Below are 142,315 nucleotides of genomic sequence, written 5' to 3' on the forward strand. Positions count from 1 at the left end.
AACTGAAAAGAGAGGCTCATACTGCCCTATATGGTAAAAGTGCAGCTCACATTCAGTGGGAAAATGTGGATTTTATTTTCTTCAGTTACAGTGGTTAATCCTGTCAGCTCATTTTAATAATGCTTTTTATAAACCCACTCTGATCCAGATGTGGTATGTTATTGTGTTCTTTTCGGGGATGCTGGGCATTTAGTCCGCATTTACAATACATTAATGATGCTCACATAAAAAGAAGGGATCCAAAAGCTATGGTCCAATAATTATTTCTAGCATTTTCCAGCATCTTTTTCAAAATGCCTAAATTTGCTTTATCTCTACAGGATAAGGCTCGTCTGCATACCAGGTTTGAAAAAAGATAAAAGATTCTGGCTTGACCTGAGGTTGACCTTTCTGTACACAAGCTCTGCTATTGTAGAGGAACCGAAAGCAGCAGTGCTTAGCAAAACCAAACCAAACAAGCCCCGAGAAGCAGGCAGGGGGCCTGGAGCAGTCGCCCTGCAGAGAGGTGCAGCGCAGACCACCAGCTCCTGCCTCTGTGCAGCGCCCATGCCTGGGTGCCTGAGAGCCAAATCTCAGCGCAGACCTCGGAGAGCATTTGTCAGCAGTGAACCCCAACGGGCCACGTTCCTCCCTGACTTTGGAAAGCCTTGTGTCTAATAGCAGATCCAAACAACTGTGGTGTTTGCTCACATCTACTGTTCTGAAGAAAAGTACTTTTTTTTTTTTTTAGAGTCAAATTTGCTGTAACCCTCCTTGGTTTCATCATCCTAAGCAAGGCATGTTCAAAGCAGGCTGCAACTGCTCGGAGATTGCTGAGGAATTTGGACTTGCAGTTACTTGCAGGAATTTGGATTATTACTCATCCTTTAAATCTGAGACATTTTATACCCATGCAACTCCTAATTACAGAAGCCGCATCAAATTTGTGATTCCCTGTAGATGGTTTTTAATGGGTCCTGTTATGTGATCTGAGGATTTTTCACACAGGCATGGGAATATACTTTTGGTTTCCTGGCCTAGTTCCCACATTTGAACTATTCATGCTTTGACTTCGCCGCAGGAAGCTGCTGACCATGCTCCTGCTCTGCAGATCTCTGCTGCGCTCTGCACATCTCTGCTGCTTAGCAGAACAAATTGGGAAGTGGTATTTCCCTTAAGAGAAGATTTCCTCCAACTGAAAAACAAACCACTTTTTAAAGAACTGCTTTGTCAAAAATTTGGCAGGTTTTTGCTGGAAAAATCTGAAAAGCAAGTCTCTGAGTAAAAGCTTAGAGATGATGGAGTCACAGCTTAGGTGGATATTCTGCAGTAAGGGCAGCTTCAGAACTGACTTTGAAATGAGATTCATCTCCCTTCTTCAGTGCTGTGAGCCTGCTGGTAAGGCTGGATGATGCCCTCTAGGGCACGTGCGTTGGGCAGTGGTTTGCAGTCCCCCCAAGCCACCAGCCCACAGGACCGGTTTGCCCAGAGGGGCTGAGACAGCCCCTGCACCACAGCAAGAAGACCAAGAGTACATCTTGCTCTGGGGCACCGTGGGGCCACCCTTTCCCAGGGCTGTGCAAGTAGCTGGACAGTCTCACTGACTTTAATGCAATTGCTCACGAGTGACATGATCAGTATCAGGCCAGGTAAGACCCATTCCTACTTCTGGCTCTGTAAAGATCCCTGTGTCCAAACCAGTTTTCCTTAAAATATTCAGTCGTTCCTTCCCCAGTGCTGGCCAGTGCCCGGCCTCCCAAGGTACCTACAGATTACAGATGAACCCGACCCTCTCAGGGCTCACAAGAGCTGCAGCTCAGCTTGTGCTCCAGGGGAAAGGGGTGGTCTTACTGTATCAGAAATAGTGCAGCTGCCCAAGCCACTGAAATATTAACATGCTGCATCAATTTATGTGCTTCCTGAATGAACTATATTTTACTTTTATCAGCCATCTGTTTTTCAGACTTGACATTGGCGGTTTCAGTTCTGCTGCTAAAATGCACCTTGCGCTCAAGAAAATATTTCCTGTTCTGGTTCCTTTCCTGGTGGCTTACAGAAACTGCGAGAGATCAGACAGCAATGCAAACTGTGACCACGTCCTCCTGCAGCTGCTCAGCAACAGGAAAAGAGATGCAGCTGGCTGCTGTTGCTGAGAGGAGGCACAGACAGTGAAACCACCGCCTGCCCGGTCCCTCTGCTGAAAGGGAGCCCGTATGAGAGCCTGACCTACATGGAGAAGGGGGTGAGACCTGTCTCTGTGAGACTTTGATAAAACCATCTACCTCACCCTTGGGGCTGCTCCCCTGCACCCTCTCTCCAAGCAGATCCACCCTCCCGCATCCAGCAGCAGGGCCGGCGGGAGTGTGTCTGCCAGGACATGTGTGCCCAGGCATGGCTGGACATGGGATGTCCTCTGGCGCCTTGGCCCCGGCATGTGCCCTCGCTGTGCCCTGACCTAGCAGTACCTTCCCTGGGGCCATGCTGCCCCAGGGCACGACACCCTGCCCCAGCCCCGTGCCCTCCTCTGCTTCCCGGCATCCCCTGAGCAAACCCAGCTTCTCCCGAGGCCGGGGCTGCAGCGCTGAGGAAGCGATGGGGCGTCCTGCAGGAGGAAGACGTCGGGATAAATGCAGACAGAGGCCTGTAAAAGCACAGGGACATTTCCCTTCACCTAAATAAATAAATCAAGCTGGTTTAAGCAGTGGCAGGCAGTTTCACACTTTAAACTGGCTTCCAATTAGACTGTCTCATTGTGATCAGGCTCTATGGCAACCGTAGGTGATTTCACACTTGTATCACATTTAGTTCTTGCTAATATTTAGATCATGGGTAAAATTTCATAAATGAGTACAGAAAACAACAGTGTTGCTCATAAGGCACTAATTACAAACCAGGGAAGGGGAAGTCTAAAAAGTCAGTGCACTTGGCGGCAAGGCCATCAGTGGGTATGTCGTGAATCAAATACCATCAGAAAGGTGCATCAAACAGGGCTGAGGCATGTGTAAGTACACTGCAACAGTGCTAGTGGGAGCAAAGTTAGTCAGACCAACACTTCAGGTGCTTTATTAAGGCCGAGTGAATAATGCAGAAACAATCATCAATAATTTAACCAGCGACTCCCTGAAACACTGAGGGATTTAAATTATTAAACAAATGCTCTTTGACTAATTTATAGAGCTGGATCTATAACATGAAAAATTATTACTCAAACAAATTGAGTGTCAAATTATGGATATTATTTGACCACAGTTAAACAGTACACAAACGTGTCATTTGTTTCTTAGACATATTTATGCTCAGTGGTGAAGCTCTTCTGCTGTGGGCATGTTCACGGCTATCAAACACACATGCCTGCCCTGCACACCCTGCATGGCCCACCATCTCCTGCTGCCATAAACACACTGAAAGTTGTCCAGTCAAATGGTGCTGATACTTATGCTTCTCTTTCCCTCCATATGATATTGATACATGTTTATGCTAATCTTGCTATTAGCTCGTTGACACCAGTAAGAGGTGTGAATACAGCTGTGTGGCCATTCCAGAGTCTGTTTATCCTGAACAAGGCATTCAGGTTTAGCTGTTGCTGTCTGCTCTGACACTTCTGGGAAGGCAGGGTCACAGGTGCAGGCAGGTACTACTAGGTTGCTCAATAGCATACTGGATTACCATCTTCTCTTACAGACGTTTTTCCTGAAGCATTGGGTATCTAATTGCAACTAGAAGACTGAAGAAATTCTTCTCTGAAGTCTCTGCAATTACTTTGTCTGGACTGTAGTGTATGGCTGTTTTTTAATTTTGTCAAGCACAAGCTGCTTGCAATTGATACAGAAAGAAGGGAAGAAGGAGAAGAAGATAGAAGGAAAAATGGCATGGTAAGGTCACTGGAGCACAAATTAAGCTTTTGGATATGTGAAGAATATCCAGCATGATGAAGCATTCATCTCTTCATATGACTTTCAGATGTTTTTCCAGTATAAACACTGATAGCCACAACAAACCAACAATAATTAATCAAGGTAGCAAAGCTATTTCCTCCTTACTCATTTGTAAAGTTCAACATTGCTGTTTACGCAGCACTTTTTGTAAAAAACACAGATAGCAAGAACACATTGAAAAGGCAGCGCTTGCATGGCATTCACCTGGTTTGCTCTTGAACAGACAGCATTCTTTATAAAACAGCAAACTGAGCAATACAGGAATCTACAAATTGTAACAGACGCTTGCAAAAGACTGATGCTTTATCTTAATGTACATCTGCAATTATAAAGGTTGTGAGAAAGCTGCAAAATAAACCACAACCCTGGAGGACCTGCTTCTGCACATCTAACTGGTGGGAGATGATGAAAACCTCTTTATATGAAGCTCAGAAAGCATTGAAAACTGAAAAACAGACTTATATGTTCTTTGTAGATTGAAGGAATTTCCCAGAAAAGTTTCAAGTTTTACAGTTAGCTTTTGTACTGAAAAGAAAGATAGTAACCTTTACAGTGAGTGACAGCTCTGTGAAAACATAATACTGTGAGAAAACATATTATATTACATATTGCATCATGAGGTGGTTTAATTAATTAGACAATATTAGTTTCTGTTGACATCAAGTATTCTTACTTTACCAAATCAAAGCATAGACAGTTTCACAATCAGAACAACATGTTTTTCACCAGAGGAAAAAGTAGGTAATTATGTTTTACCATTGTGGCCACAATTCTCAGATTGTATTAACCTGCATTCTGTGAGAGATTCGTGGAAAGGATTTTACCTTGGACCTCCACCAGCCAGGACTTCCTCTGCATTCAGAGAATTATGGTTTCTTCATGTTACAAGAAAAAACAAGCTCTGTTAGAGCTGAGAATTGGGTACTCCATCTTCATCAGCATAATTTGTTGGATAAATAATGTGGTCTGGCAGCTAGGGAAAGGCTTGGGAGACATGTCTCCTGGGTTATGGGCCCATTTTTCTACCAGTGTTTTTTACAAACACTCAGCAATCCCATAATGTTCCTGTGCCTCTGTCTCCTGCTTTATGAATAAGGCCAATAATAACTTCAGCTTTGTAAGGAGCTTGGAGACTGATAGGTAAAAGGTGTTATCTTCATCCTATAGATTATCATTGTTATTACTAAAAGAAATGGTTGCAATATATGCAGGAAGGAAACTTTCTAAATAAAAGGTTTAGTGGATGAAGTGTTCTGGATCACATGGCAGAGGAGGTTTTGCACAGTGACAGTTCAATTGACATAAAATCATAGAAAAGCAGAGCTGGAAAGGGCTTCAGTTATGCTCCCATGCTATAAACCTGTATCAAGCATAACCATGGCATCCCAGACAGTATTTGTACAGGGAAAGTGACAGGGATAGGGAAGACAGGGTTGCCACAATGATCCTAAGCAATCTATTCAGACACTAACTACCTCTGCAGTGAGAAAAGTTTTCCTCCTATCTAACTGTGCTGACCTTTAATTAACTTAATTATGCCTTATCCCACTCCTACTGAATTTGGCAAGCAATTTATTCTTGTCTTTTCTTCTAGGTACGGCTTATGTGTCCCTTTTCAGTCCTCTTTTTTCAAGTCAGAGTAAATCAGCTTCTCGCAAGCTGCATTTTCTGTCATTGTTATCTCTGAGCTTCTTTGGACTTTCTCTTATTTGTTTACAACTTTAAGTGCTCAGTCCAAGTGTAGAAAATTCACTCCAGCTGAGAGGCCTCACCCAAGAAAATACAGCAGGGTTACCTCCCGTGGCTTTCACGTGATGGTCCTGATAATATTTAATCGTATAGCATTTGCCATTTTTGCAACAGCCTTGCACTGTTGGCTCCACTACAACCCCGACATCCTGTAGCAGGACCACTGCCTACGCATTTTGCATTTTACACTGACCTTTTCTTCCTAACTGTAGTATATCACATCTGTCTTTATTAAATGTCATTTGCTCATTTTTAGTCCTTTTCCCAGTCTAGAAAGGCCTTCATTTTTTCCTACCCTGTCCTCCAAAATCCAGGCAATCTTTTTCAGCCAATTTTTTAGGTGCACCCCTCATCAAAATTATAACTGAAAATACTGAACATAGAGAGTACTTAAGCACAGGCCACTGTAGGCATCAACAGAACAGCAAATTACTGATGGCATCTTTCTGAATACAACTTTTTAGGGTAGTTATGAATCAAACATAACGCACATCATGTGTCCTTAATTTGCTCATCATGAGGGAGAAAGTTATATTGGCATGAGACAGAGAACACAGAATAATACTGCTTTAAAGGAAAGTCTATTGCCATGTTGAAAATAAGGACTATTTTCATTATATTTTCATCATATTTTAACCTTAAAGAAAGGCACAAATAAACAGAGTTGAAGTAATTCATTACTGTTTTTGTACTTAATTGCAAAGTTCTCGTACTGCGGTGGACACTACTTCCACAGCCACTGAATTTTTAATTTCATTTTTGTGAATGTGAGTGTGTTCCAATGAATTTTAAATATAACATGCCCCTGGATTCGGACTGGCCCCAGTTCAGGGCTAGCTGTGTCTTTAACCCCTTTCAGTCTTTCCTGGGGTGTTCAGGTGACTGAGCTCCCATCTCCACGCCCTTACGGCAAAACCTTTTAGCTCATCCCTCACTCTCAGGGCAGCAGCCTCTCTTCTGCTGATGCATTTGCCTCATGGGCTCTGCCTGGCACAGCTGCCTTGCAAAACTTCCCTTTGGGAGCTGTGACCACATTGATCCCAAACCAGGCTTTTCATAATAGCATCCTTAATTTCTATAGAGGCTACTGCAGCAAACAGCCCACAATACCAGAGGGAGGAAGGCTCTTCTAGTTCTGCATCCCAGGGTGGGGTGGGGTGGGGTGGGGGGGTGGGGTGTCGTTGGTTGCCCCATTCACCCAGGGGCTGGGTGTCAGGGCTGGACAGGGAGCAAAATGCCTTCCACGTCCACGCCCCCCTTCAATGCAGGGACTCAGGCGTATCTGGCCCTGCGCGAGCGCAAACAGCGCGATAAACCTGGCATCTTCAGCAGCAGCAGGTGAAGCTTCACATTGCCAAAAATGGGAGCCCAAGTTAAACTTCCCAGTCCAGTCCCATTTCCAAAAGCTGTGGGTGCCTTATTGCTCCCACTGGGCGCACTTTGCATCACAGAGCCATGGTCATACAGCATGGCAGAGTTGGAGCTGGAGACAGCTGCTGGCACCGGGGCACATGCTCTGCCAACTGGCCTGGTCCATCCTCACAAGTGCAGGAATTATATGTCTGTACAAACAGAGGAACTCCCACTGGTGACAGAGGCATGTGCAGAGAAAGTCAGTGTGTCAGTATAGTCCTTTCCCCCTTGTAGAGCTGAAGTAGTTTGTGCCTGCATCCAGCTGCCCTAAAATCCAGTTAAAGCCATCCTCTTGCCTTTCTCCTTTTGACACTAAGTGTGTAAAACATCTGAATGGCAGAAGCTGACTCCTGTTTTGCACTGACTTAACAACTGGTGGAGGCACTGGAGAATCAGGGTCTCCTCCAAAAATATACCATCTGACAACAGTGCTGATGTTACAACCTTAATGTGTTAGGTACAGAGCAGCTTATAACACACAAAGTGCAATCATCGCATTTCCATGCTGAGCTGCTAGTGCTAGACAAGTGAATATTCAGCTCCCCCAGTCCTTCCCTGGTAACAAAGGAGAAAGACACACCTAGAGAAAACAACGGAGCAAGCTGTTTTTGGATACCACATTAAGGCTAAATGTTGCCCTGCCTCTGCTGAAGATCTTCTGAACATTGCAGCTGAGTCAATAATGTCTTTTCAAATCGGCTTATTCTTTTTCAGGCAGTTGCCCAAGCCAACGCTTGGAGCAATCAATCCCAGCTCCTGGAACCTGGTTTCTGCAGGATGCTTGCTCTTAGACACAAGGTAAACTGCAGCTGGCTCTGTGTCTGCATAAAAAGCGAGCACCCTGCAGCAGACATACTAGAGACTCCCCTTGGAAAGACAACTTCGGGACGAAGGAGTGGCTGCTTTTCACAGTTGTCATGTGGAAATGCTGAAATCCACATGGGCTGGAGCCTGAACCCCCTGGCACCGCAGGGGTCTCCTATGCTCACGCGGTACATTAATGCAAAGTCTGCTCTCAAAGATCCCATCTGCTCTGCGAGTGCTTCACCTCTGATGCTGCTGCAGACCAAAGAACTCACAAGGACCAGGGGAACAGAAAAACAGTGTTTTCAAGTGGTTTCCTAGTTGTGAATGTGCAAAATTTGCCTTTAGTACAAGCACATCCCACATGCAAGCCAGCCAGCTGACCAGGGAAGTGCCAGTCGGTAGGTGCAAACATTTTGCCCTATGTGAAACTCACCATTAGGCTGCTCCAAAAACTTCTCTTGAACATGTTTTCTCCTCTAGCCCTATTGCTGCATTTCCCTAGCTTTCAGTCTACCTCCATATGGCAGTTAAGCCTGTAGCGCACAATTAATTTCACTCACCAAGAGGCACCTACAAGAGCTGACAGCTCAATATTTCCTGGACGTAGTTTATGGTAAGGATAACAAGCTTCTGGTTTTGCTACTTGTGCTTCTTGCAAGCCTGCTTTCCTTTTCAGATGTTTTAGTTATTATAGCTGTTCAATCAAGGTAGAGGAAAATAAAAACACTTTGCCATCAATCACAGCTGGTCTATCACAGTCACTTCAAGCAAATTTTTTTTGCCATTGGTGGACAAGCTTGAGCCTTTGAAAATGTTGAGATGTCTCTGGCAGACAGAGAGAGCAAATGATCTCCCAGGCTCCTTCCAGCCTCACGGTTCTCTGGTTCTGTAGATAATGAAGTAACTTCCTAAAGGCAGTTGGGCTGCATGCACTTATAGATATGGTTAATTCATGAGATTGCCCATTAATAATAAAGCAGAACATCGCTATGGAGAGAATATTGTACTTATTACTGACAGCTCTCCAGAGATCTGTGGGGTGCAGGATTCTGCTTCTCTTAATAAATAATATATAACTCTGTTATTTCTATAATACTATGCCACTAAAGAAGATCTCATTTAACCAGCTCTGCTCATCATCTTTCACCTGCTGTATAATCATTGTGGTTTGTTTAGAGAGGGTTACTTATCTCCCCTTGCCTCCTCCATAAAACAAAGACAATCTCTTTTCTCTTGACTGTTACAACACTCCTTTTTCCAAAGGGACAACATTTATATTGAACCAGATATATTATCAGATATCCAAATGAAAGGCTGAACTTGGGCAACACATCTCCACAGATTGTTCATCATGCTCATGAATGCTTGTACATGTCCATACCGAAATGCATAGTTTAAGTTGGTTTGTAGTAACACACTGCACTGTTTCCTCTCTTCCATAAGAGAATTAGCAATGTTTAATGATGCAAACCAGAGTCATTGCCCTTTTCAGCTGCTCACACTTGAAAAGGTGGTAGCAGACACAGATGACGTAAGGTAAAAATAGGAAATTTCAGAAAGCTAAATTCTCTTCTGCTTTAACCCTGCACAGACTTTTTCGATATGAGGTGAGGAAGGCAGAGGTATATGAGATATGTCCAGAGAATAATTTGGCCCATGCTGTACACTGCAATGTCATTTGGATATGGATATCTGGGAATGCAAGACCGCTATGTTACCATGCAAAAAACAGTGGCAACTCTTACCTTGCAACACTTATCTGAAATGAGTAGGATAGACACATTCCTGGAACAGGAACTTTATAATTTGCTTCCCTGAAAAAGGAGTATTTCTTTAAACCACAGATATGCCCTGCCATGGTGTCAGATGGCAGAGCATTTTCCATAAACCAATTGCACATATGTGTGAGATGCTGTTCCATGACAGGCTCACAACTGGACTAGATAAATATTTAAATTATTTAAATGTTTAATTTATGGGTTGTTCACAAATATAAATTTCAATTTTCTCAGCTTTCCCAGGATAATCCAGTGTGTCTCCTCCTCTTCCCCATGACTAATTGTCTGCAGCCTAAATGTATAGAGAAGGTCTGTATTCTGCCACTTACCCGCAAGGGCATTATCAATGAAGGAAGGTGTCCTGTTTGGTTTTCACAAATGTTGCTCAACACGAAGATAAAGTACACTCTAAAATCATAGCCATGCTGTTATTTGAAAAGTGCTGTTAGAAAATCTAAACATAACAAATGTATTATTTCTAATCTAGGAGCTGATCTCAATCCCCCTTCAGGCAGTGGAAAAACTTCTGTTAGCAAAGTGGGGCAGAATCAAAACTTTTGGGAGAAATGTGGGCTTTTCTCCATCTCCAATTTCTGTCTGTATGGCAGGTCTCCCCTTTTCTCCTGAATTCTGCTTAAGATAATGAGGAGTTCCTCTGAGTTTCGGCCAATGAGATTTTAAACATCCCGTGTAACTGAGGAATGACTATTGGTTTCAAATTCTCCCAAGAAAACTGGGGGAAAAAATTATTTTAACAAAATCCTCCATGGCATATAATAGTGTCCTTAAAACAACCACACATCATGAAGTTAGAAGTAGATGTTGACAATGCTCAAACCAAACAGACATTTTACAATGGGCTTCAGAAATCACGATAACTGGATAGGTCAAGAATCAACTGTGGTGAAAAAGTCTGCGTATAGGTAAAATAGCATATCATGCTAACAGTTCACAAGATTTCTGAGATTTATTTAGCTCTGCCCTTGTGAAAAGTGATGAGCCCAATCCAGTCACAGCCAGCAACTGGACGAAGAGGTGTAAACCGCAGGTGGGGATGCCCAGTGAGCTCTGTCCTGCAGACGTGGCCACACTGGTGCAGAGGGGACAGATCAGGCCCAGAGGCTCACTGCTGCTGCAAAACCTGCCATGGACATTTTGGGAAATGCCAATTACTGCCCATTTCTGCAGCATGCAGACCCACTCTACTGATTCCCTCATGCCTTGCAAGGGACAAAACAGGCACCTAAAGTTTAATGCCACCATGGGAGAAAAGCTGCCCGCAGGCCAGGCTACCACTGTGCGGCAAACACACTGCAAGCAGAGTTTCAAGCTAGATCTAAATGTGAACTGATCAATATGTTAAACAAAGATGCCCAAACCAGACCCAAAATAACGCTGAGGATCTCCAGTGCTTCATGCACCAGTTTCAGGTGCCTATCTGCAAGAAAACAATTTTTCAGAAAACCCGTCTAACCTGCTAAGGCACTTGAAATATCAAAAGCACTTACAGTTTCTGGTGAAAACATCCGTAGGCAACAGTAGCTGTGCTATCTTGCATGCCCAATCACACCAGTCTCTTGGCTGGTGTGACTATCTAGGTACCTATCTCCTTCCCCATGGCTCTTTAGGTTTCAGAAATTAAGTGCCCCGGTGCCTAAATCCCCTGAAGAGCATGATTTTTCATGCATACCAGAACACACCTAAGACAAACTGAGAGGCTACATCTATTCTAGTAAAGAAAATGGTTTCTCTAGCCCTTAGGGCAGCTAGCATGGTACAGTGTGCACTCATACGGCTTCACCCTGCTCGCCTCCAAAGACAGGTGGCCACGTTGAAGCTGTTCCCTGGGAAAGTGGCTGGCACAGGCTAACCCTGAGCTGCTCCTGCCCCTCACCTGCTGCAGCCTGGGCTCTTAAGGGCCAAAACTCTGCCAGGGCTCTGTTAATGGCTAAACATTATGGACAGTTGCAAGCTGCTGCTCAGGTCTGTGTCTGGCCCTGTTTAGTTTATTAGTACAGAACCCCTGTCCTGAATGACTTGTACATTAAGATGCTCCTGGCTTCACTGCAGGCTGTGGGGCATTTGCCTGGGAGCACCCTATAGGGGTGTGGAGAAATATAATTTCATTTCAGATCCTGTTTCCCTGATCTCAAATATAAACAGAAAAAATAAATGGCCAGATTTCAGATAGAAACTGGAGATTCACATTTTGATTTTTGCAGCACAGATGGAAGTGCATGGAGCACAGCACTTATGACAGGTAAACTGTCCCCACGGTTCCCTGCCCAGCTTCCCGTTGCCTCCTGCCAAGGCTACCACTGCTGCTTGGTGGTAATTTCATCTGCGAAATTTTGTTTTTGCTTCTGTGTTTTCCGTTCACAGACAGATTGGAACTACAGGAATATCCTGAAATGGGCAGTGCTCATTCCCCACAGGACGGAGCTGAAGTCCTTCTTCTCAAAGCTATTGCAAGCTACCAACTCCTGTAGCCTCCAGGAGGCACTTCTGTTTCCCAAGCTCAGGAAAGAGAAGTGTGAAATGGGATCCTGTCTAGAAAGGATTTTGATTTCCTGATCTGCTCCGAGGACGGAGGTCCTGCTCTGCAAGTCCTTGCCCTTCACATCATGCCTGGGAAGGCTCATGAGCACTGTGAACCCTGCAGAAATCGGCCGCTCCCTGGACTGCTAAAATGACAAACTGCTAGAGGCTCCAGCCTGAGGGATGGGGAGGGGTTCATAGTAATGTCTTTTAGTGCTGCTGTGTTTCACACTATTCTGCGTAGGGGTTATGACAGAGAAAACTTCCCAGAGCTCCTTCAACAACAGCCTGCATTAATGAATAACTTCAGTCTGGGCAGAGATATGGAAATCCACCCTTGTGAGCTCTGCTCTCAGCCATTTTAGTTGAGGAGCAACAACAGCGATATTTTGGCTGGGGAGGGTTAAGGAGGGGGTGCAAGGATAAGAAAACAAGAGAATGGGAACAAGAAGTAGGCAAAGTAACTTTGTCATGATTAGGAATGATTGGTGTTGGGATGAGAAGTGGGCTTGAAGATGGCTTCCTTTGTGGGAGCAGGGCATGCAAGAGCAAGGAAAGAAAGAAGCCAGAGCCAAGTGGGATTGCACATTTGTGAAGAAAAAGCTTCCTTGTGCAACTATTACTTTACTATTTAATGGCATGTTCTGCAGCTAGAGCAGGCCACCCTTTGCCTTTTGCTGATGAAGTCCCACTCCTGGCTTGCAGCAAGAGTAGAGAGGCAACCCAGCCCTTCCCAAAGGATACACTTGATCACCTGGCTGAAAGAAAGGGAGAGAGAGCAAAAAAAGAAGTATGTTCTCAGAAGGACAGAATAAGAAAGGGAAGTCATCAGACAAATGACAGACACAAACCAAAGCTTATGGGTCTGTGTTTTAAGATCCTGGCTAGGAGATAAGGTCAAAAGGCAGATGGAAAGGAAAGGTGTTTGAGGATGTTTGAGGTGAAAAAAAACCCAAACCTGACAAAAGTGAAAAGCAGAGGAGGCAGAAATGAAGAGAGCAGCTAGAAACAGGAGAGGGAACAAATGTGAGTAACGCGCCTGGGAAATTCATAGCACTCCTGCCAGGCACTCAGCAGAGCGAGACCATCAGCAAGAGGGGCTGGGGCTGAGGATGAAGGGGGAAAAGCAGTGAGGGGTGAGCACAGCAACATGGCTGAGCATGGAGGTCCTGGGGACAGAAGAGAGGCCAGTGCCCTCATACACAGAAGAAAGCTGCACCAACGGGTGCAGAGGCAAAACACGCTCATGCATGCATGCCTGTGCATTAGGCTTGAGCTCTGGCAGCCACCTCTTTGTGCCAGCACCATTTACTCCTTGTTTCAAGATAAAGCGAGTTGCGCAAGGTTGGCATGGGCTGAGCTCCATATAAGGGCCCAGGAAGGAGCCGGCGCTGGCAGCAGGGGTGGTGGGGCTGCCCACAGCGCAGGTGCCGCCGCTGGTGGGCACGGCACAAGGGTGGCTGCCGCTTCTCCCTGGGCTTAGCAATTAAGCAGGAAAAGAATGCCGAGTCTGAGGCCAGAACTGAAAGGAGGGTAGGTTGCCAAACCGAGTGCCCAAGTTGTTAGGGAAAAAAAATTGTCAGCAGTTCTTAAACAAATATCTTTCATAAACACAATGCCGTTTGGACTTCATGGCTCAGAGCATGCATGTGCGTTGCTGCCATTAGCTCACGTATTTGCCTTTCAGAGGCTCAGGAAGATGTGTGCTACATGGGCCTGAACTTGAAAGATGGTAAGCACCCTCATCCTGTGGTTGGCAGCTCCATCAGGTCACTGCTGGGGACTGACCTCACCAGGGCTGGAGCCACACAGTTTGAGAGGGATAAATAACATTCTTCCAAGAGCTGTGTGCCTATGTGGCCAGCGAGTGATGTGGAGTCGTTAAGAGCATTCGAGAGTTACCGTTTTGTTATACAGAGCCCTAAATTATAAGAGGGCTCCAAAATTTTAGGTGAATTAGGCCATGGAGTGGTCTGGCATTTCTAGTATAGCCTGCTTTCATTCCCTCGCATACTGAGTGCCTTACTCCTAGAGGACATACCCTCGGATGAATACATCTAGATGTATAGGAGGCAATGTAGCCTCTGCTCTGAGATGGCCCTCGGAGCACATAGTCACCAGACATACAATTTGAGCTACTCTAAAAATGACTCCACTTTGCCAGCTAGCTCTACCCTTTATTGATGTGTCACACTATATATTAAAATGGAATGTAGTTAAGAGGGTTAATGGGAGCAGTCTTTTTTCTTCCATCCTTTGGAACATTTCAACGTTACAATCACATTAGCCCTGTTTGCCAGTAACCAAGTCCTCTGTACTGTGTGCTGGTGAGCCTCATTTCCCCTTGTCTTGGGCCACAGCTGCGCACTCTAATTCAGTCACATCATATCAGCGCTAACGCAGGTCAGCCGAGGTACCGGTGGCTCCGCACTGTGCAGCTCTCTGTGCTGTGTTTTGGGAAGGCAGTGCTGCCCCAGCATGCCAGGAGCCTCGCTGAGACGGGAGATGTGAGAGAGTTGCCTAAGAGCTGTATGTTCTTCTGGTGAACTAAGGCTTTTCCTGGAGGTCTTTATTGTGCAACCTGCAGTGATTAAGTCTTCCATGTTTTCAAAAGGAAATGAATATTTTGCAGGCTACGTAAGGAAGAATTTGGGATCTTAGGAGGCTAGGAGGGAAAGAATACACAAGCATGTAATTGGGTGAAAGATGAAATGCTTTAAAAATTGCTTCAAATGTTGGAGGATGAGAGGGGTGAAACTGTTCCAGTTAACAGCAAATTCACTGAAAGTTGTAGTAGCAGGAAGAAACAATTTGCAAATTTTAGTTCGATTCACCAAGCACCTTCACTAGAAAACAGAAGGCGATAATATAAGAAGTTCAAGTGTTTTGAAGATTTTGAATTGCCATGACTCCTTCTGAAAAAGTCAAGCGCTGCTTTTTCAAATGATAGAAGCTTTATTTTTCCACTTTTTGTTTGGTAAAGGCCCTTTTAAAATAGACCGCAGCACTAAGGAAAAGATAAAGGAAAAAATATGTATCTTGAAACAAAATGAAACATTTTGGGTGAAAAGAAACAAAGTATTTTGTGGAGTTTGGTTTTGGTTTTTTTTTTTTCAGGAAAAATGAAAAATTCCATTTCAGGTACCTGCCTTATATCTATTCCTCTCCATTTATCAATGTGATCATCAAGGCAAAAACTCATAATACACGTAGCTCTAATGAGTTATAGTGAGCTCCAGCTCCTTCTCAGGAATAGCCTATATAAAAGATGGATTTGTTTTGTGAAACCCTGTTAGTACTGTGAAATGTGCTCAGTACCAGGGTATTTAGCATACCTTATTATCCTTGGCAGCTCTGGTGCACATTGTTGTGCCAATATCGTTACTGAAAACAAAGAGAAGGCAACTTGGCCAATTATTTGATGACAAAAACTAATTGCTAAGATTTCAGTCCAATAGTGGGGTATGGGAAAGCTTCCCATAATGCTAATGCTTTAAAAAATATTTATTTCATTGTTCATTTTTTTAACAAACTATACTTGAAATACAGCTTAATTTTGTAAGACTTTAAGAACATGTGCAATGCTTACAATCTTTCAACAGGTCATTTCTCACATGTCACATTAAAAACACAAACTGAAAATCCTATTCTTCATCCTTTTACATCCTTTGTAAAAGGTATGCTGGTATGCTCCCAGTTGGAGTATACGAACACAACACATGTAATTCAGACTGTGTAATTTCTAACTGTGCTGCAGAGGTAGTTCAGGCACAGTAACAGCTCCCTTCTTAAAACAGTCCATAATACATTGGCTAGAAAGACCAAGGAGGAGGAGCTCAAGCATTTCCTTCAACTTCTTCATAATAAGTACCATTGTACTGCTCAAAGTTTAATGAGCTTTAATAGCATCACTTGAAGGAAGGGTGTTTCCTCCCTCCACAGAAACTGCCTTGTGAATCTGTACAGAAGTGTCCTATTCTTCCTTCAGTGAACTAAGGCTTTGGTTAAGATTGGTTTCACTGGTGAATTTCAGGAATGGAAAAAAAAAAAAGCAGCACATTTTTATGCTGCTGAACACACTGGGAAAATTTTGCTGAAAGATCTCCTTCTGTGATGATACTTCTGTAGCTGCACATGAAAATCTTATTAAAATATGTTTTATTTATTAACTCCTATTTTGAAATAGAGGGTCTTAGATAGGCTCATATTGCCTTTAGTTTTCATTATGTGTTAGATAGATAGTGTAATCATGGAGGCAATATACATAATACATTAATACATACACTGAATATCTAATTCATCAGAAATATTAGTCAGAGAGAAGAGAGGCAGGATATTGAAAACAAAAGAAATCTTCAAAAAGCAGTGGGAGATTAAGGCATGTGAGACATGTCTGAAAGATGACAGACTGTTAATTTAAAGGCGAGAAACTGGAAATGTATATAAATAACTGCCTGTTGACATTTCTTATAATGGAAGTCATACCTAAGAAATGGAAGGGCAACCAATTTTAAATGTAGGAACAGGAAATTGTCTTTTTCCTTAGTGTTATCCTGTGAAACCCACAGCTGGAAGACAGTATTGCAGTCAAGAGCTAGCAGGAATTTAGTATTCCTTATTTATCTAGGAAAAAACATATGAAGAGAGGCAAACTACCAAGCTTCATTGTTCAAATCATCAGCTAAGAATACAAGGGGTAGTTAGTTTGTAAACGTGTTTTTCATTTGCAAGGTTTCTTGCTCCCTCCTCTGCAGTACTTACCCCTAGCCTCCCTCAGAGGCAGGATGCTGGACATGAAAGGACATCCGACTGACTCTGTGTCAGTTCCTATTGCCCTCCCCCTTGGAAAGAGCCAGTGGATACAGAGCACTTCTGAGTGAGAAAAAGAGCCAAGATAACTTAGAAAATGTTGGCCTGCTGTACGTGTGAGATATAAATATTCCCTTGTCATGGCTGGAGGTTTGGGAGGCCTCAGACTGACTGGAGACACCATGTTGTCACATGCCAGCCCGTTGGAAAACAGCTGGGAAATCACCACAGAACAAATTACTATTCACAAGGCAAAACCCTACAACAAAGCCTGTCCTTCAAGTCCTGGTGGCCCAGTAGGATGCAGCATGGTTTGGGATGCTGGGGCATCAGCTGCACAGCTGGAGGACCTCCGTGGCCTATCGCCAAGAGCCTGATGGCCATGTCTCATTTGCATGTGCAGGGCTGGATTTTAAGCAGAGTTCAGTGCACACAGTTAGAGTCCTGCCAGTAAATGCAGCACTTCTTCAAATCCATAGAGAGAAAGGGTGTGCAGTTGCTTGAGAAGCAGGGGGACAAGATGTACCAAAGGAGAGACAGGCATGGCACCTACTCTCTGAAATCATGGCCAGCTTTATTTGTGACATGATACGTGGCAATTTTAGACTGTTAGGTGTTGATGTTCCTTGGGCTTGTTCAGACCTGTGATAGGAAATGCATGCTTACAAATATATTAGTATTTCCAAAGAGCCTTGTACAAACAGCAGCCCTCACATATAACCGTCACCAACCAGGCAGCTATACAAATTCACCTTGGCAAAGTCTGGGCTATAGCACCATTACTTAATCAATTCTACTTTAGCTTTCATCTCAGCTTCTTCCAAGGTCTTTACAAGACATGGATCCCTCTTTCCTTCCCAGGGTAGGAAACTGAGATGTGCTCCAAGCTGTCCCATCCACTCCTTCTGCAACTGGACAACAGGGATTGGGCATGCTCAAACAGTCCCATCTGCTGAGCCAAGAAACCCTGTGACTTCTAGTTGTTGATTTGGAGCCATTTGGGCTTTCTTTCTGCACAGAGTACCTGAGCCTTCCTAGCCACAGGCTAGCATGTCAGTGAAGTAACATAAATGAGACATCAGGAATGTTCTTTCTACTCGCAGCTGACATGAAAGGCTTAATGAAAATGGCAACAGGCATAGGAGGCTAGTAGTAGGAATTTGGATTACAAAAATAGGAGGGTGAATCCCTGCTTGAGCACCCCCCATTCTGCACACTGACCGACTGAATCAGGGAGGTCCCTTCAGCAGACATCTGCAGGTGCAGGCTCAGTGTTATCAATGAGAGAGCAGCGAGGATCCTGGGCGCTTGCTATCTTTAAGGCCCTGTGTGACCCTTTTCATTATGCCTTTATAATCCTCCCATGGGCATATGATGATTTCCTCCCTAACATCCATCACATCTTACAAGATTTTGTGGAGATTTTTTTCCTACATAATTTAGAACTCTTGAAAAATAAAAAAGATACAGGCTAAAAAGAGAACATGGAAAACTCAGAGAGCATTCCAGAGCACGGAAAGCACTGGGGGAAGCTCCAGATGCTTCAGGAGTGCTATGGTTAATGCAGAAGCTTCATCAGGGCCTGAGATGCATGGGCGTGGAGGGGACTCTGGGTCAGCTGGAAGACCATGGCAGCAGCCTGTGGAAGCAAGGCTGAAGTGCAGAAAGCTTTAGAAAACCAAGGAAACATTCTGAAATAGCACTTAGGGAGAGCAGAACTTCCAAAGGAGGATGGAGAAGGACAGACAGGAGATGCAATCTCCTCCTCAGTGACCTGGATGGAAATAATACCTTGCTTCTCTCCCTGCATAGCATTTTCTCTGGTCTCTTAGTCACTCTCAGCACTCTCCTCTGAGCCACCTTCACTGCTGCAGCATCACTTTGGGTGTATGGCTATCCAAACACTCCAAGAAGAGATGCATGTGTACCGAACACAGACAGGGGCACAGTCTGCCTGGTGACGAGAGACGACAGTTTGGCACCTCCTCCCATGACCTCCTCCAGCCCTCATGAGTGGCCTGTAGACAGGGTCTTCCCCTCCACACAGCCGAGAGGGAGCAATGTGCTGGAAGATGACAGGGAGACCTCACTCGCCAGGGAGGTTGCAGATTTTGCTGTAGCCCTACGGCCTTTGGCCTTGATTACAGAACTCATGGGTCCTCTTGCCTTGCACCTGGTTATCTACCACACTTTTCAGCTCTTTTTTCCAGTGTTTGTTTTCCTGTCCTGTAAGCCTGGTTTGCATTTGTGCCCAGGAGCATGATCTTACAGTTGGCTTTTCTGAAACACACATTGCTTGCCCACTGCCAACCCTGCAGAGCCCTCCAGAGCACTGTGTATCAGCAGCCCATCCCTCTTCTCAGTCTTTATGTCAATTGCAAATTCTGTTTACAATGGTATTAAATTTTTTTCGAGCCACTGATCAAATTACGAAATGGCACGGGCTGCAGTAGAAGTACAGTTAACTGGTACATTAATTAAATACATTTAATGTTCACAGGGAATTACATTTATGACATATTAAGTAGAGTACTTAATCATGTAAAGCATGATGTGCTATTGATGCTTAAATAAAAATATCATATAGAACCAAATAAAATGTCTTTTTATGTCAACAATTCTACTAAGAGCACTCAACATACAGTCTCAAAAACCCCAGAAGCCTACCTTGGGAAGATTCATTTGCCACGAGTCTGTATATCTTGCCTTAAATTATATTGCCATGTCTCATTTTTTTAATTGAAAACTATATTAACATTATTTTTCCTAAGATCAAGGTCAGGATGAGTCCTAGACTTATTTAGTTGTTTTCTCCTTTTAAGTTTTAGCTCAAAAATAGCTGCTTCCCAGTTCTCTGGAACTTCTGTAGGGCTCCAGAAAGTATTAAAAATAAGCAATGTTGATCCACAAGCTTTTTTTTAATGTTCAGATGTAAGTTGTCTTGATTTACTTATTTACTAATGACTTTTTAATAGCTTCAGTTTTGTATTATGCTTTATATCTCTTCAATGAAGAGTGTTTCATTGTTATGAATAATTTTTTTGAAAAATATGTAGTGACCAGCTGTGACATTCCATCATTGTTATTGACAGTTCCTCTGTTTCAATCCACAGTTTTATGAGTTACTTTTGTTCTTGAAGATCTGCTGCTACCTGCATTGGATTCCCTCTTGTGTTCTTTTCCTTCCCCTATTAGTCTTTTACGGCATCTGGCTTCCTCTTTATATTAATTGTTATCAAATTTCCCTGTTTCTTTTTATTTTGTATTTTCTTTTTTCTTTCTTTTTCTTTTTTTCTTGTCTTGCAATTTACTTTTCTAAAGCTGTTTTTTAATCAATGTACATTTCTGTTCTGATTATAGGTTGCAGTTTTTAAGCTACATATATTTGTAAATAAATCTTAGTTGTTAGTCACAGTTTCCTGTTTATATTTTTCCTCTGATTGATTTGACTTACTATTATTTTCAAGTTTGAGAAACAGTTCCTTGAAAACATCCTCCATATATATATACACATAAAATGACAAAATCATGTGTACTGATCAGTTTTTTCTAAACAAACATTAACTTGTAATTTCACAAGCAATTTTTCTTTATCTGCTCATATGAGATGCAGAATTCCCTGGGTTGGATATAACATGTTTTGGGGCATTCTTAAAATTCCAAGGACAGTGAAACACTGACAGCATGACACCAAAAAGTCAACAAGAGTTCACTGATCTCTACGACAGGGGGTGAATGAAAAATCTATCATTGTCATTTTCCTTCTTTAGTGGAATTTGATCAATTCTGGGAAATATCCTGCCTGGTAAAGCTATTATGCATATATTTAAACTTCAGCACATGCTGAAGAACTTTACAGAATGACACTGAATTTAAGAACATTTTAAAATGATTCCCTGGTACCTCTAGCACCCATCTGGAAAAAAGTCACAAAAATACAGAAAGAGCAAATGCTGTTAGTAGATATTATCCAAATGTTTAAAATTAACCATATGCTTAACATCACTGCTAGACTGCAGAAGGCGTGTTCATAACTTGTTATACACTATGGTGTAACATCCATGGGTAATTAAGAGGTCAAATATGTCTGTATCTCACAGGGTTCACATTTGTGAGCTTGTAGATTAAATACTCGTGGTCTGCTCTCCACAGCCTTGATCTACCAAAGCACTTGGAGATCTTCAGAAATGGGAGCAAGTAAATGATCCCACTCAATCATAGGGCTATTGCTGTTTAAAGGCCTTACTGATTTAGGGCTATAAATAGCAGAGTAACACTACGACTACTAGCCATCCAAATTTCTGTCATTAAAACCTGCCATCACTCTTTTTGAAACAACGCCTGTCAGAGCTCATCAGTGTCCTGGCTAGCACATCTACAACTCCTTAGCAGTCTCGTATTGAAACAGTTATTTGCTGAAAATGTGCCTTTGCTGAAATCAAAAATAGCAGCAGATCTGATGCAGCATCAGCTGCATCAATCAATGCTCCTTGGCTCCTGGAATGAGTTTCTGGAGAAGGAGAATGGCAGAGAGAGCGCATGTCCAATGCCGCAGAATGGCAGGTAGGCTGATGTTCAGAGCTTTGCTTCACCTGGAGAGGGAAAAGCCTCCTGCTGTGAGTGATTTACTGCACAGGGCAAAACTCATCTTTCTAGCCCAATGAATATTTAATTACTTACACAGTGTGAATCAACAACAGCAGGAGAAAGTGTCTCCTAAACAAATTCCCAGTATCAATCAGACAGAGCAAGGATTTGAACCTGTCTCCAGTGCCCTAAAAGGGTGCCTTGATGAGCAAGTGAGTTACTGCACTAGTGTTGGTAGGGATCAGAGATAGGTTTTGCCTCCCATTTCTGGCTAAGGAAGGAAAAATATTAAAAGGAGCATTAAGATTAATACATCAGAGTTAAAAAAAGGTATATGCTACAGCCCCTCTGTTGCAGCAGAGCAGGACTGCAAAATAAAAAAAAAAAAAGGCTCGTATCTGTATGCGTATCTGACCTCTTGAAGAATGTGGAAGTAAAAAGCAGAATGGAGAAGAGCTGCTTGCAAAGCAGAAGCAGATGTACCCCTGACCAAAGTAATGAAACTGTGAGTTTGCAACCACATCATAAGAAGTGAGAACATGTGCAATACTACCTGTGCTTTGAGGGAAGGGGCTGAGGGGCTGAAACCCCAGAGCGCCTTCTCCAGAGGAACTGGATCCTTGCTCAAAGCAAGATGGGGGAAAAAAGAGTTAGGAGTATTTTTCCTTTTCTCTTCTGTTCCTTGGCTTGTCTTAGATTGAAGAAAACAAATAAAAACCTGTGGAAGGAGTGGTGAGATGCTTCTGTTCCTGCTGGACCTGCTTGGCCTCAGAAAGCAAAATGAAAGCATGGATCATCTAAGCCATGAAGCGTGAAGTTTAATGGAACAAGGGGCTGGGGTCAGCCTCTCAGCTGGCTGCCATGCAGCGTCGGTGTCTCCCTTACAGCTAGATATGCTATAATAAGCCCTACAAGCCCTGCCTCTTTGGAGGATGCTCTATATTTATTTTTAAATCACTCAAGACTTCAGTCTAATTTGAGTGTCTTCGGTGAAGACAATTAATTAGCTCCAAAAACAAGGTGCAAACATATGGTGAGCCAAGCTGCTCATGCAGAAAATAGCAACCTCCTAAATGATGTCTAAAAGCAAGCCTGAGTAAAAATGCTTTGGGGTTCCTCTCTTTACAAAATGCAGACAGTAAAAACCAGCTAACGCAAGAATTAACCAATATATATTAACCAATATATACTGTTGATTAATGCAGGACAAAAGTAAAAAACTGATTTGCACTGGCCTGTTGAAAATACCTCACAGTACTACCGGATGCTCTGAGGTAGCACTGCTTTGCTCCTAAGCTCCCAAGAGCCACCCTTTGAGCAGGGTCGCTTTCCCAAACCATGGACTGAGGAGCATCCGATGGGCAAGGCGCTACCGCTTCAGGAATGCCGCACTCCCGCCGCTCTGTTTTCCCAGTTGTCAGGTCTGTTTATAAATTGTCCACTTATAGAAAATCCAGCACCTGCTATGGACGCCTCAAGCTGCCAAGTGCTTGAATGTATCTCAAAAGGAGCCATTCCATGCTTTAGTCCGCTATGCTCAACTCTGGTTAAAGCAGCTTCCCAGGATTTCTGAGGGCAAGTTTAGGCTGTTGTGAACAAACTGGACAAGCCTCTAGAATTGCTTTTGGGTAGACCTAAGATGTACAGTATTCCCTTTCAGAATAAAATAGCAGATCCACTGGGCCTTGAACATACCACCCTCTGCAAGCGTAGTACTTCTACCCTTTACACAGCACTTAAAGATTAATTCAGACTAGTAATTCACAAAAATCAAAATAATAATAAAAAAATCCCACTGAATCTTTTACTGTTTAGTTCAACTGATTTGCGATTTTGATATTACCGGAAGATGATGATTATTCATTAATAACTCCCAGGTGGAAAATATCAGATGCCTGGATTTGTTCAAACTCATTCACCTCTTCCTTTAATCAACCTCCCTCCCCCTAAAGGTGCTCAAACAGCAAGAAGAAAATGTTCAGCTACATGCAACAGAAAATGCAAAAGGGACATATCAGCCCCATTGCTCGGCTGGCCCAAGCATAGCCCAAAACACAGGCTGGCTGTGCAGGGGTGAGCACGACCCAGCTCCTGCTGCAAAAGCAAAGCAACCCTGAGGAAAACTCTAGCCGCCAGTCTGTGAAGATGGAGATCCCAGAGTTGCTAATAACCAGCTGAGGGGGCAGATGAGGCTGGTGCATCTTCAGCCAAAGGAGGACTTTTGGGAGGCTGCACAACACAAGGGCTCCTGGATTTTGGAATTCACTTCTCCTCCTCTGTGGCCAGAAATAGCTCCAAATTCTTGACCTTCAGGCACAGTATAATCAGCCCATTTATTAGTCTGGGCTTTTGGGGAGGCTTCAGACATACAAGGGGTGGCTAGGCTCAGAGATTAATGATTTTTTGGGGGTGGTTGCTTTTCACTAGGGTTAGTGATTTGCTTCTGCATTTCTTGCATTTTATGGGGCGTAACTGGAATAACTTGAGGCTGCCAGAGTATGACATGGGCTTTCCTCATGTAGCCAAGTCAGAATTCATACGGATATGAACGAAATGTGGCCTCAAATGCCTTGAATGTTATAGATTTCTGATTCTTTCTGGACTGTTCATCTCATTTGCTCCAGTGCAAAGTCGGCACAAAATGCTACTGAATAAAAATTCTCCAACAATAATAGCCTTTTACCCAGGTCAGGCTGATTGCACAACTCATCAGTAACCCTGGCCTACAAGCCCTGTGGTGCTGCCTCGCAGCTGGACCACGATCACCCAAGAAGGGCCTTCACACCATGAACAAGGTGGTCCTGGTGGTCTGTCTTCAGGGAAGCTGGCACCCAGTGATGCTGAAGAGTGACAGTCTAGACACTTCATTAATCTGTGAAGCTCACTGCCCCAGGATAAAAGGAAGTCAAGTGCTCAAGAGGACTCCAAATAGATTAGCTTTTGTACTGCTCCTGCAAACTTCTAATTTTACTTGACATTCACAGATGACAGCAGAGAAACCTTCACATTACAAGGCATTATCCCAACCTTTCTTGGAGTTAACGGGAAAAAAAAATACAAAAAACCATTGCCTGAACTGTTTCTCAGGAACATCTGACAAGGTCTAGTAAAAGAGAGAGAGTCCACCAGAGAGACACTACTGCCATATGACCACTCCCAAATGCCTCCCAGGTGCCTCCTGACTTGCTGAGGGCCAAGCACAGGGGCAATGAACACCACTGCAGCTTAACAGTGAGTCCTGACTACTGCTTGGTTGGTCCAGGAGATGCTGACTCTGCAAATTATCAGCCAAATGTGGAACCAGAGGTTTGGTGGGACAAGGCTCAGTGCAGTGTGGATGTCGTAGGCTGGCATGACCAACCACAGCAACCCTGACTGCTTACACCCCATGGGAGTGGCGGCAGTGTCCTGGGCCCTTTGCAAGGGAAGGCAGGGAGCCAGGAGCTGCCTCCTGACTCAGTGCACATGTACTATCAGATCCCTGCCCGCAGCCCCAGGCTCAGGCCCATACCTTAGACGGGGCTTTGAATTCCTTCCAGAACACTGGTAAAAATTATTTGAAACCCATTGGAGTGGACTGTGTTATTACCAGCTTTTCCTCCCCCTCTACAATCAAATGGACTTGTACATATTATGGGGATAATATGCAAAGAAAACAATATTTATCATGTTTCCCATGTATTACTTAAACCACTGAAATAATATTGTTTTAAGTATATGACCCAGACCTTAACACACAGTTTTGAAATATGCTTCTTTCCTCTGTATTTATTATGCAGAAGAAATCTAAAAATAAATTCAGAGACTCGAAATATACATTAGACCTTTGATGCTCTAAATTGACCCATGTCTAATTTTGTTCCAGTTAATCTGAAAAAACTTTTAAATCGAACACTTTGTCTCCAATTTTAATGTTACTCACCTTTGCGGTTATGTTTTCAAACCAAGGTATTGTAAGAATAAAATACAAGGTATTGTAAGAATATGAGCTCACTGGCAGACCAGTCTTTCACACCACAAATCTGCTTTTCAGACTTCAAAAATCATTTCTAAGTACTTAGAGGGTTCTAAAAATGCATTACTTTTTCTGAGTATGGATTAGGAGTCAAGAGAGATTATGCAGATCTAAACTCATCTTCTGCTACCAAATATAGGGAAAGGGAACCTTTGAAGCCCAAGAACGGCTATGAATAATTGTCAGTGAAGAGATGGAGTCACATGGATAGGAAGCAATACTCACATTGCAGCTTTAGATGACTATCAAACAGAAATAGGAAGCCAGAAAGTTTTCACTTCATCAGCAACGCTTAGGTTTACTACCCTACTTAAAGTACTCCTATGCCTGTGGATCAGTTCAGATGAACTGTTTTCTTTTCTTTTGTTTTAGCACTGGTGATTAAAATTCCTTTCTCAATAAAATCCTGAAATACTAAGTATAGAGAAACAATGTTATTAAATCCTAGTCATCATTGAAGTAGTTCAGAAAATGCCCATTGAGGTGTACTGATACAGGTAAAAATGTTTACAAGAGCTTAGAGACCACAACTAAACCTATTTTCAAATTAGGTTTGCTCTCAAATGAACATTAGCGTTCCTCCCAGATCTTCAGGACGGCTCAAAAAGTTGTGTGTCAAGAGTTTTTTGGAATGTGGCCATCAGCTCCACTGTGAGAGTGGTTAGGAGTTGAGTGAGTGCTTCTGGAAGTGCTTTCCAGTCGTGTCTGGGGGCTGAGTATGGAAGAGCATGACCTACTTTAAAAATTTGGCCCACTGCATAGGGAGAACAGAAAATATGATGACTGCAAAAGAGTATATGTAAGCATCAAGCAATACATCTTTACACAGAGTACTGTAAACGGTCACTGCTCTGGAAGTCATTATATTGGAATGGGTTCTTAATGGAAACACGTTGAGGAAATCATTATATCTACCTGGATTTTGGTGAATTCTGTCCAACAGGCACCAGTGACAGAGAACAAATAACTGTTGCAGACTTGAGAACATTCACATTTTTGAGGGCAAGCTCTTCCAGTGTGTTTAGATATTTGAGAGGACACAGTTTTACTTGTCACATTGTACTGACATGACAGATACCTGTACTCATGCCACACAGCTTGTGCAGACACGTAGTCCTTAAAAGAAGCTGCAGCTTTTGGCTCCAATCAATAGTACGTGCATCTTGACACATTACTTTTGTTTAGGATCTTGGCTGACAGCCCAGCCTTTGGGCCACTGAGTTGATACTGCACAGAAGATATTTTCCTGTATTTGGTAACACCAATTATTCTCACAAACATGTCAGTAGTGCTAAGTGCATATTTCACTTTCATGTTTCATGTTTTCACATGTGCATCTCAGTAGATGGGAACATATATCACCTATGTATGCTGACTTGCAATGGCTCCACTGACCTATAATATTTCTCCAGCGCCATGTGGAAGGAATTCGCTGATGAATATCTGGCCCCTGATATGCACCTTCACTCAGTAGAGGAGTTTGTGTGCAATTGGTTATGCTCTGTTGTTGAGCATGTGTCAGACCATGCTTTGGAACGGGCAGCCCCACTCCACAAATTTCCCCGGGATTTTGCCTGGCATATGTTTATCTGCAAGAATTAATATCCTCATTGCCATAACTTAGGCAATCTTTTCTCTTACTACAACCCAGTTCCATGCTGTGTGATATTTCCTCCTCCGGTCTACATGGGAATACTGCTTCTAATGATATAAAACCTTCTTGACTTCAACTTTCCTTGAAATCAATGGGGAAAGAATCAGGCCTGAGTTGCCCATACAGAACAGAGATAGCCAAAATGTGAGCAGTGTACTACGAGTGATACGCAACACACCTCAAAATGCTGCACAAATGGTTCCCATGCAGCTAAATGCCTCTTTTTAAGAAATAGGAGAATTAACATTGTGGAAGTCTTCAGCAGCTTCCCTTCTGTGCAGTGCTCAGCTTGAAGACTGAAAGAAACATCACAAGAACATCACCAGAACCAGCTCTGGTCTCACTGTCTGAGATCAAGTCTTTTGTGACAGGCTAAACCCTGCCACGTTAATTCACCTTTTACACAGCCTAGCAGTGGGATGCAACTCAAGAAACTTAAGCTTTCTTCACAGCTAATTTGGCCAGGAGCTGGCTGGGTCACCTCACACAAAGCCCTTTACCTCCCCAGACTTTAGTTTCACCATCTCTGAAATAGGGCTAGGGATGTTTCGTACAATCATAGAACGGTTTGGGTTGGAAAGGACCTTAAAAATCATCTAGTTCCAACCCTCCTGCCATGGCCAGGGACACTTTCCACTAGACCAGGTTGCTCAAAGCCCCATCCAGCCTGGCCTTGAACACTTCTAGGGATGGGGTATCCACAGCTTCTGTGGGCAACCTGTTCCAGTGCCTCACCACCCTCATAGTGAAGAATTCCTTCCTTATATCTAATCTAAAGCTACTCTATTGCCGTTTAAAGCCATTACCCATTGTCCTATCACTACGCGCCCTTGTAAAAAGTCCCCCTCCATCTTTCTTGTAGGCCCCCTTCAGGTACTGGAATGCTGCTATAAGGTCTCTGCGGAGCCTTCTCTTCTCCAGGCTGAACAACCCCCAGCTCTCTCAGCCTGTCTTCATAGGAGAGGTGTTCCATCCCTCTGATCATCTTTGTGGCCCTCTTCTGGACTCACTCCAACAGGTCCATGACCTTCTTATGTTGGGGGCCCCAGAGCTGAATGCCGTACTCCAGGTGGGGTCTCATGAGAGCAGAGTAGAGGGGGAGAATCACCTCCCTCGACCTGCTAGCCACTCTTCTTTTGACGGATCAACCAGGATACGGTTGGCTTTCTGGGCTGCAAGTGCACATTGCCAGGTCATTTTGAGCTTCTCATCAACCAACACCCCCACGTCCTTCTCCTCAGGGTTGCTCTCAATCCATTCTCCACCCAGCCTATATTTGTGTTTGGGATTGCCCCAACCCATGTGCAGGCCCTTGCACTTGGCCTTGTTGAACTTCATGAGGTTCACACAGGCCCACCTCTCAAGCCTGTCAAGGTCCCTCTGGATGGCATCCCTTTCCTCCAGCATGTTGACCACACCATATAGCTTCGTGTCATTGGCAAACTTGCTGAGGGTGCACTCAATCCCACTGTCCACATCACCAACAAAGATGTTAAACAGCACCGGTCCCAATACTAACCCCTGAGGAATGCCACTCATCACTGGTCTCCACTTGCACATCGAGCCATTGACCACAACTCTTTGACTGTGACCATCCAGCCAATTTCTTATCCACTGAGTTGTCCATCCATCAAATCCATGCCTCTCCAATGTAGAGACAAGGACGTCATGTGGGACAGTGTCAAATGCTTTGCACAAGTCCAGGTAGATGATGTTTCCTTGTGGTACTTGAAGATCAGCTGCTGAGAAGAGGTATTTTACTATTATTTAGGTAAACACATGTACAACTTTGTGGGAACTCTGCACAAATAAAGACGAGTACCTTCCCTGAAGTGCACATCACAGTACATGAATCTCTGAGGTGCAGAAATACTATTGTCTCCTTATGACGGGCAGGGAGCTGATCACAGCCTACCACTGCTGCTTTGCATCCACATCTACCTTTCACCGCCTCCATGCAGACACACAAACCCGAACCTCTCTGGACACCTCACCTCCCACCAGCACCCTGCTACAAAGCCACATTGTTTCACAGCTGAGACCTTGATCAAGGTCTGAATGGTTATAACCATGGCATGATGACATGCACTGGCATTAGGGTCCCACTCCAAAGGGAACATTTTGTTTGCTATGCAAAATGGTGTAGTTCAGAGGGATCCACCAGCCATGGTCAGCGTGCCAAACTAGGACATGGAAAATGGAAGGTCAGGTTATCCACCTGAATTAGCCAGTGAGAGGATTTGAACTGAAATCTCTCATGTAAGCAGCCTACAGCTGGCTGTCACGTCTTGGCAGTGGGGTGAAATTTGGAAAACAGAGAAAGACAGAGAAGGCGAAAGGAAGTGGCTGGTTTAGATGCCTTCAGATAATAAGCTTCAGAGGGAAGACACTACTTCCCAGCAGATAACTTATGCTAGAAGCAATGCTCCCCAGCTTTTCCCCCTACAGACTCACAAATACAGCATGCTGACCTTCGCAGGTTTCCTTTTGGGTGACTGCTTGTCCCTTGGGAAGAACCCAGGCCAACTCTGGAGCAGTGAGTGCACTAATGTTATTCATACACTGAAACTACTTACTGCAACACCTGAGAGCTGCTTGCAAATCTAGCCTCTGGATAGCTTGGATACATTTTAACATGACCTTGCATAGCACTTACCTGGATTCCCTGGTGCATCTAAGCAACATATTCAACCAAAGTCTATGAAAATGGAAGAGACAGAAAGAACTTTTTTTTTTTTTTTTCCAAATTCTTCAGCTTTCTGGCTATTCACAAGTAGTCAGAAGGCCCTCTTCTAGGAGTGAGGTACATAGTTAAGTCCTCCATACAGCTCTAAAAATGCTGTAGCTATAAAATGGCTCTTAGTGAGTTCTAGTTACTTATTTGTGGGAAGAGGAAAACAGTGTTATGTCCCACAGCATTGTAAACAAAACATATTTCATTTTAGAACAGACTACTATAAAAGCAAATACTAAAAATTGCTATATGAAAGCCTCAACGTATTCACCAAAATATTTTCTGATTTTTTTTAAATAAAAATGGTTGTGTTTTTCTTCCTTTTATATATATAGAGGACCCTTGTTTCCCAGGATGCCTTCCTGGGGATAAGTCTTTGGGATGGGGGTAGGTTAAAATTAGACTTATTTATTTATTTATTCTGGCTAGATACATGACTGGCACTTGTTGCATTGTCCCCTCTTATAGTAAGTAATCAACATTTTTCTTTCTTGTACAGCATTTCAGTCTTCATTTGGTAACACATCAGTATTAGCAATTGCAAGCATACTCTGAAATAAACATACTGAAGTGCAAGATGCCTCCTGGTCTGCTTTTAATTCCAACTAAAGGTTTAGTAGAAACTCTCCTAGAAGGAAACATAACCTCAGGCAAACTATTTTAATGCTGTAAGGACAAAAAAACTCTCAGGCAAAGCTAAACACAGCTCACTGTAAATTACAGGGCAGTCTTTCCCAGAGTATGAAAGGATATAAGCAGACTAAACTGACTTTCTCCACTCTCACAAATGAGGCAAAACACATGGCAGAGAGAGAAGTCATTTGTCTAATCCTGAAATAAAGACCTAAGGTAATGTTATTATGATTACAGTTGTGGATATTCTCAATAGTACTGCTCTGTTTTATGCCCATCCTTGTGGACAGATCTTAGATGTGCAAACACAGGGGATAGCAAGCTCCCCTATAAAAAGATCTGCCATAAAAGACTAGAAAATACGAAAAGATGAGGGAGTGAGAAAAAGCCCACCTGTAACTTGTCTAACAGTAGGCAGGGATATGATAGACCTGTAGCCTGACAGGTCAAACCTAGGAGAGAAAGCAGACTTTGTAGGGCCATTGCTCTGTGTTTCATATAAACAGCTACTCCTGTGTCCTGACCTCTGGGCCCAAGAAGATATTCTTGTTTAAGGTCACAAGGAAAACAGAAGAAGTGAATAGAACCTGGCAGTTTTTGAAGGACAAATGCCTTAATTACATGGAGACAGACAGATTGCCTGCCTGTGGAAAGCTAACTCTGCTAGCTAGGCTTGATGTAAACTGGCCACCTCCTGAAGAGCTTTCCCATTTACTATTCACATACAAGGTATCTAACCAAAGTTAAATCCCTTGTATTTCATTAATAGACGTAGTTACTAAAATGAAACTGATTTCCTGGATTCTTTTAAATAAAGCTACCAAAAATAGTCTCATACCACTGCCAAAAACTTAATGCAGTCCAAATTCCCATGGAAAGCATCAGCATGTGGTATTTTCTTCAGCTGGTGTACAATTACTGCCCAAATGAAATGCCAGGTACCTCACCTGGAGTCCAGGAGCCACTGCCATCATCCATGAAAAGGAGGCTGTGTAGCACACTGTTCCTTTCTTTATAAGATGTTGAACGGAGAATGCTTATAATAATGAGGCATTTGAGGCAATGTTGTACTATTAGGGTCTCTAAATAGATCAAATAGAAAATACACTCTGTTCTAAAAATAATATTGGGGAATGGCTCTATATCAAGACTAATAAGGTTATCAGGAGTATGTACAGAAGTACAGAGTCTGAGGGCCAAATCTTATGAGATGCTGAGTGGTCTCATCTTGCTCAGATTATTAAGCATTGTTTAGTATCTGCAACTAGCCCCAGTGACTCAATGGAATAACTCACATTACCAGATCAGAAAGACTGCTATTGATTCTCCTTAGCCCTTCACTAGAAAGAAAAAAAAAAAAAAAAATCATGGTTCTTATGTATTTTTAACTGACCCAGACCCTTTGTTTACAGTTAGGGGACACCACTCATTTAATGAAGAACATCCCTTCCCATTTGATTTTCAGTATTAGTCATCTTGGTGTGCTCTGTATGGACCCAGATGGCTCTTAAGAGCTGTTTTAAAAATCAGTACTCGTGGCTAAGCTTGTAAATTCTGACATCTCTGGTAACCACAGCAGTTTGGTAGTGTGGTAGGCTGTGCTATTAGCATTCAATTTCAGTATCTTTTATGAGCTTTGTGTGAGGCTCTGATCTGTGCATTCCTTTGAAATCTGACAGGATCATTATTGTTTCAGTTGTGATTTGATTCTTTTTGAATGCAAGATATATAAGAAACTCTTATCCTTAAAAGCATTTCCCTGCAACACAACACTGTTCATTGTGATAGGGAGCAGGAAACACTATGGAAATTGGGGATTGTTAAAGTCAGAAGAATGTTAATTATGTAGTGGGAAATTAGCTGGAGCAATGCTTTTCAACCTCTTTCTGTTTGGAAGGCCCTAAAAATCTGCAAGAGGGTGCAAACCACTTTTCAGAAAAAAGAAAAGGTTACTTGCTAATGTACTTGTGTTTGGATTGTCTTTCACAAACCCTTTGGAAGAGTAACTGCTAAGCTATGACATTGCTATAGAAGTTCCTTCTTCAGGAGCTGGGAAATGCCACAGGTTCTTTATGGTGTCTTGTGGTGAGAACCTTAGTTACTAGGATTTTAACCACTGAAAACATATTTCTTTCAGCAATAGCATGCTCAAGTACCCTCCCTGTTTGAGCTGTTGCAAAGAAAAGACATATTGGTATCTTCTGACAATTATTTGGTTTTTCTTGGCTACTTGCTATACAGCTTTAATAATACTTAATTTGGTATTTCCTGTGATCACGGACTGAGATGATGTATTTCCAACAAGAGTCCTTCTTAATTCTCAGTATTAGCTAGCATGAGTTCTGATGTTCAGTGGTTACATAGCTATGACCTTGCTGAATGGTGTTGTATAATTTGACCGTACTTACTGAACAATCTGTATCTTAGAATATATTTGTTTCTTTTTTAAAATATAAGGGAAATAATTTCAGCTTCTATCTTCTTTTTTTTTCCTCCAACTTTATCTTGTAAACATCCTATCTACGTTTCATCCCTCTGCATATCTGAAAACAAAGATGTTAAGTTCTCTCAGAGATATATGACATAGATGATTACCAAAATATCACCTATGTGTAATCATTCCCTACTCAAGGAAAAGCCTTGAACAAGGCAACGGTTTGCATCTCTGCTCCTTTGTATTTAGAGGACTAGACTTCCAGGATCATTATCTCATATTTTTGAGGGATTTTAGACTCCAATACTATTTCTTATTGAAGAACAGGAAGCATCTACATTGTAGGCATTCTTTTTTTCATAAATATTCAGTAAAGATTTATTTCTTGCATACAAATGCCCTGCTCCTCTGAGCTTTGAGAAATTGTGGTTCCTTCCCAGGGTGAATCATAAAAAAAAAAGATTCTTGCTAGAATGAATTTCCACAGAAGAGCCTCTAGCCTTCAGCATTAGTAATCAAGCTTGGTTACTAAAGTATTTAGTTATTTTTGGTTAATGAGAACATATGAAGTTACACTTTGATGTATTTTTTCCCTTTCCCTCTATCTCCATGTTCCTAGCATTTTTCATTAGCATTTGTGCCAACATTGCTTAGAGAAATTGAAATGAAACAAGTTGGAAGACTTTTAGCATACAGTCACTTTGTTGTATAAAGATACTTACATGGATCATCAAAAAATTTTTAAACCCCTGGTATGGATAAGAGCGACATGAATAATTTCTGACGGTCCAAAATCTGCATCTATTAAGCACCCATTGGGCTCTGTTTGGAAACAGAATTTGGTTATTTACTGTCATTTTCAATAGAAAACAGTATTTCCTATTCAGCTTCTTTAGACAGCCTTAAAATTGTGTTTTGATTCTTTTTGTGTGCAAGATATATAATAAATTCTCATCCTTAGAAGTATTTCCCTGCAACACAACACCGCTCATGGAAATTGGAGATTTGTGTGAAGAAATGAGAAGAGAGGAAACAAATTGGCATCACAGATTGGCAATTTTGAAAGAAATGTTGCAACATAAAAACACTTCTATGCTCCATAACATAGCCCCAGGTTTAAATGTGACTACACGGACCATCCAGCTTTATGCTGGAACCAATCTGTCACAGAAACTGTCTCAGAATTTCTCCCTACAGCTTGAGCCCTCCTCGGGGCTGTAGGAAGGTATCACCAAGTGTTTTTCTGCTTTTGAGCACACACATAAGCACGTAGCTTGATAGCTTTAAATTTATTACAGAAAGATGCATTGTCACTTGCAGTCACTGTGGAGTTTGGGTTTCTAGGATAATTTTAGTAGGATGATAATGTGCAATAGAGAGCTCCAAGGTAAAAGGGCAATGGGCTACATTATTTATTGTAAAATAAGGTGTCCTCATGTGAGCCCAGCTTGTGAAAGGATGGGTTTTGTTCTGACAAAGAACTGCTAGATGGCTTCTCTTCATTCCTGATGTAGAGGCTTCCGTGTCAGGTGGAAATGATCTAGGATGTGTACTGAGTGGATATGTGGAAAGTGAGCAGTTATGAGATCTTTCTTCACATGAAAACAATATCTCATTTAAAGAGGTGGCCTGAGACAAATGAAGTTTAAATCTGAATTTCTCTGGAGAAGTGACTAACCAGCAAAACAGCTGATGAGCTTAATGAATCATCTGAAGATTTAAGATAATGAAAGGTAGGTAATTTCTTAGAGGAAGAAAAGATTAGAAAGATCGCACATTTTAGGAGATAAATTGTGTTGAGAAAGTCAGTGAGAGAGAAAGGATCCCAAGCTCTTTGGTCAGTAGAGATCCTGATCTGAGAGTGCTGAACCCAAATTTGTAAAAATGTGAAAGAAGTCGTTGTTTGATTTACATATGTCTTGAGCCACTTAATGTGCTATGTGAGTCAGCTATTGTTTGCCTGGAGAGAGAAAGCAGTGAACTGAAGCACTCGCTTGGTCAGACTCCTAGAAAGCCTGGGCTGCAGACATGAAGCATTAGTGGGTGCACCCAGACCACAGAGTCCTGTTAATCAGCTGGACAGTGAAGGACACCCAAGGAAACACAGTTCAACGACCCCGTGATGCAGGGAGCCAAGGATTTAGCAGGAGGAGCACAGACCATCCCAGTCCTTGTACCTTTGCAATTAAGATTGAAAATGCTTTGGGGCAGGGATTGCCTCACTGTTTCTGGTAGCACAGTGGGACTCACATCTCAGCTGCAGCCCTCGGGCACCACAATAAAGCAGATAATGACAGTCATCTCCCATAAACCTACCGAAGCCCTGACTCTAGTTCAAGGAAGGTACCATGTTCCTTGGTGGGTAACAAGTATAAACTCTCATCACTTATTCTGCTTTCTAATTTTTTTAAGCTTATTTTTTCAGTTAATGAAAATAAAGTGCATTTTAATGGATAGCTTTTATGCAGGTAAATACACAAGAGTGGAGTTTTTATTAAGAGTGAATTAGCTAATTCTGTCCTTACCTCGGTTTTAAATGTCCTTGGTCAGAAGGGGAAGCTATAAATAATGTAACCTTGTGCTTTCTGTCTGTAGGACAGAGAAATGCAAATGACAGTCTGGTTGTACATGCCTGAGTGAGGACTGGAACTGAACAGACTAGCCCCTATTAACATTTTAAGATATTTGAATCAAAGTGGTATTATAGGCTTAAATCTAACAAAAGTTGGTCACGGATTTTCGTGTTATGGATCATCCCATCTAGCTTTTTAATAATAATCACATACAGAGACTTTTGTAACAGAGTTATTTTAAAAAACAGGCTCTTCTATAAGATATGCATTTTAAGGGCTACTAACTGTGAGCAATATAAAGATCAAATGAATTAATTTCTAAAAATCAGGCTACTTATTTAATTGCTACATATGGACTTAGATGCGTGAATGTAAACACATATTTGAAAAAGCTAAGTCATATGGCCTTTTCAGATATGGATCAAATTGAGGTCAGGCAGTCATATGCCTCAATTACCTTCAGGAAAGGCTGCAGCAGCACATTTGACACTAAAGAAGGGCTCAATCAGTCCAGTATATGCATGGGGAGGGAGGGCAGAGACTGCATAGGCTTTCATGACTTGCCTTGTAGTCTCATTCCCTAGGTCTGATCTGGTCGTAAAGCTGCCAATAGTTCAGTGCCTGGATGTGCTGGAAACCATCTGTGGAGCCAGTGGTTTGACAGTCAAAAATGTTTTTATGGCTGATAATGGCTGAAAAATATTGTGAATGTCTTCCACTGAGCACCAGAGAGTCATCAGAAGGCTCTCACCTGGGATTTACCTATATTTCCATAGGATACAAAGTCTTTCAATACCATTTTGTTTGCCTTGCAATTATTCCATATATGTACAAAACCAGGCCTCCCCCAAATGACTTTTAAGGGGACTACAGGCTACTATTTTTACCTAATTACAAGACTGACTCATAAATAATTATCAGGACTTGTTCACTTCCTAGCAGTTCATCTGTTCAGCTGTACTGATGCCAGATGAGATTCTCATTTCATTTCTTTTTCAAGGTGTGGCCCTGGGTCACGTCTGCCAGTGACCCAATCATTGACTTGAGGCCAGGGGTCCCTGTCAGTCCCAGGCATGGCCCCCTAAAAGGTCCAGCTTAATCTCTAATATCAGGTAAAACAAGAGACATTTGGGGTTTTTTTTGAGGAAGTTACATATTTGCAGTTCTGGTCTGACTCGTTCCCATGCTATCCCTCATTCCTCGGAATATAGCAGGGAATGAGCACTCCAGGAGCCAATGGTCCAAAATCTGAGAGCTGCAAAGGCAGTTTTTCTCAAATCATAAATCCAAGAGATACAAATAGATGTCAGGCTGTTGGGTTGTGAACTCTGTTTCATGTTTTATAACACACAAATAATCTCAAAGAAGCGAAACACAAGGCTGGTTGAAGAGAAACATTTTGTGGTGCTGGTTAGCTTGCAGATCTTTAAAAAAAGCTACAAGTTATAATTTCTATTAATATAGAATTACTACTGTGGTTCTCATAACATTATTGGTCTCCAAATTAATGTAAAGATGTAGAGGACTGGGCTGAAGAAACCCAAGTGTGTGGCTAACGTTTCCACAGTCGGTCACTGAGATTAGAGGAAATTCCTGCCTGAGATACTCAGACTATAAAATTTCCTGCTGTAAGAGCTAAGTAGATCATTCTTGTCAAAGAAGCTGGTATTAAGTGAAAAGTGCAAACATATAAGCCTTTCATGTTTTGACATCCTCGCTAGATTATTTTGTTTTCTCATGTAATAAAACATTTATAATTAATCATAAGGATTGTTCACAGCATGTTTTGTAGTGCTTACAGCTTTTACTGATGGTGCTCATATAGCAAAAGTTTCTGACAGCACTTACATTTTTAAAAGGCTTTCTGTAAGTTCTTACCACAGTTTAAAAACAATACATGATGATCAATCCTTCTACTGAATTCTGGAAGAGAAAATGTTTAACACTTCTAACTGTATCCTCTGATCAATCAAAGGAAAATAGTAAATATACAATAGGTGTGAATAAGATACATTTTTATATCTTCTTCATCACTTCTCTCTTTTATTAGTGTTCAAATTTGCTCCCCAAAGTGTAGGCAAACAGCACCCTGAATTTTGTAAACATATGTTTGTGATCACAGTACGTGCATTCAAACCATGCAGAAATAACACGTGTTCACTTATAAAAGATAAGACTCAGACCTTTGGTCTGCCTGCTTTCTGTCTCCAGTTGTGTATTTTTGCTTGTCTGCCTTGGCATTTTATCACCTCAAAGTTGTCTTTATCTACGCTCCTCCTTTTCTTTCTCCCCTAAGTATTGATTTGGTCCTGGGTGGCTTAGGGCATTGAAGGCCCTGAGGTAACTTCTTGTCAGGACAGAATAAGATGAACTGCAGAACACGGCATAGGCACGCGATCCTACAGCTCAGCATAAGCCTCTGGTTTTTAGGGCTATACCACCTTCTCTGTGATCAGTGCACAATGTCCTAGTAAGTATGTGTGATGCTCTTGCTACAGCCTTGCATCTACAGTTGCACACGAATGTATAATCATGTACATCTTGAATCGAATTTTCCAGTGTTCAGGTCCACAAGCCTGCAAGAATATAATCTGAAGTGTAACTTTGTAAGAGATATACTCAAATGTGCTGCCAGATTTTTTTTCGTTGTATATATTGAATCGCAAATGCATAGGGTTTTACTTCAAGTCAGCTAAAGGGTTAATGATGCTTAGTCACACATGTACATCAGGTAAGTTAAAGTCCAGAAGAGCGACTCTGTTGCCCTTGGCTCACAGCTGCTAGAAGCATGCTATGCACAGGTGCATCTAAAGTCCTCATCAGTGCTTTCAGCAGAGCAGGTTCAACCTGATGAGAGTGAGGAGTTCCTGAAAGATAAAATAGTCTGTTGCACTGAAATTCCAGCTAACCAGAGAGCCTTCAAATCATGTTAAAGAAATCCAGATATAATGTGCTCTGTAATCCTTCAGGACCTCGTGATCTAAGTCGCATAACTGATTCATAGACAATCTTAAAGATTTTTCAGAGTCATGTTAAATTCTGCATGTGCCTATGTAGTAAGTACTTCCTAAGTAACTACGATATGACAACTTTCATGGCCAGTCGAGTAACCTATCCAATGTTCCCCAAACAATGGGACATCAGGAGGCAATCCAGCACAGGTATTACCATGAGCACCAGCTAATTTAGTCCATTCCAACAACATAAGGCAGTCATAAAACTTTTTGTAAGCCATCTTTGGTATTTTGCTAAAGACATCTTGGCCAAATGGAAGGTTCTGAACTTTGTATTCTCTTTTTGAGTCCAGGAAAGTATGGTTCACCTTGAACAATCACATTAACATAAAAAAGACTTTTATTTAGATTAAACGCCGCTGCCTTCTCCCATGTCTATCTCCATGTGTTAGTTCATGTTTTTAAGGAAAATTAACCTTCCTCTGCCTTTAATGTAAGTGCCATAGGAATATGTTTTTGCATTCATTCCAATGCAGATCTTATTCGAAACTTTGTAATGAAGACAGATATTCCCTAATCTGTCCCTCTGCCCCTAACAGTATCCAGTATATTATAGAGGAGCAGAGCTGAAGCCAGTATGGTCTAACAATAGAGTTCAGACAAAGCAGCACATGCTGTGTAGCAGCAATGTGCTGTAAGAAGAGTCTGATCTTATATAAACTGTTACTTCCTTTCCCTGAACATAAGACTTTCTTGTGCATCAAACTGCCTTAAAAATAAAGTGTTTTCAAGTGTTTTCCTGGGGGGGAAAAAGTCTTTCTTTGATTATTTTGTTTTTCTGGACATGAAGATAATTATTGCCCCAATTTTCTGTTGGGGTAATTGGTACAATGAGAAACAAGTTGAGAAGAGATGCATTAAGCCTGAAATTTTCCCTGCTATGCCAAAAAGTCATACATGGTTTAGCAGAAGATAAACAACTTAAATTAGGCTCCAAATCTCTTTCTGATAAAGCTATTTCATGGTTTAATAAAAGTACTATGTCATTGTGGTTGGAGCGACTATGAAGCTCCCTTATCTAAGCAATACACCTCAGGTTACATGACAATAGTACTAAGTTCTGAATACAGCGTTACTGCTGCAATCCTTTCCTGCCCTGGAAGTCTCTTGACCTCTCATTTAGAAAGGTGATCTCTTCTCATGATCATTCCTTAGCCGCAGACTGTCAGCTATATAGCAGTAGAGATGAGGATATGTAGCCCTTAAGAAATGGAAGAAGATTGGCATTTAGAAATCAGACAGAAGTCTTTTTTAATTACTACCATGATCTAGTCCAGAGCTGAACTAGAAATTATTCTAACTGATATAATTATTCTAACCCAGTCTAATCATCTGCAAAATGACCAATACCTTTTACTTTTTATTTTCAGACATGGTCAGCCATCCCTGACTTTTGTCTAACAGTTTACTTAATTGACTACCTCTGTGTGAAGCTATAAAAGAAGAAAACAAATAGTAATTCAAATCCATGCATGGAATGTTTGTAATTTTTTTTTTCCCTCCTCTTATTACAAGTGTTAGAGGGCATATTTCCATGGACTTTCTGAACAGGTTATAAAAATTACAGTGCTTTAAACGATAAAAATAAGTGAAACCAGAAGAAAACTTACTGCTCTAGTGTCAATAATCTTCCATTTTCTTTTAGAGAAATATGATGCTAGAAACATGTTTTGAACTTGATTTTTCTAAGTAGGTAGTCTTGAGTGATTCATGTGAGTAAAGGATACATTATCAACCCCCTTGATAATTTCTTACATACAGTGAAGAAAGTATCATATGTAGATGCAGGTTCATTCTCATGTGTTTTTAAAAGCATGTTTTGCCTTCATTTTACACTTCTGGGAGAGAGACAGCACCCAGCTGATGAGTGTTTCACCACATCATTTAGATCTTAGTAGGCTTTAAAACTGGCTTAATTATAAGTAGTATAGACCCAGAGCGTGCATACCTTCAAACCAATTTAATCCTTGCTGAATTCAGTTCAGCTTGTCTAAACACAGGATGCTTCCTTCACACATTACTTACAAGATAATAATTGTTCTAAGGGGCTCTATAATGCATATTCCCTTTCAGATCTTTGAATTTTGAGCTTTGGTAGAACTCTTGCATGTTACAGGTTGTTATAATACCTGAATGCATTGTACTTGAAAGAATACGGAAATTTTGCATGGCTATTCTACATTTACAAAATATACAACTTTCCATGCTAAGTACGTGAAGCGTTGTATCCATATGATCATGATTCATCTTCTCTGTCTTTCTCAGCTGCTAATTCCCTGCCAAGTTTCGCTGCTGGCAGTTTTGTATAGTATAAAGATTTGAAATCAGTATGCGGTTGGAAATAATTACAGAAATAAGTTAAAAGATCCCAGTGCATTATTTATTTTTAAAGTGTCTGGACAGTTTTCTCTCTCAAGTTAGTAGCACAAATCACCCCTTTTGTGTTTTGGGCTAGGCTTCTTTCACTTGCTGTTTCACAACATCAGTTTCACAATGCTGAGCTAACAGACAAACTAGTCTGCCTTGGCGACAGGCATTGCTATCCATTTACATTTCCTTTTAAATATTGCTGGAACACTAGGGAGGAGGGGGATTGCTGCAAAAATACATTTTAATATTATTGCCATCAAGTTAGATATGAGACTAAGGCTTATCTCTGACTATAATTTCAATAACTTGATGTGAGGCATAACTGATAAATCTTGATGCGACTTCAAATGTCTCAAGCTTTTTCTCAGCAAGTAGATGAGATCACTTGGCTTTTGTCACCTCGTGGGAGGCAGACGGGATAGCTCAGGTGATGAACATGGACTTAGGTGACTGGGACCATATCACTAAGTTGAAACTCCAAAGAAGGGGAGGTGCTGATGGAACACATATATTCTCTGGCTGTTGTAACTGGCCTGCCAAGTGGCTGCCTTTGTCTCATGGCTTCCCAGAGACAAAGAAAGCATGTTGTGCTTTGCTGCTGGTGAGGGTGTCATAGGCACATTTGTAGCCATCAGTACGTTTATAACAAGGACCTGTCCATCCTTTGCAGTGAGCTGTGCTGGCCCTTAGCATCCTGCCGCTGCCATGGGCAGAGGATTCTCTGTTGCCCCAAAGCACACAGGTACAGTGATTTCTTTGTCTGTAGACATTAAACTGGATTGTTTTCTCATTCTTTTTATTTACAGATGGAAACATTAGAAGTCACAAATATTAATGGTGCTGTGGTGACAGTCATCTGTATTGCCTTCTTCAAGGTCTTTGATGTTCCAGTCCCACATAAATTAATTCTTTTATGCATCATGCCTTCAAGTCAGTAGGACTTCAATCTACATTTAAATGCCTGTAGTCATGGCCTTTATTTACATAGTTCAGATGTTAGAGAAGAAATGACACTTCCAATCTTGAAGGCTCTGCCACTGGACTATTAAAACTCTGCACATATGGTTGTTATGTGACTGGCTCATAAAATGTAAGCAGACTTTCTGTTTCTTACCTCTGTTTACTGGTTATTGTGGTTGGGTAGAAGGAGGTTTAGAAGTGGACTAGACAGAAATGAGGTTGATGTCTCAGTGTCCCACTGTTCTGTTGCAGGGCAGGCTGGGCTGTGTACAGCCCTTTTGCCAGCCTGTGTTGGCTCATTTCTCTTCAGAGCAAAGGGACCTGGCTAGTTAACATGTTCCATGCCATCACACCCTACCCTCAGTTTCTTTCAAACGCTGCCCATCAAAATTTCCCCAGCGTGGCAGCCACAGACAGCCACAGCAGACAGAGCTGGGTGTCAACACATGGGGGGACAGTCCCTCCCCGGAAAGCACATCAAGGTGGGGTGGGTAAGTCTATACAGAGCTCCAGAAATATCCCAAGTTCCCCAAGCCTCATTCCACCAACTTCTTTACTGAACTCCGCTGGGACTTGGTCATGCCAGGATCTCCCTCAGCTATCATCCTTCATATACATGTGCCATGGGCACCAACAAGGTTTGCGTTGGGAAGATCTGCCATGGAGGATGAGAATGCTTGTAGCGCCCATCTGACAGAAGGTGACATTATCAGGGTGGGGACAGCAGGGCATATCTCCTTGTAGATAACGACTGTGTATGTATATCGGCAATAAGTGGACCGAATTGCCATATTAGAGCGGGGGTGTGGCTGTATATCAGGATTCTGTTGAAACAGAATGTGGTTTTCAAGGTTATCAGCGATGGCTTCTTGTTTCTGCCTCCCGGGCTAGAAGCTGCTGTCTCTTCTGTTGTGCCAGTATGCCAGTAGCTGTTGCTGTGGCTGCTCTTTAAACTGGATGTGCTTATGATCTGACTCAAAAACTAGCAAAAAACCAAAAAGACTGTCCTTTAAAAAAGGTTCTAATTCACCAAGGGGGAAAGCATACCTTGGGATAGCTAAGAAAGTCGTTATTGACAATTTCATTTGCCACTCCCCAGTTGCAGGGGTGACTGACGTATACAAGAACAAGCTGCTGAAACAGTGCAGTTTACAGCAAAATTTGAAGGCAACTGCCACATTGTAATCTGCAGTATTTTGGCAGCTGATCTGTGAGCAGCTCAGCTGTCCATGCGTAGGGATCAGTGTCCTGAGTCGCCAGCCTCAGCCATGCCACGTCTCCTCAGGAGTCAGCACTTTTGGCAGAGTTTGTTGGGTTTTTAAGCAAGATCATTGCACAATTTCAGTTTAGACAAGCCATATAAGAAACAGAATAGACACAACTGTGGGGACAGAAACTTTTGGGATGCTGAGACCAAGCTGCTGGGCTCAGAAGTTTGGTAATGTCTTGAACAGATCTGCTTCCAACAGATTAGTCATGTGTAACGGGAAACCAGTTTGGACGCAGAGATAACCCAGATCAGAGTGCAGGATTTGAGTGTGACACAGCTTGTGATTCAGAAGGCTATAAAAGGAGAATATATATATTCTCCAGTGCCAGTGTTTGGAGGTTTATGCTTTCAAAACTTTCTGCTTTTTATGTGGTGAAAAAAAATCACTGTATATAAAAAAAAACCCAACCTAAAGTAAAAGAGACTAATAAGAAACATAAGTTTATTTAATTTAAAATGAAACAACAAAAGAGCTTTCTTCATACACCAACACTTTAGGAAATGTTAAATGTGAACAGTTAGAAATCCATGGCCTATTCTTGCAAATTTTTATTCGCAGCAAGTCCTTCCACGTGCATATCTTAATTTCTTGTATTGCATTCTTCTTTAAATATGCATTGTCACAAAGCCTGCACATCCTTTTCCCTTCTGAAAGTATTTTAAAGTATTTTTTTCAGAATTTTAAAAAAAATTATTGAACTTGAAACTTCACTTAATTTATTGCATATCCTTTTTTCTTGATGTATCAAGTCATGTCAGATGCGTGAGCTGAGAGCGTGTCATCTGTTCTTCATTTGATGGGATTGTGAGCAGTTACATAAAAGGATGACATATGATTTTTGTAGCAACAAAAATCAGCAGGACCCTTGACTTAACATCTTAAAATATGCCTACTATATATATGTTGCTATGTACGTAATTTTAATTTTCAGCACAAGAAAAAAAATGGAGGAAAAAAAACCCGGGACTTTGAATATATCTTCTTAGCATCTTGTTACTTCTCTATATCTGAAGTGATGATTTCTAGAGTTGTAAAATAACCACAGTGAATCTATGCTTAACAAGAACTCCAATGTACTTCGTTGATACTGTCAGCTTCTGATTTTGTCTTTATTTATGCATATTTCTTCTAGTAAGATACTATTCTGTGAATGAGCTTAGCAGGAGACACTGAATAAATACCATTAACTTTCACTCTAAGCAAAATTACTTTGACAGCTTTGATAATGTCCATCCTAATTCTACTTTACTGTTGTTGCGGCAATTGTTCATCATCAACTGCTCTGGGAAAACTCAGCAGTATACAAAGATTGTTTGCAGTTGTACAGCGATATATAAAAATGTTTGAAACCCAATATGTTTTAGGTGTCCCCAAAGAAAGTCCTTGAATGTAAGCACCTCATTTGTTTAAAAAATAATACTTCTACCCAAAGGTTACCACTGAGGTCAGAGTAAAAACTCCCAGTGACTTAAAGGAAGGCAAGGTTTCACTTGTCTGTAAGTGCTCTCCAGAATCTTGCGAACATGACTAGTAACAGAGATAAGCACAGGAATCCATCAGCAGAAGGATTTTTTCATTTCAAAATCTGGCTTTCTTTTGAATTTGAAATTAACACTCCAAGTGAAAAGTCAGATGAAAAAATCCAGCTGAAATCAATGCAAACATTTGGTTCTAATAAGACATTTCATTTCAGGGCTAACTGCTATATGATCAATTTATATTAAATAAATAACTTAAAATGCACAGAAAAAATAATAATTAGAAAACAGCAGAACAGGATATTTAGACCTTACCAGAATCCTTAAAGGGCTTCTTTACCCAAACAAAATTTAGCCAAATAACTATATGCCGAACATTGCTTGAGATGTGATTACACTTCTAGGTAGAAAATGGTTCCATTAACTCTTTCTGCCTGGCTCTAATTAGCAGTAATGCACAGCATATATGTGAAAATGGTAGCTTCAGGTTAGCTATGTCCTACCTAGCGTATAACACGGATGTTTGTACTTCTCTTGTTTTGGCTTTTTCCCTGTGACAAAAGAGGTAAGTGTCTTCCCAGTTCTATAAGGCATTGATAATAAAATGAGACTGTGGTACCTTTCCCATAATTGGATCCATCCTGCAAGTTAGGAGCCTTTAGAAGTACTGGGCAAAAAGGTAAGACAAAGAAAAAGGTTACCTATCACAATACCTATGCCAATCTGCAATTTTCTCTCTCTTATTGCAAAGGGAAAGATGAATACTAGAATCCAGAAAAGGACTAAGTATCATTCATAACAGGAACTCACCTTCTTATTCATCTGTAAAACTGGGTTAATGACTGTGACCTATTAACAAAAGGTTTCAGCGTCTCCTTATACATAATACTAGACTTAGCTAATATAAAAACCTGATTAATTCCTCTCTTACCATAACAGACAGCATACTATAGCAGATGAAGTGTTTCCTTTATTCTGAGATGAAGAATTTTACTAAGTTGGCAATTCTGCAAGAGCTCATCCATTCTCATGCTTTTTTTCAGATACTACAGGACATTTCAAATGTAAAATCCATTGCATTCACACCAAGTTTAAAATTGCAGGACTCTTGAAATGTTGTTTGGAAGGGCTCTCTTGAGATTATCAAGTCCAACCTCCTGCTCAAAGCAAGACTGTTGCCAACATTAAATCAGGTCAGTTGTGGTGTTGTCTAACTGAGCCTTAGAAACCTCCAAGGATGGAGATGTTGCTACATCCCTTAGGTTCCAGTGACAGAGGAAGAACATTTAATAGAAAAAATATCCACCAGCAGCCCCACTACCTGATAGCTCAGTGTTAGGACAGCCTTACTAAAAATGTAAGCTAAGCTTATCTCTGCATCCTGAAGGCTGGATGGAAAATGAGTGGTGTTTCAATACAATCATTTTTATTGCTTCTTGCTCACACTTTGGCTGATTTATATTCTGCTATAGCACTGTATTTTGGCTGTTAGATGGTTTATTTATCATCTGAATATAACTTTGGAGTGAATTTTCTGTGGCCTGACTTTGATGGAAGAAGAGGCTCTAGACATCTTACAGATGCTTCCAATATTTTTTGCATGGCAAAAAGTAAGTTCGAAGAGATGGAGGCTCTGTTAGGAGCTAACATTGTAGAAAAAACTCTTTAAAGTACACCAAATAAGACCTATTATTTTGTATTTTTTCAAGTTGATTATGATTACCATGAAATCACTGGCACATCATTACAAGGTTAGCACAAATGCGATCCTCAAAGCACATTCATGGCAGGAAAACTTGGAAACCCCATGTGGGTTTGTGGCTGAAACACTGAATTGGGCAGACAGGTTTTTATTCCCAACTTTCTACTTGCCCACAGTAGGCAAATCATTTCATCTATTCGCCATCTGCAAAACAGAGTAAACGGCAGTGACCTACTTTATAAAGTGCTTTGAGATCTATTGATGAAAAAGACTAAATGAGAGACTTTTTGCTGGTACTAAATAAAAGGTCTTATCTCTGGGAATTACTCAGGGGGGCTCCAATTCTTCATACAAGAGGATTCCTCTGATTTAAATATGCTCCTTTAGAAACTGATTCTGTTAAATCATTGCAACTTCTGCAGTACAGACAAGACCAAAGAAAAAGCCTGAAGCAATAAGTACAGGCGAAAGGGAATGTATTTGTAGCTCAGGCAGTGCAGAGCAAAATTCTCTGAAGCAAGCACTTCAGTCGCAACCAGTTCTCACTAGCTTTCACCTCCTCCTGTTTTAACTTCGGATCACACTATACAAATGAATGTAATACCAAACAAGATCCAGCCCTTTTACCTGAAGTTCAACCACATGTTATTCTGTGCTGCAATATAAACCATACTTGCAACTTTCAGCAGATCGTGCAGCCATGGAAGACAATTAAAAAGAACTAAGGAACAACCTGTGCCAGACATGGACTTCCTAGTATATTTTAAAGTAGAGATGATTCATTTTGGCAGCAGTCCAAAGCCTTGCGGGGGGGACTTAGCCTGAAGGATAGATGGTGTTGTCACTGTCATCCTTCCTCATAGTTTTGTCTGGAACAGCTTAAGAGCCTTTTCAGCAGAGCATGCTGAATCAACTCATTCTTGGCCAGCTCAGTTTGCTTTTTGCTGAGCCCAGTGCAGGCAAAGAGGAGGGCGTGACCACCACAGCCTCTTTATTCTGCAGACTTCCTAGCCCCTTTGTCATGGTTTCTGCTACCTGGACCTAGGGAAAATTGAACTGTATCCATTGCCCAATGTGTCTTGTGATAGGAGTTGTAATTATTGTGCATGTTCTTGAAGTGCAAAAAAGTTGTTTGATTCACTGTGATGCTGCCACAAACCCCCTTATCTGACTCATGTTATCAAAAAATTGTTAGAGCTTAAAAATATTAATGTTGGCTTCTTGACTGTAACAAGAAGAGGGAATAAGTGATGTAGAATGTAACGGTCTAGACAAATTAATTCAGTCCCGGATGGCTTTCTATTAATTTGTGGGAGAAGTACATGTGTCTGCAGCAAAGAGAGTTAAACATATTCTGCTTTAGATGAGTCCATAAGGATTCTGGTAAGAGTATTTTGATGCTTGAATCCAAGAGAAACAGTATCTAGCCAACCTACTATTTTAACTGCAATCAACAGCATTTAGACTAAGAAGCGCTGAACAAAGCACTAGATCTCTCTCTTCAAAACGTTTGTTGCTAAGGCAAAGAGGAAGCCCAAGCCATGACATGGAAGCCCGATAAATCCTTTATCTTTCCACAAGGAGATGTGCTTGTGCCTAGTAACCAGAGCAGATGGTCTCATCTGGTTTCACTTCCAGCTTAGGCCATGAGTTTTCTGTGTGATGGTAAGTTGTTTCACTTGTCTGTGCTTTAGGAATTGCTGTTATACAAATAAAGTCTGGATATTCAGAGAATTAGAGTGTTAAAGGTGTGAGTAACCGTAGCACTTTACCTTGCAATGAATGCTTTGCTTAAGATCCTCAAATCAATATTAATACAATATGCCACACACCTTTCATTAGACATATGGGAGGATGACACACAGTATTTTGATTTATCTTTGCCTCATTTAGATAAAAATACCTTTCACTTTTTAAGAGGTTCTTCTAAACTTGAACTTCTCATAGGGGCAAGATCCAGAACCCTTAAAGTTGGGCCTGGGCAAGACAGGACTTCAGGAAGATGTTGCCTCCACTGGGCCCAGGGACCTTATCAGGAATGGTAACAGCCTCTGTCCCCCATCGCTAGAGTGGAACCATCCGGACCATGACTGCTGCTCTACAAAATCTTAGCTGAGATCGCAAAGGAGAAGTGGACAGATTTTGTCTCTTGTCTGTAATTTTGGAACCGCCATATACCCTCTTCTAGGCCAATGGATGCCAAAATACTCAGAAAATCATATGGTAAGCTTGGGCTTACTAGCAAAATTTTCATTCACACTTTCCCATCTTCTGCAGCAAGACTAGAATGCAAGACATTAGTGGAATTCGGACCTACGACCTTCCGAATATTCACAATGAACCCGCTTTGAAAGCATCATACACTTCAATCTCAGGACAGCTTTTGTTGTCTTTGGTGTGGTACAATTACTAAAATAAGATAGTTGGAATGCCTTTCCATGTACCAACACAGATTACAAACACCCTTACACAGTTCTGTAACATGTATCTGACATCAAATCTACTTTTGGCTATGGTTTTAAACAAATTAATTGACAGGCTTATAAAGCTAGTCTAAGTCTCAGATATGAATCTTTATTATTCCAAATAGTAGCTATTTATCTCATGCTTTGTTGGGGACAGGGGAAATAGAAACTTTTTCTTTCTATAGCTACAACTTTGGCTTTCATGACATCACCAAAATGCATTGGAATTTAGCTTCTCTTCTTTCAGTACTTTAAAAAAAGAGGGAAGGAGGAAGGAGACAGGAGTTTATGTTACATACCTTTCTAATATGCTGTCATTAGTAATAGTTTTAGAATGAAAAATAAGAACCAAAGGTAAGTTTAAGGGGAAAAAAAATTACGTACAAAGAATTTTGCATTTATTGACTGATTAACACACATATTCACATGAGTTAGAGAAACAGTCCTGTTTTATTTTAGACCACTCATATTAGGGAAAATTCTGGGTTTAAAAAACAGGGGTTTTGTCTTTCTGTAGGCATTTCCAATTGGCCACATTCTTCTTTCATAATTTTCACAAGTGATACTTTTCTGATGCTCTTCAGCTTCCTTCAAACATTGGATAATTTAGAAAGGTGAAAAGATGAGCTGTGATGTTCTTTGATATCTAGACTCTCATATAGTAGTATATATAATACCCCAAATCCTTCAAAATCTGAAAGAGAAGCTTCTGGTGGACAGATATAGAAGTATTTATCTGACCATTCTGTTGAGACTGAAGATTCCCAAAAACAAAGTTGAGTTTTAAAAATCTGGCAGGATTTTTGCAAATGTGGAAAGGGACTCTGCTAGTCAGGGAGAGAAGAGAGCTGTGTACTGATAATGATGCAGTGAATGGCAATCATCTACTCTATTAAAATCTAACTGGCAGGATAAAATAATAAAGGATTAACCTGAACCATGAGGCTGTTTTAACATATGAAGAGAAAAGTACCTTTTCTTAGGGTTTAATGAGTTTAATGTCTGCCTGTAGCTTAACTGACATGGAGACCTGGGCTTTCCTCATACTTAAAATAAAATGTTGCTGCAATTATGTGTAAGCGCTTCCAGTAACCTAAACCCAAATAAATCTGAGTTCTCTGCAAGAAAGAAGGAATACATATTGTCACAATTCATAGTAAACATGGGGAGTTAGAATATACAAAGGAATTTAGGAATAACTCAGAAAGTTTTGGGTTTAGGAACTTAAAAACAAGAGGAGGTCCTATTTTCTTTATTTAGCTTCTTCACTCTGCATTTTATTTTTATATTTGGTATCTCTCCATACTTCAAGTATACATGGGTATGATCCAGAAGGTGAAAGAAATTATTAGAAAAGGGCCTGCAGTAGTTCTTACTGTAGAGTGAAATGTACCTTACTGCCCTGAGAAGGATCCTTTGTTCCCATGAAACAGAGCAATCAAGTAGTTATAATCTCAAGACTTCTGTGACTAATATGTAGATATGTTAATACACGTTCTTATCTTGGATAGAAATTAAAAGGAAGATTGTTCTTTTCAACATAAAGCAGATAGTTCATGCAGCTTTATGATTAAGATGTTAGAGACTACCTAAGAAAGTCAATACAATGAAATTGGTGTTAACATTTGTAAATAAAATCACCTCCAAATCTTGTGTCTAGAGGACAGGAGACTAAAAGCAGCAGGTCAGTAGTGTTCATTTGTTAATGAAACTCAAGAAAATAGTGACATGTATTTTTCAACTGATCTGACTTGCACTGTTAGTATCGTGCATGATAAACTTGATTAAGGCACTGTCCTTGAAAAGCAGTTATGCAACTCACTGGAAGTGGTTTGCGTGGTTAATACCTTCAACAGTAAGTGGTCAGTTATGCTCTTGAGACTTGCAAGCCTTTGTTCAAAATCTGAAAAGTTTTGGCTTAAACAACAAAGAACAAGGAAGATAGGCAATCTGTCAAAATAAATTATGTATCCTACCTTGGCAAGCGTTCAATTAATGCCCTCCCCCAAATCCACACAAACATCATCTGTCAAGGTCATTCTTTGACTCTCAAGGCCTTTCATAGTGAAAACACGTAGAGCATGTGAAGTCAGCTCAGTTTTGTGCCCTGAGAATGTTTTTAGGTTACATCAGCAGGACGAAGTGAAATCATCAAAATGAAAAATTGCAAAATATAAAACCAATCTCTTAAAGAAGCAGAGTATATATGTTACACATATATTTATAGTATATACATGTATATAGTATATACATATTACATGCAAATTAACTTTGCAAATGTCAAAGATGATCAACTAATACAACATCTATCTTCTGTGATTTCAGTATCTAAGAGAAGGGAGGTAAGCATGCAGAAAGCAGAGGATTTATCTACTGATGATTTATTGATAGGTGAGATTCATTAGTCTCTACAAACATAATGAAAAATGTAAATGAATTGGGTGTAGCAAAGGAAGCTATGATGTAGAGCAGCAAGAGCCCTATGAATGATAAATAAACCACAGGAACAGCAACCAAATTCAAGAACTAAGTTTATAGTGTGGAACAGACAGAACATTTTTTGAAATATCTTTTTATCAGTAAGTCAAATCTCAAGAAAAGTAAAAAAATTTTTTTGCAAAGATATATTTTATTTCATTGTATTTCTTGTAGAGCCAGCTGCTTATACAATATAAAGGTAAGATGTTTGGTTTTAATACCAACCAAATACTAAGACTGATAAGCTACTTTCCTCATAATTCTCCAGTGCAACCTTTCTTTTTCCAGAAACTCCCTGGGAAATGTTTTTATGACTCCTAGGCTCTTATTTACTTACATATGCACAGAAGAGAAGACTGTTGAAGCAACACAGTGTTGAAAATATTTGGTCTCAGGATAGGCAAATGCCTACTACTCATGTCCAAATCATCTGGCTTTGGAGGATGTTTAGTTTAGATGACATCTTGGGACACTGTGATCAAGTGGCTTTGGAAACACCATTCTCAGGGACTGTCACTAGCACATAAGCAGTAAAGTAGTGTTGCACCTAATACAATTGCTGGAGGCAATAACTTAAATTTAAGAGCTTAGGAAAAAAATTAGGTGGCCTTTTCTAAAAAGGTGGGCATGATAAAGAACTAACTGTTTGGACACAAAAGATCCCAGAACTATTTTATGGACTCCCTGCCATCATTACAGCAAAAAGCTATTTGATTCACTTCTACCATGGTGCCAGAAAATGGACAGGCTTGGCATAAAGGGATCACATGATGAACTAGGCAGTAATGTCACTGCTGAGTTTTCTTATTCCCTCTGACAGCTGTTGAGGGCCTTGGCAGGTCTGCCCACTGGATTTAGAAAGAAGAACAGCATGCCACCACTGCTAGCCATCATGAATGAAAGCAGTATTACTAGAGGGGCAGGGTGGGATGAACAGCAATAAAAAGGAGGGAGAGAATGTGTCAGGCTGGATGCCATTACTGCACCCAGAAATGATTATTCAGACATGCACTGGCTCTGCAGAAAGCAAACAGGGTACTCTGTGGAGCGTGTTCTTGCCAGTTCCTTGCCCGTCTGGTGATTATTTAGGGAAGCAGTTATTCAGAGGTAGCTGTCAAATTGTGTCGCTCTTGTCTGCTCCTCTTCTACGGGATCCTCATAAGGTTTGTGTGGTATGTGCTGGCTATACTGATCACGCGAGACTGTTGGTTTGCAACCCACAGCCATGCTGAGACACACCAACAAGACTTGGCCTTGTTTTTATGTTTGCTGATGGTTGAATGTTTATGCTGTTGTCATGTTACTGTCCTCTAGTAACTGCAGTTCATTGTTGGTACTGTATGATTCTGCTGCTGGCAGAAGAAGGATGACAGAGAAGCAGGAAAAGAATAACTGCAGGGTCCTCTTTGGTGGGAGTGAGGAAGTGGTCATTCTTCCATCCTGACCCTTCACGCTCCCTTTCAGTAGGTTGCTATATTGTCCTTAGAGACAAAAATAAGAGTGAAACTCTTGCATCTGCTCCCTTGTAATTTTGAAACCTATAGCTTCCAGTGGAGAAAAGCTTCCGCAGTTTATTAACAGCTGTGCTTATGCCCCATGCCTTTGCCTCACAGGATGGAAGGAATAATAAGCGCCTAGGCTGAAAGAGATGTAACAGCCAGTGGTAGCAGTAGGGTAAAGGAAAACTAAGCTATTGCTGGTCTCCCGAGTCTGAAATGGTACAGTTGCTTTCCCCTGGAGAGGGAACAGATAGTGGTGCTTACAACAGACTAACTGCTGATCTGGATGAGAGCTATGTTGTCAACTTAGTAGTCTGGAAGAATAAAAGAAAAAAGCCAACAGCTGCAATAATTTTGGTAGCTTTTCATAAGTGATGTACGAGAAGAGGTTTAACAGGTCTTGCTCACTTCAGTGCTATACTTCCTTTGAGCAAGGCTTCACATGGAAACTCAATAATATTAAATCCCTCAGCCTTATGTCAGGCCTGAGGTAGGCAAATGTATTTGTTACCCAGTTACAGTTGGGAAAAATTGAGCCATGAAAGGACGGTGACTAATTGGAGGTCAGAAAAATCCTCTGTAATAGAGCCAGGAAGAATATCCGAATTAGACATCAAAGTATTGTATTGAAAGACTACCTGAGGTCACAAATTCAACAGATTTTAGTAGTTAATGCAAGATGTACAAACTAGTAATGAAAAAATCAAGGCAGCAGATAGACTTCTGCTGTACAAAGACTGCAATCTAGCTTGCTGATTGCTCTGTTCCTTGTCTGTCTTTCATACTTAAATTGCAAACTCTTCGGGAACAGATCATCTTTTTGCTTTGGATCATATGGTGGACAGACCAAAAGGTTCCCCTGTTCATGAGTAGATGCTACAGGAAGAAAACTGATAACTGTGACGAATGTGACTAGACAGTGCAGGGCTGTTAGAAGACACATCAGCATTGTTAGCTCTTAAAAAGAAACAGAGAACTGTTGTTACGTGCTTTGGCAGAAAAAGGAGGTTTAAGTACAGCTCTTTTCTTATATAATGTGTCTGACACCTAGGTCAAGATGTAATCTTAAGTTTTGTGGATCCAAAATACATTTTTAACAGAAGTTTAGTTCTGTGTGAACTGAAATGTGAGGGAAGAAATCTTTAAACACATTTTCCATGGAAATCAGTGCTGAAATTAATAGGTAAACCAGTGAGAAAAATACTCAAATAACAGTGAGACTAGACATTCCCAGTGTCTGAACTAAGGCCATACAATTCTCTGTAACAGATTCTGGTTTTACCTGGCTTTCTCTCTCCTGAGAAGTGATATGGCATCCTGATTTTCTGAGGTGGAATTTCTTCTAAAAGGCACACCTGTTACGCTATCAAGTAAGACCTGAGCATCAGCAAGATGGCAAAGCATTTCTACATTCAGCAGAGACACCAGCAGATTTTCAGCAGGTCCTAGGAAACAAGAATGAAAAGGACCTCAGAATGTATGTCCTCATTTAGTTTCTTGACTTCTCCATTACACAGAGGAGTAAACAGGAAAGGATTATGGCTTAGGAGAAGGTTTGTTTTCCCTTTCTCACAATGGAAAAAATTAATGGAAGATCAAGGTAGGGATAAGTCTTTCTACACAGAAGAACAAGACTGGGAGAATCTAGCTTGTATACAGTATTAGAGCGCTTTTTGCATGTTTAGTCAAGACCAGAAGCTACAGACTGTGTTCTCTCTCATATTTATTCTGTTTGTGGATGATGATGCCTAGGTTATGTATTCAGGGGCACAGCAAATTCCTCTCTCTAGCATGTTGAAAATTGTCGGTTATTCATGACACTGTTACAGGTTTTGTGCAATGAGGAAATTCGTTGGCTTGCAAAAACTTAAGTGTGTTCCCAAACAAAAGTTTCTTTGTGTACAATAGTTGATGTTCCAAATGTTGCACGATGCTAATTTGAGGCCAAAGGCTTCTGTTTCATAACAAACCCTGGGTGCTGCTACTTATGACTTAGGGGAAACAGGCCCGCTGAAAACTGCTAAAAGTCTCATGTTACCCTCCAGAGCTGTATTTTAGATAGACTGAGAAACAATCTGTGCAAGAGGTAACTGAGTATCTTTCTGAGCTCTTCGGTAAGTTTTACGCTTTGTAAAATCAGGTCACCTCACATTGATGAAGTGCAAAAGGATTTTTAAGAGTAGATTGCAGGAGAACACAGACATCAGTCAGCATGTTCAATTACTGATTTCAGAATTCAATACTTCCAGTAGAGCCTCTGTATTGTGCATAAATGCTATGTTGCATACAGGCACAGCATTACCTAGCGTTCTGGAGTGAGGCATGGCAGGTGTTTTCCTGTTTGCCGCTGTGCTGCCCTGGTGAAGGCAGAGAGGAGAAACATCCATTTGAAACAAGAAGTATCACAGGCAAAATGTAACTTATTAGAGTTGGATTTCAGCCAATCATCAGGGGATGAACAGCCCTTATAAGGCATGCCATGTATTCTTTAATGACTAAATAATGAGGTTTTTCCACTTTCCATCTTATCCCAAAGAAACTCAAAACCTTGATAGTGCTGGCCTTGCTCAAAAGGCAAAGTCGTGCCTTAACAGGCATGGTGACAGCACTTGTCCATGCTTAGTTACTTCTTATACTGGTGCCTCCCACTGTCCCTGGATTTCACGTTTTGTCCTGCTCTTAGCTGTTTTCCAGAAAGCCTTTCACCTCAGCACACATGCACATTCCTCTGTACCCCATTGCAACTCTGACATTTCTCTTGAATTTCCCAGGTTTCCTTCTCCTTTAAGCCTCATTGGAGCCTTGGCATTCTGGGAGAGGTATCCCCTAGCACTCTGTCAGACCAAAAGGGTGTTCATGCACTCTTATCTCCTAGGTTTATTTTTATTGGCGATTTGCTTTTTCTTCTCTTTATCCTTTCCTAACCAATTACTATTCAAAGCTGTATTCCTCCTCCAAGTGACAAGTGTTTAGTAAATTCCTAAGGCTGTTTTTTCTTTTTCTGTTAGAATACTTCAGAAGCATTTGTTTTTTGTTTGTTTGTTTGTTTGTTTGTTTGTTTGTTTTTCTGTGAATGTGATTTTATGACAGAGAGGAATATTCGAAAAGATGTAATAATGCAGTTTGCTGGGTTTTTTTCCCGTTGAAGACTAGAGGATCCTGTGTACATGCAGGTTACACTGCCAACAACTGGTAATAATTTGAGTTCATTTCAACCATCTGCTTCAGAATTTGCATGCAACTAATCTCATGCTGCTTCTATAAAGCACGTACTTTGCTCTGTGCTTCTCTGCATTTGGTAACATCCTCCCTTTGACAATAAGACTTGGTTTAGGAATCTTCCAGAAAACTCTCCCTAGTTTATAGTAAAGGCTTTAAATAAGTGTCAGATACTATCTTTATGAAATTCAGAATTAATTTCTCTTTAAATGTACATCCCTGATTTGTACATTACAAGAGGATATTTAGATGACCTGCTTATCCCAAAGGTACCCTACTTACAAGGTGACAATGAATGCAACTGTCTTTTTTACAGCATCCTTCACTGAAAAACCTTCATAAAGGTAGTCACAGCTTGGCATCTTGACAGACCACCTAAATGATTCACTTAGTGTGACCTTGAGGCTGTGTGCATACTGATACTATTCTGCAATTACATGGAGTACAAACAATCTCCTCGGGCTTTTGCTCTTGCAAGTCTAGCAGCAAAGACCTCTTCTAATCTGCTCCTCACATCCTTCAGCAAAGACTCTACATTTAGGTCAGCATCTGATCACATATTTAAGGCAAGAAAGAATCCACTCTGTTAGGAGGTACTTCTCACTCAACTAGTGCTTCAGATCAAAGCAGTGATCCCAGCAAAGAGACCATATTAATAATCATTGTCCAGATGCTCAGTTAATGTTACACTTGGGGGATACATAGGAAATTCTGAGAAATAAGCATAACATACTCAGCTGAAGAAAAGCGCTTTGAACTGTGTGACTTCTACTGTATCCAAAATCACACCATCCTGAAAACAACCTGGTATGCATAGCGACATTTAGTTTTCCTTTCCTCATCTCAGATTAAATCAGCATTCAAATAGGTAGGCTTGTTTAACGGCAGCAAAACAGCAGCTTTCTGACAGCAACGTACGCCCTTCTGTTTTCGCAAAAATCTAAGTCCCTCTCCGCAGCTGGGAGGTTGAAAGCAAAACCACCCAATTGTGGTCGAGTGGAAATCTAGGCGAAGAGCAAATTTCACTTGGACCTCCCCAGGGTTCTGGCCATGTGACGTCTCCTGCCTCTCTTCTCTCTCCCAGTCCCTTGGGACACAGCCGCAGCGGTAGGTGTATGTCGCAGGCTGTAATCTAAACTGGATGTGCGTACGTACGCACATAGGGAAACGGGCGTGCTCCGACGAGACATGAACGCTTCTCAGTAGTTACAGACATGGAAAAGTATCGGAGGACGGGTGCAGCGGCGCCTGCCAAGTGAGGGCAGCCCGGAGAAGGACGCGCGGAGGCTGCAGGCAGGGATGCGTGCTGCGTTTCGTACTGACGCCAGGGAGGAAGGAGCAGGTAAGCTGGGGCGCAGCAGCGACTTCCCTCCGGCTCGCCGCCGCGCAGCAGCGCACCGCAGGCGCTTCGCCCCCCCGCCCCTCGGCCGGCGCCGGGGGAGGACGTCGCCCGGGGAGGCTGTGGGGTGCTGGGGAGAGGGGGCACACAGGCGCGGTGCTGCCACTGGGGCGCGGCGCCGCCCGCCGCCGGCCCGAGTTTCGGGAAGGGCTTCCCCGCGCCGCGGCTCCTCACAGCGGGGCGGCTGGCCGCGACCCCCGCCCCGGTCCCGCCGGAGCCCCCGCCGCTCCCCCACACGTGGGAAGAGCCGTGTGGGGGCGGGACACCCTCCCCAGCCGGCGCCTCCGCCGGCTCCCGGGCGCGGCCCGTCCCGTCCCGTCCCGTCCCGTCCGACCGCGGGCGGCCGGGCCCCGGCCAGGCCCTGCCCCTGGCGAGCGGGCGCGGCGCGCGGCGGCGGGCGCGGCTCCCTCCCACCGCCAACACCTGCGCGGGGGCGGGCGGGGCGGGGCTGCACCTACAGGCGGCCGCCCCGCCCCGCCCCGCCCCGCCCCGCGCCGCTCGCCGCCGCCAATCCGCGCCCGCCTCCCGCCCCGCTCCGTACGCCGTTTGCGCAGGCAGCGCTGTTTCCGCAGCGGGTTGGAGTGCGGGCTCCCCCCGGTCCTCGGCAGCCCGATGTGACCCGCCAGAGAAAATGGCGGCGGCGGCGGGGAATCGCACCTCGTCCTCGGGATTATCCTCGGGCAGCGGCGCGGAGGCGGCCGCCGCCGCCGCCTGCGGGAGCCCGAAGGGCGGCGCGGTGGCGGGGAGCGTCGCCGGGAGCGGCGGGGGGCTGCTGCGGGAGGCGGGCGGCGGCGGCGGCTGCCGGGAGCAGCGCTCTGACTGGAGACGGAAGCAGCTGCGCAAAGTGCGGAGCGTGGAGCTGGACCGGCTGCCCGAGGCGCCCCTCTTCCTCGCCGCCGCCCCGGCCGCCGCCGCCGCCTCCGCCTCTTCCTCCTCGCCGGAGCCCCCCGAGACGCTGCTGCTCCACTGCCTGCCCGGGCCGCCGCGCTCCAGCCCCGCCAGTCCGGCTGCCTCCCCCAGCCGCTGCGCCGAGCTCCTGGAGCCGCTACCGGCGGGGAGCCCGGCGGGGACCGACCCCGCCGCGGAGCGGAGGATGGAGCCGTCCCTCCCGGCGAGGTGAGGGGGCGCCGGGGCGGGGGGTGGGCAGGGCTCGACCCCGAGCGGTGGCGGGTGACAGCGGCGGGGCTGTTCCCGCGGGGAGGGCTCGGGGTGGGCTCCGGCGCCCCGCCCCCCCCCTCCCCGCCGCCGCGGGCGCCCGGCCGCCGCCTGGCCGCGGGCCGGCAGCGGATGCGGGGGCGGCGGGAGCTGCCCGCGGAGCGCAGGGCCGGGGCGCGGCGGGCGGCCGTCGCCCGCCGCCTTCCCCCGGGGCGCGGGGGCACCTGGGTGCCTGGGTGAGGCGGGGGCGGCCGCCGGGCCGGGCCGCCCCGCCGGCCGCCCGCAGCTGTCAGCGGGGCCCGGCGGCCGGCGCCGGAGAAGCGGGTCGGGCCGCGGGGGAGGCGAGCGGCGGGGGGTGGCGTGCGTGTTTGCGGGGGCAGCTCTTGTGTTCGACTTCTGCCGGAGTCCCGGAGGGCTCTGAAGTGCGAGTCGGGGCCGGTGGCGGGGGCTGGGGGCGAGCGGAGCCCGTTGGCTCTGCCCGCGGCCGGGCGCTGCCGGGGCCGGGCGGCGGCCGTGCTTCCGCGCCGGGGCTCGCCGGCACCTGGCCGCTCCCTGCGGTGTCCTAGCGGTCTGCCGCACGGCACCGGGTAACCCTTTTCTTTTCTTTTCTTTTCTTTTCTCTAAAAAGCATTTCTGCGAGGTCTGATTCCCGTTTGCGGTATCGTGATACTGCAGAGCTGATTTCTTTAATTCTTAGTAAGGGGGAGAAAAGGCTTTCAAACGTAAATGTCCTCTCTCTTTTTCCAAGAGGAAGTAATTTTGTGGTGTTTTCGTCTAGATGATACATTTCAGTGGTTTCATTTAGCGCCCTGCTGTTTCTAGTCCCTGTTTGCCTTCCGTATGTATTATTTAGTAAGTCCATTTTCTTGAGGTTTTATAGAACTGCCCCTATTCTGCCTGTTTGACGTCCGTAGAAGTATTCGGGATGAAAGTGAACTCGTGTCCCTGCTGAAGCAGTTTAAGTACTTCAGGGCACGTTTCAGCTTTAACGTGCGCTCGCTAGGTCTAACTGGTATGTGTGTGGGAAGGCACTGCAGCGGTGATGGTGTGATTTTGACGTGAAGTTAGCCATCTCGTATGGATTTCTTGTAAGGTTTTATACGATGTGGACGGTGTAGTTTAAGGTCTTAGTATTGACATCCGAGGACCTATTTTAATGCTGCCTTACAGTTTGTCTGGCTAATTATTTAAACCTCATAAGAAATCTAGTTCCAGTTTGGACATGTGATTTGTGTATTCTTTTCGGTTGTGTCTTATGTCAGTTAAACCTCAAGGATATTTTTTAAAGGTGGACATATCTTGGGACTACTGTAATAAGAACTGTTTTCTAGACCAATGTCCTGTTTATATGAATTCTCAGCAGTTCAGATGGATTTTGGTCTATTTCTAGGGCAGTGTAAAAATACTTGATGCGGTGTGGTTGTAACAATAAGAAATGCCTCTGTACTTACAGAAGGATTAGTGGGAAATCTAAAGTGTTTTGGAGGGGGGGGGAAATGTATGAATTTTAGCAAGTAACTTGTCTTTTTATGACTCTTAGCACCATCTTTGTCTCCATCATGTAATGAAATTATAACATACAGTATCTTGTAATATGATTGTAACCGGTTTCACGGCTTTCAAGGAAAATAAAGAATCAGTGTCAGAACACATCTAAAACAACTCAGTCTCATGGTGATAACAAGTGGGAGTTAGGCTTGATATTAGAGGTTCAGGAAGGTCAATAGATGTCGCATTGATGCTGAGACACTGAATCCATCCTTGCTAGTCAGTCCCACAGCAGCAATGACAGAGCCGCTGTGGAATTTTTTCCTTTCACATGGACAGTTTTGCTTACTTTTAAGTACCTGCATCTGGACAAGTCAGTGTTCGAGTGTGTGTACAAGTTAAAACCCTTCTCCTAGATGCTCTCTGACGTTCGATGAGGAATGTTAACAAATCATAGAAAATACTAAATGCCAAGCACTTTTCTTTTTAGTATTTCAGTGAGATAGTCTACTTTGCATTTATCATAAATACAGTTGAAAATACCTGGCAACATCAATAGTGATTGTTCTTCAGAAATATCCTATAAATGCTCATGTAGAGTATCTCAGTAATTCTGTATGTTGTGTTACCAGTAAACAGATGTTAGACAAAGTACTACTTTGTCAGGCCGTATCAAGAATTTAAAACATCTCTCTGCCCTTATTGGAATATTAATTGACTTGTTCTAGCTGAAGGAGGGAGGTTAATTTGTATGTGAGTAACAGCATATTACACATTAAAGTTGTGCATGCAGCTGTTGCCCAGACATTTATTAAGAGGCAAACTGAAGGACATAATCAAAATCATGTATTATATGGAGGTTTATGTGGATTAGTTGTACTTTCCTGTAAGGATCTAATGTTATTTAAAAGATACTGTGCTTTCTCCAAAGTCCCCCTATCAGTCTCTTTGGTATTACAGTTACTTTCTTTTTACATAGATTTTTTTCTGTTTCTGTTCATGCTGGGAGACCTGCATGAGCCTCAGAACGAAGTTGAGAAGGGAAATTGGCTCTGGTGTTAAGTCCTAAATGTAAATATTACCTTTTTTCCTTTAATCTTTCAAGCATTCTGCTTGTCAGGGCAGTAGAGCAAATATTTTCACTAAAAGCTGTGAACATTGTAAGCTATCTTTTTATATCACTGTAAGAGGAAGGGGGAGTTGTTTTACTAGGAAATGCAGCTTCAACATAAAGCAATTCAGACCTCTTATCCCATATATATAGTGACAGTATATTGGTTTATATAAAAAATCCAAACAGTCAGTTCAGTGATAACTGTAGTATGATTTATTGTAACTCGAGGGAAACCCATGAAGGCAAAATGCACCTCCTTCTCTGCGACCTTAACAGTGTCCTTTTAAAACATTCAGACCCTTTAAGTAATGTTTATTTGTGTCTGAAATTGGTGTAGGTGACTTATTACATCCCCAAGTACAGGATTAGTTACACTGCCGTAACCATGTTTCTATAAAAATGAAAAGCAGGAAATGCTGCAATTCATCTCTTCTGCATACAGTAACCATGTACTGTGTGACTTGTGTGAAAATTAAGTGTTTGAATTTGAAAATGTGTATGCTAGATATGGCTGACTTGTCAGAATGTTCAGCTGCAAGACAGCCTTTGTAGATAATTATACTGTATTTTCTGCAGTTGCTGTTTCACACCTGCTAGAGACACACCAAAAACACACTGTGAAACTGAAGTTTTGACTGTATGTACAAGTGTACAAGTAAAAGCTCGTCAGTTTTAGCTCTGCTTATCAATTTGTAGCACCTTTGACTTTCAAAAGAGGGCGTGAATGCTTTAACAGAGCACTGGACTGGGCAGTGGGGTGGGAACAGAGGGAGAGTGTGTACAGTGAAAGCACAGTGTGGCCAAGGCTTGCTTTTTTTTTTTTTTTTTTTTTTTTTTTTTTTTTTTACTGAAATGATGATAACTTTTTCCCTGTTCATGTTGTCAGAATGTAGCTAAGGTAAAAAATATAGCTTATTATTGACTTTGGCTATTCTTAGCTAAGGTAAGGTATAATTTTATGTGTTTTAACCAAGTCCATAATGCTGGATATTTTTAACTGGCTGCTTAAATAAGCCACCAAATTTTCTGCTTCCAGTTTGAGCTGGATACTACTGTGAGAGAAAATTCACTTCCTACTTCTTCTGTGCTCTGTGGCTTGAGGGTACTTTTGGAAGAGGGTCACCCTCTACTGTGTCTGATTTTTATCACTCTTAGTTATTGCAAGTGGTAGGGTTCTGCTTAAATGGTCTGATCTGGTATGGCAGTTTCTTTGTTCCTATGCAAAGTAAATAGATTGTAACTAACTAATCTGGAGCTTTCTGTCTCGTTGGATTTAGTGATACTAAAGGTTCAGTCTCCACTGTCACTCAGTGGAGTCTAAGTACTGCTCACTGCAATACCTGCGTGTAGGCATGTGCAATTGCACCTTACCCAAAGGTCAAGCGTGTAGAGTACAAGATTTGAAGGTCAGTTTTTCCTTCTGTATGATGGATTTGAACTTCATGAGATCTTTTAGTGTACTAATGCATTTGTTGTCCTTTTAAGCTGGAGTAAAGGTAACGCTGCAGCTGTGCTAAAAGTTTATTCTGGTGCAAGAGAGGATGAGGTGGGAGTGGAAACAAGCCGCTGGGGGTGGGGTGACTGTGGGAATGCTTCTGTTGGCTTTTGCTGGCTTCCAGTATTGGTGAAACTTGGCTCAAGCTTGTTTAAAATAGAAATTATACGTTGCCATGTAGCTGTTCTTTAAACAAACTTGTAAAGCTAGTTTTCAGCAGCAGTGGTGATAAGAGAACAGATCTGGTTTGAGTTCTGAGTTTGTAATGCTTATCTTGGTGTTCTCGGAGGATTCTCTGAGAAGACCCAAGGGTCGTCTTATTTTACTTTTTATCTGCTCTGCTCTCACTTAAAAATCTAGAATTACAGTTCATTCTTTTGCTCGAGGCAGAGTGGACAGAAAGCCTTTAAGAGGGCTTCATTAGTTGTCTCTAGGTGACTTAGGAGAACGTGGTTAAATGGAAAGTTGCTTTCTGTTGCTTCCCTCCCTTTTTATCTTTACCGGGAGGCTGAGTGTGTTGCCTGCGGGACGCTTCCGATTTCCTGTCTCACCATGCTGCAGAACTGGAGAATCCTGCTCGGTGGTGAATAGTCTGGATTGTTTTTTTCTATAAGATATGTTTGGAGTTTTGGGGTTTTTGTTTGTTTCTTGGTTGTGGGGTTTTGGGTTTTTTTGGCTTTGGTTGGGTTTTGGTTTGTTGTTGGTTTTTTTGGGGGGGTGGTGTGTTTTGGTTTTTGTGTGTGTGTTTTTTTTTTTTTCTCTTAAGATCAGTTTTGTTGGATCTTGGCTGAAAAATGTCCTGAAAAAATAGCAGCTCTGTTTACTTGATACTTAAGAGTCATTGGAAATTGAGCATTTTTTACCTTCTGTCTGGAAACTGATGAAATACTTCTCAGATTGTCTTGATAAAAGCTGATAGAGCCATCACTTCTCTCAATTTTGCTCATAAACGTCCAGTTTTTTGGTAGTGCTCAACATCTGTTGACTAAGGATTTCAAGGTGTTTGCAAAAAGTGAATTTTTTTTCTTTAAACTCAGAATGTCATTGAGTATTCCTCTTTCTCTCCTATAAGATTAAACTGGAATTCAAGTCAGTCTACCTTTGTTTCCTCCGTGTATTTATTTTGTGTCCCTGAAGTGTAAAGTATTCACATCATCCATGGAAATATAGCCTAATACTGCTTGTTCTCATCTCTCTTGTCCTAATATTGTAATTTGTAGTGGAGTGGCTGCTAATATACTTATTACGCCAGGTGGCTTCAATTCTTCCTGAGTATTTCTCATCAATAGATTTCACACTGCTGTTGATACTGCAGCTCCTTCCAGCTTACGCAGGGTCACTCTGGAAGGCGGGAGTAGAGTGCTGGAAAAATGAGTTGTGTCTGCTAGACCGCACTGATGTCTGACCACATCTGACATCTTGTGTTCTGAGCTCTTTTCCATCCTCTTCTTGAGCATCCAGTCATCTTCCTTTTGAGCAAACTGAAATGAGTCTTTGCTCAGCTGTCAGCAACGATGATCAGGTCCTTTTGTGAGCTGGTCGTTAACCCTCAAAGGTATGCAACTAACACTCCTTGTTTTGGCCCAGGGATATGCACTGCACTTCACTAGTTATTTCTCTCAAATACCCTCTTATACCCTGAGAATTTTTTGTATGTCCCGTATGACTGTCATGTTTGTATCTTCAGGATTGTTCCTTTCAGATAGTGAAAGGGATTGGTGTAAATATTTTAAGTGTTGAAAGAAGAAAATCTAATCAGTTTGCAGTTCATGTAGAGCTTACCAGCTTAATACACTCTAGCAGGCAAGTGTTTGTTGTCATGGTTAAGACAATATTCTGATTGCTTTGAATTATGACAGTACCTTAACTTCCGGTTGCTGAATATGTACTTTGAAAATTCATGTGTAGTCAGTGACAGTTTTCTCAGTTTATCAATATTTTACACTTTTTTTTTTTACTACTTCCATGTTTTTAGACTGTGGAGTTGCCAGGTATGATACTAATATTCCTTTCCATTTTTTTTTTCTCTTGTTGCAAGTTTCAGCTTTACCACCAGATATGTAATTAATATCTTAAATGGTCCCATAAAATACATCTGAAATGTCTGATATTTCGCTAAAGTAAATGCCTCTACAGATGCCTAGCCTATGACTAAAGATTTGTTTGCTGAATGTAAGAATATATTGCAGTTGACTAGCAAGGAAGCTCACTGTAACAGTGCTAAAAAAAGTTATTTCAATAATGTCTGCATATAGTTCCAGAAAATGAGCTCTTCTCTAAATACAGAACAGATATTAATTTGTTGGGTTTTAAACTGTAAATTCTGTAGTTATTTGTGATGAACAGCTCAATACCATAGGTTTCCTGGTCTCTGTGGGCACGTTGGGTGCCCTAGCCTGTAGGACGTGCTGGAGCACTGGGGTTTCTATGAGGTTTTCCATGGCAAATGTGGAAATGAGTTCTTATATACTGCCCAGCAAAAGCATCCAGGCTCTTCACTGCCTGCCCTGCAGTGGTGGCTGCTGGCTTCTGGGAAGCTCACTGTAACCAGCAGCAGTAGCTTTCTCTTTGAACCTCCAAGGTTCAGGCTGGGATCTCCTGCACAGGTACATTCTGCTCCACACAGGCTTGTTCACATCTTCTTCAAACATCTTCCTAAAATTAACTGAGAGTTCCTGTTCCTCCCCCTGACAAGGATTTACTCTGAGTTGCAACTGCGTGATTCTTATCCCTCCCAGAGGCTCTTGGGAGGAAGAGCAGGGGTACGTGGGGAAGAGGTCTTGAAGACATGCAGATTGTTCTCTGTATTTAAGCCAGTATTACAGGAAGAGGGAGGAGAGGGAGCTCCCTTCCCCCCCGGCCTTGTGTACAAGAAGGCATGAAATGAAACTCCTTAAGCCATGCAGATCTCTGGCGGAGAGCAATGCAGATAGTCTTCAGGGTCGTCATTTTAGAAGTGCATTGTGCCAAATGGATACAGAAAAGACTGGATAACTGATCTATTTGGTTTCTCTCACTGTGAAGATTGATACGCAGACTGACATTCAGGCTGCCTTTTTTGTGGGAAGAAGGCAGATAATCCCCGTCAGGGAACGGAGTGATAAAACATTTTGGATTAAACTAAGATGTCTTCCATCTGTGCGAAGTTGTAAGGTGCTTTTATGTAAAGATGTGTTCAGTATTGTAAACCAACATACACTCATACCCTCAGGAAGCCGAGTGAGGAGAAATATCAACGATTGGCAAAGAGTTTGGCTTAGATGACACAGGGCAATTTAGAATTGTTGCAGTGGGTTACAGTGGTGTCATGCCTGACCATTGCTTTTGGTTTCTGCTGCAGGTCAGCATGCCTCCATTCAAAATGGTTACTGCTGTCACTCATTTCAGCTATATTGTTGGTAGTGAAGGATTCAATTCTTAAAAAGAAAGCTTTTTCCTTGTATAGGTACTTCAAAGCCAGATGGGCCCAAGTGACTCTCTTGGGAATGAAAAACATGGGGGGAAGGGTTAGAAAGCAGCAGATGAGTAAAATAAACAAATGTGAAGTGTTTCCTTGTACCTGGAGTGCTCATCATTTCAGCCCAAAAGAATTTCTCAGGCCAAGCTTTTTTCTGTCCGTGAAAAAAGAGAAGTCAGGGTTTGCAGACTGCAATCCTAAACTCTCCTACAAATTCTGTTTCTTTTCTAAGTGGAAGCTGGACTTCCCTTTCTGAAGGAGAAGAAAATAATTGTTGGAAGGCTTTGAGCTGGAAGTTGCTGTGTAATATGTCTGTGAGAAAGTTCTTGATGACATCTCATTCACACGTGTACTGTCTGTACCAAATACATCAGTGTCAGTAACTTTCCTTGGCTGTTGCTCTTGGGATACTCTATGTAAGTTTAGTAATGACATCACAAACCTTTGTGAAAACTCTGGCAGTTTGCAGAAAGGTACTGTCTTTAACCATATCTTTCCCCTGTTTTCTCTAATTAATGATATTAAACTAATGAAACTGTTTAATGTTCATCTTTCTAAACCCGTTTGGAGTATAATTATACTTGGTCATGAAATTGTTATTTACGTTGAAAGTTTTGAAGTATAGATTAGCTCTTTAGAAAGTTATGTGTACCTGTGGTAAGAGGAACAGTGCTACTGTATCTTCAGTTTTGTCTTTTAAGCACGCGGTTAAGTTCCAGCATGTTCAGGTACAACGGTAAACCATCTTGTCCTGGTAAATATGCTGAAGTATATAATTCCCCTTAGTACCTCAGCAGAAAATTAGTATGCTCTACTGTTTGCTTGTTCTGACCTGCTCTGAGCCGCGTGTTTGTGGCAGTATTTTACAGTTCTGCCACTAGTGACAATGCCCAGCAAAACCAAGTGGGGAAAGACAATTGCTTTGGTATTTTGAAATCAGCTATGTATGAATTACATTCCTGTATTTTAAAATTGACTGCAAATGGGAATATAGGTCCAGTGCCAGGGCAGGCCACTTGTAGACCCTGGAAATCAAGACTGCAGGGGAGACCACAGCCAGAACTTTTAGGCTTTTGGCTTCCTTTCAGCCCACAGAGTGGACTGCCAAGGAGCTAGCAAGGGGAACTAGTAGGAAATAAGCCAGCTTCTACCACGTAGACAAAGTTTCATAGGAGCTTCATCAAAATGGGTCCCTGACTTTTTCTGAATTGACAAATAATTTTTTTAAAAAAGTATTTCTTTGCAGGCAGCAGTTTAGCTGTATGCATAAATATTTCCACTGTCTTTAAAGTATTCGCATATGCATAAGTAGTTGAGACCTAAGTAACTGGGACTTAAATAAAAATACAGGTTTTACTAGAGGCTCACTCACAAGATTAAAACCATTATGCAATGGTGGAGCCTTATAGGCTTTATGGGTATTCTTTGTGAGCAAGTGTTCACTTCTTGTGCGTCTATCCCATTTGTGGTATTGGTGCCTTACGCTGAAATAAAGCAAGGTTTACCACTGAGTAGGTGAAACTGTCTAATCTGGGTTTCATTCAAAAACATGAATCCCAATTCAGAGGAAAGTCAGGACCTGAATTACCACTATGCCCACCTTGGAGTTACACGTGACTCTTGCAGGGTTCTGAGTGAAGCTTTTCTGCTCGTCAACTCTGTCAAGCTGTTGGCAGCAGAGCAATGCGAGCATAAAATCCGTTGTACGCACAATGACTAGGTGAGCGCTGTGCATCTTGTGGCTTTCCGCTACTTAAAACTTGATATGGGACTCATAAGGTTAGCGAGCTGGACCATCTCTGATGCTTCAGGCAGCAGGTGCCTACAGAGCTTGGGGAAAAAGAAGGATGCAAGATCTGGTAGTGTAGGTATGTGTTACAAACTGCAAGACCTCCTGGTTCTAGCAGAATCTCAGCATATAACTGTATGTTTCAATTTACATATGTTTAGCACTCTTAGGTTGCTTCTGCCTAGGCCATGCTGATTTGTGAAATATCTAAAAATGGTCAGTTTCTGTCGTGATTAAAACCCCGATTCAAAGGATATAATAGTGAAAGTTGTCAAAAGTAAGAATATGATTGTTTTTCCTTTTTTCCTTTTTTTCCCCTTTAATATACCTAGGACCTTTTTAACTATAAATAGCTATACTTAAGGAGCCATAAGGTTTTGAAAAAATACTCAGTTTGCTGCTTCTGGCTAATTGGGAAATAATTAATCTCTCTTCCAATTAATGTTTGTAAGGGAAAGACTAGTGAATGAATTTACTTCTGCGGGTACCATTGGTACAAAATGTACATTAAAGGTTCTCTGATCATAGAGCCAAAAGGAATACACCTCTCCCTGATCTGCACAACTACTAAGTAGGTAAACTGGATTGGAACAAAGCCAAAAAACAGGTGGGGGACTGATTTATGCAATTGCAGCATTTTCGGATCTGTGAAGCATTGTCATCTGTGCAGAAGAGCTCTACTGGTTATACTAGTTCGGACCAGCTGTGCTCTGTCTCCCCTCTGTGGGGAGAACACAGCTTGTGTTATGGGAGCTGGTACCTTAAGAAGGACAGGCTCTTTTTTCCATTAAGTATTTTCAATTAATCTCTGGGGGAAAGACTTGCTTGTGCAGCAAACATGATGACAAATAAATTTATGATTTGGTGGAGGCACAAAGCAGGCCTATGGATTTAGCCCTGAAGAAATTTTTAAAACTATTTTTTTGCTTGAAACCACAAATAATTTGTGCGTAAGCATAAATGCAGTCAAAGTTTTCATTGTAGTTATAATTGGGCAAGGTTTTGGCATTTGTCAGTAAGTCAGTCTATTCCAGTCTTTCCTCGGGTTTCTTTACAATCACTTTCAGAAAATAAAAAATACTATGTAGAACTTGCTCTCCCCCTCCCACCTCCCCAAGTTCACTTTAGGGACCCAACACCTCACTTTCTCTTCTGAAGGCCCAATGTCTGCTTCATTGCATTTCTGAGCCTTATTGTGACAGGGTCTGCATTTTGAAACCTAAAAGGAAATCGGAAATGAGACAATATGAGTCTAGCACTGTTACTCCCTTTCCATGTTCAAATAAATGGCATGTTTTTATAACTGGGAGGGGATAAAGCTGGCCCTCAGAGGGAAGTGGTTAGTGTAGCTGGTTCTTATCATGGTGACTTTTGATAAGGATTTGTTGGGTTACTGTATACTTACTTGCAGTCACTAAAATAATCTACAGTTACAGGATTTAAAATGTTTAGCTCGTTCAGTTTAACTACATTAGTCCTTCAGAAGCTATGAATGGGCAGTCAGGACATAAGGATTGAGAGCTGTGCTATTCCATATTTGTGCAGCAGCTTGCTTCTGGCTTTGTGTAGATGCGTGGCTGGCTGGCTAATGCTTAACCCAGGCATATTAAGCAAGTAGATGGGAAGGCTGTCTTCTGAAAGTGTTGACCTTTCCTGTCTGCGGTGTTCAGAGATACAGTTTGTGTCCTGTGTCTGAAGGTTCATGTCGTATTTGTTGTTAGAAATACGACTGAAGCTGACTGTACAAACGCCTTTAGTTTTCCGGGACAGGATTACGTGACAGTGTGCTCTTCACTGGTCCTGTGCAGTCCAGGCTGAAGTCACCCTTGTTCCAAGGCCATTTAACAGGCGCGTCTTCCTTCTGACTTTTGCGTGGACTTGGGGTTCTGTCACCCTAGTCACAGATTGCCTGTCATTTTAGTGTAGCAATTAATTCAGTGGGTGACATCAGTCTTCACCTTCTAGTTCACAGCCAGGTCACTTGCAGTATCTAGTATAAGATTAACTTGTTGAGAAGAGTATTTCCATAAACAGTCCATTAGTAAGGCACAAGGACATAACTTATTTCACATACAGACTTTCCCCCAGCTATAGTTCCACTAGTGTTTCATGGAAACTGGTTTTTGTTTGTGGTCTTTTATGTGTGTGGTGTAGTTTCATAGTGATTTGAAAAGCACTTACACACCTGTTCAAAGAAGTGAGAGTGCTTTCACAGTTACCATTTTTGAGAGGCTGCTACTGTGATACAGGTCCTCATGGTAAGAAGGAAAATGAGTCTGACATCTTTAGTGATCACAAATATTTGCTTAATCTTTTAATATTTTATTAGAATTTAATAGGGAACTTATCTCTGTGTTAAAGCAAATGCTTTTCATATCCTCTTTTCATAGACATTGGGCTTGTAAAGGTCTTTCATAATAGTGTGCTTTTCATTGACCTTAAAATCAGCATATTGCAAATGTGTTTCAGTGATGGTGGTTAAACTTGTAAGACATGATTGTGCATCGATTTGACATAAGATTCCTTTTGTAATCTCTTAATATGTGGCAATGCCATTAAATTAGAGCACCTTCCAGAGTTGCAAGAGGTGTGGATTTTTTTTCCCATTTTTTTCGTTCTTCCAAAGTAAAACTTATATTGTGTAGCAAGGTATAGAAAATGAAATTGGATTATGAATTTGTAATAATCAGACAAATTCTAGGATAGATTTCTTACATCTTAGATAGATGTCACGTTAACACAAGTTGTTTTTAACTAAGGTTTAAAGTCTATTCAGAGGAGTCGTAACACAGCAGGGTGATCACAAATATACTATAAACTAGTTCATCTGCCACACTGGTCAGACTGCTTGGCAATCACCTGTTTAATTTGTTGCTGCTTTATCTTTTCATATGCTGAAGCACAGCTGATCAGTAAAAGCTTTCTTGGTAGCACCTCAGGGAGTTACTTCAGATTCAGTTGTTACTGATTTCCTTTGGGTGAAAGATATTTCCTCTGTAACAAGGGGGATAACTTCCCCTTTAAGTTTGTTCAGTGAAACCTTGCACTCTTATTTCCTGCATTTTTGTGATTATTTCATTACTAGAGCAGGTATTACTGCTTCAAGTCACAGTCCTAGTTTGTGTTTAGTTTTTCTTATCTTTAAATGTGTTGCTTAAAAAAATGCCACTCTGCTTTAGGTTACTACTGATTTTTATATGGATTCTGATTTTAAATCCTCAAATAGATTGTGGAAGTGCGGACAACATGCAACTTATTGAGATTTCACTTATGACTGTTCCTGGAAAAAATACCTGTGAAACTTTTGGAGGAAAGTTTTATAAGGCAGATTTCACAATTTGATCTTTCCAAATAAGAATGAGTGTTTTCCAAGATAATTAGCTCTTCATTTTCATTTCACTTAATTTTGAGTAACACAGTTGTGGCTGCTTGCAAATAAATTAAGTCAGTTTAAAAATTGTAGATTGGGCTAATGACTCTAGTACAAAGAGTGAACAACTAATAACTTGCTTCAGAAGGAAGAAAAAAAATAAAGCCACAAAGGTAGACACTCTTTTGAGCTATGCAAGTTTAGATTTTTACAATGTGAAGATACCTTAACCTAATTGAGTGTACAGAGAATTACAGAAATCAGTTCAAACAGAAATGAGTTGTGCTTTATCAAATCCAAAAATCAAAAAACAATTAGGTAAGTTGGGTCTCACCTGTGCCTTAAGTACATGCTGGTACTTGAATAGGATCACAAACCATACCAAAACTTCTAGGTAGCGACTTCTTCATTTTTTCATATCCAGTTAGATTCTCATTCGTTGTAGTCTCATTTTCCTCATGATTAGGCTTTTTTCCAAAGTAACTGTCATCCCTTATTCAGTGGGGTTTTTTTAATATTGGAGTTTTAAAACACGTTCTTGTCTTTTATTGCCGCTTTCTAGATTAATATATTTTTCTGTGAATGTTCATGCAAAAAACCCCAGATGAGTTACTCAAATTTCTTTTAAATTTCAATTAATATTTCTGAATTTCTCCTGGTATTTGATTTATGTGTTTTCTGGAGATTAATGCATCTTCTGTTCTTTTTTCTTTACAATGCCCTCTTTGATTAGAATTACTTATGCAGAAAGTGAAGGTTGGATTTTTAATACAGCTGAAATACAGCATTAGTTACTTAAATGTGAAGCCTAAATTTGGTAACAGCTTTGGGAGGCTTGGCATTTTTTTTTTGTTTAGAAAACCAAATTGCTCCTATGGATACTTCCATATGAATTGAGAAGCTCTGTAATGTGAAGGCGGGGAGGGGAACAATCCAGAGCAACAGTCACTGGTAGTCTTTCACCCTCTTCAGAAATGTAATGCCCTCTTTTTCTGAAGCTGAAAGTGGGAAGAAATTAACAGTGTATTTATCAGCCAGTTTGCTCAAAGTGATGTGGTTTATTCTGACTTTTTTAGGATTGAGTGCACAATATTAAATGTTATTTGCATTATTAATCTGAAGTTGGACGTAGTTAAGAATCTTCCGATAATAATGGCAAAATTTTACTTTTCTCAAAATATGTAACTTGCTTGAGGTGCTTTAAATGTTTTTGAAGAGAGACTAGCGGGCTTTTATTTACCAATTCGAAAACCAATAAGGTTTTTTTAAGGTCTTCATTTTAATGGACCAGAATTTGTTGTTGCATGAAGAAATTATAAGATGGTTTTGAGCAGAAATACAAGATTCAGTCAACGTTAGTTTGACCTTCTCTTAGACCACTGAACTAAAATGAACTGGAAAAGCTCTGGAAACTAGATTATGACATGCTTGAAAGCACAGATTCACTTAGTGTCTTTCTTATTTATAGGCCATCGTGGTGTTCAAAACTACTGGAGAATCTTCATGAGAAACTGGTAATAAATTGAAGTAAAAACTTGCTGCAGGAATGTATACATTAGTTTCAGAAATTCCTGTTAAAACTGCAGTGCAGAAAATATCTCAATTAGTGAATTTAGTGCTGTGAAGTGACTGAGGAACTCTCGTCTAGGTTAGTCCCCAAATGAAATGGCAACGCTTGCAAACAATCAGGCTTTTGGACCTTTTGTAAGACAAAATGGTTTCTCAGACAGCCTCAAAACTTGTAGTCTGTGTTGGTAGGGGTTTGTGTCTGACGGTGGGACGTGGAAAGGAAAAAAGACAAGTCTTGGCTTTACTGAAACTGGAGCTGGTTCAGCATTGTCATTTATGGCCTATTATTCTGGGTTTGCCTTTGTTGTACGCATATGTTTCAAGTATTTGCCATTCATTGTTCTTCACTGTGCTAAACAGTAGGGTGAAAGTTAAGGAAAAAATATTTCTGTAATTAGGTGTACTGGATTTTGGGAGGTGGGTTTCTGATTTTGGCTTTTTTCCTGAAAGCACAGACAGCCAAGGGATGCTGATTTAAATAAAGCTGTTCATGTAGGTGTGAAATGACATAGATGGCTTTCAAACATATTTTCATATTTTCAAACATAATGTGCGTATTATTCCTTAATTACACCCATGTCTAGGTATAATACTGTTGTTTAAAACCCCTTAAATTTATGAAGTATTTTTGAATAGTGTCTGCTACCAAGGAGGTCCTGCAAAGCACTTAGTTTTATTATTTCTGGGATATTTTCTTAAGGTTTTAAAATAAAAGAAATTGTAGAATTATGCTGTTTGCTTTCATTGCAGATGCATAAATCTTAACCTTCAGATTGGTATGAAATTTTCCATCAGATAACCATTTACATTGCATTTCATAGGCAAGTTAGAAAGGTGTCCTAGATACACTGGCATAAAAACACCAGGCAGGATTTGTTATGAAGTGAGAAATCTGGAAGCCACTTTTAAAGAGAAATGGTTAAAAAAAGTGGGAAACAAATATGGAAGTTATAACTTAAACTTGTTCCACCGATTCAATCTAGTATTTATTCCTTTTTTTAAATCTTTGAAATGATTTATTCCAAATGAAAGGGGAAAAACTGAAGCAGATTCCTCTTGCTCCTAGACAGCAACATAGTCAATTTCAGTTGGGAGAATTTTGGACCCAGCAGAAGTAAGGATGCCTTTCAGGCCTGCTGTATAGGTTGGTTTCAACAAGTGAAATATTGCTGAGTAGTGCAGTTCCAGCTCATGGGAATGAGGAATAGTGTAGTAATTAAGACAGAATGATATAACTGCCTATATCATAAATTAGTTCACAAAAATGCCTAAATAATGTCAAAGGATCATCGCTAGGTCTGATTTTCAGCACTTCTTGGAAAAACAGTGCTTCAGTCTCAATTTATTTGCCTATTAATAAGCAAGGAGTTTACCAGCAAGCTTGGGCATGTACCTCTGTGGCACAAGTGACAGTTATGAAATACTTGAATACATGGAATAAAGTGCAAGGAAAGAATATATAGGTTGGGTTAGGGTTGTTCGTTTTTTTTTTTGAGGTGTCGGGGCGTGGATATTGGAGTGATTTCTTTTAACTTTCTCTGATACTGTTTCAAGACTTTTTTTTTGCATTTCTTTCTTCCAGGTAGTGTTAATGTTTGCTTGCTTGCTTAGATAGAATTGCTTGATTGATTTTTGGGTCTGCCATTAATACCAACATAGCTCTAACATCTTTTGATCTGGTGGCAAGTTAACAGTATGTTTTGGTATGTTTTACACTAGAAGCCTTGCTTTTAATGATCAAATCAATTTGTGAAACACTGAAGGGGTATACAGTGGAATATCATCTTCTTTGCTTATAATTGTACTAACTGGTGAATATATGAAACCAGAAAAAGATTCAGACAAGGATAACTGTTCCCCCTTACCCCCGATACTAGTGGCACTTGTGCATTGTGTTAAATTAGACATAGGCATTTTTGCTTATTGTTCTCATACCTCTGAATTCTACTGCCCTTCATAAGGGAGAAAAACTACAGATATTTTAATTGAGTAAACGACAGTAAAAACTCCGGATAACTAGCTGGCTTCACACATTGATCATAATTTTTGTTGGCAGCACTCGTGCATGGGCTAAATTTCATGCTTTGCTTTCTTCTCGACAAGAACACTGCTTTTAAATTAGTGCTGTTACAGAGTTGTGAATACCTCTCTGCTTGTTGGGTCCTGGACTGAGGAGAGAGTATGGTATGCTGTCCTATGGATAAGAGATATCCATATCCTCACGGATATGTAAGTAGTTCACTCTCTATAGCACTGTGAAACTGGAGCTGGTAAGTTGCAAATGGAACAGCCAGCTGCTGCTTACATAGTAACATATCCCAAATTAGCTAATGTTTTCTTTACTGTACCACTTTCAACTAGATGTATTATATGTGAATGACACAAGATTTCTTTGCTGTAAAGAGAATAATTTTATTAAATATTTGCATTTTGTGAACTGTAAAACAACTCTCCCTAAAAAAAAAAAAAAGGCAGATCTGAGTTTGTTGCTCCTAGATGAACTTTTAAAAATACTGCTGTAAAAGTCTGCTGAGATAAATTGCAGGGAACAAGTGCCTTGTGGGTTTTTTTAGCTTACATCATGCAGCTGAACCTTTAGTGGAGGGTGAGTTTGCTGTGGACTTGGCGCAAAGTAACCAAATGCTTACTGCAAAGAACGGTCCCAGTGAGTGTGTTCTGCAGTGCAAGCAAGCAAAGTCCTGATCTGCAGCAAAACACTCTGTGTTCGTAATGGCTCTAGTGTAGTAAATTGTTTATTACTTCAACAGATCATCTAAGGAGAAGCTGAATTGTGACAGATCATATAGCATAGTAAAACTCAGTTCTGTGCTGATCATATCTATTAAGTTTATTTAATGATTATGTACTTTAAATTGAGTCAGCTGTGTACTGTGCTATTCACAATTCAGTGCAAAACTCACGTAAGACTGTTGTCACACACGTTTCCCTTTTTATAATTGTTGAAACAAACAGCTGTATTTCTACATTGTCCAACCATTTTGTTTTTTTCAATGTAACAATCCATAGAAAAGGAATTGCTTCATAAAATGTGCTCAGATGTTAGAACAGCACTTGAAAATAACTTATGTTTTCCAGATTTCTGCCTCCCATGAACTAAGTTTCACAGAGATTTTTGCATGCTACAACAAGAAAGAGAAGGGTTTTTTCTTAGCCAAATAAGAGAAACTGAAAGCATGCAGCTGACTTCTGCAAAATGTTTTTTCATTCCCCACTTCTGCAAGGGAAGGAGTCCTTATGAAGCTTTCTTTAACTTCCGTTAGTAACTGTCTCTGTCCTCATGCCATCTGTGTTATGGCAAATATAACTTTAATGTGTGTATTGAAATTTCTGTCCTTTTACAAAAAAGTTTCAAAGAGAGCATGAGAATGCATCTTTCTTGACTAATGTCAGGTCTTGTTCTGTCTAGGCCTTGGGAAGAGATTTCCTTTTTGTTGTTGATGCCTTCAGGAATTTGAGATTGTTTTTAGTTTTGTTTATCTTTAATTCTGCTGCCAGCTTTCCTTCATAGCTGAGGTACCATTTTCAGTGTGCTAATGAAACACTATCAGCATGTATGTAAAGTAATTTGTTCCTGTCTGACTGTCACTTTTTCGACATTTAACAGGCATTTTGATAGTTTTGCAAAGCAGGAAATTACAGACTTTTTACGCTTGGTCAGAAACTGCAATGCCTAGAGCAGGAAGAAGTGCTGAGATCCCCGAGAACATGTTCCAAGACACAAACACACAGAGTTTCTGTTTTAGCTTCACTGTTTGCGAGGAAACTGATTTAACTGAACGCTTTTTTTTTTTTAAATAGTTTGTAGTAATTGATAATCATCTTCTGGTTTGTTTGGGTATGACTTAAGAGTCATTTTTTAACAAGCCATGGTGCAATGAGACCTTATTTCTAAGAATTCATTGCTAGTATAGTTACCCCAGGGAAAGCCTTCATGAAATGGAACTTGCGTGCCTTCCTCTCCTCTTCTGGGCTGTAAGTACAGGATAACACTGATAGAGCTGTTTCAATATCTGCTTGCACGGACAGCTTCTTTTAGAATTTTAACATAAACCGTAGTTGTGCAGTTTCTCCTTTTTCCCTCCCCAAAAGGTCAAGTAGGTCATTTGGGATTTTCCATCTGCCAGTTTGATTTGAGTGAAACTTACTCATTGAATACATAAAGCATTTTATGGCAATATCGAATATCCTGACCTGAAATATTATTTCTCTGCTTCCTCATCCATTTCTCTTCCTGAAGGGGAGAGAGGTGTTTTAAGGAAAGCTAAGGTAGCAGATTACATACACTGCTAGGAAACGCTACCTGTGTAACTCATGGTAATATATATTGGAGTCTGTAGTTCTCCGCATTGGGAGAATTATTTGGGTTTTGTAGTTTAAATGCAGTTGTATATAATGGCATTTCTGGTGTAAGATTTTTTCTAAACATTGAAACAGTGGGATTTCTTGTATCATTCTTGTGTGTTAATGCTGATAGTGTGACATGTAATCAAGGACATGTAATGTCTTCTACCTAGAGAAGTCAAAGACCTTCTGAAGATAAACTTGTTCAAAGCAAAAATAAAGCAAGCAAAGCCTGTACTTTGTGAACCAGCTAGTTTTCTCAATACTCAGGAGGGTACTTGAACACCCTCCTCCTTTTTGATTTACTTACAGGAGTAGATTTGAGGATTACAACTTTTTTTAAATCTTGCTTCAGGATTTTAAAAGAAAGAGGGGAGCTCAAGGGGTGTGTGTTTGTCTTTATGGGAATTATTTTTTAAGTTACTGTATTCCCAGGCCTTCAATTTATCTGTTTCCTAACAGTGGGTTTTGTTCCCTGACCTACACTTGTATGCATATGTGTGTGGCATATGAATTGGAATAAACAACGTGTGTTTACCTCTAACATGTATCTAACATAACTTCCTGTACTACAGGTAATTTCAGCTGTCATCTTGCTTTTTTTTTTTTTAGTATTGTGGTGTGCTGAGTAAACATCATTTTTTCTTTTTCCCTGAGGTCAGCTCAACTTCCTTTAAAAATTTCGGGTCATTTCATGTGACATGCCTTCAGTTTCTAGAGTGCAGTCTACATACAAACCAGCAGATGAAAGCATACAGCAGATCAAAAATCAATTGGGCAAATTCATGCGGAGGCATCCTCCTCTGATTCCTCCCTGAAGCCACACATTGCTGGTGAACATGGAGAAGAATCTATGGGGAGAAGTTGCTCAGAGGTTGTTGCTGTAGTTTTACCACAACGTGCACAGGTAGTTGCTGTGTGACATAGAATACTGGGCTACGTGTACTTCTGGTTTGGTCTTACAAAGATGCTCTTAGGGGGAGATCCTGGGGAGTGACAGATAATGCAGCTGGGAGCCTCGTGAATGCGCAGGGTCTACAGTTGCCTGTAAACTCTCTTATATTTTTCTTGGAGTCATACTGTCATGCCTCCTTTCTCTCCTGAAAATGTAGCGTTTTCTTCCTACCATAAATAAGAAACAAAGGAAGTCATTATTTTTTGAGAGTAACCTCTTGAAGAGAAAAACAAAAAAAGTAGTATTAACTGCTTTCAGAGTGTGAAGCTTTCCAGTACATCTAATCTCATGGCTGCAGGTCATAACCCGTGATGTTTTGCTGAGTAAATTCAGGTTGAAGGAGAACAAACTTCAGATTTTGGGGGGCTGTAGTTCCTACTTCTGCAGCTGCATTTTAATAATAAAACTTTCTTCGTTGTATGAAACTGTAGTCTCCAGTGTGGTAAATTCCATTGCTGCATGTGGGGCATCTTCTCTACTGGAATAAATCTGTATCATTGTGCATCTGTATTGTGAAAATGGAAGACCTAACTATTATGTCTTAAAAGACTGACTGAAGTTTGTTCATCAGAAATGCCATTCTCTCTGTTTTCCTGGGAAATTGTTGCAGGACCATGTTACGAATTGGATTGGAGATGAAATCCAGTTCAACAGTTTTCCATTTTCTCCTCTCCAACTTAAAGTTTCAAAATGTGTGGTGGTGGTGTTTTGGTGGTGGGGTTTATTTTTTTTTTGTTTGTTTGTTTGTTTTTTTTAAATCAGATCCACATCAGTAGGGAGGAATAGAAATGAATAATCGAGGTGGGGAGTAGCAACTCCTCAAACTGACATTGCTGCTGGGAAGATGGTATATGGAACTGTTTCAACAGGCTGCCTATCCAAGTTAGGATAGTTTCTGGCCCCTTCTTCCTCTGTAGTGGTGTATAGAGCTGTTTATTCAGAGCATAGGCATTTAAATTACCTAATATGTTTCTAGGCTTGTTATCACTCTAGTTCTAATGTTAGTACTTGATCTAAGAGTATTCTAGCAGCAAATTCAAGATCCTACTCGCATAGAAATATTTTGTGGACTCATTGCTGTTTGATTATTATTTTTTAAATACTCAGTGTATTTTTTAATGCTTAAAAGTGTCTTAATCTATAAAACTTACATGTTTATGGCTGATAATTAGATCCATAACCAAACCGAAACTCTTAAAGTACCCACAGCAGCAGTAACTTGGCTTCTCTTTAATGGGTATGGAATAGCAGATGGGGGAGTGATAAGAAAGGAAATTTGGCTGTCTTGCTTAACCGGGTTTGCTTTCAGATGAATACTCTGAAAGACTGTTTTAACTTTTTACTTTTCATTCCTCATAAATTTTTGAAAGCTGCTTAGTAAAGAAACAAAAAAACTTGCAATTTTTACTTCTTCTGTGTTGTCCCATGGAATACATTTTTCAATAATCACTCTGAACCTCCAGTTTTACAAATGTTCTATATGACCTTCAGTTTAATAGCATTCACTGGGATTCAATTCAGCTTATTTTAAAGACTACATGATAATGCTAAAATAACTTAATACCTGTCACATACTACTAGTAGATTGAAAGGTTTTAGAACTTTGTTGCGGCCTGCTGTGAGCTGATTTATGTTGCAAAAAAAGGCAGTACTTCTGATTTTGCTGTTTTCTGATCTAGTTAAACTCTGGCCTATAGAGTAGACTTTACATGTCCAAGTTCCTTTTTGTTGTATGAGTACATCCTTTAGTTGGAACATTAAAAATAATAATGTCAGCTTTACTTGCCTTTTTTTGAGTTAAAATTCAACATTTCTATTTAATTGATTTTGTGTTTTCTAATGAGCTAACTAGGGAAAATGTTGCATCTTGTGTTTACGCATGACAGGTTTTAAAAGATGAATTACACAGGATTTTTTTCTTAATAGCCTAACATTAATATTTCTTAATAAGTTGAACTCCAGGAAGTTGAATTTAAAAATTGCCATCAGGAAGGAGTTATTTTGGACTGAACTCCATAGAAAACAAAGCTTTCAGTTGAGGCTTCAGTTTGAAATCTGCTGCTTTCATGTAGCAGCTAGCTCTACACCGACAATGTATCATCTCCAGCTGTGCCTCTTCCCTGAAAAGGGGAGCACAGCAGTCTTCATGAGTCACACACCACTGTACTGCATTTTCTCATTAATACTTGATCTAAATTTAAGGGTGGCATTTTACAGTAGCATGGACTCCTCGTCTAACTGCATGTTTGCACATTCCACCTAATGCTGAATTTTGTGTTACATCGGTTGCCCTGACATTAAGTCGTAAGCTGAAAACCGTTCTGCTCGAGGAGAGCAGGTAAGTGTGGCTGTAAGCAAGACCACATTTTCCTACCTTTTGTCATTACAGTGTTGATTGTGAATTAATTGTATTGAAACTATCTGAAATCCAACATTGTTGGGAGACAGCATTAAAGCTTAATTATGTAGGCAGATAAGGGTAATGGGTAAAACACATCTGTGCATTAAAACAGTATTTGTGTTAAAGTTTTCCTTGTAGGGAGGGATACATGTGATATGCTTGCAGCAGGATCCAAAGTTCTGTCTTGCTTTTGAAACTTGACAGAGCTATGGAAATACTGTCCTGTACACAGGGGTTTGTGTAGCGGGCTCTCTGCTTAATGTGTGGATTTTTAAAATGTTTAATGTATTGGCAGCAACGAAGTTTAAGATGAAGTACTGTCATTTTATGATCCCTTCATAAATGAGACACTCATACCAGGGACTGACACAGTTTACGTGCTTTTCCCATATATCTTTAACTTGCCCTGCAAGACCTTTTTTAAAAAAAAAAAAATCCAGGGACAGTGCTGATACATGTGAAACTGAAAATCAAAGCTGTGATACTTCTTCACTTTACAAAAACAAAAGCTTGCAGGGACAATTTGAGTAAAATCTCTGCTATTCAGGACTGAAGTTTCTCTTGAGCTGTTTTAAATAAAATGCAAAAATGTTTTCAGTTCCACTGCTGCCTGAACCATACTCGCTAACTCCTAATAATTATTGTTCTTGTTAATCAGGTGGTGGTGGTAGTGACAACTAGGAAGCAGAGGAATATAAGCAAAATACTTGTAATCTGGCTTTCCCTTATTTCAAATGGCTTCACAATGGTAGCACTTGGGCATGTTATTTTTTAGGGAGGCATGCTGAGAAATGTAGAAAAATAACACTTGGGGCAAGGAAGTGCTTGCAGTTGCCGATGTTTTTGGCAGCAGACTTCTGTGCTAAAAATTTTAAAGGTCAAATACAAATGAATGAAATGCAGCCACGTAAGTTATACTAGTCTCCAAGTCCTGCTTAGTGATGGAAGACACCGTAAAAAAAAAAAAGTGGATGTTGATATTTGACTCTGTTGTTTTTATGTTCTAGAATAGGCACTCCTGAGCCAGGGGCCTACACATTTCTCCAGGGTTTATAGATTAGTTATATTTCACAAATTCCATAAGAATATGAAATTGAATATGAAAAATATGAATTTTTTTGTACAAAGGTTTTAAGTTTTAAAATGAAAAATAAAGTCTGCAAATCAAGACATTTAAAAACCTTGCTGTAAATTTGGGCGTAGTAAGAAAGCTGCCTAAAGAAAACTTAATTCCTTGTAATTTTAATTTCAATGTGGCCTTGCTTCTCTTATGTAATAGTAAAATGTCATCTTCCAGATGGGTGATAGGAGGTTTTTCTTTTCTTTATACAACCTTCTCAAACACCTATCATGAGAAGTTTGAGAAAACTGTGAACTTCTTTGCATGTATGTGTAACTAAGTTATTGTTTCACCTATCAAAAATATTCTAAATTATTTTAATTTTGGCACATTGGATAAAGCTTACTTTTATGTATACCTTCATTTTTATTAGTAAAGTTAGTTTTATAAAAGCATTAGTACATCCTGTTTTTCTGGTCTCAGGGAAACAGTACACTGCTTTCACTTCACTGTAAAACTCAGGTAAGCATTAATGCTTCATGATAGCCTGACTGTTTTATATCAGTTTTTAAATGAGTTCTTTTGGGTGGGAAGGCAGGGATGAAGCAAGGAAACTTTGTCATTGCTGTACATGAATACTTAGGCATTGTGAACTTCATGTGGGAGCATCCCAGCATTCTTCCTTATATTGGGAATGTTCATGAAGGGGCCTTGCTATTATTGTTATTTTAGATTTCTTATTGTAAGTTTATTGATAGTGTCAGAATTCCAGAGAACTGCTCCATTAAATTTCAGACTTGATTTGTAGAGGGTGAACACAATTGTAGACAGAAGATGGATGTTTGAGGATTGCATTGATGAGCTTACATGAGTAGTCCACAAAAGCCTAGTGTATATTATGGCAGAACAAACACAATCTTTGTCCTTTGGTCTATGTGGGAGAGCAATTTAAAAATGTGAAAGTACACTTGTGTGTTAGTGTGTTTTTCTTTGAAGCTGTGGACTGCACTGAGTGCTGATGTCTCAGCTGAAGTAATGCTTCAGGGTACTGCACAAATGGTTAATAACCACTTCCTATCTATGCCTTTCGGGGACCTTTAGCATGGATGAACTAACTGCATAGCAATTCTTAACCAATTTTTCCTTTGTTGCTGGTTCCTCGATGGGAGTCTGTCTTGCAGTTCTGCTTTGACTATCTTAATTGAAAAGCTTGAGTTGAGCCCCAGGCTTATTCTGTCAGCTACCTGAAGGATGATCTGAGTAGTTGTAGGTCATATGTGACTGAAGAAAAATTGATATCACTGGTCTTAAACAGTAACTGATATCTTAACTGGTCAACAGCATACAAGAAATCAGAACCTATTAGCTTGAATGCTGGCAGTCAATTTCTGATGAAGTAAGAAGTTTAAATGGGCAGATAGTTCAAAAGAAAGATCTGACACTGTGCACTTGTAAAGTAGTAAATATTCTGTTTATTCTGTCTCTGATGATTATCAGTATTAAATATTTTAAAACAAGTCCCAAAGAAAGCCAAACTCAAATTTTAAGTGCATCATTGTAATTCCATTTCTTAAGTTCCCTTTTTATGGGACTATAACATGTGAGAGAGAGAGATCTTTGTCATTGAAAATGTGTCTTCTGCCTGAAATATACAGGTATCTCTATATTCCCATGCTCCAGACAGTTATCTTACAGATATATTTGGCATGATCCCACTGAAAATACCTTTTGTGCTTATCTTATAATCAATGTTGTTGAATACAGTTGTCTCAATAAGCTAGTAAATGCTTTTTCTTTTGTAATCATACTTATTCTGTAGCTTCAGCAATGTAAGACTACTCCCTCTTTTAAGACCATGGTTGTTTCTTTTTTGTGCTTGTGGGCTAGGATAAATGAAAAAGCTTTCTTACAAGTCACTTTAATATGATACCTATCCATGACAATAAAGAAGACTACATGAGTGCTACTGTTGATATTTTTGAAATAGTGTTTTTGAGATTTTTGACAGTTTCAATTGTTCGACTTTTTATAGTTTTTTGAACTCCCTTATATGTCCACAAAACTTGTGTACCATGATTGCCTGTGCTTATTCCAATTTATAAATTTCATGATTTTCACAACTTTTTTCCTCCTTCCCTGATTCTTTTGGCTCAATAAAAAGATGACATTGGTAAATTCAGCTACTTTGATTTTGTATAACAATAGTATATGAAAGTTTGTGTTACTGTTGTAACTCCTTCCCAGCCAAAAGCCATACAGTTACCTTGGGGAGGAGATCTCAGAATGGAGTTATGAACTGGAATTACTCTCTTATTCAGTTGTGCTGCTGATTAGAAAGCACAGTGAAAAATTCACTCTTCAGTTCTGGAAAACTTTCCTCCATTCCTCTTCAAAGAGGTTTTTAACAGCAGTAAGAAGTTGTTCGTCGTGCTGCCAAACATGGATACAGTTGGCATGATCTAGAGTTCATTATTTATTTTAAAATATTACTACTTATTTTCTATGTATTTTGTGGCCTCAAAGTCCCACATGATGTTAGAGACAAATTTGTTCCAACTACCATGTAAGTACATATACCAGAATGTTTGACTAATGCAGTAGTGGGAGATGGGTGAATATCAGTGTAGATTTGGGGTTGTTCCACAGTGTGGTTTATTTTGTCCTGTTGGTCATGTCTTTTAATATTTCTGTACTTCCTTAGACACAGAATTGCTTTCAGTGTTCAAAGTGACATAGTGACGTGATCAGTACAATGATATTTTACAAATTTTTGCAAAACAACCACTTTACACAATCTTGATGGAAGGAAAAGATTTCTTGTAGCCTGCAAGCATGGGAATCCTAAAAAGTGTTATCCTTGAATCAAAAATTGCTGTTTCATTTAAAAAATAAATACAAGAAATGAGAAGTAGCCAAAGCATTTTCTGGTAGACTACTGAATGGCAGAAGTGGAGGCACCACCCCCAGCTCCCCCATAGCGTTTACTTGATTTGAATTCAAAAATGTTATCTGATGACTTTTTGCAGGAAGTATAGGTTTGCTTTTTTTATTTTATTTTTCACTTACTACTTTCCCTGTAATGATTACTGAAGCCATTGGTCTGGAGAACTCTAGTGTGGTCAAAGTGGGATGCAGGGAGCTGGCGTGTAGAGCTGTAGGTACTGAGCAGTGGTTTTAGTAAGCGGAGAGAGGACAGAGTGCTTGATGGCCTGCAAAACCTGCTGAAGGTTGGTGGTAGTCCACTGGAATTCAGTGTCCTAACTGCAATTCGAAGGTAACGAAGGCATCTTTATTCACCACCGGTCTCTTTAAGCTAAGACTTTGCACTTTATGTCAAATACTGCTACTCTTTCATGAACCTGGACTTAGTAGGACAACATAGATATCACTAGATAAAAATAAATTTGCTTGTTCCATTTATTAAGATTGTTTCACAGATAGGAAAACTTACAGCCAGCTGACCCAATAGCTCTTATTTCATACATCCTCATACTTCAAGTTGCTGTTGCAAGCTGAAGCTCTTGTAAAGTGATGCTTCTCTAGTGTTATGCTTTCACACCGCTATGTGAATGTGTCTGCAATTTTTACATCAACTTTTAAGCAAATACTGAAGATACCCCTTTTCCTTTATCCAGGCCCATATCAAAGGGATGTGAGCTCACTGCATTTTTACTCTGACAGTATGTAATTGGTAATTAGTATCAAGACTTAAGTTTTTAATTTATAGTAATGCATACTTCTTCAGAAATTTAAGTACATTGTTACAAGTGAGATAAGAATGCAGCAAAGTTTTTAAATAAAATCTCAGTCGGGAACACTCTGAGGATGAGAAAAAATGGTATATTTTTGTTAAGGAGCAGTCCATATACTTGCTGTCCTGTAATTGGCTTCCTTGCTTTGTTATCACAGACCTATTTGGTTATTATGGAATTCTTTTTTATTGCTTGCTAACTACATTGATTTTTTTTTTAAGTTACCTCGCTAAATACTCCCCTCCTCATCAGATAAGATTTCTGCACATATTTTCTCTATACTATGGATTTTAAGGAAGCCAAAATAGGAGTTACTGAAACCGGAACCATTTTTAGCCATATGCTTGCAGAAGTTTTGAATGCCTTTTCCTGTCATTTTTTTTTTTGTCATGCTAGCTTGCTGTTATCTTATAAAAATAAACATTTGTAATAGTAGCTGCCATTGTTAAAGTGGGTGTAGTTACTGTATGCTTGGCCTGTGGCTAGATTAGTTGACAGATACCACCGAAAGGTCTCCTTATTGCACAGGGAGACAGTGCTCTCGCCGTACAGCACAGAGCACTCTGTATATGTGTGAGGGCATTATATGTGTGAGGGCATTATATGTGTGAGGGCATTATATGTGTGAGGGCATTATATGTGTGAGGGCATTATATGTGTGAGGGCATTATATGTGTGAGGGCATTATATGTGTGAGGGCATTATATGTGTGAGGGCATTATATGTGTGAGGGCATTATATGTGTGAGGGCATTATATGTGTGAGGGCATTATATGTGTGAGGGCATTATATGTGTGAGGGCATTATATGTGTGAGGGCATTATATGTGTGAGGGCATTATATGTGTGAGGGCATTATATGTGTGAGGGCATTATATGTGTGAGGGCATTATATGTGTGAGGGCATTGGAACTGAAGAGCCTAAGTCTGGATCTTCATGGTGAGAGCCAGTTCACCTGTTACTTTCTGCTGATAGAAAATAATGCTGTCCACTATGGATCAGTGGGTGAAGGGTGCTAATATGTTGTTATAGGGTTGCATTTCTTCACCTAGCAGTTACTCAAAATAGGCTTGCAAGGAATTTTACTTTATTTCTGTACCCCATGAAAGCTTTTTTTATGCCTGAGCCAGAAGTATATGTGGAAATGTTTATAGTCCTCTTTGGCCTTTGAAGCAAAACTCAGCGTATGCACGTGTCTTCACAGGACAGCAATGGTTTGAATGGGTCTCTGCCAGCGAGCAAGACAGATATCAGCACAGTTTACTGCTTATTTAGTACAGTTTTTATTCCTGTATCGTAAGAAATCATATTAATGATATTCATTTGCACTGTAACTCAGATTGTTTTTTCTTCTCTTTTCATATCTCTTGTCCCTATATTTATCAAAGTAGAGCATAAGCTTAAAAAAGATTAATACAAATAACAAAACCAAACACAGACAAGATATGTAAAAAAACAAATTGGGATGATTAGCATGCTAGGGTCCTGCTTCATGACTCCTAAATGCTACTTTAGTGCAACTAGTAGATGACAATAATAGTTTGTTATAATTGTCAGCAGTACACACTAAGAAACAAATATAACCTTGGTGAGAAATAGTGATTTTTATCATAGAAGCATGGCAGTCAAATCATTCTTCAGAAAAGAACAAGACCAAACCTGTTAAATGTCTTTCTGGGTCTCTCTTCTCCTTCTGTAAGGCCAGAGAATCATTTAAATACTTAATTGTTTTGAAAAGAGTAAATTTGGATCTCCATTTGCCTTACATACCATTTACTGCCTAACAGTCATTAAGACTTAAAAATTTTAGTGTGTTATGTTTCTTTGCTAGAAATGTTCATAAGCCTTTGAATTTTTATTTGCTTTCTTACGTTGTTTATTTTCATGATCATCTTTTGCTGAGAGAACTTTAAAATTCTCTTTCCAGCAGCAATCTTGGAACATATGGTATCTACTGATAATTCTACTGTTTTGAACGATGCCAGAATGGTCTGAATTCCCTTTCTCCTGTATAACTCCTCCAGAAATTATTTAATAGGTTGTAGCTTTTGAAATTCTACATAGCTCATCCTGTCCAAGTTACTTGTTTGTATGCTATCTTATTTCCACCATTCTAATTGGAGGTAGAGAATGTAGTATGCATGGGTTTTTTATCTGCTTATCCCTATTATCTTAAGCTAATTCGAAGTATAATTTTTTTTTTATAAAATATCTGATGTTCTCTGTTGGGCATAGGGGAGTTAACTTGTCTAATAAACTCTTTATCCTGTGCGTTATGTGTGGAGATGTTTTACTCTGCTTTGTCAGTCATCCAATATGCAATAAGCAATTTCATCTTTAAAAGTAGGACAGACAATTAACTCAAAACAGTATGAATGTTCTCATATGCCGAATATATGGACATATAAAAATAATCTGCAATGAGAACTTTGTTTTATGGCTTCTATTTTGGGTTTTATCATACTCCTAATCCTCTTTTTCTGTTAATGGCTTCAGACTTTTACATCAGCAAGGACCATATCTGTTCTGACCTGATGCTTTCTACATCTTAGCCAATTGCATTTCACCTAATACTCCTGTTCTGGGGTATCTTAGGCTTAAAGAATCTGAATCCAAAGTTCAGTTTGGTGCCTAAGAGATTAAACTGCATACTACAAGTGAAGAATTTGATTCTGTTAAAAGGGGAGTTGACTTAAGTGATATATGACCAAGTAAAAACTTGGTCTTATACTTCAGCAAGAGATAGAGGAGGGCTCTGATGGGCTAACCTTGTGGAAAAAAATGCCTTTCTAACATCTGTGCTTGGGATCCTATAACTTGGTGCAGATGAACTAATCACATAGTTGACTGTCAGTGAACACTCATATTCCAGTCTTTTAATGACATTAATGCTGTTCTCGGAGCAGGGCCCAGGAGTATGTTGCAGTGGGATGGGGACAGGACCTGTGTATTCTTTTCAGTTGCTGTAGCATGAACTGGGCATACTGGATTCTCTTCTCTGTTGGGATACTGAAGTCTGTCATACAGTAATAAACTTACAAATCTTTTGTGTAAGCTGTATTATCACACTTGAGATATATTAGTCCAAACACATAAGTATATGAAAATAATTAAGCTGCACAATTATTAGCAGCTTTGGGTCTCATGTATCAATATAAATTGTCTACTTCCTGTAATTTCTAGAAATTCTGCTCACTAATGGCATAAACTTTCAGTTTTATAGAGGTAACATACCAGATTCCCTCTGCAAACCCTTTAGCATGAAAGTAAAAAGTCTGAGAGATCATGTAATGTAACTGCTGTTTTTACATCTTGAAAATACCACAGTATGTCTATACCTTGAAGCATCTGAGTTGGTACTGGGAGACTACATAACAGCAGGAAGGATTACAGAACCCTAGTAGCTTTTGTAGTACTTATTTCATATGTCTGATAGCCTTCTTAGGAAACATGCAGAAGAGTGAAGTCCATTTCATTAGATTTGTAGCAAGCATCTGTTGCAAATAGAGGCTGGTATTTCTTGGCTTGTTTTGTAGGAGGACTCATTTTGAGTGGCTACTGAACAATGCTAAAATCTCAAAGTACGGCTAGGTGGCTTCAGAGCAAGCAATCCAACCAATGTTTTACATATTTCAAGTAGGTGGATTTGACTTCATAGGAGCTAGAAAATCCAGGCAGGTAATTTACCTCTGTAACTTTAGATGTCCGTCTTCGGAGATTTCAGCCTTCATCACAGGGGATGATCCTTCCTGACTAGGGTCTGTGAGGTTCCACTGAAGGTGATGGCTCAGTCTATGGAGTTAGAGCTTTGGTTGTGAATATTGTCCTGTTAGCAGTGAAATTTCTCTTTGACAAATGCACCTTTTGACATACTAGTCTTCAAGAGAGATGCTTGATAAAATGACTTTACAGGGAGAGGAGACAAGGGGTGTGTCAAACTGGAACTAAATAACGATCAGTACCAAACTAGTAGAGGTGTAGGCTCAGTAGTTCTTATTTTAGAGGCAAATAACAGAATAGTTTTTCTTTCATGTTTTCACATTCTGTACAAGTTTGTTTCCCTTTTACAGAAAAATGCTGGAAGAAATAGGATATATTTTAGCTTCTAAAACTGCTTTGATGTAAAGATGCAGTGGCTGTCACCTGATGTCATTCTGTTTAATTACATCTAGGCACCATTTATGCTTTTTGTGTATTTTTATTACATACAAATGTATTTATAGTTTATAAGTATGTTTCAGAATATATGTAGAAGATACAAGCTTATTTGAGGTAAATAGAAGGGTGTTTCTAAGGTAGAATGCTTGTTAATGGTTCATCTAAATGACATAAGAAAGTGGCAATTGTTTAATATGGGTGAAAGGCAAAGAGTGGATGTAGAGTACCACTCAATATATACTCCTTGTGAGCTTCAGTGGATGGTGTGTTGGCCAAATGAAGAGAGCCTACGTTATTCTGAGGGGAAGATGATGAAGAGTATCGGAGAAGCTGAGGCAGCTAGAAAAAAGAAATATGATTATTGTTTTCCCTTTTGTGTTTGTCAGGTACTCTAACGAAGAATGGAACTTAATTTCACACTTATATAATATTTGACTAAGATCCCTGTAACTATTTTAGGAAGCCAGATTAATTAGTCTCTATGAAGCAGTGTGTTTGATGCTGTCTTTAAATGGCAGTTGCTGCCATTTAGTGCTAGGTTGAGAAAGTTCCCTGTTAAGTTTTTCATTTTAATAGAATGTGCCATACCTGATCTTTTGCTTTGTTAGGATAGGATAGATACAAATGGTTAGATGATAGATGCCAGGAGTAGTGGCATCAGGAGGAGAAGGAATGGGAGACTGGCAGAGGACAGACCATGCTTTGCCCATCTTGATCTTTTGCTTTGTTAGGATAGGATAGATACAAATGGTTAGATGATAGATGCCAGGAGTAGTGGCATCAGGAGGAGAAGGAATGGGAGACTGGCAGAGGACAGACCATGCTTTGCCCATCTTGATCTGATTATTTTTTTTTTACTGATCTTGATATCATTAAAAATACTTGATGGCAAAAGAGAAACGGTGAGCACTACTGGAACTGTTAGTGGCAAGAAGTTATCTAAAACACTAACAGCTGTCCTTCTCAATTCAGGGAATGGCTAACTCTTTTGTGCCTGCACCCCAGACTGAGTGCTGCTCCTAGCCTGCCGCCAGGCCAGCTGACTAGCCCAGTGTTCTCGGGACCTGTTGATGCTTGGGTTGCAGGTAGCTGGGTGCCTCTATTCTTAATTCTTGCTTAAGGTTCCCAAAATGAGCTCTGTACATCCCATTTGAGCTTGCCCCTAGTATTGATTGTTACCATATATGGCATTTGCACTGAGTAGAATATATGATTTCTCCCATATTCGTTCCTTCTCATTCAGTGCGTTTCCATGAAACCCTGGGCCCTTCTCCTCACAACCTGTTGTTAAATGCATTGATTGTTCTGATAGAGCTGCTGTGTGACTACTTTTGTTCATGAATGTTTTCTGTGGTCACCCATGGTTTGACTACTGTTGGTATGCAAGTTACCTTTGCTAACTTGCTTCAGACAAGTGTTTTTTTAAAAAAAAAAAATTACTCAGCAGCTAGTAACTTTTTTCCTCCTCATGATTGGGAATTTGTGGATATAGCAGACAGAGCTTTCCTTTTCTTGGTGAATTGACTCTTATTTCAGAACTTGCCTTTTTCCTGTTTCCCTGCTGCTAATAAAATCTGGTCCAGGGTGACTATTGGATAAAGCTGTTTGCCCAAATAAGATAGCAGAGAAGCCAAGACATCTAACTGTTTCTAAACATTGAGAAGCACAGGAAAATGAATTGAAGCTAAGATTCAGCTTTCGTATACCATTATATGCCCTTTGTAAGAAAAATACTTGCAGAGAATTAGTATTAAATTCACTGAGCTATTCAGAAGTAAATCTTGCTTGTGTATTTCACAAGAGTTTGCTAGATAACGTGTATTGCTTACCTTGTTATAAAATATGGAATCACTGATCCATAGAGAACAAGTTGTTAATCTAACTATTCAATTACTGCTTGCAAGTCTTCAAAATTAAGACACTGAAACAAAGGACAATGTTTTGCCTTCTCTATTGCACAAGATAGTGCAGTAGACTGTTTCCATGCAGTACGTTAATCTTACTGTATTTAGTTTTATACTTCATGAAGCAAATAATCCAAAGTGAATAATGCAATTATTAATGTGCAGACCACTGAGCGTATGCATTAAAAAATGTTAGTCATAACACTGTTGAACTTACTCAGTACTTTAGAATTACAATTTAGATCCATTTCTTTCGAATTTCTTGACTAACAGTACAGGACCTGATGTCTGGTTTAAAACTACTAATAAAAATAATTTGAAAGATCCTTAATGCTGCCTTGGGGGGGGAGTTTAAAAGTTAAAATTTATCTGGAAAAAAGTCTTGCATCTTTTTTTGCTTGATTCATGAAAAGCTGAAACATTTAAGAGCAAAATCCTTGCTTCCTGATGAACCAGAGGAGTGGGCTGTTGACAAATGTCAGACGCCCTGGTCCAAGCTAGGATGTTCTTAGGTATGCATTTGTTTTGGCCTGCCTCCTTAGCTATGTTGCTGCTGTTCAAATAAAGTACCACCTATCAGTCACTTAAGTACATCCTTACCTTGACTCATTAATAGGTTTTGCTGTATGAAGATCAGAATGCTCTGTACCCTGCAGGATCAAGTCCTCGGTGGAATACGCTCTGGATCTATTATTTTTATTTAGTGCTGAGGTACAGTGATATGGAGACTGTCATCCTAGCCATTGTCATGTAAGAAAACTTCAGCTTGCCTGGAATAGATGACGGGGTTTACTTTAGATTAAAAAAAATAATAATAAAAAAGCCCTGCAGGTTCAGGGCCACAAAAGGAGGATGTCCTGCAGAAGGCAGGAGCTTTGTGCTGTCCCAGGGAAAATATTTTTTTTCCACAGACCCAACAGTATAAGAATATTTAATAAATACTGTAGCTGAGCTTGAGTTAAAATATGACGTTTTCTTGAGCACTTCAGAAACTGTGTTCAATAAAAATACACATAATATTTAAATTCTTAAAAAAGATAACCATGGTTTACTGAGCAAAAGCTTCCAGACTCGTTGGTCTTCCCCACCTGCATGGAGGAAAAGCACAAGAGGTCTTTGTGCAGGCGAGAGTAGATCAGTTTAGCTGTCACATAAGAGGAAGATAGTTGCTTCTGCTTTTTAGAGAACAAGCACAGATTGTGCAGCCTCCACTGTTGTAGTACATTGTTCATGAATTCAAGTCCAAGGGCATCTAAAAGACTTTTCTTATATCAGTTGGGAAGTTAATCATGGTTATATGAACAAATGAGATACTGTGTCATTCTTTGACTGCTGGGATAGTGTTTTCTGTCTTGTATACAACGTACTCATGCAACTGAGATCGTTCATGTCATGTAATAACTAATATAAAAACTAGAGTAACTATAGTTTTAACTTGCACCTCTATTATTTTGGAGCTGTACTGTTCGTATGCAAAGATTTTTGTCTTTGAACTGATTTTTTTGACTGAGGAAAAAATGTAAAGTTGACCCTTTTTACACAGTAGGTTTTCCCCTATTTTAAACTTTTAGGCATATTCTCTATTTGGACTCTGCCTGCTGCTCTAATATCTTTGTTTTTCATGAATTATCACTAGGGTTTTTTGTCTCTGTTTCTAGAAAGCAACAGTATGGAATTCAATGCTGGGACAAAAATAATTTTTATGTCACTTGGATTAGTTTTGAAGTTAAGCAAGCATTAATGCTTAACCTCTGGAAAAACATTAATTCTTAGGTAGATTGTGTTTCTATTTATAAACGCTTTTAAGTCTTTAATTGCTAGACACAGTTCTGAGTGTCTAAAATCGGTTACTAACAGTAGGTTTAGATGTTGCTTGAAAGAAAATGTATTTTGTTTGCAGTATCCATCTGCTTATTACATTTCAGCACTGAACAGGAAGCTTTATTTCCTGCCTCGGAATACTTTGTTTCCTTTGTCTCTACAATGAGAGAAAAAAAATAACAGGAGTACTCCTCCTGACCAGTGAAAACTTCTCATTTTTCTAAGTAGGGTTTTGTGATAAATGAACCTTAGTACTATATTGCTAATGAAGACAGGAATTGTAATTTTAAGATCATCTTATTACAATGAATGTTACAGGGAATGTGTTGTAGTCCATCATGCAGTATATAAATGTAATTTTAACTGCATAGCTAAATGTTTTAGAGGCTGAAGACTGTATGCATGAAAGCAGTGGTTGTAACTAAATTATTATATAGCCTTATCTTCCACTTCAAGTTGTGATTTTATTTTTGAAATAAAATTTCATTCTGAGAGTTGGCTTAATCAAGCTTGTTTATTTTCAAAGACGGCCAACTTCAAGGATATGGGTGGGGATCACGTGCTGCTGCTTAAGAATGTGGTTTTCTTGGTGATTTAGCAGATAGCTCAACGGAATCAGGAAATCTTCCAGACTGTTCATATTTGTTTTTCAGTGTCTGACAGTATTTTTTGCTTTTTTTGTTGTTGCCAGCAATCACAAGCAACTACTTTTGCTGTATGTCAAAGAAGTAGAAGCCCAGATGAATTACACTTTTGTTTTACAGATACGAACTTGCTGTGAATTTTGCTGTAATTATAGATGACTTGAAGAGCTTTTGAGTCATCAGTCACTCAGAAAGCAACTCTCAAGGCCACTAGCCTTACTTTCATGACTTCTGTGTTTAGTGTAAATGTACTTACTGTGTATTAGTTTATAAGTCGTCTTTTTTGAGGAAGAGTTCATGTATACAAAGAGGCACTACATACATAGTTTCATGCTCATGCATCCTATGAAGATGGAAAATTTTCACCATTCATTTATATTCATTTTGTAAATTGTTTTAAAGTAGAGATTGCAAGCTTTGAATTGCCGAGGAATGCATGAACCATCACAACACTTGTGAAACCTTTGGTGAATGACATGACATATAGGGTAATTTTTGTATTGGTTTAATATTTGCCAAGACGGTCCTTTTTACTGGGTGTCCAATGTTACAAGCAGTACACACATTTTAAAGAAATAACACTCAAAACAGGTATGCTGCAAATGGCAGATTAGCAAATTAGTCCTAAGTCTTAAAAGGCTTGCTGCAGTCAGTTGGAAGTAATGTTTTAGCAGCTGTGTTGCAAGGAGAGGGAGGATAGGATGGCACAAAGTTTAATGCTGTGGTATCGTACTTTAACTAAAATTAATTGTGTTTATGACTGGTTTTTTGTGTTGGTTTGTTTGTTTGTTTTAATTTGCTGTAGTCGTGACATGGAGAATAAAGAAACCCTCAGGGGGTTGCAGAAGATGGATGACCGCCCAGAAGAGCGCATGATCAGGGAGAAACTCAAGGCAACGTGTATGCCAGCCTGGAAGCATGAATGGCTGGAAAGAAGAAGCAGGAGAGGCCCTGTGGTAAGTGGCACTGATGAAAGGGCACTATCTGTAGCAGCTATTACAAATAAAAATCCCTTAAATTTCTTTCTGTCAGAAAGCTGTTTCTCTTAACAGTTTGCATACTCTTAATTATGGTCCTCCAGTTCATTTTTTTATGAGCTGTTTAACAGGAAACTGTGGCTGACTTTCTGAAATGTACATATTTATTAAGTCTTATTTTTAAGAAAAAGGCAGATAGCTGTACTGCTGCATTGTGTAGTATAAAATAATACTGTGACAACACTGCCCTCTAATGTCAACAACAAAAGTAGCTCCTGTTAATTAGGTGAAAACTTGAGTGCAAAACTGCACTATAGTGCTTTGTACTCCCTTGATTCTTAGGGGTTTCATGACTTTGCTTTTGTTTAGTTTGAAAATGTTGAAGTTTTTTCTATGTATTGTAACAGAAGTGTATGGAATTTTTGCTAGATGAAAAAACAAACTGCAATCTTACTAGAACCAAAAAAACCCAAAGCTGAGTAACTCCTTCACACGAGTCTCAACTTTGTTAAACCCTGGATGCCAGACTACTCTATTAGCCTTTTGGGTAATGCTTATCTATAAATGGCTTGGAAGCAGTTTTAAGAAACTGCGGACAGATCAAACCTGAAACTTACTAAGCAAACCTACAATTCTATTCAGTATAATGCTGGTCAATTAATAGCCATTAGTTACCTATAGGTGTAGTTGCACTGATCGATGTGACTCCCATTTACCACTTGATGGGAGTGCTAATTTAAAGCTAAGATCATCTGATGCAGTAAACAAGTGTTTGGGGACAGCTTTTCTAGAGCAGAAATGTTCTAGCAGAATGTCTAGAGAAGAAAGGTTCTGTTGTAACTTTCTGTCATGAGAAAGAGCATTGAAAATGCTTACAAGTGCACCAAAAAAAGCAATACCTCAATGGGTCAAATAACACAAAACAATTCTTACTTTAAAAATCTTTAAATGCATCTTGGTTACTGCATAGCTTGAAATTGTTTCCCTGGTCAGACCACTTCCCTTGAGGTTTCTGGGTTTTTTAGTACAACTTTTAATGCTCCAGATTCTCAATTACTACCATTTTACATTTCAAATGCTTGCAGACACTAGCAACTGGTAACTGTAACTTGTCCGAAGGCAAATTAATTTGCATTCTGACCTTCCAGGAAAGAAAAAGCATTACAGTAATTGGTAGGATTTTAAAAAAAGCTGCACTGCTTTTTATACTTCTTCTGTATTCTATTCAATTTCATAATCAGATAGCAGTATATTTAATAACAATAGCAACAAAGGTTTCTGAAAAGCTCAGGTTTGCAATACATTAAATATGGTGGCTTCTTAAAGCAAAATGAGCAGTGCTTGGATCACAAGTGTAAATGCAGGTTTTCTGTTTAGGCAGTGCCTAGCTGCTAGACCACAACCTCCTTATTGTCTTTTTCTCCCTGTAGCCTGCTGAAACTGAAATGCCTTTCTGGATAGTGGCATAGCTTCAGCTGGATGAGTTAAATGCTTCAAGTTAAAATAGCATTAGACCTTGTGGATGCAGTCCAAATCATCAGGTAGAAAGGCACTGAGTCTGGATGTCTCTTCGTCCCCATGCCCTGAGTGGGGAAAGCCCCTTCCATTTTTTGCCTGAATCAAAGCGACTGCTGGAACTTTTTTTAGAGAGGTCTGCTCTGTTAATCTGAAGTGTTACTTTGGACCTTCCTTCCGGCTTTGAGTCAAGCCTCTAAGACATGGAGAAATGTAGAACTAAAACTGAATCTGCCTGCTGTGACTGCTTTTAATTCGATTCCCGGGGCCTTACTCTTCTCATGCATTATGTTGGTCTGAGAGGCAGGCAGCTGAAAGCTGTCTCGAAATACTCCGTACCTCGGTGTCAAAATTTAGTGTTCATGCAACAAAGCACTGTATTAGGAGCGTATGTACTCATTCTGCTGGAGCATATGTGTCTGTTCATGTAGTGCAGCACTGTGCACAGCGATTAGCTCAGATACCAGATGTGGTGTAGTTGTTTTACTTGTATGGCAGGCAGAAAACCTGGGTGTGGTTCTTACAGGGTGCAGCGCACCTTAATTTTGCTGCATTGCCTCCAGGTTTAAAGTAATTTTTACTTTGCAACAAGTGTTGTGCTGTACAATATCAACCCTATTATTTCTCAACTGATACTTACTGTATATTACTGTATATAACAGATGGATCCAACATTATAGCTCTTAATTAGCGGACAATGCCTGTAGAAAAAAATCCTTCTGGTTTCTACTATCCAAATGGGGGAACTGCTGTCCTTTGAGATATCATGCATGACAATTACAGAGCTACTTCAAGAATCAAATCAGTTGCTTCTGCAACTAACATAAGTGGCACAAACGGGCAGGAAAAAAGGTTCTTGCTTTTGTGTTGCGTATACATTAAGAAGGTAACCCCCTATTAGATTGTTAATATTAGAACCTAGCGAATGTGCAAACTTCGGATGTCTGGATGATGGCTTAATTATATAATGCTAGCGAAACAAGTTTTGATGAATTTGTTTTGCTTTAGTGCAAAATGATTAATTTGTAATTCTAACACATGGTTTAATTCCTGCAAGGTGGTGAAACCTATCCCTGGGAAAGGAGATGGGTCAGAAATGAACAAACTCTCTCTAGAACCTCAAGCTGAAGGACAAAGCACTGCTTCTTCACCTACACAGAAAGGAAGACGTAGTCCTTCTCCTAGTAGCTCCTCTTCATCATCTTCTAGGACGGTTAAATCTGAGTCACCAGGTGTTAGAAGAAAAAGAATATCTCCAGTGCCTGTGAGTTGCAAGCTGTGATGTAATTTTTAATTTGGCTATATTCTGTAATCTTTTGCTTATAGAGGCAATTAATTGTCCCTGCGTAGGGCAAGATGCTGATACAAAGGGGTTATGACAGGGTATCACTTGAGTGAGATATGCAGAGCGTATCTCATGTTATGTTCTCATGTGTGGAATTTTGTTCTCTACTCTGATGTGTGTATTTTCTTTTTAATTTAGTCCTGCTTTTGATATTTAATTCTAGGAAATAAATGAAGAAATACAGATACTCAGTTGTGAAGACATGTATATTCTCTTAGCTTGATTTGCATGAAGAGATGCTAGTAGTTTGGGTTTTTTCGTATAGTTTTGCATGTCAATTCTCCAGGCAGGTATATTCCATCGGGGATAGGATTGTTGGCTGGATTAAGATTCCTGCAGAGAAGTGTTACTGGTATGCTATTTATGATCCTCTATTCCAGAACGGATCTTTATGTACAGATTAGGGAAGATTTAGGTATGTGCATTGTTAGAAGGCTAAACTCTATCATTACATTTGAGAAGATCTGGAATAGAACCTTTTGAGCAATAGTAACTGGCTTCATTGAAGAAGGTCAAGAGTATAATGTTTTGAGCAATAGTATCTAACAGGTTTGCTTGTTATAAAAGTGCTTATCCATAATTAAGCTTCAGTTGACTTGTCTACAACTTCACAGTACAATTAGAGTAAGAATAAGACCTAATTGCTTTTATTATCCCGTTGCTCTAAACAAGGTTTCCAAAATCAATTAAAATATGTACTACCATTCCTCTGAACTAGGGATGAATGTCACAAGTTACAGCACTGCAGCACAGCTCCTTTCCTCTTGACAAGAAAAATTGAAAGGTTAAAAAAAAAAAACAAACCAAACAACCAAAACCACAACAACCTACCAAATTATCTAATTTAGCCTTTGATCCCTTTTCACTTGATTTGTTTTTCTTTGTTTTACATTAACCTTTCACATGAAAAACCTTAGAAGTTAAGGCTTTTACTTAACTGATGGACAGTGAGTCAATTAGAACCTGCATCATAACATAAAATTCAAAGTGGATATAAATCAAAGCAGAAGATTTAAAATTCAACAGAGCCATTAATGCATCTCATAATGTTAGAAATGTGAAGAATTTAAATGAAGACAATTTTAATAAAAGGTTTGGGCCATAGAAGCTTTGATCATGGGGAAACAAAACAAAAAAACTCATCCTGAGCTGAAAGTGGCTTTAATTGTGCAAAGGAGAGAAAGCTGTATCCTTTCTCTGTTTCTTTGGAATTTCTTAAGCTTTTGTTCTTCATTGACCATATATTCCCTTTTGTAAACTGTAGTCATAAGATTTCTTAATTCATGATATATATTAGCGTTACAACCTTATATCATAATTTCCTGTATTGAGTCACAAGTCTATGATCATCTTCCGATTGAATTATACTTGCTAATTCAGTAGTAATATGGTAAGGCAACCAATGAAGACTTGAAAATGGACACAATTTAAGAGATTCCTGTTTTTGTTGTAATGTCAGACAAAATTTCGGTTACAAAATTTCAGTTTTTCCTGCCCTTGAGTTCTGGGCATGGAAGAAAAGTAATCCTTTTAAAACCATGTAGTCTAAGCAGGTTGTAGTAGTTTTAGGTTTCAGGAACTCTCTTATTCTATGTCATGGGGGGGCGGGGAATAAGGCCTAATTAAACTTACTGTTGTCCTCAAAATGCATATGATGGAACTGCTTATGTAGTTTCAGAGTGGACGAATAACACCACCTCGACGAGCCCCATCTCCAGATGGCTTCTCTCCGTACAGCCCTGAGGAAACAAATCGTCGTGTCAACAAAGTTATGCGAGCCAGGCTGTACTTGCTGCAGCAGATAGGACCCAACTCTTTCTTAATTGGAGGAGACAGCCCTGATAATAAATACAGAGTGTTTATTGGGCCTCAGGTAGAGAAAGTTTTTGTGTTGTCTGTAGCTTTTATTAATTTATAGTTAATCTTGGAAAACTGTTCACAACCAAATTAGATCAAGTTAGTTGCCAACCCATGATAGCAGTTCTATGAAGTAATGTTTAGAAGTTGTAATCTGTGCTCATGCAATATACTCATCAGCTTGTATTTTGTCAAATCTGTAGCAAGCATATTAGTTTTGTCTAAAGTTTCTCTTAAAAAAAAAAAAAGACTCTAGTTTGGAAGTAATGACTATCGTGCTGTTTGTTTCTCATTCATAAAAGTGGCTCCAAATTATATATCTTAAGTATTTTTGGCTAAAATTTGGCCACTTCATTTTCCTAGTTTCTCACCTTGAAACACCTTATTTCCTCTATTCATGGGATATATATAAATGACAAGCACATGACATAATTCCTTTAATGGTGTGATAACTTCATTAATACCCATAGTGAGGTCCTTTTCGTAGACTGATAGTACTAATGTGATGCTGTGTTGGGAGCATCTAGGCTTTTGAGTAAACAGAAGCATCTCATTTAAGTTTGCTGTCAAGTTATGGATATACGATGATTATATGTATAAATGCCTTCTAGTATGAAGTGTAGCAATAGCTTCAGTTGATTTAAAAAAATGAAAAAAGAGAGGGGGGAAAAAAAGTCAGTTAAAAACTGGTGTAATGATTGTCTGCTTTTCCATATATATTCTTGAATAATATTTTGGGAATTCACATTTTCTGTAAGGCCATGTGAGAAGGTATTTATGCCTATATATGAAATATTTTGCATAAACTACTTTAGGGGGCAGGAGGGGAATAGTATGTGTTCTATGATGCACTTAAATGTGGAAAAATTATCTATGTAATTATGAATTCAGTAGAGCCTTAGCATATACTTTTCTTTTCAGACTTGTAGCTGTGGCCGTGGGACATTTTGTATTCATCTGCTGTTTGTTATGCTGCGGGTGTTCCAGCTTGAACCCTCAGACCCAATGCTCTGGAGAAAGACACTGAAGAACTTTGAGGTAATCTATTTTTACTAGATCTAATAGATCTAATGGCAGACCTAAAATACATTCCAGGTAAAAGTCTTTAGGACATTATCTTAAAAATGTGGAAAACTGTTGCTTTTCAAAGCAACAAAAATACATGTTTTTAATTATATCTTTAATTCGGTCTCAACAGCTCTGTAAGTAGAAAAGAAATATCTGCAAATAGAAGATATAACTAAAAGAATAGTAGACAGCTGTAGTTTAGTGAGTGATTCAAATCTTATACAAATTTTAGTAGAAAATCTATCTGTCTCACTGATTAGCTGACAGGTAAACAGAACTAGGGTCTTCAGAATTGTGTGTATACTTAAAGCTGTTGTTTATTTTTAATAAGCAAATAAGTTTTTGTTGTAAAGTGTTTCTTGTGATCTGTTTATTAGTAAGACTTCTGAAATTGCTGCTGCTGCTACTGCTGATGCATTATTGTGAAGGTGACTAGATCTTTTTTTAGCAGTAGTTAGGCTTCCGTAATATTACTTTTAATTAAAGCTATTCATAGCATAAATACGACTGTTGCTATCTTTTTCTGATGTTAGGTTGAGAGTTTGTTCCAGAAATATCACAGTAGGCGTAGCTCGAGGATCAAAGCTCCATCTCGTAACACCATCCAGAAGTTTGTCTCACGCATGTCAAATTCTCATACATTGTCATCATCTAGTACTTCTACATCTAGTTCAGAAAACAGGTTAGTATTTTTCTAAAGGAATTAAAAGCTTTATTCTGTAGTTTTTTTCTAATTTTGGAGGTCTAGAATCACCTACATTCTTTTTGTTCAAAGCTGCTTTCATTTCAAGCCACGTTAAGTCTCTGTATTTGTAAACAATCAAGTCAAGCATGCATTAGTCACCGTGGTACCAAGTTGGCATATTTGCTTTATAACTTCTGTTTGAAAAATGTTAAGTGAGTTGTGAAAAGAATTTTTTTATCCTTTATGAATTTGGGAAACAAACTTTTGAAATGTAAGTGCAAGACTGAAGCATATATTAACTTTGGAAACCTATTGTGTGTGCATTTGTTCAAATACAGCACTTGTGCAAATGTTGACAAATGAAGAAACATGATTTTTCGTTTTTTCTTGTCCTGCTTTGGAGAAATGCTTGTGTCTATGACAATACACTGAAAAATTTTTGGGTAAATGCACTCTGTGTAAACATATATTAAAAAAAATACATAAAAACATAAGCAAGCACATATTTTAAAAAAACAACTTCATGTAAAATGGGAGATTTAATTATTTTCAGGGAGCTATTAAACTATTACAATTTTTCTAGTTCATACAATATTAAACAATGCCTTATTTATCAATTTTAAGTGATGTTTCATTCCTTGATCATCCCCGCCCCCCCGCCAACCGGACTTGTCCTACTTGAGTGCTTTTGCGTGTTGTTTTCCTTGATTTTGGAAAGATATTTGTTAATTTTTTAAACAAATGATTTCTGCGTGTATTAGTTAGTGGGTGACCTAGACCTCTAGAGAGGTCAAACCACAGAAGGCAACCTAAACTGAGGCTTTCTTTTTTGTAAAGTGAAACCTAACTTAAGGAGTACCTTGATATGTTTCTTTGTGATAATAAGCATGTAGTTAGATGAATATATTCAGACAGGTTTGTAATTCTGATGTACAGATTGTGACCTTAATTTCCCATTATCTTCTACTTATTTTTCCAAATTGTGTCACTGTAAATAAATTGCATAAACAAAGCAGTTAAATACGTAATCTACTCTGGAACTACTTATCTGGCAAGCCCAGTTCCTTTGAGGATACTTTGTGTAGGAAAATATTTCTTTTCATAGAATTGGCTTCACTGGATTGTGAACTTCACTGCATTAGTTCTCATTTTTTACAGGATGAAAGATTTTTCAGTTGTTTGCCAGTACACCTGATGATTAGTTCCTAGCTTTACTGGTTCAGTGAGATATGTTGCTGTTTTGCGCAAGTCTAATCTTGCGTGATCTAAGTATTGGAGAACACTGAGCATCAGATTCATTTGAGATAAAAGTTTACTCAGTTCTGATAATTACTGTGACTTGCAGGTTATTCTTGGTTTACTACTCGTTCTTCAAAAATAAGTTTTAAATTAATACTTACATTTCTGTATGTGCTGTGGAAATGAATTTTTCACTGTAAGCTTATGTTTGTGGATTTTTCGAGGAGAAAAAAAGTGTCAACCATTTGCAAGGAAACAAGTGAATGTATGTGTATAGAAATAATGTATATACAAATTTTATTTTAAAAATATATTGTTGGTGAAAAAATACAGGGTTCCTGCAAACTTTTAGATGCACACCAATTATAACTTAAATTTTTGCTATGAATAGTAAGAGTTTTGCACATCTAAAGAATATTACAGAAGATTAAAATCTGTGGTTTTCACTGTGTGTTGTTTAAGTTCAGAATAATTTTTCTGGCAAAATCACTGGTTATATGCATTTAAAAGTTAAGGTGGGGGTAAATAAAATGGAAGCAACATGTAAAACGGAAAATGTTTTTTTAAAAAAAATCTACATGTGACATGTAGGTATGTTATTGTTCATGTGAATCTATTGCATCTATTTCTGTTAGTGGCAGAAAATTAAGTGGCTGTTCTCTTCTGTTAATTTGAGTTTTACATATGTTCATCAAATAGTATTTATACCGTATGAGTCACTACTCTGAAAGGAGTGTGATGGAGGAAATGTGGGTAGCTTTCAAAATATAAAAATTTCTTAGTTTTTCAAAACCAAATGGTAAGTGAAAATGCAAAGGTTGGTTTGTTTAAAGAAGCCTTAGAGAAAAAAAAGTAAGTGCCCAAGGCTGGGCCTTTCAATCTCTAATTGGTATCTGACCTAGTTTGAAAAGATGTCATGCGTTTTGTGACTTTGCCTTTCATTTCAACAAAGTGTTGTCTGTACTGAGTGCTTCTGAAAATTTGTTTGCTTACTTATTCAGACCAAAGTTTAGGAGAATGATTCATGAATAGCCTATAGTTATTTGGAAGTGACTGGTCCAAACTGGAAGTTAATCTTTTTTAACTGTTAAAGCCTGTTCTGAATTATGATATGCCACTTTTACAATCACAAATATCTATTTTTATAGTATGAAGGATGAAGAAGAACAGATGTGCCCCATTTGTTTGTTAGGCATGCTGGATGAAGAGAGCCTAACTGTGTGTGAGGATGGCTGCAGGAACAAACTACACCACCACTGCATGTCAATATGTATGTTGTCATCTTTGTCTTGTTAAGTTCTGGTGTCTCTAAATATGCAACAGTAGTATAACTTAGTGTGTTTTCATTGGGGTTTTTTGATTGGTTTAAAGGTAGAAAACCCAGAAACCTGCTCTTAAGTGATAACTGGTAGCTCTTTGTGAGAGTTTGGTATCATTCAGGTACTATCGATATGCCTTATTTTATCAGTTATTCACAAACCAAGTTTGTAATTTGATGCTTTGAGAAAGAAGTTAACTGCAGGGCTAGAGGTTTGAGCCTCTTTACCTGAGTGAAAAGATTATGTCCAATGAGAGCAAGGTTAGGAACAGACTTTTAGGCCCTTGTGACTTGTCATTAGAATGCATGAAAGTCATCTACTATCAGCTAGGATTATATAGTGAATTACAGAGTATGCTTATGTACTACATTTAATAAAGTATATAAATAGAATTTTATTTGTTAAAGCAAACTAACTATCTCCTGTGTTTTAATACTTTTGAAAAAGTATTTCCTATGTTTGAGGTACAAAAGGAACTGCATTTCAGTTTATAACTTTTAATATTAATTGTAATGCTAAACTGAAGCATTTCTGCATGCAAAAAAAATGTTTAAATGCCCATATTTATCGGGCTGCTGCAAGTGACCCAGTTCAGAAGCATTTATTGTGAAACTAACATTCTTCAGTAAAACTTAAAAATAGTACTGCCGTCTTCTGGTTTCATGTACTGTAAAACTGAAGTACATATTATCCTGTTGCTGTGTTCCAGGGGCAGAAGAATGCAGAAGAAACAGAGAGCCACTTATCTGTCCTCTTTGTAGATCTAAATGGAGATCTCATGATTTCTATAGGTAAGGATTCAGTCTGTGTATAATGCACTATCAGTTTCTGGATCCTTAGTTGATGTTCCTAAATATGCTAAGTATTTACTTCAGTAAATGTTTCACTCGTTAATCCATGTTATTTGTTGTTAATCTGTAGTCATGAATTGTTAAGCCCTGTGGATTCTTCTGTTCTCCGTGTGGTTCAGCAACAAACTCAGCAGCAATCTACAGCTGCATCACAGAGAAGAACCCAAGAGAGCAATTTTAACCTTACTCATTATGGGGTCCAGCAGATCCCTTCTGCCTATAAAGATTTAGCTGAGCCATGGATTCAGGTAATTTTACTTTGTAAAAGAAGCTTCAAATGTAAAAACTGATTTTTGAACTGTTTTGCTAGGTTTGTCAGATCAACAATGCAAAAATTTATTCTGAATCCCATCAGCTTTATGATTGATTGTTATTGGAAAGGTTTATATTGAACTTGCATCAGAAGAGGTTTTCCAGTCTTGTTTTAACTGGGGTTTCAGTTTCAGACTTCATCTCAGGCCTCATATTAAAGGTCCATGTAATAAAATGTAGTATTCTTAACTCTAGTTTTTGTTGTGCAAGTGTCACATAAGTACAAAGTTGCCACTTATTGTTACCTAAGTTGTGTTGCAGGAGCCGAATGACCTAAATAACCTCTAGAGGCTAGAGGTGGGTTCAACTGAGCAGTGGTCACACTTAAAAGTGGGAGAACTTCTATTGCTTATATTTCTTCTGTAATTTTTGTCTGATATAGCCCCACCTTGGTTGCAGGGTTGTTTATATCAATGTCTAGAAACAAACTCCATACTGAATAATTAAAATTCAAAGTCAATGAGACCATCCATACAGTTATCCTCCCACTTCTCTTAACAGATTTTTTTGGGGGGAACTGATGACTTATCATTTATGATGTTTCATTTCTATCACAGAATCTTTTTTTTTGTACTTTCTGACACATTTTTGCTGTCAGACTTCTTAAGGTGATTTTTCACCAGAAACATTTCTTTGCTCTTTTTGATTGCCCTTCTTAGGTACTTCAGTTGCAATATTATTCAGTTTAACCCTGTAACATTGCTTTTTCCTTGGCAGGTATTTGGAATGGAGTTAGTTGGCTGCTTGTTTTCTCGAAACTGGAATATACGAGAGATGGCACTGAGACGTCTTTCCCATGATGTTAGTGGTGCTCTGTTACTGGCTAATGGTGAAAGCACTGGAAATTCTGGAAGTAGCAATGGGAACAACACAAGTGCTGGAGCTCTGGGAGCAGCTAGTGGGTCATCTCAGACCAGTATCTCAGGAGATGTGGTGGTGGAATCCTGCTGCAGTGTGCTGTCCATGGTCTGTGCTGACCCTGTCTACAAAGTGTATGTTGCTGCTTTAGTAAGTAGTTGTTTATTTGTTGTATTCTAGTAATTTTGAAGTTACTTCATTTTTGAAGGGGAGGGAAAGGGAGGAGATACATGAAGTGAGGAATCCTGATAACTGTTGTTGAGCACTACTGATGACCTAACCATCATCTGAAAGCATGATGAACAAAATCCTCAGCAAGTGTGAAATGGCATGACTCCACTGGCCAAATATAAGGAAATGCTTGCTACAGTGCTAAGTATTAACGGTACTTGTATGACTAGGTTCTTTGCAATCTCAAAGAATACATGAGTAATTCTAACAGTGAATATGTAGTAAGCTATTTATCCTTTGAACATTTCACTGATATTTTGAATGCAATTTATATAAAACTATTTACAACTCTTTAAAAAAAAAATTAAAAATTATGTAGCTAACTTGATTTCATATGTATTGCTTTTTTTCCTTTCTCTTAGAAAACTTTAAGAGCCATGCTGGTATATACTCCCTGTCATACTTTGGCAGAGAGGACTAAACTACAGCGACTTCTCAAGCCAGTTGTAGAGACAATATTAGTTAAATGTGCAGATGCCAACAGGTATGGTGTCTCATGAACTTCAAATTCATTTGGGATTGTTACTGAAATGTCTTTAAGCTTCATTTTTTGCTATTAGTGTGGAACTGGGAGACCATTTATAGCTGGTGGTGAAATAAAACGTGTGGATCAGAAGTATAAATACATCATGGTTTTGTTAAAGTCTAATTGCTACCAGCAAACTTCTGGCTTGAAAGATGTAGGTTTTGAAGGCACTTGATTGCATTTTTGCAACATTTACAGATCTTAAATGATACTTTGCTTTCATAAGGCATTCCCCGCCCCCCCTTAAAATAAAGGAAGATGATAGGTGCAGCCATCAACCACCCCCTTCATCTCAGTTGATATTGCTTTGGTCTAATTCTCATGACTCACCTTTAAGCAGTCAGCAAGTACCCTTCAGCAAGTACCAATCATGTACATTTCCTACTTCAACAAAAGCTGTTGTACATCTGTGCCATGAAATGTTAACGTAACACTTTATGCTCTTTATTTCAGTCTAATGTTAGGAGATGGCTATTCTGAGTGAATGCCCTTGGCATTTCTGGCTTGAGTAGGCCTTGTTTTCATGTCCCAAGCTACCCCATTTGTTCTGCCAGACCAACCATTTCTTCACCTGTACTGTAAACTAGATGCAGAAGTCCACCAGCTTCATTTTTGTCTCTTTAGATTTAGTTCCTAAGCAGCTTTTCTTCTGAAACCAGCTAGAGATGTCCTGGCAATAGTCTAGTAATAGAATATCTAAAGTTAAAGGAATAACTGAAATAGAACTGTTCCTCATGTTGCTGGATTCCTGGATTTGGCCTGTTTTTGCAAGAAGATGAGGTGCTATTTGGGTTTTTGTTTGTTTATTTATTAGTGATAGTCATTACATTTTTGGAAGTACCCTTGTAAAAAATGTCACAACTGTTGGTAGCTTACAGATAAAGGATTATAGAAATATATTGGAATAAAGTGATGTGAAGTCATTTTCCACACACAATTCCAAGGTAATGATTATTGAAATGTAACAATTAGAATGTTTTTCGTTGAAAGCATCTGCTAAAAGAGTTATTTTTTGGTTTTAATTTCTTATAGTCGAACAAGTCAACTTTCAGTCTCAACGCTATTGGAGATGTGTAAAGGCCAAGCAGGCGAGCTGGCAGTTGGGAGAGAAATACTTAAATCTGGTAAGAACAGCTCTTCGTATATAATTGAATTATAATTACAGGCAAATATACTGAAGTGGTTTAAATTTAATACATGATTTAGCCAATATCAGCATGGCAAAGAGAACAGTATTTCTCTCAGCAGTTTGGGAGGGGGGTAATTTGGGCATGCAATGTATATTTCTGTATGATACAGTTCTGATCTTTATTTATGTGAGAATTTAGATTGTGAGCTTATCTGATCCTTATTTTATCAACTTTTTTTATAGGGTCCATTGGTATTGGTGGTGTTGATTATGTCTTAAATTGTATTCTCGGAACCCAAACTGAATCTAGCAACTGGCAAGCGCTACTGGGGCGACTTTGTCTAATAGACAGACTTCTGTTGGAATTCCCTGGTGAATTTTATCCCCACATTGTCTGTGGAGATGTTTTACAGGCTGATACCATAGTAGACAGGTACTTGCTTACACTGTTACTTTGTAGTTGAACATGGTGTTGGTGATTTCCTAAAAAAAAAAAATAGTTGTTCTAATTCCTGTGAACAAATAGTATATATTTATATGCAAAAGTGCACTTACTTTACGGAGTAAATGGTTGCCTTTTCTAAAACTTCTGATCTGTGAATCAATTTTGAAGTGTATAAAACACCTCTTTTTCTTTTTTTAGGTATAAGAAACTTCTCTCCCTCTTAACTTTCGCCTTGCAGTCAATTGACAATTCCCACTCAATGGTTGGGAAACTGTCACGGAGGGTATTTTTGAGCGCAGCAAGAATGGTGGCAAGAGTGCCCCATGTTTTTGTAAAGCTGTTAGAAATGTTGAGTGTGACAAGCTCAACTCATTATACAAGGATGCGTCGACGTCTGATGGCAATAGCAGATGAAATGGAAATTGCAGAAGCCATCCAGCTAGGCATGGAAGAAATGCACTCTGGGGATTGTCGACATGAAGACTTTTTGCAGCTACCTGTACCAGATAACTCTCCAGAAGCTACAGAAAGTAATACTCCTAACAATACTGTCCAGTTATCAGGGAAAAGCGGGAAAGGTTTAAGTGATAAACTGAGTGCCAGTCCAGAGGACATTTCTGAGACGCTGGCTGGCCTTGCTGTGGGACTTCCTCTTTCATCAGTAACCACTGAGCAACCAAAGCCAGCCATTCAAACAAAAGGAAAACCCCACAGTCAGTGTCTGAACTCTTCTCCCCCATCCAGTCATTCCCAGTCACTATTCCCAATGCTTCTGTCTCCTTCAAACCCATCTGTACCAGCTGGCACTGTAACAGATGTCTCTAAACTCAGACCTCAGGGATTCGTTCCCTGCAAAATCCCCTCACCTTCTCCTCAAACACAGCGGAAACTTTCTCTCCAGTGTCAGAGAAACTGTTCCGAAAATAAAGACCCAGAGAAACTTTCTCCAGTTTTCACCCAAGCCAGGCCATTGCCATCCAATCACATACACAGGCCAAAGCCATCACGACCCACCCCAAGTGATGTGAACAAGCAGGCAGAAACGTTAAAGAACAGTATGACACTTGACCTGAATGATATTTCACAGTGTGATGGCAATAGTAGTAGTAGCAGCAGTGCAGTTATACCAAGTGATGAGACAGTGTTCACCCCAGTAGATGAAAAATGTCGATTGGATGTTAATGCAGAGCTCAATTCCAGTATTGAGGACCTACTCGAGGCCTCCATGCCCACGAGTGATGGCACAGTTACATTCAAGTCTGAAGTTGCTGTTCTTTCTCCTGAGCGGGCAGAAAATGATGATACTTACAAAGATGATGTAAATCATAATCAAAAATGCAAGGAAAAGATGGAAGCTGAAGAGGAGGAGGCTTTAGCTATTGCTATGGCAATGTCAGCATCTCAAGATGCCCTGCCAATAATTCCTCAACTACAGGTCGAAAATGGTGAAGATATCATAATCATTCAGCAGGATGTAAGTATACATGTGAGAATTTAGCATAAGTCTCAGTTGAAGTTCACTGAATTTATAAAGAAGTGCTCTTATATTTCCAAAGTTATATAAAACACGAAGGTATGCAATACCCTCTCCTAGGAGTTGGAGTATAAACAGTCTGCCAGTTGAGGGTGCTAACAGAATCCTGCCATGGTTATTAACAAGTTTAAAGAAGGTATTTGGAAGAGAAACATCATGTCACGTACACCAGTCTTTAAAATGGCAAAGAAAGAGGTGTAAAAGTGGGGAAACCGGGAAATGAGAACAAAGTTTTTAAGCAGGAGTAGAACCGTAGTGAGTCTTAACACTGATTTACTTTGAAGGCAATTGTACAAAACCAAACTAGTTTCTGAAAGAAAAGACAGTTGGAAGAGATCTTCTTGTTGGCACATCTTGAGAGAGATGTGAGATACTTTAGAAGTCAGGAAAAAAGACATGTGTTTGCAAATAGACAAAAATGCAAGAAATAAGAATAGAGAAAGGAGTATTTTATTTGTGATCCTTTGCATGCGGTAGCAACATGTGAAGCATAGAATGGGAGAAATAAGTAGAAAGCAACATGATTTTGGTTGTGTTTAAGGTTTTAGTTAGCACCAATAGTAACTAGACATGATATCAGGAATAGAAAAAAAGTCTTGCTCCTATTTGTGTCCTTAAATCTTGCCTTTCACCTTCAGGTAGTAATATAGAGGAGGCTCTCTGTTCTTACATACAGTAGGAGTATGTGGATTACGGAATACACTGGTAGTCTGGTCTCAGCTGAAACATGTATAACACTCAGTACAAAGAACTGTAAGGGAGCGGAGAGGCATATAAGCTGGGATATTTCATAACCTTCCAGAATGTCTGTATTTTAGATGCATGCTAGTAAACATGGAATTGATTTGGAATTTAATTTGCAGACACCAGAAACCCTGCCTGGACATACCAAAGCAAAACACCATTACAGAGAAGATGCAGAATGGCTTAAAGGTCAGCAAATTGGTCTTGGAGCTTTCTCTTCCTGTTACCAAGCTCAAGATGTAGGAACGGGGACATTAATGGCTGTAAAGCAGGTAAACACTTCAAATGCTTCACTTTCTTGAATATATTGTGCTTGTTCGTCAATATTTCTTTGGAATATTAAATATAAAAGCTCTCTGCTCTCACAGACTTCTTGTATTCCTTGCTTCCTCTGCTCCATGTCACGTGTTCTCACATAATACATAATAAAAAGTCTTTATGTGCATGGTATTAACAGAATATTTTCAGTTTTTTCACTTCTTAAATGAAAAAAATACTTTGCCTTTTTTATATGCCTATTTTCTTTCATAGTTCTTCAAATGCATTTTCACTTTTGTCTGGTTCATAAATCAGTGACAGAGTTAGGAATGGAACCCAGATGTCTTGATTCCAAATTAGTACCCTCTTTGCATGGTAGTTATTAAAAGTAGTATCCCCTTGCTTGTCAAGACCTTTTTTTCCTAAAACAGTTTAAGTGGAGGAAATGTAGTTTAATGCTCATTTCCTCTGATCAAACAGCTGACTTTGAGGCAAGTATTTTTAATATTTAAATTAATAGGTACAGAAGTGTGACTGAGAAAAGAGGCCCAAATGCACATGCTTCACTCAAGATTTTTGAAGGTGCTAGATATGAGTAAATCATTCACACTTAAGGTGCCCTAGGTTTGAATCGGTGATACCAACATAGAGGGAATCTTAGTCTTAACTTTTTCTTATTAATTCTAGAATGAACTTACACCTATGGAATTGAGCAATTTCAAAACATTTAATCAGGGAAAGAAAATACAGAATCGTAGAATGCTTTGGGATGGAAGGGGCCTTTAAAGGTCATCTAGTCCACCCCCCCTGCAATTGACAGGGACATCTTCAACTAGATCAGGTTGCTCAGAGCCACGTCCAACCTGACCTTGAATGTTTCCAAGGATGGGGCATCTACCATCTCTCTGGGCAACCTGTTCCAGTGTTTCACCACCCTCATCATGAAGTATTTTTTCCTTATATCTAGTCTGAATCTACCCTCTTTTAGTTTAAAACCATTACCCCTTGTGCTGTCACAACAGGCCTTACTAAAAAGACTATCCCCATATTTCTTGTAGGCCCCCTTTAAGTACAGAAAGGCTGCAATAAGGTCTCCCTGGAGCCTTCTCTTCTCTGGGCTGACCAACACCAACTCTCTCAGCCTGTCCTCGCAGGAGAGGTGCTCCATCCCTCTTATGATTTTTGTGTCCCTCCTCTGGACCCGCTCCAACAGGTCCATGTCCTTCCTGTGCTGTGGACCCCAGAGCTGGACGCAGCACTCCAGGTGGGGTCTCACCAGAGCAGAGCAGAGGGGCAGAATCCCCTCCCTCAACCTGCTGGCCACCCTTCTTTTGCTGCAGCCCAGGAGACACTTGGCTTTCTGGGCTGCAAGTGCATGTTGCTGGCTCATGTCCAGCTTTTCATCCACCAGTACCCCCAAGTCCTTCTCCTCAGGGCTGCTCTCAATCCCTTCATCCCCCAGCCTGTACTGATACTGGGGATTGCCCCGACCCAGGTGCAGGACCTTGTACTTGTCCTCGTTGAACCTCATGAGGTTCACACAGGCCCATTTCTCCAGCTTGTCCAGGTCCCTCTGGATGGCATCCCGTCCCTCAGGCGTGTCAACTGCACCACTCAGCTTGGTGTCATCTGCAGACTTGCTGAGGGTGCGCTCCATCCTGCTGTCGATGTCACATTAAACAGCACTGGCCCCAGTACGGACCCCTGGGGGACACCACTTGTCACTGGTCTCCATCTGGACATCGAGCCATTGGCCACCACCCTCTGGATGTGACCATCCAGCCAGTTTGCTATCCACTGAACAGTCCGCCCATCAAATCCATATCCTTCCAATTTAGAGAGAAGGATATTGTGGGGGATGGTGTCAAAGGCCTTACAGAAGTCCAGATAGACAACATCCGTAGCTCTTCCCTCATCCACTGATGCTGTCACTCCATCACAGAAGGCCACTAGGTTGGTCAGACAGGACTTGCCCTTGGTGAAGCCATGCTGACTGTCCCAAATCACCTCCCTGTTATCCATGTGCCTCAGCATAGCTTCTAGGAGGGTCTGTTCCATGATCTTCCCAGGCACAGAGGTAAGGCTGACAGGCTGGTAGTTCCCAGGGTCCTCCTTTTTACCCTTTTTAAAAATGGGTGCCATGTTTCCCTTTCTCCAGTCACTGGGGACTTCACCTGACTGCCATGACTTTTAATCATGGAGAGTGGCTTGGCGACTACATCAGCCAGTTCCCTCAGGACTCTGGGATGCATTTCATCGGGACCCATAGACTTACGTACATTCAGGTTCCTCGGGTGGTTGCAAACCTGATCTGTGTCAAATGGTCCATCGACCCAGGAGGTGTGAGGAGAAAGGTTGCCAATGAACACTGAAGCAAAAAAGTATCTGTCATCAGCTATTCCTTCTTTGAAACTCTCTTGCTTGTGAAAGAGTAGGACTGTCCATGTAGTCCTTGAGGCTCCTCCTGGAGAGATGATTATTCTGATGCCCAGGGGGAATTCTGTGGAGCATTATTTCAGACTTAGTGTGGATCAGAGCTGGGGTTGGTTCCAGTTCCATTATAGGACTTGTGATTCGCTTCCCCGCCACCCCCACCCTTGAATTTCTGGGATAAGAGGTTTAGTTATGAAACAGATTGTATGGTTAAACTGGTAACAATCTTAAAAATAACAGCACAGAAGTCTGTCGGAATCCCATTTCAGGCCTTATCTTTTTCCTTTTCTTCAACATCTATTAAAAAAAAAAAAATTCCTAGTTTAAGCAGAGGAGAGTGAAGAGGGAAGTTTCCCCACTCCATACCTGGAAAGATTTTTGTTGTTATTTCCCCGGAAGATCACTCTTTAATTTTCTGTGACTGTCTCATGTGGAGATACGTTCTCAGCTGAAGGAGCTTGAGATAAAAGAACACTTGGTATTTCCAGATGGTGAAAAGGGATGGAAAACCATCCCTTCTTGTTACTGTTATGAAGGGGGGGGGGGGGGGGGGCAGTTACAGGACGGGTAATTATGTAAGGTAAGTCTGAATACTGTGTTTCAAAACAGGTGACATATGTCAGGAACACATCATCTGAGCAAGAAGAGGTAGTTGAAGCACTGAGAGAAGAAATAAGGATGATGAGTCATCTGAACCATCCTAACATTATTCGAATGTTGGGTGCTACATGTGAGAAGAGCAACTATAACCTCTTTATTGAATGGATGGCAGGTAAACTAAGTAATGAAGAAAATTAAAATATCAGATGAGTCTTGAACTATGTAGTTTCATACTGCATTTTGCATCACTTCAGTTTGCAAATTTGTATTTTCATTGCTGTTGGTAACCAGTATAAAGGTCTACTTACACAACACTTTAAGTTGTTGTAGCAATATTCTTACTGGGGGATCCTTTTCTAGATTTGGAATTTTCCATACCTAACCTGTCGTACAGTTAAAGCAGTTGGAAGCCCCAAACAAAAATTCTACTACTTTTTCCTCAATTTCCGAATCTAAATGAGTTCGAAACTTTGAGAGGCAGGCATTTCAGTTGGAAATACATCAAACTTGCATTTTTCAGTGTACCTGTGTAACTTTGAAGTTATTATTAAAAGTAACTTTGCTATAAAAAGTTTGGAATACCTGTCCCTTGTTTTTGTCCCAAGCACTTTCATAAAAATTGTGTGAGGTGATATGCAAAGGCATTTTAGAACTTGAAGTAAATTTCAAATTTAGTAAATAGGTAGTAATCAGTATGTTTTGTGGGAAAACGTGTTCAAATCTTAAGTGGGACAAGAACAAGTACAAGAAAGTCTATATCCTTTTTTTTTTTTTTTTTTAAGAAAGAGCTTTACTGATTTTATGAACGGGATTATATGTTGTTGCCATCTAGTTAACAAGACTAGATTTGGTGTTCTATACATCCTTATTTCTTGTAAAAGAACGCATTGCACCTTGACTTACGTTCTTTGGCAGAAACCACTTAGCAATACCAGAGCGCAAACAAGCAAAGCATAAGTATGTGTTACTACACACAGTAGTGCAGAAAATATTTTCTCAAAACTAAGGGTGTTGCACTTTTTTTAAAGTATAATTTTTCTGAAATAATATTATTTAGATAATGAAATGTCAGGAGTTGTCTTTACCTTGTTCAAGCCCAAGTTACATTAGAATGCTTTGAGAGGCACATTTTCCATTTCCTCCAAAATCTTTTGAGGGTCTATATATCAATTTTGGAAACCAGAGGAAGATACTGCTTTTCCTTGCTTGTCTGCTTGCTTCTATGTTTTGGTACTTGTATGGTAACAAAAGTAAATTAAGATCCTCAGAGGGAATGCTTACTGGAGGCTTCACATCTCTATTGCCCCAAAGAAGCTAGTGTTCTGCTGATTGAATGTTAATGCAAAATGTGGATAGATGTGTAGTTCTTTATCAGCAACAGTGCTTTGTACACTACGGGATTTGTACATTCTCTTAAGGAAGTATAAAATTATTAGGAAGGATGAAGACTTATGTCTTTAATGTGTACAGTTCCAGGCAGAAAGTAATTAAGTAACCAAGTATATTACTACTTGTGTATGAAATTTTTAATATGGGGGGAGTGGGGGTGGTGAAATCTAGTTAGGAATACCAATACCAAGTTCCAATTTTAGGAGGCAGTGCTGCGTTCTACTAACACAAAATATAAATGTTGATAAAATGTATTTTTTATCTTCTAGGGGGTTCAGTTGCTCACTTGTTAAGTAAATACGGAGCCTTCAAAGAATCGGTTATTATTAATTACACAGAACAACTGTTACGTGGCCTTTCTTACCTCCATGAGAATCAGATAATCCATAGAGATGTTAAAGGTGAGAATTACGTAGAATTTCTTTTTAAAAGGAATAATCAGAAAGCAGCATCTATCTTGCCTTGAGACCTGTTGCTTCTCTCAGATATCATCTCAAGAGTGGTATTTCTGTTGGGTTTGTCTGATTATTCTTAAGAACCTTTAATTACTGAAATTAATCTGAACGTTCATAGCATGCTTGGGGATATCTGCTACCTATGCCAATAGTTTAGAAAAATTGGTTTTCTCAGTTTGTTCAAATAAAATATCAAGTTGCTATATAGCTTTAAAGATTGGTAGTTAAATTAATGTACATGTTTACACTGAAATGAGAATAAAATCTGTGAACAAGCCAAGATGAAAAGGTCGGGTTGCTAATGTATAGGAATATTGTGATGAGTTTTCTTCCTTCATCCTAACTGAACATAAATACAGTTGAATTGTGTTTGAGCACAATGTGGACTTCATTGGGAAATACCAGTCTTACTAAACTTTTCCGTTTCATGTCACTATAGCTGTCCATGAACTGGAGAGATATCCAGATAAGTAGTGACATAGTGATGGCAAATATTTGCCTTTAATAGTTCTTCTTAAAATGGAAAAACTGTCCTCCGTGATTCTTCTCAAGACAACTCAAAGTTGCTTAAGGATGAAATAAGTTTAAATTTCACAGGGAGCTGCAGGCAATAAAAACCTCCAGGGTTTTAGGTCACCATTCTCTTTTTCATTACTCCATCTCCAGGCATTGTTCCAGCATCTGTGTTTGCCCTACTTTGAAAGTTTGGTTGCTTCTCTAAATCTCTTGGACAGCCTCAAGCTGTGTGCAGTATCATTCAGGCATAACAGAAAAGTGACATTATTAGACTTTGTCCTTGATTTTTAGATTTCCTTGATGTTGGGGGTGGGGAATGTTAACCTGTTTATAGTTTTGAAATGGAGGAAGGAAGTGTCTGTCATCCTTTTGCCTTCAATAGAAAGCCAACTAGCAGTATTTTTATTATGCTGTTGACAGGTGCCAATTTGCTAATTGACAGCACAGGTCATAGATTAAGAATTGCTGATTTTGGAGCTGCAGCCAGGTTGGCATCAAAAGGAACTGGTGCTGGGGAGTTTCAGGGACAGTTGTTGGGAACTATTGCATTTATGGCGCCAGAGGTAAGAAACCAGTTTTGTAAGTTACTTCAAAAAGTTTGTTTGAACTCCTTTAAGCTAATTCATACAGCCAAATAACAGAAAATTGCTGTAAATGCTTCAAATATGTTTTAAATGTACTTGTTCTAAAGAACAGGAATGATTCCAACATGGCAATAATGACATTTCTTTCTTGCTGTCAAAGTTGTTTTAAGTGGTTTGTTACAAGGTATATCTATCATAAGTATTGTTACTAAAGCCCAAATGACCATTTGGTCAAAAGCTAACTACTGCAAAGTACTTTGCTTTGCCCCTGGATCAGGCATTTTATTTACTAGCTCTCTACAGCTGTATAAATCTTACGACATTTACATCACTGATCACTCTCTCAACCTGAAATGTTAATCAGAATGCAGTTCGTAAATGATTTTTTTGCATCTAGATTACTTAGAGTTAAGCGACTTTGAAGCAGATGATCTGAGCTTTGGTCTGTCTGTCTGTTCAGGTTCTGAGAGGTCAGCAATATGGTAGGAGCTGTGATGTGTGGAGCGTTGGCTGTGTTGTTATAGAAATGGCTTGTGCTAAACCTCCCTGGAATGCAGAGAAACACTCCAATCATCTTGCTCTGATATTTAAGGTGAGGTATTGTGTTGCTACCAATATGCTACAAAAGATGCTGCCTAGTTTCATATACAGCAATGTGAATTTTAGAAAAATATACCAGTACTAGGGGGTGTTGCAATAGCTCTTCTTTATATTGGAGCTGCTAGTACAAAATCAATACCGATACCAACATAATCATACTTGTTCAAAAAAAAAAAAGGCTACCAACACAACAATATGCAGAAAAGGCTCTGTTCTAATATATAAATACATAGTGTAACAGGCTAAAAAAATTTGGGAATAGAGTTGATCTTGACTCTAGACAGAAGATTGGGATTTGAACTCTTTCTTACAACTCTGTAAAATATCGGAGCAAAATAAGTTTTTTCTACCATGAAACATCTGTGTGTGTATTTATATTTCATAGTGGGCAATGTCCTTTGGTAAAAACCTGATGTTCCACATTCAGATTTTGCTGAAAGATATTTACCATCATGCCATGCTATATATGAATATTGCCCCTCCCTTTTCTAGATCATCCATTTTGGCATTCATATTTCTTACTAAAATCAATTGGGTATATTTAATTGTAAAAGTCTGGTTGAACTGAGGGCATGAATGAAGAAAATACTGCTGCAAGTGAAGAAAGTGATTATTAGCATTTTCACTAGCATGAGTGAGGAAAGTGTTTCCACAAAACAGAACGTGTCTGAATACTGCTGTGCTGGTTCTAATTATGTACAAATCACTTGTGATAAGAGATGTAGTTGTCTTTGGTTCTGTGTCTGTGTGAATCTGGTGCTGCAACTCTAGTGTTCTCAGTCATCTTGATTAATTTGATCTAGAGAAGACCAAAATTAATTTGGTTGGGAGTGGTCTGCATCTATCTGAGAAAGATTGCCTTTTGGGGTCGTAGCAGAAATACAGCAAAGACAATGCAAGAGAGCATACCCAGCTTAACATATCATAATGTAACATCGCTTAGCTTAATGTATCTCCATGTTGGTTTATGCCAGTTAACAGTGATGGCAGCTAGTAGACTAAGGAATACCCGTATGTATGGCATAAGAGCTTTTCTTATGGCCTCCTCAGCAGATGGTCACTGCAGAATCTTGCTGTAGGAAGAAAATTTAGAGAAAAGTGGAAGGAGAGAGTCAGGCTGTGAAAGGCAATAGGCATAAGGGCGACTTAAGAGCCATTTTATGAAATGGTAGCAGTCATGTAATCTTCAAACTGCAGTAGGAAATGTGCTAGGTGGAGAAAAGCTCGTAAATACAACTCGCCAGCTGAAAATGATCAGCTTGTGGAAGGTTTTTGGGGTAGGAGAGGGGGCTTAAGAATCACTGACTTCTAAAAAGGTATTTTCCCTTTGTTCAGATTGCTAGTGCAACTACAGCTCCATCAATCCCTACACATCTGTCTCCTGGCTTGAAAGATGTGACTCTTCGGTGTTTAGAACTTCAACCTCAGGACAGACCCCCATCAAGGGAGCTGCTGAAACACCCAGTCTTCCGTACTACATGGTAGCTACTTATGTATAAGGCTGATATACTGAAGAAGATGCTACTGAATATACAATAACTGTCCTGCAGTGCAGTTAAGCACAGCAAATTGTATTATTCTGCTGGCCTTAAAATAGATAGATCAAGGACTTAAGGCCAGTGGAGGACCCTACCTAAGTATGTGATTGACAAATCGAGATCTTTACCTAAGCTCAGTATGCAACATTTCACAACTTGTGCAGAGATTTGTAAGCTGTGCCTTTTCAAACATCTGGCTCTATGTGAATACAAATTTTTTCCTTAAATCTGCACGATTATTTAGCAGATAAGCGATTTTTATTTTATTTGGAGCACTTTTTCAGCAATATTAGCAGCTGAGGGGCTCAGGATCTATTTTAATATAGCAATCACTGTTCCATTTTGCATCATGTAGATGTAAGCAGAGGGTTCTGCAATTAGCCAGTTTTCAGCACTGGTTAAAAGGAAGTTCTGTATCTGTCCCTTTTAATTACACAAAGTTCTCTGAGTAACAAATCTCAACATTGATGGATACTTTAAAGAAACGTTTTGCCTTCCTTAAAGTAAGAGCAGGCAGTTGTGGTTCACTGTGCATTTACTGGCCATGTAATTTATTTTGAAATTAAAGTTTGTTTTCATTGTATTTTTAACTTTGAGGGAAAGGGGATCTTCTAAAATAGTCTTTAGAAAAAGATGCAAGCTGTGTCATAGAACATCTTGCTGACGTCAGTTTTAAAAGCAGATTTGCTGGAAATCTGGAATAAGATAAAATGCCACCTTCAACAAGGCAGTGTTGAAGGCTCTCATAGTATAGGTCATTTAAAAAATGAAACAGAAGAAACAAGGTTGTTCTGCATAAAACAATCATGCTAAAAGTTGTTGAGCCTTCTTTTCATTTAGCAGTTTCTTCTGGCAAATCATGTAGAGAAGTTTCATGTCAAAGGCCCCAAACCATTGAAGCTTATGGGAGACTTTTGTCTTGTGCTTCAGTGGGAGCAGGTGCCAACTGCAAGCAAACCTTATTCTTTGTGTAACAAAACTAAGGTCACATTCTCTACTGATAACAAGTTTTACCTGCTGTTTTCCTTCTGCCGTACATCATCTATTTACTGTAGCCATTAGTGATAATTTAATTTGAAAATGTTAAAAATATTACCATAAGAAAGGTATTTATTTTAACAAGAAACAAGCTTGGACTTGAAAAGCAAGGTAAAGTAAAATGTGAAGTGAAGCTTCACCTGTAGTGCAAAACTTGTGGTTTTTAGCAGGTGTGTTTTTTTTAAAACAGGTTTTTAAAATCATTTTAAAGGCAGGTTTTTAGGTTCTGATGCATGTAATTCTGAAGGAAAATGGCAGCTTTTCTTTTGCTTTTTTAAGATGGGGATCTTTTTTAAATAAAATACTGATTGTGTTTAATCCATTTGGAAAAAAAATACTGTTTGTGTTTTAACTCTTCAGAAGCCAGCTGGATTGTTGGACTGAAACAGAATTGGTTATTTTCAAAGACTCAGGACAAACTAAATAAGCTATAGTACATTAAAAATGTACAGTACAAATTGGAAGTAAAACATCTTAAAGATAAGTTTACAGGAATGATAGTGCTCATACTAATAAAAAAAGCAGTGTCATTAGTTGTGAATGTATTTCTTTTGGAAATTTTACATTCCTTTGTTTTGGAAGATTGGCAGACTTTGAAGAGTTAAAAAGATAATACCGAAATGTGAAGTTTGGTAGCTCTAACTGTTTTGTACTTGACTTTTTTTGACCACTTTAGAATTTCTCATTCTAATAAGATTGTTTCCAAGTCTTTCTTATGTGCAAGCTTTAAAGGATGCACTCTTGCCAATTCATGTACTGGAAGATCAGTTGTCAGATTAATACTGTTTCTGGCAGAAATGTAAACTGTATAAACTGATGAACCTCAGCTAATCAGTATTACTTTGTAGATCACCATGCCTACCACATTTCAAACTCAAACTGCCTCTAGGTGTCCAAATGCATTTGTTTGAGTTTGTTTGCGTTTCCCTCAGCTTGCTGGTAATTGTGGTGTTTTTAAAATGCAGATGTGATGTAATATTCTTATTTTCTTTGGATCAAAGCTGGACTGAAAATTGTATTGTGTAATTATTTTTTTGTGTTCTTAATGTTATTTGGTACTTAAGTTGTAAATAACGTCTACTGCTGTTTATTCCAGTTTCTACTACCTCAGGTGTCCTATAGAGTTTCTTCTACCAAAGTTCACTTTCACAATGAAATTATATTTGCTATGTGACTGATTCCTAAGACTTCCAGGGCTTAAGGGCTAACTTCTATTAGCACCTTACTGTGCAAGCAAATTTTACAGAAATCTCTGGGTTAAGAAATTTGGCTTCATTGTATCCTTTGTTATTTTAAATATATCAAGATATTTTAATTAAAAGTTTTTACCCCTTTGAACCAATTTTATATAGTATAATTTGTACCTATTTTGGTGGTTTTTGTCTTTATAGTAAATAAAAGTTTTTGAACAAATTTTGTCCTTTGCCTATTGTATGTAAATATGTTCAGTTTACTGATGTGAATAAAATATTTCTGGTACACTTCACTGTTTATATACAATTTCATATGCAACACTTCATATATCAAGACTTAGTTTCCAATATTAAATGACACATGAATGAGTAGTAGCTGATATACATAATCTTAGGTGTATCAATAAAGAATGCTTAGATAAAAGGCAGCAACAAACACACTTTTTTTTAATTGATAATAAAGGTAGAAACTTCTCTTACAACACCACTGTATCTATGACCCTCACTTGCTTATGCCCTTAGATCAAACATTAAATGTCTAAATTTTGCATTACTGCAAATAGAACTATTAAATACCAAGTCAGGTGAGCTGATTTGGTTAGATTAATTCTGGAGTTGTTGAGGTGTATCTTGGAAGTTAATCTGCTATATTTCATGTTTTCAGTGAAATGATTCTGTTGCTTGTGATTTAAGTAGCAAACATAAGCCTTTCCTTATTCAGGCAATCTGAATATGTATTGCAAAGCTAGGGCTTGTTTCAGTTGCTTGTCTTTCTCCTGATTTTGATTTTAAAATTAATCTTTTGATAGTTGAAAATAAGGTTCATGTGTTCTGTAGCCTTTTTTGTGACTACTAAATTCTATATTTTGAAGGATCATTCTCTTTATAGTCTCCATTACTTCTGTGACTTTCTGCAAATAGAGATGAACTTATCAATTCACCAGCAAAAATTGGCAGCAGAAATCTTTGGATAAATTCTAATATCTGATTTTTAAAATCAGGAAAATGTACTAACTGAAATGTCAAGAAGGAAAATATATGACAAGGATTAAATCAAAGATAAATTGATTTAGCATAGAACTTCTGAATCTTAGAGTACTGTGTGGTGATTATAGTGTTGCAGTCTCCTTTTTAGGAACAGAGGATGGTGGAGATCACCTGTCCCCAGCAGCTGGCAGTAAATATCAAAGACACCTACTTATAGAATCAAATGGCTTCATTTGCAAAGTGCACGTTCAGCTCTTCTGCAGGCAAAGAGTAAGCTATGCCCATGTTTGATTTCTCTGATGGGAACAAAGTTACATTCAGTGTTCTACGTGATGGTCATACGTTGAAGTCTGGCAGTGTTTCGTCTTTGCAAGTTTGCATGGAAAGGTAATGATTGCTTCCAGAATACGTTGGCGTGTCATGAGGATCGTATATTTCCTCTTCATCACCTGAGTGGGCAACTTGTGTGCGTGGCTGTTCTGATGTGATGCTGCCCACCTCCCGAGACACTATTTCCCTTACTAACTTTTCTCTTGTTGCTTAGTCTTCCTTGCTGAGCTGAACCACGAATGTGACAGTCTTGCTTTTAAGAGCCACAGTATGCATATATTGTGGCAAATGTGCAGGTTGTTTCCTCGTTACGGTATACAGCTGCTGAAATCCAGAATTTGACTTGTGAATTGAGACCTTTCTTCCCTGTCATTACCAAGAAAGTCCAGAAGATGGCAGAAAAGCATTTTGAGCCAGCCACTGTGCTGCTGTTTCCTTTTGTTTTCCTCAGTTATTTCAGTTTGCAATATATCATCGCTCAGTTCCTGTTCTCAGAAAAGATGTGCAAAGTCAACAATAGAATTAAAGTGAATACGGAGGAAATCAAGAGGCAATTTATAAACATGTGCAAGGATCTAAGATGGGAAGCTAATTCTGTTTGTTTCATTGCTGCCTCACAAAATCCCAAATTCTTGGCAAGAGTTCAGGTCCTGACATAGCAGTGTCAGCCTTGACAGCAGTTTGAGGTCTGATTTCTCTCTTCACCCCAAAACCAGTTCTCAAACACTGGGTCTATACGGTTCTCTTTTAAACGAGTTTCCTGAGAAAGTAAGGTACATGCTGTCACATTCTGTCTCATTTTCCCAATAACTTTTGACTTGATTGGCAGATTTTAACTAAAACTGCAGGTAAGGAGCAGCATCCAAAGACAGAAGTTTTATGAAGGTAGGTACCCAAGCAGAGAAGGGAGAACCGTGGCCAAGGAGATAACATTACCTTTAACTTGGTATCTCCTAACAATGATTTGTAAAGAACGATTTGGGGGCCTTTCTTCGTTTTTGAAGATCAATTGATGATTGTTTTCTTCACTAGGTTTTTTTGTTTGTTTGTTTATTTCACAGACAATTGATGGTAGAATGTGGCACCAAAAGAGCTTCTGCCCCCACCCCATGTGCATTGGAGTTGCAAATGCTCATGATGTGTGATATATCCCGTCTGTCTGGCTTGTTAAGTTTGCAGTTAAGGCTGCAAGTATGCACCCATGGGACCTGAGTTTTCTTTTCCAGTTCCTGCAGCTCTCCCTTTTGCGGTGCCAATACACCATGCCTGCTGACCTCATGGCTGCGCTATTGCTTGGTTTTACACGCTGCGGGCGACCGAGCGCCGGCCCAGCCGCGGGTTACGGCCGCAACGCGCGGCCTCCTCGAGCCCCCCACCAGCCAATGGCAGCTCCGCACGGCGGCGCGTCCGGAGCGGGGATTGGCTGGGCTGGTTTGCGCGGGCGCGGCCCGAGAGAGGGCGGTGGCCAGGGCGGTCGTGACGGGAGAGGGCGCAGCTCGCCCGCCGCCATGTTGCGAGCCCTGTGGCGGCGGTGGGACGCTTACAAGTACCGCTTCGTGCCCTGGCTGGCCCTCAACCTCCGCCGCAAGCGCAGGTGAGGCGGAGGGACGGGTCCTGGCCGCCGCCGGGCAGCGGCGAGGCCGCTTCTGCCCTCCGGCGGGGTGAGGTGGCGGCAGCCGGTGCCGCCTGATGGTTTTCCCGCAGGGTTTTTCGGCTTCGAGTAGCTGCTGGAGCTGGGTGAGAGCTCCCCTCGGGGGGGCGAGGAGCTGCCGTGGCCGCAACCCCGCTCCCCCCTCTCGGGAGTGGCCGGGGGCGCCGCAGGAGCTATCTCGTGCTTTTCACTGGGAGGTGGCTGCTTTGCCAAAGTGGTTCAGCCTTGTGTGTCACCTCGCTGGCGTATAACTTGGACACTTTAAAATGGTGTTTAATGTTAAAAGTAGATGGATAGGTTTTTCTTTTTTTTTCGGTAAGATGTGTTTGCCCTTTTTTGAAAGGTAAAAGTAGCGCTTGAATTTAAATGCGACATTCTTATAAGTAGCATAAATTAAAATCTCTCTAGTCAACATAATATTTGTCTCATTTAAAGTGTAATGAACTATATATGTATTTTTATAAACTTTGATAATCGCATATATTTGATTTTTGGTATAGTTGTCACTGAGAGCTCAGTGGGGTTTAACCTACTTGCCTTGTAAATAAACAGATGATGGTTTTCTAGTAGGACAGGTATGAAAGAATATTCTTTAGAGTTTGGGTTTGTTTGAAACAACAGTGCGTATAAGTTGCTGCTGTAAAATGGCTCTTCAGTATTTTATTTAGGAAAAATGTAATATTAAAATATTTTTTTTTCTTTACAGGACCCTCCGATATGTTCCCGAAAGCTCCCAAGACAAAATTATCTCCGATGAAGATGTCTTTGAAACACTACTGAAAATATTTAAAGCTCTGTTCATAAATGATTTCAGTAGACAAATGCATATTTTGGCCTTATTTCCAGAAATCAGATGTAAATATCTGGAATTATTGACTGTCGAGCAGAAGCGATCAGAAGTAAATTCATGTAACCATCACAGTCAACATGTGTTTAGTCCAGAGGAAGTTCTGTTTAATACACTGGGGTTCAGTATTACTCGCGACCGAAGTTCCCTGGTATCTGCTGGAACTGGAGTATTTGTTACCAAAGGTTTTGTACCAAAAGGGACAGTTGTATCTATGTACCCTGGTAATGGAATGTTCTTTTTTCTGATTAAGTTAGGTGTAATTTCTAACCATCTAATTATAGAATGCCAAAGTTCTACACTAATTTTTATTTTACGGGTTTTATTTCTGTCATCCCTTAACAAAATTACAAGTTATGGTGAATGAGAATTTCTGTATAAACTGACTAGAGTTCTTTTGGAAATAAGCAAAGCAGTATTGGGGGGGGGGGGTAATTTTGTTTATAAAAAAAACTTCCAGTACTCAGAGTCTGATTTTTCAGCTGCTGGAAAAGTTTTTCCATATTCTTTAAACACAAATGCATGGGAGCATTTTCAAGCAGATGAACAATACAGTTTAATTCTTTGGGGTTTCTGTTTTGGATAAGGATCTGAAAGATGAGGTTTTGAGATCTCCACACAGATTAGCATACAAGACTATGACCTTTTTCAAAGCACAAAAGTATAAATTGGAGAATGAAAAAACCTTTATTTAGTAGAACTCTCTTCCACAAAGCATGTTTGGAAAATCAGCACTTCTCTGTTCCTCCCCCTCATTTCTTGGAACTGTATTTGCTTACATTTATTAAAAAGATCTGTAATTCTGTCGGTGCGGCCAAGCTAGGACAGTTCTGCTGAAACACTTTGGATTTGTTTCTGTTTCATCTGTCAACAGAACCGTCCCCTGCCTGCGGTCTCTAGCTTGTGCCAGCATTGCGGGACCGGGACCGGCCTAAGCATTGGGCAGCGGAGCATGTTTTGCCATGCCAAAGCAGGAGTGTCTGGCCATTACCATTGACTGGTAAACTGACCACTTGTCAAATGGCAGTCACAGGGAATGAGCCTGTGGCCTTGCCGCTCCCCTCAAATTTCAGGCACATACTAAATGTGAGTGTAGGCCCATTGAGAGTCTCCTCTAGCAGCTCATCTAGCAAAACAAGAGGAGGAGCTGTTGAAATGCCTGCCTTTTTCAGGGGTGTGAAGGAAACTGCAGGGCTGCTGGCTGAGGAAGGGACCCTGTGGAGAGAGCAGGCCAGTGCTCTCCTGCCCGTGTTTGAGCAGTGAGTGCTGCCTGCCGGCGGGGCCTTCGCCTGGCTCCTCCGGAGACTGCAATGAGGGATTTCTGCGCAGGGTCGCTGGAGATGGTGTAGTGGGTGTGAGGGATGTAGGACTGCAATGTCGTGAAAAGTTGCAAGCCAGTCTGCTGTGATTTTTCTGTGCTTGGAACCTGGGGTAGGTTAAATCCTGTCCACAGATTGGGAAACGGTCTGCTGAAATGATTTGTCTGTTCTTGGTTTGGCATTTTGCCTCTCCTGTACCAAACAAAATGTCTGATCAGGGTGGCGGAGGGGGGTGTTTCAGCTTCTTTGCTGTCTGTGTGTGTGCTTTTCAGAGTCCTGCCTGACACAGCAGTAACAAAACGGCCTAATATCTTCAGCTGCGCTTTCCTGAACAAATGTCACGTCACGTTTTCCTCTCTGAAGCAGGCCAGTTGGCTGCAATGCTTTAGCTACCTCTCAGGTGGATACTGGACAGAGGCCTTCTCTTTAATGATTTTCTTCAGTGGCATCTTCTCTTTGGAATATTTCAGCTCATTTAGATTTTTTTTGCATCCCACAGAGATGTGTCTAAAAGCCTCTAGGTTTAGAAGTGTCAATGTCATTAACTGAGAGAGGAGTTCTCTCCTACCCCCTCTGTCTCCTTTGAGTTTCTGTATGGAGGGGACTGAATGATATTGTAAGCCCATTCTGACAGTTAACTGGTTTTCTCCTGAAATAATCATATCTGTCTTGCAACAGGTACAGTATACAGAAAGCATGAGCCCATCTTTTTCCAGTCCCTTGGCAATCCCTTTATTTTTAGGTGCATAGATGGCGTCCTTATTGATGGGAACGATAAAGGACTATCAAGATCAGTGTACAGGTAAGCAGTCAAAAGAAACAGGGAATTGTCACTCAACTGATTTAAAACAGTGGTACCAATAGTCTCAGTTCCCTATTATCTTACCCTAAACTGAGTTATATTTTAATATCATCCACCTACGTGTACCTCGTAATGCAAACAACACAAGAGCTGTTATGTACTTGTGTCTTCATCTGTAACACCAATGAGATGCATTTTGATGTACAGAGACTGTTTTGTGTAAAGAAAATAGTTTTAATAGGAGCAGGATGTAGCATAATTTTTTTTTTAATGTTTCTGAGCTGTTACTCAAATCTGCTTAGTGGATTAAAAAAAAAAAGCCTGTATATGGACTTGCTAATACCAAAAGGATGAATCCGGTAACTCCAGCTCTGGTCTACAGATGAGCAGCACTTAAGAAGGGAGCAGTAACCCTTATTATTATTATTTATTTTATTAGTAATTAATATTATTATTTTTGTTATTATTATCATCTCACATTGGAAGGGACCCATAACGATCATCGAGTCCAACTCCCTGCTCCTCACAGGACTACCTAAAACTAAACCATACGACTAAGAGCATTGTCCAGGTGCTCCTTGAACTCTTGGCGGGCTTGGTGCCGTGACCACTTCCCTGGGGAGCCTGTTCCAGGGACCGACCACCCTCTGTGTGAAGAACCTTTTCCTAATGTCCAACCTGAACTTCCCCTGACACAGCTAACCTGGACTGTTTTAGCTTACCTTCAAATATAATTTGTAGCAATTTGTGTTTAAATATGACATGAAAAGAAAATAAAATTAATAACAAGCAAAATGATCTAAAATAATACCTAATTTGAACACTAATACCTACTAATACCAGATTTTAATTCTGGGAGTGAGTTCGAAGTTGATATTGAAATGAGCCTTCACATCTTTAGAGGTGAACGAGATGTGTTGACACTTCCATAATGGTAACATTTGATGTGGATTTCTGGAATTGTATGGGGTGGTTTTGTGCAGGTTCTTCCACCAGAGTCTGAACAACACCACACACTAGTGGGAGGTTTAACTGTACTTCTTAAAGTATCATCGAGGTGTTGGTCCGTGCACACACACCCCCACCCCAGTGTTGTCCTGTCTCCCGGGTGGGCTGGACAGCTGTAACTTCACCCAGCGACTGTGGCTGTTTCTACAGGAGGAAGTACAGGTAACCTGTTAAGTGAAGGAGCAGTGATTCACGTTAACGCTGTTGGTCGTTTCAGGTCTTGCAGCAGGAGAGATCAACTTGGCCCATTTCAAATGAGCGATGAGAGCTGGCTCACAGCTGCCCCGCAAAACCCACTAGCGGTGGGACAGTATGTCAACAACTGCTCACATGGTAAGTTGCCAAGTAAATTTTCCAGGCTTGAGTTTGTCTTTAGGGACATAAATTATTTTGGAGGTGACACAGAGAATCAGCTACTGATGTTGGGGGACAATACTGCTGTTTAAAACAAGATAAGCACTTAGAGGATGAAGAGTTTCTGAGGCCTTTTGTGACAGCTGGGTGTTAGAATCCTTCAGCACAGCAGTGCTTCAGATATCCTTGTGCATTACTCAGTGACTCTCCTAGATCCCCCAGTCGTCGTCTTGGTGTGTAGAATGAAAGGCACGCATCCCAAAATGTGAGGTGGTGGGAAAGGGTATCTGGCAAAGGACTGCTGGGCTGAGACAGTACACAGAGTTGCAGATCAAGTTCCTCAGTACAGTTCCAGCAGGCTTCATGAGAAAGCACAGTGACATGTACAGTAAGATTCTGTCACTGCTCAGTTTGAACTATAATACTTTTCTTAGACTTCCTTAAGTTTATGCACAAAATCTAGGAAACTGTTGGTATGATCTAGCTGTTGGATATGAAGAGAGGAACTATTTATTCTGTTTCACACAGTACGTGTTGGTCTTAAGGTTTGGGGGAATAACCCATTCATGGGAATGGTTGTGAAATGCAGAAAGGTGAATTGCTACCATACCTAGCTTCTAAGTGGCTTTCAGAGCCTGCATTACAGTAAAGATGCCCTGCCTCCAGGTAGCATCCAGAAAGGTTGCTGGAGTAGCAAACCAGGTATTGACTGGCATGGAGAAAAAAGGCTGTCCCATGAAACTATTTCTTCCAGATCCAATGTCCACATAAGGAAAATTTCCTTCTTCTTGCTGGACAGATGGTGATTTTCTCCCTGGCTGTATTTATGACATATTTTGCCACCAGGAAAATTTTTTTCAAGATTTTTTTTAACTGAAAAGCGAATGTTGTATATTAACAACATTTAGCAATGCTGTAAGTTACCCCTGGTGCTATGCAAGTTGTGCCCCTTCATATACATGTTGATAATCATAGAATCATAGAATGGTTTGGGTTGGAGGGGACCTTTAAAGGCCATCTAGTCCAATCCACCTACAATAAGCACCTTCAACTAGAACAGGTTGCTCAGAGCCATGTCCAACCTGACCTTGAATGTTTCCAGGGATGGGGCATCTACCCCCTCTCTGGGCAACCCATCCCAGTGTTTCACCACCACCATCATAAAAAATGTCTTCCTTATATCTAGTCTAAATCTACCCTCTTTTAGTTTAAAACCATTACCCCTTGTGCTGTCACAACAGGCCTTGCTAAAAAGACTATCCCCATATTTCTTGTAGGCCCTCTTTAAGTACAGAAAGGCTGCAATAAGGTCTCCCTGGAGCCTTCTGTTCTCTGGGCTGACCAACACCAATTCTCTCAGCCTGTCCTCGCAGGAGAGGTGCTCCATCCCTCTTATGATTTTTGTGTCCCTCCTCTGGACCCGCTCCAACAGGTCCATGTCCTTCCTGTGCTGAGGACCCCAGAGCTGGACGCAGCACTCCAGGTGGGGTCTCACCAGAGCAGAGCAGAGGGGCAGAATCCCCTCCCTCGACCTGCTGGCCACCCTTCTTTTGCTGCAGCCCAGGAGGCGGTTGGCTTTCTGGGCTGCGAGCACACGTTGCTGGCTCATGTCCAGCTTTTCATCAGGTCTTCATGTTTAATGCAATAAGGATGAATTAAAGCTCCTATAGTTGGTTGTGTATCTCCTGTGTAAATTCAAAATAGGACTTCAGAGGAGTGTAGCAGCTGCCAACAGGGGCATGGTTTTCAGGCTTGATGAAGCATCTGGTACTTTTGCAGAAGCACATTTGATATTTTTACACATCTCTAAACCCTATCTAAGATTTTCTGAGTATCATAGAGACTTTTTTTTTTTTTCTTCTTTCTAGAAAAAGCAGCCAACGTGTGTTATCAGGAGTTTGATGTGCCGGGATATTTTCCAGTAGAACTGAAACAGTATCTTCCAAACATCGTCTACAGCCATGACATAGAGAGGTTAGCAGCAAATCAAAGAGCTCATAGATTTGTATGCTGCAAAGCATACTGTATGTGTAAAAAAGACAAACATAGTTGAAGAATGAAGAAGCTCTTTGAATAGACTAATCTTATGTGATTTACAAGACTATTTATTTTTGTTCCTTTTTCCACATCTCTGCAAGTGAGATCAGGATAGCTCTGAAGACAGTTTTACAAGCAGTGGTTACACTAGAGTGATTCTTCTGAATCCCATCGAGCACTAGTTATATTTTGCTTGTATTACAGTACTGAGGTTTTTCAGTATGTATTTCAAATGTTGTTAGCAACCTTTAAGCAATCAAAGCTCTTCTAAGGTAGCTGAGATTTAGGCTTCTTGCTCTCTTGTTGTCCATATCTTCTGCTTATGTGAGGAATAGGCAGATTAATTTGTAAGAAGAAACCTAAAATTAATGTGTGTTGAGACAAGTGAAATACTATGCAGTATAAAGGCATGTGACTTTTCATTATGCTACACAATTAGAACATCCTCATTATGACCTTAAAATCCACCTCTTTTAGAAATTAAAACACTTAGGAACCTTTCTCAGGTTTTTGTTTGGAAATGTGGGAGAAGTGACAATTAGATGAATATGTACAAGCAGCAATATGGACAACAAGGACAGTATGTCTGGAAGTGAGTGTCGTGTACTGGAATGTAGTCAAGAATAACTTTGAAGCTGTGGGAAAGTAAGTTGTGATGTTGGTCCTGAATTTAACACACTAAAGAAATTTGTGCTTCTGGTCCAGTTGCTGCCTTCAGGAACCAAATAATCCTCTTCATCCAGAGGATGTGTAAGGATTTTAGAGCAGATCATCTAGACTTTTAATGTCATTCTGGAGTTATTTTAAAACTCTGAAGTGTGTTTGGAGAAAGTCACGGTGCCTATTGGAAAAATAGTTTTTCTGATTAAACTTAGACTTTGTTGAGGCAAGGTTAAAGGTGCACGTGTAATCTGCAAATAAATAAATAAATGCTAATAAAAGAAACGGTAAGACCAACCTCTCAGGAAGCCTGGATGCTGTACTTGAAGTGTGAAAGTGCAGTGAGCAGAGCTGAGCTATGGGACCATTTCAGGAAGGGGGAATTTTGCTCTCTTCCTTGGAATCTGTCCAAGAAAATACAGTCTTTCAGTCATCTGTTCTCCCGGTGTACAGCCACTAGACAAAAGATCCCATCTGCTTCTAGCTGCTTGTTTTGATATTAATATTTACAGTGCTGGCAACATAGGTAATCTGGTTTCTGAATCTTTTTCGATCTTGTAAAAGAATTCTTGGTACTTGTTTACCTTTTTGTTGTAGTCATTTGATTTGTTTCAAAATGGCATCACACTGAATTTCTTAGTAGTGGGGACTGTTTGCGTTGATGCTGTCCTTCACTTTCACTGTCATCAGCATCAGAAGAATGTGCTCTCCTTCCTAGAATAGATACTTCAGCGTTAGGGCGTGGCCATTTACTTAAAGGAGGTGTAGGGGGCTGGGTTCCTCTGTCTCTCTGTAAGAAAACTGTTTGCCAGCCACTGATTTCAGCTTGGGGTTTATGGAGAATTCACCCATCATCGTAGATTGCAGCAGGTCTCTGATGCGGCTCTGAGCTCTCTTCCTGGATGTTGTTTGGCTGAGAGTGGTTTTAGTCAAGGAGCGCCTGTGGGGAGGCGTGTCTAGAGGAATGATTTCTGCTCCATGAACTTTGCTGTAGCTTCTCCTCCTGTCTGTGTAAGTGTCTTTTTCTCTGTCTTGAGTAATGCTTTACATTTCTCAATATTTGTGTGAGTGGAAACGTTATTTGCATACCCACATAGGCTGTGCTTTTTTTGGTAGTTATATTGGTTTTGCTTACATTTGCTATCTGTATTTCAGTGTTGTTTTTCCAGGCTCCCTGGCCTGCATTATGCATGTTACTCCCAAAAGTAATCTAGACAGCGCCATTGTTTTAGCTCCTTGCTGTGAAGAATTAAAAAAATTCAAATGAAGCCAGAATTGTTCACTTCCACATGTTTTGCTTTTCCTTTTTTTACAGCCACCCGAGGTGTGTAGTGCTTGTCACTCTCAGAGACATCAAGCAAGGAGAAGAACTTTTTTCTAATTACTACACCATTGTCAGCTGAATTAATAGGTTCAAGACTGAAGAAATCTGTGTCATTAAAATACTTACTCTGTGTGTACTTCAAGCTTCATGGGCATTTTTACATAACGGAGGGCTGTAGCTTTACCATTTAGAAAGCAAGCTGCAGGCTTGTATTTCCCTGAAAATACTCCACATTTGATGCAGAGGTGAAGGTTTAACAATTTACATCATTAGGTTCTCAGTTGTCTACTGTTGCTGATATTATTGCTTATTGGTGTTCAGCTGTCCATACAGAAGCTTATAAAATAAAATCCTAAGTTCTGGACATGTCATTTAATCTTCTAGTTTGCACAGTTGTCTCTAACTGTGGCCCAGTTTTCATATTTTGCCATTTCATGTCTCGTGCTTACAGTGGACACAGTTTGTAAAAATGACTTCCCTCTCGTGAACTATTCCTCAGATAATCCTCATAGTTCACGGTAATTACTAGTTCTTGTTCTGGTTTTCTTGGAGTTGGTCCCCTTGGTATCTCCTTCCTTTTAGAAGGCATTTCAATGTAGCCAGTTGCCCAAATGTTTTATGCAGCCAATTTTGGAACAGTGGCCCTTCAGATGTGCCTGCATGGTGCGCTGTCATCAAGAGGCCAGCTTGAGCCACTGGCTTTAGCTGTGCCTGTGTTGGGGCAGGAGGAAAGGTGGTTTTATCTTGAAGCCCTGTCCAATCCTAGTTTCAGTGGTTCAGTGAAAGTTTCCTGGCATGTGGCAACTTTTATAGCTTTTATTCTCAAAGAGAGAGAACTTCATGTTGCAGCATAGCTGGAAGAAATAACGCCAACCAAGTGTGCTGTGTATTTTTTTTTTTAATGAGTTACTGGCATAAACAGAGCCAGCCACTCCCACATTAATTCTTGCTGCTGTCTGCAAACTGCCTTCAGAAAATAAACAAGAGACAGCTTGTCAGTCTTTTGGTCTGGCTAAACAGCTTGGGAAAGAAAAATCATCCCAGTATATACTGCAGAAGTCCCAGCAAGCGTCCCAGTGAATTTGTGGTTGGCATAAGCTCATGAGAATGGAGGAACTGGGAAACTGTGCTCTCACAAACCTGGTAGTGGTTGGGGCAGCCGGGGTGCCCTGCTTAGCTGCAGAAGCACCGAGTCTCCTTTTCTGAATGCAGTTTTTCGGTGTCTGTGCTACTTGGTCTCCTTCCAAGCCCGAACCTTGTCTTTCATATTCACCTGGAACTCCTCAGCCGGAGAAGGCTGGCTTTTTCAGGAAGATTTAAACAGCAGAGCTATGAGACAGTGGCATGTGGCTCAGCATGGGTCGTACAAGTTTTATGAAGATGCTGGGGACAACCTCTAGTGACAGTCCTTGTGTCTTCATGGCGTGGTAATGGATCAGAGCAGGCAGTGATCTCCAGTCTACTGAAGAGGATGCTCATCCTCCACCACCCAGAGGACCCCTTATCTCCCCCGCTGACTCTGGAGGAGGCTATTGTGCATCTATTGATCTCGGAGGCGGCGGCTGGTCATCAGGGTGCCTGCAATGCTGCTGAGCTCGGCGGGTCGGGGTTTATGGGCAGGTGGGGAATACCAGTCTCGGAATGCCAGGAGAGGCCGGTGCTGTTCATGTTCTCCAGGCTGAGATGCTGTCATGCGAGGGCATTAGGTGACTTCAGCTGTCTCATCATATACTTGTTAATACTTCTTAAATGACTGGATTTGAAAGTACGCTCCTGTCCGACGACGGTGGAACCCAGGTTTACAACTCATTCATTGAGAAAGGTTTGCGTTACTGCGCTTCCCGCCTCCCGGATGCGAACATTGCACGGCGGCGGGGGATTGCAGTGCTGAAGCGCAGGCTGCCTGTCACTGACAGGGTACCTGGGACTAGCTTCTCCTTGCTGAAATACTGAAGCCTGACAGCCTGCTTCAGGGACAGCTCGTACGTAGGGGAGAGCAAGGCCTGGTCTGGAACTGGCAGCAGCAATTGATTTCTGTCAACTGGTGGCTATAAAAAGCCAAAATATGGCAGGAGCAGGAGAAGGAGGTGCCGTCAGGTGGTACTTCTGAGCAGGAAGCCGCACAACACGGGGACTGAGCAGGAGAAAGGAAGATGGAAGAGTAGAAATAATGGTCCAGTAAAGTGCTGCAGCCTATGAAAGGGCTTCAGGTATGTCAGGCTTTTCCTTGTCTTTAGACTCCCATCCCTTCATTAAAGGTGAAAGTCATCCTGATGCCCTGTGCGCCCATTTGTTACCGCCAAACTGACACTGCCAGTGCCTGGGAGGAGGATGCAGTCTGACGTTATTTCAGATGTAACGTGCAATCTGATAATAACCCAGTAAAAGTCTCTATGCAATCTATTTATGGTTTGTTAATAATAATAAATAATTCATTACAGGAAGTACAATCTCTCTCTTGAAAGATGATTTACCTGGGTGATTTTCATGGGAGTTCCCTAAGAATAGGGGCTTACTTGGGTAACTCTGCCTCTCTATGCCTGTACACTTAGTGGTAGAAGAAGGAAAGGAAAATCAAACTAAAATGTAAGGCAGTTTCAATTACTGACAGGCCAGATCCGCAAAGTCCTTCTCCCAGATGCGGACCCGTAGTCTGCACGTGTTAAAATACTGCACTAATTGAGGGGAGAATTTGTACGTTGAGATCTGTTGCCAGCTGTGGTGCACTGGCTGGGGTCCTCGGCGGGGATCACAGCCTGGCTGGGATGGAGTTAATTTTCCCCACAGCAGCCCTCACAGTGCTGTGCTTTGTATTGGTAGCTGGAAGGGTGCTGGTAACACACCAGTGTTTTGGGTGCTGCTGAGCCGTGCTCCCACAGCATGAAGGCTGTCTCTCCAACATTCCCCCCTCGCCATTGGGCTGGGGGAGGGGACGCAGCCAGGACAGCTGACCCAAACTGGCCAAAGGGATATGCCATACCATATGATGTCTGCTCAGCAATAAAAGCCAAGAGAAAGGAGGAGGAGAGGGGGGCATTCGTTACTATGACGTTCGTCTTACGGAGTGACCGCTACATCTACTGAGGCCCTGCTTCCCATTCCCATTTTTGTTTTCCTTCGCTTCTGCTCAGCCTTCGCTTTTCCTTTATTAAACTGCTTTTATCTTGACCCATGAGTTCTTTTCCATCTTATTTTCTCCTCCTCATCCTGCTGAGGAGGGGGGTGATAGAGCAGCTTGGTGGGCACCCGGCATCCAGCCAGGGTCACCCCACCACACCAACGTAAGAGCAAGGCCAGGAGTCCGTGGGGAAAATTGAAAGGTTCGCCACTGCATGGAGAGTGTCAGGGTTATTTTTCCTGGATTTGTCTGAACTCCTTACCCCTGTGGTAAATGTCCTGGTAGGCCTGGCGCTGCCAGTGTGGGAGTCCCCTGACTGCAGGCAGCGAGTGCAGCTTGACAAATTTGGGGGCTGAAAGGCTGAGAAGCTTAGCAGGTTGGGCCAGTTCCCTCTGCCTCCTCAGCAGGGGCAGGAGGATGGAGCCCTTGACACTACAGTATTGACTTGGAAACTCTGAGGGGCAGCTGCTGCTGTTCAGATGGTGAAATCAGCTTTTGGAATAAATGAGATGATTGCATCAAGAGACACCCAGCTGGTCTTACCAGGCTCTTCTGAAGAAAACTGGTCTGCACGGCTCTGACTTCTGACTTCTTAGCTCAAAAGGCAAAGCTGGTGGTAACAGTCGACTGTAGTTCTCCAGGAGGTTGTTAGCTGGAATCCCTGTCAATTCAGCATGGCAGGAGAACAGAGGTGCTTGAAAGATCAAGAGATGAGCTAACGAACTTTGCAGGGGTGCTGCAGACTCCCAGAAAGAATAGAGAGCTGGCCCCCATCAGGAGAGACTGTGTCTGCTGGGGGAGGTGGCTGCAAGGGGTCAGCACAAGAATCGGAAACTCACTGTAAAAAAGCAATTCTTAATCAAGCTGCTGAAGTACTCAGTACGGAAGATTCTGAAGTATCACCAGTACGATTTACAGCAGGTGGACATAAAACAGCCCGTGCCAGCTTTCCTGGCTGGCACACGTGTGTCTGAAACACCCGTCCGCGTGGGGAGTCTGCCCTGAAGGGCTGGGTCGGGGGGCGGCTGGTGGCAGCTCGGAGGCCACCCTTCCTCAGGATGTCTCGTTTCTCCATCACCACCGCCTGTGGCCGCAGAGTGTGAGCAAGGCAAACCACATCTCTCTGCTGCGGCCCCTCTGATTTGGAAGGACCAAGAATGAGTTTGTCAGGTGCTGAAAAACATACAATCTGTTCAACTATTGAAGGGTATGTAGGCGTGTATATGTTCATATATGTGTGTGTGTATATATTCATACGTGCACAGGCGTGTTTCTATACAAGTACACGCATATCTGAGTGGGACTGGCGCAGGGACTACGGTTCCCCCGGCAGCTCCCATGGCACTCCAGCAGGAGGAGAGGGGAAAGGCGTGAGTGTGCGCAAATGCCGCTGCTGCTCATCCGTCCCCTCCTCCCTGCTCTCAAAGCCACCATTCCGTCCTGGCCGCTGCTCATCAGACCCTACCGTGAGCCGATCTGCCTTGCTAAGCGTGGTGACGCTGCCACCACCCCTGCAAACCCCAGGCTTTCTCGCTTGTTTTGTTTTCTGCTATGGCAGTGAGCTGAAACAGCTCATAGAGGGGCCAGAGCGAGCCAGCCAGCAGGAACCCTAGGTGGCTGCGAGTTGCTGATTTGACTCACTGGATCTCACGAAGCCGTGCTTTGAGGCATTTTTATTTTGCGTGTCAAGGTGATGCTGCACCGACCCGGGAGCTCCTCGTTGCCTGCCGGGCTGCCCTGCTCCCTGGCTGCGTGCTCCTTCCCGTGCTGGTTCTGGAGCTCGCCTGGCGGCGCAGGAACCAAGTCAATGACCGCAGCAGCGGGGAGGGACATTCTTCTGCCCAGCTAATGGACCCCGTCACATCTGTGTGCGCAGCAGGCAGACGCGTGCCAGCGCCAAGGCAAAGGAGCGGGCGGGGATACGCAGCCAAGCTGCAGGGCAGGAGGAGGCCCGCGACTTTGGCGCAGGACGAAGGCAGCAGGAGAGCGTGTTTCTGCCGGAGGGCCAAGCTTTGCTGGGAGCTCTAAATTACTTTTCCCTACAGAGAAGGAAGAGAAAACCAAGAACCGGTAGGAAGTCTTTTAGCAAACTGACTGCTGGGGTTCACGCCTCTCGTCTTTGCTGCCTTGCGTTTTGTGGACAAAACAAGGACTAGGGTACCAAACAGCCGAGCACTGTAAGGACTTCAGGGGCTGCTTAGCTTTTTAGTGGCAGAAGCAGATGTGTCCTGAGATTACTTTAATGGAAACATAAGTAGTTAAAGTACTGACTGAGTTGGGGGGAGAGGTTTACGTTATATATACATACACTAATTAAAACCGTTTTTAAGACTCCAGCATTGCAAGGCTAACAGTTAGTTGCATCAAAACAAGAAAGGACTAGATGGGATTGGTCATTATGATTTGTTCTAACAACATTGATCTGCGTGCCAAACAACCAGAAAAGGGGAGGTGCAGCTTGTCACCAAAGAGTTTTGGGTAGGTATTTTGTTTTGCACCTTGTATCAACCATCGTTACGAAGATGCTTACATTGCATCTCTTCACCAGGGGAAGCAAAGCTCATTACATTACTTGGCAAATTACAGCTTTTGCTGTTCAGAATTGTATCAGCTCACACTCCTATCTAATTGAAAAATAAATAATAATTTCTTTACCCGAAGCTTTATTCTACCAGCCATTGCGAAAATGAGCACGCTGGGCCTAGGAAAGCACAGCACTAATTCTGGTCTTTGACAGAACTCTGGTGTGCAAGATCTTTGAAGTAATACAGTGATTTTCACGGTCCAACATCAGTGTTCATTTTCTTGAGGGAAAGGAAAATCAAGACAAAAAGGCTTTCAAATAGTTTAACTTGAGCTTTAAGGCCTAAGCTGAGTAAAATTTTTGTATTCACACCTGTAATATAGCTTGACATGGGTTTAAGGATTTGGGGAAGTTTTCTTACACCAGAGAACAGGAACAGGAACAGCTTACCACGCAGTTTGAATACGGGTTTACACTGCTGCGATGCGCTATCCTGAAGCTACGTTAAGTCCCATCTAAGATTTTGCTATACTTAAGCCATAACGTTTTAATGTTTGAGGGAAATCATTACTTACTATTTCACCTGCACCGCTGCGTCTTTCACTCTTCCGTGCGTAACGTTAGGTAGCGTGGTAGCGTGCACTTCAGCGGAATTCTTAAAATGTGTTCAGAGTTACTGCTAAATATTTCTGAAAATGAAGTAGCGAACACAGTGCAGATGCATGAAAAGCTTTACAAGTAACGAAAGGTTTCCAGACATTTATTTCTGGAACTGTACACCAGGTATTAAAGTACAACAAATACAAAATAATGCTCAAAAAAATCAGTGTTTATGTACAAATATTAAAACCAATGCAACAATAGCGACTTCCTCTTGAACATCTGATACTAAAACATGTTCCGATTGTCACTAGGTTTGTTGTTACGCACAGGGTACTTACTTTGAACTGAGAATAACTGGAATATCTGTTTTATTAGGAGGACTATAACCATTCCTACTGTATTTTACAATTGATAGTATCTTCCTTCTTCTTTCAATGAAAAATAGGAATAAAAAAAATAGTAACCTTGTCATTATTTTATAAATTACTGTATTTAGTTTCCCTGTCTGTAGACAATGTGCTTGTAATGCTGGGCAAATAGTGTCCCTGTTGGTCAGTTTATCCATTAGTTTACATTCAAAGTTGAAATATTCACTAGAGACTTTGGTTAAATTAAGTAGTATCACTATGTTCTACTTGGTCTGAAGTTTTCCTATATTTTTGACCCTCAGTTTTAAAAATTAAAAACAGGAAACAATTGCACAATTCATTGACCTAATTGTACACAATTTAGTATTCTTCAAACAGTATTGTACATCCTTCAAGTAAATTCAGCAGTTTGACCATGACAAGAGGAAAACTAAACATTTAAAAACCTAGCATGAGAAGATGACATATGACTAACCAAAGTAAAAGTATTGCTATAATCACAGCACCAGTTACACTTCTAAATGAATCAGCTACCCTCTTCAGATTCCCTGTACATAAAAAGGATACATTTACCAACACTGCAATTGCCCATTATGGATTTTTTGGTTTGCTTGTATGAAGAAGAAGTGTGGCAAAGGACAAAGAATTCATCACAGTTTGTTATAAGAATTGTGCTTCACCATCTAAGAACCAAGGCAATGTAGTTTCTTCATATGGTTGCAATTCAGTTATCTTCGTGCTGACTTTCAAAACGCAATTCTTTTAATAAACAGTAACAAGTTCTCCATTTAAATGTTTAAACTGAGAGAAAAATAAGTAAGTCCAGCTTTTAAAAGAAAAGTTCAATAAATAGCTATTTTACATGGATAAAGTCATAGTGGTACAAATTTATGAATGTCACATCAAGCATGCACAAAAATGTTACTATACACAGAAGTAGTCAGAAAATATTGAAATAGATATCTAAAAAGATATGAAGAATTTACATATTTACAAAATCTTGCAAATTATTGCCTCATTTTAACAAGGAATTAAAAGTAAACGATACCAGCTAGCTAGCCAACAGGCTAAATAAGATCAGCATTTAAAAATCTATTAGACTAGCCGGAATTCATTTTTCTCTCATATCATTTTCTGAATTTTGGTCAAAAGTCTTTATTAAATAACTAAAGTGTCCATTCAACTTGCTGACAACCCAAACCTTAGACAAGTCTCTGTCTACATTAAGAGCCCAGCAATGCATAGATAAACTGAATATATTACTGCATCAGCTAATGAGAATGGGCATGTTCATTTAAGTGCAACTGGTATAAGCATTCAGTCATCTTTGTATAATGAGTTTTATACAGACCAGCCACTCACTGTAAACCCATAGACAAACTTGAATGTATAACAATGGAGGATTATGGCCAGTATTTTACAAAATTACATAAAATGTGTTGATTCATAAACAAAAGAAACAAGGTACAAAGTTCAGCACAAAACACAGCAACAAGAAGCTGACAACTTGGCTAAAAATGTCAGAGTACAACACAGGGCCAAGGCTACCCATTATTTACTGTGTACTTACTAAAGTTACATGTTTCAGATGTGTAAGTTAAGAACCAATTACAAAAACATCTCTACTTTTGTCCACTGTGCTAAACTAATTTGTTATTAATATGGTAAATGTGCTACCGCGTAAACACTTGAAAGCAATCTTCATTACTATGCTGTAAAGAAAACTCCATACGCTGCATCCAAAACTCAGGATGTCAATGCAGTTCACAGTATGCATAATAAATACCCTCTTCCCTTTCAAATATTAAAGTCACTACTTTCTAATTACTCAGCATAACCTTGAAGCAACTATTACAAATATCAACAACGCAAACTTAATTACTTGAATAATGAAAACAAATTAGTGGCAATAGAATTTGTAATACAAACAGTGCAAAGAAAAAGTATGGAGGGAAAGGGGTAATCCTATTGAAGTCAGGTTCAGATTCTCATTAAAAAACCCTGCAAGTTGTATGCTACAGCATGTTACAAGCCAGTACTATGTTTCGTTTGACTTTCCTGCAAGAATTACAACAAAAATTTGCAAGACAAACTTCCTGGATGGCTAAATTGCACTCCATGTTCAAAACAAAAAATCTACTCAAGTTAAATAGTTGCTTTTATGGGAAACATTTTTACTCATCCTTTCCTATTTGACCAAGGTAGTGAAGTGCCATTTTTGAGCCAATGACTTGCCAAAAAAAAAAAAAAAAAAAAAGCAATCCACATTAAAGAAAACTTTCAAATACATACTTCAAGGTTCTACTATTCCTCTATAAACTAGATAGTCCCTCAAAACTGTAACACTTTGAACTGCAGTGCTCCAAACAATTTAAGATGTCTTCCAAATGTAGACTGTTTGTTTAGTGGTAAATCCTAAGCTGTGCAGACTGTAGCTTTATACAACATCAGCTGCCTTAGGAGAGTTACGGTACACGATTACATTACTCTTTGAAGTCGTGGACAAAACCCATCCGAATACAAAATAACCTAAAACGCATCTGTTTAAGCCAGTAAGTAAGTTGAAAGTACACAGACACCTATGGCAGCAGAATTACTTCTGTGTAAGGTAGCCATGGCCTATAATTTTGCAACAGCACTGAAGTGTAGGTCTTCACACTTTACTCATGTTAAGTCCCTTGTGCTAGCTTCCTCCAAGATGAACTTGCTGTTTTGTAAACTGAAGTGCTCTAGTTTAGTATCACATGAGAGAAGGTTCCATTTAAAAAACATCCTTGTATGTTTGTGCAGTTTAAATTAAAGAAACCCATCCCTGCCTTTATAAGAAAAAAAAAAAAAAATGCTACATTGAGCAGGGATCAGGATCGGTACCTGTAAACATTGTTATTCCACTGCATCCGTTACGGCAAAAGTAACTTAGACTAAAAAGCCACTGCAATCCGTTCAGAACTTCTGTGCTGGTTTTGAAACGGTGGCCTCCGTCTACAGGCTTTAAAAAAAACTGAAGCAGAGCTTAAAGCTGCACCACAGAGTTCTCTTAGTCCCAAACTCTGCCAAACATCCTATGACATTTCCACATTTATGGACTGAAAAAAGACATTACTCTTGATAAATCAAGATATAGTTCTATACATACCAAAGACATCACTGATGTCAT

At 40.3% G+C, this 142,315-nt stretch overlaps 2 protein-coding genes across 5 annotated transcripts; both read left to right on the top strand.

Moving 5' to 3' along the window:
* Positions 1-57,178: 57,178 nt before the first annotated feature.
* On the top strand, positions 57,179-121,514 carry MAP3K1 (mitogen-activated protein kinase kinase kinase 1). 3 transcript variants are annotated; one of them, XM_087759838.1, is made up of 20 exons: positions 57,179-57,436; positions 94,793-94,943; positions 97,537-97,743; positions 99,497-99,697; positions 100,603-100,719; positions 101,283-101,431; positions 103,822-103,943; positions 104,702-104,783; positions 104,914-105,091; positions 105,873-106,163; positions 106,607-106,728; positions 107,803-107,894; positions 108,143-108,332; positions 108,543-109,818; positions 110,742-110,894; positions 113,923-114,085; positions 115,572-115,703; positions 116,694-116,836; positions 117,318-117,449; positions 118,793-121,514. In XM_087759838.1, exons 2-20 carry the CDS (start codon positions 94,800-94,802, stop codon positions 118,940-118,942), a joined length of 4,044 nt encoding a protein of 1,347 aa, XP_087615964.1. In that variant the 5' UTR covers positions 57,179-57,436; positions 94,793-94,799; the 3' UTR covers positions 118,943-121,514. The 3 variants fall into 3 exon arrangements, with proteins under 3 accessions (XP_087615964.1, XP_087615962.1, XP_087615963.1); XM_087759836.1 differs by lacking the exon at positions 57,179-57,436 and adding an exon at positions 58,087-58,609; XM_087759837.1 differs by lacking the exon at positions 57,179-57,436 and adding an exon at positions 72,863-72,875.
* A 2,493-nt stretch (positions 121,515-124,007) lies between these two features.
* On the top strand, positions 124,008-132,681 carry SETD9 (SET domain containing 9). 2 transcript variants are annotated; one of them, XM_087759786.1, is made up of 6 exons: positions 124,008-124,137; positions 124,901-125,265; positions 127,039-127,162; positions 128,388-128,503; positions 130,393-130,498; positions 132,537-132,681. In XM_087759786.1, the coding sequence occupies exons 1-6, from the start codon at positions 124,052-124,054 to the stop codon at positions 132,622-132,624; spliced, it is 885 nt and encodes a 294-aa protein (XP_087615912.1). In that variant the 5' UTR covers positions 124,008-124,051; the 3' UTR covers positions 132,625-132,681. The 2 variants fall into 2 exon arrangements, with proteins under 2 accessions (XP_087615912.1, XP_087615913.1); XM_087759787.1 differs by having other exon boundaries at positions 124,901-125,226.
* The last annotated feature ends 9,634 nt before the right edge of the window (positions 132,682-142,315 follow it).

Source organism: Nipponia nippon, unplaced genomic scaffold (genome assembly GCF_047370975.1).
Source record: "Nipponia nippon isolate SJK-2023a ecotype South Korea unplaced genomic scaffold, ASM4737097v1 scaffold_20, whole genome shotgun sequence".
In the NCBI taxonomy this organism is placed as follows: Eukaryota; Metazoa; Chordata; class Aves; order Pelecaniformes; family Threskiornithidae; genus Nipponia; species Nipponia nippon.

Coding starts and splice junctions, on each gene's coding strand:
- MAP3K1 (XM_087759836.1), top strand. CDS start 58,125: ATGGCGGCGGCGGCGGGGAATCGCACCTCGTCCTCGGGATTATCCTCG. Junction 106,729..107,802: donor AAATGTGCAGATGCCAACAG/GTATGGTGTCTC, acceptor AATTTCTTATAG/TCGAACAAGTCAACTTTCAG. Junction 109,819..110,741: donor TCATAATCATTCAGCAGGAT/GTAAGTATACAT, acceptor TTTAATTTGCAG/ACACCAGAAACCCTGCCTGG.
- SETD9 (XM_087759786.1), top strand. CDS start 124,052: ATGTTGCGAGCCCTGTGGCGGCGGTGGGACGCTTACAAGTACCGCTTC. Junction 127,163..128,387: donor CTATCAAGATCAGTGTACAG/GTAAGCAGTCAA, acceptor TGGTCGTTTCAG/GTCTTGCAGCAGGAGAGATC. Junction 128,504..130,392: donor TGTCAACAACTGCTCACATG/GTAAGTTGCCAA, acceptor TCTTCTTTCTAG/AAAAAGCAGCCAACGTGTGT.